At 40.8% G+C, this 144,179-nt stretch overlaps 4 protein-coding genes and 1 non-coding gene across 6 annotated transcripts; 4 read left to right on the top strand and 1 right to left on the bottom strand.

Moving 5' to 3' along the window:
• Positions 1-691: 691 nt before the first annotated feature.
• LOC138589502 (helicase ARIP4-like) lies at positions 692-38,079 on the top strand. Its single transcript, XM_069659812.1, has 22 exons — positions 692-973; positions 18,428-18,671; positions 20,037-20,170; positions 20,406-20,573; positions 23,731-23,951; positions 24,254-24,436; positions 24,690-24,823; positions 25,841-26,037; positions 26,181-26,384; positions 26,520-26,658; positions 26,836-27,013; positions 27,156-27,374; positions 28,093-28,211; positions 28,360-28,484; positions 29,110-29,209; positions 29,316-29,521; positions 30,217-30,392; positions 30,970-31,166; positions 31,264-31,463; positions 31,596-31,685; positions 31,795-31,890; positions 32,085-38,079. The coding sequence occupies exons 1-22, from the start codon at positions 940-942 to the stop codon at positions 33,155-33,157; spliced, it is 4,437 nt and encodes a 1,478-aa protein (XP_069515913.1). The 5' UTR covers positions 692-939; the 3' UTR covers positions 33,158-38,079.
• A 2,565-nt stretch (positions 38,080-40,644) lies between these two features.
• tmem115 (transmembrane protein 115) lies at positions 40,645-49,828 on the top strand. Its single transcript, XM_069660924.1, has 3 exons — positions 40,645-42,004; positions 43,094-43,458; positions 45,463-49,828. Exons 1-3 carry the CDS (start codon positions 41,513-41,515, stop codon positions 45,752-45,754), a joined length of 1,149 nt encoding a protein of 382 aa, XP_069517025.1. The 5' UTR covers positions 40,645-41,512; the 3' UTR covers positions 45,755-49,828.
• Positions 49,829-52,488: 2,660 nt separating this feature from the next.
• On the top strand, positions 52,489-66,942 carry rhoab (ras homolog gene family, member Ab). The gene is made up of 5 exons (XM_069660653.1): positions 52,489-52,595; positions 59,623-59,780; positions 61,178-61,298; positions 62,896-63,026; positions 64,169-66,942. The coding sequence occupies exons 2-5, from the start codon at positions 59,625-59,627 to the stop codon at positions 64,340-64,342; spliced, it is 582 nt and encodes a 193-aa protein (XP_069516754.1). The 5' UTR covers positions 52,489-52,595; positions 59,623-59,624; the 3' UTR covers positions 64,343-66,942.
• Positions 66,943-78,795: 11,853 nt separating this feature from the next.
• sema3h (sema domain, immunoglobulin domain (Ig), short basic domain, secreted, (semaphorin) 3H) lies at positions 78,796-141,132 on the top strand. 2 transcript variants are annotated; one of them, XM_069659404.1, is made up of 18 exons: positions 78,796-79,206; positions 102,741-102,895; positions 106,602-106,664; positions 107,413-107,532; positions 108,788-108,881; positions 109,210-109,329; positions 110,230-110,375; positions 111,237-111,351; positions 129,142-129,211; positions 131,781-131,925; positions 132,069-132,158; positions 132,441-132,570; positions 132,678-132,766; positions 134,031-134,072; positions 134,685-134,839; positions 135,406-135,467; positions 135,923-136,065; positions 136,185-141,132. In XM_069659404.1, exons 1-18 carry the CDS (start codon positions 79,107-79,109, stop codon positions 136,641-136,643), a joined length of 2,298 nt encoding a protein of 765 aa, XP_069515505.1. In that variant the 5' UTR covers positions 78,796-79,106; the 3' UTR covers positions 136,644-141,132. The 2 variants fall into 2 exon arrangements, with proteins under 2 accessions (XP_069515505.1, XP_069515503.1); XM_069659402.1 differs by having other exon boundaries at positions 134,682-134,839.
• trnar-ccu (transfer RNA arginine (anticodon CCU)) lies at positions 113,478-113,550 on the bottom strand. The gene has a single exon. It is a non-coding gene; the product is annotated as a tRNA-Arg (tRNA).
• Positions 141,133-144,179: the final 3,047 nt, after the last annotated feature.

The following is a 144,179-nucleotide window of genomic DNA, read 5'->3' as shown; positions in this document are numbered from 1 at the left end:
CACATGAGTAAAAGGAATGTGCACATGTACAGCATGTATATAGCTTCTTTCTTGATATGTTTTTTCTGGCATCACCTCGGTCGAGGTTTCTGGTGAGTTAGAACACTGATTACTACTTATTGATCAAAGAGAGAGGTCAATACAATCATAGATTGGTACGAAATGAGGCTTACGTGTCTAAACTCAGTTTCATTTCAAAGCACTTAGAAGTGTTTCATAGAATTCCAATCCAGAACAGTTGTGTAATACACATCCATGGATTTTGTAATCTAACCTAGATTCACTTATAATCACATATTTATACTTTCAAACGTACTTGTGTGTGTGTGTGTGTGTGTACCTTCAGTGTAGTTTGCAGTTTTCAAGCACTTTTCAGTCTAAATGACAAACCTTTTGAAGCTCAGGGTCTTTCCAGAAATCCCTTTTTTTTTTGCTGACCAACAAACACACAAATGCGCAGCATGAATATGTGGGCGGCTGCTTCCGTACATGCTCTGTACATGTAGTCCTGACTGGTGATGGAGGAGTGTTTTTTTTCAAAGAGGGGGAGGAATGAGGGATGATTGGCCGTGCGAGTCCCCCCTCAGCGGGGCCCCGGCTCCAGCATGAAGGGTTATGTAAGTTTTTCAGCTGCCAGCTCTCCTGCTCTGCCTCTGCCTCACACTCACATTGCTGTTGACTGGAGAGGAGCACACAGAGTAGTCGGCCAGTAGTCAGTGAGTCACTCAGTCACTGAGGCAGTAGATTAAAGAGCAGCTGAGTGTAAAACCAGGCTGCGAGGAGGACAAATACACCTCCTGTTTGCTTCTTGTTAAAGTTTTTTCCCTGCAAGAGGAGGCGGTTCAGAGAGTTTGACAGGGAGTAAGTTAGCAGGTGATAACTGAGGAGAGGAAGAAGGAAAGCAGAGAGGACCAGATCTTCTCTTTTTCTTTGATAACCATGCTTCTCCTGGACGAGACAGAGTCATTTGCAGGTAGGTGACATCATCACTGGGAGACTTGAGCTTGGCTGTGGGATGAATCCCTGACCTCGAGGAAAGGGGTATAAAGTTTGCTAGATATGTAGAGATGGAGGAATTTTTTTCAAATAGCAAAGAGAGGAAATGTAGTGGGGATGCACGAAGGATAGCGTTGGGGACGTTTTGAGAACAGGAAGTAACAGTGCACTGAATGCTGGGGAGACACTCAGTAGTTGGTCTGCAGCATCCTGATTGAGAAAAAGTAGCATAAATGACAGCCAGAGATGAGATAAATTAGAGAAAGGAGGACTTAAGGAGATACAATGGGGAGAAAACATCTCAGAAGTGTCTAGAATGCGCTACAGTTGTTGACTGATGCATATTAAGTTACTTAACGTTGTTGTGTAACACGGGATACATAACTACAGAAGCCTGCTTGGTCTATCGGTCTTCTTTTCATCCTTTTTTTTCTCTTGCTAAACTTAAATCGCTTTATATTTTATTTCCTTTCACTTAAGCTCATCAATTTCCGCTCACTCTTTTAAATTTGGCCTATTTTCTCGCTTTTCGCTCGGTCCTCCCTCCATCTTTGAGCCGGTGTCTCCCACGCGCGTGCCCGGCTGCCTCTCTCTCTCTCGCTCTGGTGTTGATGTCTCACGAGCCGCGCTCCCATTGGCTGTTTCTAGGGTTACCTAAACCAATGCCGCTGCGTGATTGGTGGATGCGGCTAGGCTAGGGCCATGCTGGATGTGTGAGCACGCGGAGGCAGGAAAACATATGGTTCATCAGACCAGTGGGTTAGGGGGGTAAGCGCGTGAGGAGGCGGGCGGGTACAGAGCGCCGCCGCAGTCTGCACTTTGTCTGGATGAACGGCAATAAAATCTGTGAGGCTTTTTTTTTTTCATATATTGTTCTCCATTTCTTTATGTAACAGCGTAGACAAATGCACAGAGAAATGTTATTTACCGTAATAAAGTTACCAGTGCCTTTCCAGTCCTTACGTTTTAAAATTTAGGCGGACGACCTGATGGAAAAACGACTTTTTAGGGATACCAGCTATTGTTTTGTGCGACTTAGTAAGGTTCATCTACAGAAGTTGTCTTATTTTGAAGCCTGTATATGATTGGACAGTGATGTTTTTTGTTCCTGTACATTGTGTTAGAAATTATACTATAAGTAGAGTTAAATGCTGACTTCTAGCTTTGATTCAAGGGTGTTCCATCCATCCACATAGGACAAATGGTGCAAGATTTGTAAGTCTTAATATAGCCAACTTGGTCTCCTGATTTCATGTCACTTATGTACATGGACAAGTTAACATAAAGTTTACTTCTTAACCTCTCTAAACAATCAAAAGGCACAGACCTCGGTAAAACAAGCAATTATATGGATTAATGTAGCCCTTAAAAGCTGCTCAAATAACTTCTGTAGCCTATAGCATTGACTTCCTGTCTCATTACCTTAAATGCCTTGTGTTGTGCACCCAGTATAGATGTGAACACTCCCAGATTGAAGCCATCACAGTTATTGTGTAATTTAACGCTGCTGAGTATAAAGGCAAAAGGAGTATAAGCACAGACCTGTCCTGACTGTCTGCAGTCTCTACTGTATTTTAAATCTGCCTGTTTATCAGAAACATACAGATTTTGTCAGTGTGAAAGTCTTTTTTTCCCTCAACATTACAAAGCACATGAAGTTCCTTCCTCTTTGGGCTACATGTGTACTAACGTGTAAACGATTGTCACTGATTATTCAAAGACTTCAAAGAAAACTGTGCCTGAAAAGGTCAGCTTATCATTATTCAGCAGCTCTGAACTCATCAGAGTTTGTCTTCTTTGAAAACATCGTTTGTCCTGCTTTTGCTCGGGGTGCACAATGTTCCGCTGCGACTGCCTCTCACTGTGTGTGCTTTAATTTAGAAAAGCGTTCACAGGGATCCTTTATAGGGTCTAAACTAATGTCTACATGTTTGTAATTCTTGGGATTGCACTCTGTGTTTGGCTGGCTGTGAAAAGAGACACTAGATGCCTTGTCGTTGCTGCGAACATGGCATGGAGATAGTTAAAAGGCTAAAAGAACACACTGTTCTCCCTCCCATCTATTGTGCCGGTTATGTATGTGTGTGTGTGGTTTTATATTTCACACATCTTCCTGTGAGTACAATCTGTCCATCAGTGACGAAGTGCTTATTGTGAGAAGAAAAAAAGTGAGTCAGTGTAACGGCAGCAACACGTCTGTGGTACAATAAAACAGGAAAGAGTCTGTTGTACTGATTCTTGTTTTATCGTGCCACACTGCACTCTCTGTTCGGCTGTGATTGTCCCCGACACGCCGGTCAGGAACAACCTGTCCAGCACAGACCAGCAGCAGGGTCCGGAGCACGTGTAGTCTGGCTGCTTTCATAACACGCAGAACAGAGGATGGAGGATGGAGGATGTAGGCTTCATCGGGCAGCCACATGGCTCAATTATCCACTTCCCTAATGTCATTTTTGTAAACGTCCTGTCAGACCTACAGCGGCTTTCTTTGTTCTCCTTTATTATAAATCTCCTTCTTTCAGGTTCTTTTTGTGGGGCGATTTCTTTTTGTTTCATCTCGCTGCTGCATGATGATGGTCTTCCCCTTCAGTTTGTCTCACATTCCTCGAGCTTTTCAGTCATATTTTTGATGTATTCCCTCAAAAGTGTTGACATTGCCCCACAGCTTTGCTGGTCTCTTGTTCCTGCACATGAAAAAACTCCTGCTGTCTCCCTGTTAGCTTGTTCAATCCTCTGTGTGTCTTGAAGAAGCTGCATTGCTGTCCTGAAACCCATACCCCTGAATATTTCACAACCTGATTATGATACAAAACCACAAAGCCACAAAGAAAGATGTACAATATACAATATAATCTATTTTAGGAACTATATGGTCATATGTTCGGCTGAAAAGTGTTGCATTACAGCGGTCTTGTGATCGGAGAGTGAATCATGAGGGCAGTGTCCAGTCCAAGCTGGAACCACTCACATTATTTCGCATCGCGACCAAACCCGATTACAAGCAGCACCTTTGTTATACAATGTGTGGAGCCTTTGTTTGTGTAAAACCTGATTAGAAATTAATTCAGTTCCTTTGTGACCCCATGAGTGCTTTATCATTCCAAATTAAAGCTTGAATATGTAACTTGCCGCATGTGGTTGACCTCCATGCTGCCGAGTTATTGAAATAATGTTCGAACTACATCACAAAGTACATTCTTGTAAAAACACCTGAATGACCACGTCAAAGCTCAACTAGTTATTTAGAGCATGGGTCTCCAACCTTTTTTCATCAGAGAGCTACTTTGAAAAAATGAAAGTGGCCAAGAGCTACTTGCTTTACATCGCTGTAATTGCAAGTGGCACCCCATGTTGATTCTTTTGTCGACTGAAACGTTGGTACCACAGATGAGGCACACACACTTGTCCTTCACATTGGTGAATAAAAACTTTATTCACCATGGCCAAACATGGTTGCTAATAGCACCGAACTCCTCATTTTAGCTCAACTAGCGTACAGCATAACTGACCCGATCTGTGGATGGAGGTTGCTGCAACATTGCTGTGAATGGTTAGGTTAAGATGTTGACAAATTTGCCAGGAGCATCACCGTTTTTTATTGACAGCTGATAGGCCTATCCTGTTATTTTGTATTGGAGGGGGTGGGAAATCTGTGTATTTGATTGAATTGAAGTGGGAAGAGGCTTTCAAGGAGCATTTATTGTCGTCTGATTTTTTACACAGAGTCCGTGAACCTCTTGGCGAGCTACTAAAATCCAGGCCAAGAGCTACCGATAGCTTGCGAGGTACCAGTACCGGTAGGGTGTTAGAGGTAACCAGAGGCTTGCAGAAAAGTCGACATCCGTTTAGTGGACCTTAGCATCAAGCTAACTGAAAAATTAAACTCAAACAACCTCAGTTTAAGAATACAAGAAGCATATTGCTAAGGTACATTACCTGTCCAAAATAAGCATGGCAATTTAAGAGTCACCAGTGAACCTAACCAGCGTGTCTTTAGACTGTGGGATGAAGTACCTGGAGGGAACCCACGCATGCACGGGGAGAACATGCAAACGCCACACAGAAAGGCCCACTATGTCCAGATGTTGCACTCTTCATAATGCAGGTAGTTGCATAATAAAGGTAGTTGTACAATGTAGTTCATTCAGTGCTACGCTACAACCACAGTACATGTTCCACTCTTAAAAGAACACTTGATGATTACTTAAGTACAATGATTAATGGATTTTCTAGCTTGAGATGTAATTTAAAGTCAGAATACAGTTAGTGCACCAACAACAGACAGTTAAATGGCACACTGTTAAGGTGTTCTGATTCACTTGTGTGTAGGTGAGATTCAACAGACATGTGCACGCGTCCTCTCCTCTCACTCCTCCTCCTCCTCCTCTTCCTCTTCCTCCCTCCGCAGCAGCAGTGACACACTGGCCTACAAACAAAGTGTTCCACCTCGCCTCACCCCTCTGCTGCTGCTCCCTCTCTCTCTCCCCCCCTCTCTATCACAGTCATTGTCTCTCGACCTTTTTTCTCTCTCTTTCCCCCTTCGTTTTTTGTCGTGCTCGTCTCTCTCGGCTCACCGTAGCTCTGCGGGAGGGTTTCATAACTCACCTGCCTCGCTCTAATAAAGCCGCCTTAATAACTCATTCAGGCCAGTCTGTTATATAAGAGAGGTGTGTGTGTGCGTGTGTCCGTGTCAGTGTGTGTGTGTGTGAGCTGCATTAATCTTTTTGATTTTGTCTTTCCCAAGGCGAGTTATGTAACCCAGTTAAATCTTGGTTTGTCTTGGAAAGGAAACAACAGTTTTTCCACAAGTATTTCTTCTGTGGTTTTGACTTTTTTTTTTTTTTAAACCTGCGGTGTGTCTCCGAGTCTGATCTCTTAAGATATTTCTCCTCAGTTCACCCCGCAGACACGGTGATGAGTTTAAACAAAGAGGCGTAGTTCATGTAATGAACAGTCTGTAGATTAAACATTCATTTATGTAACAGGTGATCCTCCTCTGCCAGGACTATTTTTTCTAGTCTTGTGTGATTGACAAGGACTGATTTTGTGTATGATAACCAAATCTGATAAAATGAGTTTAACTCATCATATGAGAAAGTTTGGTTCTCATGGTTCCCTTTTTTATACTCCTCCCTCTCCTGAACGCCAAGTTTCTTTCTTCAACTGAGCCTCACAAACATATCATTACTGGTTGATTTAAGATGCATCTCTATCAGCCTCAACAGGCACTAGATTTAACTCTGTATACTAAGAATTCTGGAGACATTTAGTTTCATTTAAAGATGGAACCTTTTGACCATATTTCTTTCATTTTCATGAATTGTTCGCTGACCTCGGGCTGTATTGCTGATTGTTATTAATCATAGTGGTAGGTTTGTTGTCCAAAAATGTATTATAGAGCTTAAATGTCTGTCATTTGTTGCTTCCAGCTCCTTTGCTCGGTTTTATGTAATTTCCTACCACATCTGTTCGGGTTTCAGACTAGTTGTCAGACAAAACAAGCTGAAGCAATGAAGTTGATTCTGTGAAGTTATGATGGCTATTTTTACTTCTTCACACAATAAATTAAGAGTAATAAGTCTTGAAAAATTGTCAATTTCTGTGTTATATTGGTTATTAAACAGTGAAAAGTGAAATGTTTAATAATCCTGCCCCAGAGTAGTGACTGTTAGGTGAAGAGTCTGGCAGGTCTCAGAGTTTGCTGTTCTTCTAAATAGACTAATCTCTCATGGTTCTTAGTTTGTCCTCTAATGTGTCCGTTCATCAGCTTTGCAGTCTGTTGACCTGCTTCCCTCCGCCTGTCTCTCTGTCCGATCCACCGACCTCAAATCATCCCCACATTTTTCCCGATGCTGTAATTTCAAAAACAGTCATAAAAGTGAGAGAACAGTCTGAACTGCAGGAGCGCCACGGAAAATCCTGACATCAGCAGCACACACACACACACACACACTTACACACGCTTGTTCATTCACAGGCAGACACACTCATCTCTGCATATGTCCTAAATGTGTGCGTGTATTTCAGAGTGTCTGAGTCTAGAAGTCTGGATGTTCTGTAAATGTCACTGTGTTCGTCTGGGTCTGCCAGCTCTTGCGAGTGTGTTCTGCGTGTCTGTGACGCCGTACATCTGTGTGTGTGTGTGTGTGTGTGTGTGTGTGTGTGTGTGCGTGTGCGTGTGCGTGCGTACAGGACGTGAGGTTCTTGTGAACATGCTGGTTGTGTAACAGCCAGAGGCAGCAGTTACATAAGCGTCCCCCCTCGTCCGACCAGCCTCAGCGGCGGTGGCCTGTCTGTCTGTTAGAGAGCAACTTTCGGTCTGGGTGCGACTGAGACGTGTGTGTGTGTGTGTGTGTGTGTGTGTGTGTGGTGTGTGTCTGTGTGTGTGTGTGTGTGTGTGTGTGTGTGTGTGTGTGTGTGTGTAAAGCAGGTCATCTTATTGTGTGCAGCAGCCTCTTCTGGCACATTGAGGTGTAACTAAAAAATAATTCATTTTTGTGTGTTGACCATTCACCTCGACTTTTAACACAACCTACTGACCTCATTAACACCTTCACATTGTTCCGTGACCTGTGCTCATTTTTGTCGGGTGCCGTTCTGACCCCGTTTTGACATTTTAACACAAACACCGCTGTGAATCGGAAGCAGCAGGGTTACTTACTGTCAGATACAATCAGGCTTCCTGTTTTCAGATACAGCTCTTTGAAGCGTTGCTTTTGCCTTGTAAGCTCGTTTGTATGTTGAAGATAAAACTTGCTGGAAAATAAGGCCATGGACCAAAAATTATTTAGAAAAATGATTGATTATTTAATAGGGATGGGTCATTCATTTATAAAAAATGGAAAAGTTCAAGCAACTATCATCTCATCTTAAAATTTTTATTTTCTATTGTTTTTCCCAGCGCCTGGTTTATAATGCGGTCCTACCGCCAGACGGTGGCTGTAGGGCATCTGAAAGCTGAAAGAAAAATATAATATAGACTTTTACAAATATAATCTAATATAAATCATCACTTATGGGCCTCTATATGTGTGTTGGGGAGTGTGTGTGCAGACCCTTGTGAGACCCTTCCCTCTGCATCTATTCTGTTGTTTTGCTTTGTACGGGACGTTTTCAGGAGGGGCGCTGTTGTGGTTCCCTGAGCCAATCACAGTGTATAGGTGAGTGTAGGAGTGGTTCAAATTAGCAACTGGGCCCCATTCAGACCGGCGAACATGGTGAAAGAGCGATGTAGAGTTGGCCTTCTTTTTGTTGGACAGGTAGGTGCCTCAAACCGGGTAGGTTAGCAAGCTAAACAGCAGTTAGCATGCTAGTGCAATGGTAACCGGTGGTTAGCATGCTAGCGCAATGTAACCATGATTCTGTCGGCAGGGTGGGCATGTTCTCGCATGAGAGTGAGCTTCTGGTGACGAAGAGCCCAGGAGGAGGGGCCCAGTTTGACTGTGGTGTTGACAAAATGCAAGGACATGTCCTACTTATTATACCTTTAACTATTAATTTGAATGACCCATCAGTATACTATTTATTCAGTATTATATGTAGCTTATTCTAAACATACAGAAAACCTTAATTCATCATCATGTTATTTCAGATTGCTTCAACTGAACCTTTGCAAGGTCTTCATCAGTTATCCTCCATTAGCCTCCAAAGAGCTCGTACTGTAATGTGATGGCAGTGAGTGCCAGTAATCACCTTGTCAGTCAGACAGGTGAAATTACACCTCGTAATGAAAGCTGCCTGTCGAATGTCTCAAGGTCTTCCTGCCCTCTGAGACATTATTCTGTGTTTTATAACCGAACATCACAAGGAGGAGATTATGTAAGAAGTAGGACACAACGGCCAGTGAGCGTGCTCCAACATGTACCTGGACTTAAAGGGAGGAGGGAAGACAGGTGAGGTGGGAGATGAGACAGGAAGAAAAATGAGGGGAAAAACCTGTAATATGGCACGAGGAACAAGAAGACAGGAAGAGATTGGAAGATGAAATGGCAGATAGAGAGAATAGAAGAATAGAATAGAATATTTGTCAATGTAACAAGTACAACGAAAATAAGAAATAAGAAAATAAATCCACTAAAAACACCAAGCACACACCCGTCACTCACAGTCAAGCATACATTCTGTCTTGTGTCATTCCACTGATCCCTTGTAAAACATATTGCACATCAAATGTGTTTTTCTGTGTTGAGTGTGGTGATTGCTCTTGGGAAAAAGAGTGAGAAGGAAATTCAGAAGAGTACTTCCAGGTAATTTAGGGGGAGGATGATGAAGAGGCAAGATGGGAGAGGATGTCGGCAGCTAGAATCAAAGACATGAGGGGAAAGAGTGAAAGCGGAGGAGGAAGGAGAACAAATGGATGCAATCAGGATGAGCTGGAGGCAAGAAAGTAAGAAACATGAAGGGATTAAAATATGGTCCTTCAAATTTGATCAGCTCATCCATGCTTATGAAATTACGGGGGTTGTTATGGTCATTTATAAATGATTAACTCATCAGGAATGTTGATTTCTAACCTGGTATTTTGCCTCGGAGTCTTGGTTTGCAACAAAAGCCGCCCTATCGCTGGCCTTTCAAAAATCAGAAGTTGCGCAATTCCCTTAACATTTTCCAAAACATGTTGAATAACTACCAGAGAATAGAAACTTTTATGGTTCCCAGTGGAAAGGGGAACAAAATTGAATCATTTTCCTCCCTGTAACGTTCAGCTAAGAGTCTTTAGTTGAAACGATTGAATAATTTCATCTGTACCTCTGTTACAATTAATTCTGCATCCCCCTTTCCCGTCTATTTCCTGGAATCCCCATCTGTGTTGGATAACCAGTATGTCCTCTGTGTGTTTGTGTGTGTGTTTGCGACGTGGAGGATTCTCCATCACGTCGTAGTAAATATCTGCCGTCATCAGTAATCTGCTTACGTAGACAGCAAGCAGAGGACAGGAGGGAGCGACCCAGACAGGCTGTCCACGTCTGTCAGTTTCATTATTTATTTTCAGTTTTATTTCAGGGTTCTGGTCAGTGAGTCAGCGGAAAGAGAGGCAGAGAGCACAGTGAGGAGAGGTTACAGATTAGGGGATGGGTTTGTTTTATGATGGAAGCCACTGGAAACACATACACACGAAAACAGTGGATCCTTAGTGCAGTAGTTTGGTATGTCTGAACACCGCGGTGTGTTTTGCAGTAAGTGACAAAATGGACCTGGTATTTAGGTCAGGCTCTCAGGACCTCATATTTCCTGTGTGTCTCTCAGGTTGCCCTCAGCGGTCTAAGTTAATTTAAGTCTAATTTATGGGTGCAAACAAATCTCATACAGGTCCCAATTTTGCTCAAGCATCTTCAACACCAACGTTTCAAAATCAAGAAAATCAGTGATTATTTTATGTTCTATTCTTAAGGAAAAAATTAAAGCTCAATAGTTTGTCCTTAAAGATTGTTAAAACTTTTGATAAGCACAAAGATTTCCCCTCACAAGCTCCCAAGCAGGCACAATAATTGACTCCACCTTTCCGTTGTTCAGAATCTAGCTCACTGATTCTAGAATCTGCTAGCCCTGATTAGCCCGACTCATTCATGAAACAATGTCCTGTTGTAGTTCACTGATTGGCTTCTTGGCCCTGTACTTAAAGCTCCTGTGAGAAGTTTTTCCGCTAGTTATGAATCAGACTGAAATTAATTCTGATTACTCGATAGGACCTACAAAAGCAAACCAGATCATCAGCGACAAGACTGATTATTACTATTTAGTTATTTTATTGCCGGAAACTGTTGGCGGGGGGTAGGGGTCAGCAAAAATTTAAAGTAAGTGATACGACTGTTAAGCAGGATGAGATTTCTTGTTAAAAACCACCACTTCAGCATGTACAGGACAAAATCAGCAAAGAGCTCAGAGGAACAGCTTTGTCCACAGGGGGCGCCAAAATCAACACAAACCAAACGTTCCTCACAGGAGCTTTAAACAGTTACTTCCTGTTTGAACAGAACACACCACATATTTTGATGTGATCTTCTTTTCTGTAATTCATGTGTTATATCAAGTTTTTGCCCTAAATGTGAACAAAATCTTTTAAAAAAGAAGCCTTTTTTTGCAATACTACTGTCAGGAATAAATATTTAAATAACTGTGCGAGTCTTCCTGCACGCAAGAGTTTTGGCTACCAGTTAAATAAAAGAACCAGATTGAAGAGGGAAGGTCACAATCAGTTCTACTGTAGTCTTCAGTTATAATAAATGCAGACGTCCAGTAAAAATGTTAGTGGATGACTTTACAGAGTATAATCTTTCTTTGTGTCTCCCGCTCGAGGGCAGACGTTTACCCATCTGTTCCAGACATATTTCTTTTTCTCTGAAGAGGAGCCACTGATAGTTTACAAGAAGCCCTTATTAAATGCTGTCTGAAGATGTTTATGTCAAAAGCTGTGTTTCACTAAATATCCAGTTTGTTTCAGAGCCAAGAATTCAGTGTTATGCAGTTTAGAATTTATCATCTGAGTGCAGGAAGGGTTTTAACATCAAAGAGTAACACACATTTGTCAGATAACAGAGGGTTTAATGGGAAAACACATGGTGAGGTTTTAATATGTTGTATGCTGCTGTTTTATTCACTGTATACATTCATTCAGTGAATAAAAGTCTTTATAGAGGGTACAACGATTGCTTTTGTTCCTCTTGTTTTCTGTTTTTTTAATTTTCCCTGCTCTCTTTTCTTCTTTCCTCCTGTTATAACACTGACACACTTATCAGAAACACACACACACGGTGTGCGGTTGCATGGAAAGCACAGTGAAAGTAGTTATATAAACTCTTAACATATACGTAGATGTGGTTATGTAACCTTGTGGTTGCAGAAGACATTTCCCCACTTCCACCTCCCTCTGGGACACACACACACACACACACACACACACACACACAAATACACTAACTATGATTTAGTTGCCGATGGCCTCACATTCTTTGGAGTTGCGTATATCTCGGGTACATGTTGTGCTGTTTTTGTGCAGGGCGGCAGGTCTTCAAACCGCAGGGCGTGTCCAAAAGAAAATTAATGACTGAGAGAATTTGCTGCGGATGCTGTTAACTCTGTGACGCCTCACTCTCATTCTCACCCTCTCTGGTCCATATGTGTGTGTGCGTGTGTGTGTGTGTGTGTGTGTGTCTGTGGTGGTGGAGATCGAGATGTACATCTGCAGTCTTATCTTGTGTCATGTCTTTTTATGTACGTCATGTAGCAGTCGTCTCTTTCTCTTCCAAGTATTTGAGTTTGACTCGTCACATAGCAACAACCTGCCCTCAAACTTGCCCCTTAAGATAACACCTCCATTGTTCTCAGACACAATGGAGCATTTCTTTATAAGATGAGAAGCCGGAAACTAAATTTGAACCAACTGTTCTCTAATCAGTTTGTTTCAGCTGAAGTTAAAATGTAGAAATGTTTGTCCCGACAGGTTAGCAGCTAAAAAATCTCAATGTAACTCCTCAAGTCACTGAAAGGAAAAAGGCTTTGGCTTATGTTTGGAAATCTTGGATTCACTTTTTAAGTGAGACAGTTTTTCATGTTGAGAATCAAGTGTTGAGACATAAAAGAAACATGTCAAACACTTTTAAACACTAGATTTTTAAGTTGCAAGGCACAGTGTGATGAGTAAACTCTGCAGGGATATCAATGTGTCGTCCTAAAGTTAATGATCTGTTAAATCGTAATTACATATTCAAGAGGTGGCTACAATTGACGAAGTAGTTTAGGTCCATTTTAAGCTCAAAATTACAGACCAGGTTATATAAGAACTGTTTATATTTCTTTAGCTGTTATGGAACCATTTATCTTGCCATCTTGCACCTTTATTCTGTATATTTAGATGTTGCATAAGATTTTCCATTTAAAGCTCCTGTGAGGAGTTTTTCCGCTAGTTATGAAACAGACTGAATTTAATTCTAATTACTCGATGTGACCTACAAAAGCAAACCAGACCCTCAGCGACAGGACTGCGGGGTGTAGGTGTCAGACGAAGTGCTGCACACTGCCTTTGTTTAGCATTAACAGGGCAAAAATTTATCGGTCAAGTTTTCCTAATAAATAGTGTTTTTATTTGCAATAATCCTGATGATATCTGGATCTTGGTACCTCTCAGAGTTGCCAAAGTCTTTGGAAACTTTGGACTCTTAAAACCATCACACCTGGGACTTAAAGATGAGAGTAGCATCGAAAGTTAACTTCCTTCCTGTGAGATACGCAAAAGTCTCAATTCCTCCTGTTTAGTGGTTGTGGTGACTAGTTGTTATGTAATATGTGTGTGTGTGTTTGTTTGTGCATGTCTGTCATCATACAGCAAATGATCACCTTTTACCTGAGTGACATTTACATTGGAGGGCTGCCATTCTGTCGGACTATCGTTGCCACAGCACCCAAAACTTGTGTGTGTGCGTGTGTGTTTGTTTTAGACGGTTTTCAGTTTCACAGATCGTCAGTGGGGAGTACAGAGTGATTCATTAGTTATATAATGTATTTGTGCATTTATGTGTGTATGTGTTGTGTAACCTGTCCCCACTGTCTGGTCATGATGCGGTGAGATTCTCCCTAAGGTGTATGTTTGCAACTCTGTATGAATCGGTATGTCGGTGTGTGTGTGTGTGTGTGTGTGTGTGTGTGTGTGTGTGTGTGTGGCACTTCACCTTGACAGCTTCAACACTGCTTGATGAAAAACAAAGTCGCAGCTGCTCACTTATGAAAGTACCGGTTTCTGTAAGAGACTCATGTCCCAGATGTGCCTTCATCTTCACATCTCATCTAATTGAATTCATCCTGTGAACACCTGGAAAGACTCATTAATATAATATTGAACGGATTTGCAGAATTAAAGTATATTAACGGATCTTACATGTGTATCCTGGAGGTTATGAAACTTGTTTATTTTCGTGATTTCTCTTTAAACGTCGCTCTTTCTAAAGAAGTGGAACAGAAACAAGTGCCTGGCTGAATGCCATCTTGTATTCAAAGTGACAAAAGTTACATAAAGGCCTGAGACTGACGCCAGAGTCTGCACAATGTAATGTTGAAAATCCAACCACAAACTTAGTTCACGCTTAATCTGTAATTGAACACTTAACAGTTCATTATCATTTAATCCGTTTGCTATTTTTGGATGTAGTAGCTGTGAGTCTATTTATGTCAGAAAATACTGAGAATGCCCCCGACTGGCTTCTAATTCCCCTCCTCTTCTAGCTGCTATAACATCCAACCAGAGGCCTTATCGGATAAAGGCTTTATGCCGTAACAATCAGAGAGAGAATTTTCTAGAAATAAAAGCACCAAAAAATGACACGAGGTTTTACTATTTTACTCTGTTGTAAGGAAACAAATATTATATTTGAAATATTTGGACATAAACATGTCAGATGAACTTTAAATCACATAGTTTTATGTGTGCTGGAACATTTGGCAGAGGCATCATGTGTGTTTAATAGATTATAAAATCATATTTGGTAACATATTTCACAACACCCTGCCCGTCTGTCTGTCTCTCTCTCTCTGTCTGTAGTGAATAATCTCGACTTGTCCTCTTGACCCAAGCAAAACAAAAAGTCCTGCTTCCCAGAATCCATGTTTGTGTGTGCTTGTTTGTGTGTGTCCCCTGCATGTTTTTTTTTTTTCACGTGTGGTTGTCCCCTGCATGTTTAATGTGTGTGTGTGTGTGTGTCTGTGTCTGTGTTTTTTACACCCCCTCTGACTCAGATGTGCTTCTCTCTCTCTCTGTCTTTGAATGATGACCTCGCTTTCATCTCTCTCCCCTCTCCTCTCTCCCTTCCTGTCTGCCCCCTCAGTGTCTGCTTTAAGTGCTCACTTTATGTCTGTGTGTGTGTGTGTGTCTGTGTGTGTCTGTGCGGTGATGTTTAGGCTGTGTGCATTTCAGGAATCGTTATATAACTGTTCTTCAAGCTTTAGTCGGAGGTAAGGGGGGGTAAAACAGGGGGAGAAGGGGTTATTGAATAAACATGTTATTTTTGGACATCTTCGTGTAGAAAAAAACGTCTTGTTTTGCTGCTCTTATCTCTGGCTGATATAATAATCATTAAACCTATGTCCAGTCTTGTGAAAGCTTTTTCATTGACTGTTCCAGATAAACAGCCTGGTAGCTCATTCCTGGAAAAGGAATCACGTGGTGCACAGGAAGTTATGTGTTCTATGCTTCCTGTTTCTTTTGGATTGAAATCAATGGAATAAACAGAACGGGGTAGTTAGCATGACATATTAACTCTAAACAAAGCAAAGACGTCACAGTTTGGCTCACATTTAACAACTGACAAGAGGTCAAGGTCTGTTTTTGATTTTGACTACTTATTTGAAACTTCAAAGAGAATCTCTGTCCCGTCTGGCCTCAGAAGCCTGAAGAAATTAGTTCATTTTAGTTGTAGCTTGAATCCAGCCTGGGGACACTCATTTAAGTAGGCTGAAAGTAACGCACACATTTTCTATATGTACTCTAAAAACTCTACATAAAGCAGCTTTAAACTTCCTGGGAAATTACAGTTACAGATGATTTTACACAGGTTTAAACTTACTTGTATGACAACTCAAGTTAGCAGTCATGCTAGCTGCTTTGTGAGTTGATGAGTACAGGGATGCTTTGAGCTAAATGCTAAAAAGAGCATGCTTACCTGCTCACAATAACAATGCATGCTAATGTAAACCATGCAAGTATATTGTAAACCACGTTACTAAACTAATTAGCACTTAGCAGAGTTTGTTGAGCCTTGGAAACTTGGAGGCGAACATTTCTGCTAGTAGGGGTGGGAATCGCAGGGTAACTCACAATACGATACACTATGTGGCCCACAATAACAATAATACCAAGATACAGTGATTCTTTGATAATTGATACATTGCAAGACAATCACATTAGGATACATTTTGATATCTGAATAACTGAAGAATACAAAATGTGGGATAAGATGCAGGAAATAAATTAGAACTATAGACCAAATTAGGACTTCATAAGGAGTCATGAAGTAGTGACACGGTGACTCAAAATTGCAGGAAAATCTGTTCAGAGCGCCATATATATCAATATTTGTCCCTAGCCTAGCGATAATTGTATTGCACAAGTCAGAACGACGCTATATTGTCCCACCTCTATCTGTTAGTGCTAAAAGAGTCAGAGTTTGTCCTCAGAGGGCCATGAAAGCCTGTAAGAGATTCCATAGCAATCCATCCTGTGGCTGTTAAAGTACTTCAGCTGAGACCAAAGTGGTGCTCTTTATCTGTCCAAGACTTAAGACCCAGTCTGAAACAGACCCATGAAAAACCTGTCTGAACTCAACATGCATCGATCCATTTAAAAAAAGGACAATTAGACTGGTTTTATAATAGCTTAAAGTTGGGGGTTTGTGCAGTCTTGGTGGAGGTATGAGGACTCTGTTTTCTAGTATGTTTTTGATTCAACTGACTTTCAACTTTCATCGTCTCAGGAAGCAATTCGCTTTATATCACCATGATTGCAAATTGATTGTTATGAAATGCTACTCTGAGACACATAAGCATAACACGCATAAACTAGTGAGACAGACTGGTGTCATTAGCAGCCACATCAAGAAGTTTATCGCTTAGATGGACTGAAGGGGCGTTTTATGTAAGTTGTTTTTCAACTCGCAGTGAGCTCATCAGCAGCCTCCATGCTCCATTATGTTAGGGTGTGTGTGTGTGTGTGTGTGTGTGTGTGTGTGTGTGTGTGTGTGTGTGTGTGTGTGTGTGTGTGTGTGTGTGTTTTCATAATGTGGGAAACTGAAACTTGGGTTTGCCAGGTGTCATGTGGTGTACAGGTCTTGCATGCATTTTTGCGTGTGTTTTGTAATAGAAAATCATGTGTGTGTTGGCACTGTGTCCTTGTTTGTCCAGTCATTTCAGGCAGATTCTTGGCTGGACAAAACTACGCATTTGTGGGTGTGTGTGTGTTGATTTATATTCTTATTGAATGCTTGCCCTCTGGAATATGTGTGTGTGCGCATAGATGTGTGAGGTTCTGTGTGTGTGTGTGTGTGTGTGTCAGTGTTTGTGTCCTGTCTTGTGTTTCATAAGCCGTCCATATTTATGATCCAGCTCTTACATAAGCCTCAGATCTGGTTCAGTGTGTCTCTACCAGAAACAACTGAGAAAAAAAAAGGAGGAGAAGGACAGAAGAAGAAAAAAGGTGAAAGTGAAGTACAGGCAGACTGAGGGTAGCGAACTAGAAATGAAGACGAGTTTCGAAAAAGATTACAAATATGCAAACGGAGTGAGTAAAAGGTGGCAGACGGAGCAGTTTTCACGATTTCTTATTGAAGTGTGCTTTGGCTCAGGATGAGAGGAATGTTCCTCCTGGTGTTTTGCAAAGGAGGTTTAGTTAAATGTTCATTTGAATACAGTCAAACACCTAAATCCTTCAGCAGCCCAAAAAACAAGTACGAACTTTTACTAAGTGAAAAAATGCTTTTAAAAATTGTGAATAGAATAATTTTTTCATTATTTTCTATCAGATCCTTCAATAGGTTTTGATCTTTCATATACTACTATAATAGTACTGGTGGTTTTTAGCTGGAAAATAGTGAGTTTGCTTGTTTATATTAAAGACCAAATAATTTAATGGCATATAATGGCAGATAGATGTTGCTCGATTTTGATATAATTAGGTTTGGGGTTTGTACCCAGGAGTCATATGTTCCAAAGTAGACTTAAAGTAAAAGACGAAACACGTTAAAATATTTGGTAGCATACGGCATACGGCATACGGCATACAGCGTTTCTCCGTCTGTTAAAGTGAATGTGTTTTCCTGTGTTGTCTTTATGGGAGAGGAGCGTCTCATCCACACCTCTGGCAAGCCCATCTGAACATGGCCTGTTATGTTTACTAGCACAGAGCTGAACAGTGAGCATGACATAATGGAAAGTAATACAGTGACGATACGGTTAAACTTGGCTTTGGGAGGATCTGCATGCTTGGTTAATGATTGTTCACATAAAGTAATGATTCATTTATTTGATTTATGCCTTCCTACTACTGACAGGTATAATAAATACGTTTGAGCATGTAATCAGTGCTGAGAGCAGTTATAGGTGGTGAGGTGGAACATTATATGAATCTAATGGCACAGCTCATCCCGAATGTGGCAGTTGGCAATAATTGGTGATAGTAAAATAAGTAGAGGTGGGAATCTTTGGGAATTCAATTAAATTCAAAAAATATTCTTGGATCTTGTGTAAGTTCCGGGCAGCTTCATACTTTGCAAAAAACTACTTTATGAATATGTTTTTAATTCTTTAAGTTATTTTCGTGAAGTTTGTAAATTGATTCAGAACTGAAAACATACATCGTATTCTGTGTATTTCTCTGACAACATTAACGGTATATATTTCTTATTTTATTGTAAATAAATATGTATATTCTCTCTCCCTTTTCGTTACACAGACCAGTCCCACAGCGCCCCCTTCACCTCCGAGAATGAGGCTCAGGGAGGCGACTCGGCTGCCTGGCAGTGCACCCCTCCCCCATCTACCTCACCTGCGGGGGATACGGCAGCCCACCCTCCAACCTCCCAGCCCGCATCCAGACCACGGTCCAGGCCGGCTAGCCAAAGCCCCTCCCCTCCTTCTGCCTTGACAGGAACTAAGAAGAGGAGCTCCAAACCAGGACACATGAGGCGCAATATCAGGTAAAAATTGTCACTTCTACGTGAATGATTTGTGCTGGCCAGTGACGCGTAGTTCAATGTAGCTGCGACAGGTGAATTTAATACAGTATTCATTACTAAACATTAAACATGCAGAAATATTCCTACAAATGAAATAAAACCAAGCACAAAGTTCCTTTAATAATTTATTCCAGCTGGATTGAAGAAAATGATTAAATGCTTGGCAAACAGTTATCAGTCAACCATGAGATAAAAAGGATTACCACACAATCCACCGATTATGTTTCTGAGTGAACTAACACTCTTATTCAACTGCTTCTAATAATGGTCATTGTTGGCTGGATATTTGGATTATTGCCTCCCTGCTGTGTCTCTTTTGGCCTTCTGCCTCTCTGATTTCACTCTTATGTTGAAGAAGTAAAGTGCGGGCCAATTACTGATGAAATCTGTCATTGATTATATTTCAGGACGCTCAGTCTGCAGCTGCATTCCTCTGAATGCCAATAACCAAGATAGAAAAAGAAACCTCAAATATTCTGCTGCTTTTACATAACAGCATCTTTACAGTAACATCAAACATGTGTCAGAGATGAAAACTACGACTTCCATGTGGTTGGAAGTGTAAGTAAGTCATTTCTGTCCGACTGGTTTATCTGTTACTGAACAAGCAGGGATGAGTTACTTTTCGCAATCACAATCAAAGTTCACATGCATATACCTGAGCCTACAGTTAGCATTAAAGAACAGCGCAGAACAGCACTAACAGACACACAACCCTGATACAGCTCTGCTAGCTAATGTGTTAGCTTACATATTACTCATCAGTCAGACACTTAGCAACATTAGCATTAACTTGGAGTCTTGTTTTTGTCCACAAGTGAATGTAGGTCCAACATTCACTCCTGTTTTTAGATTTGGTTTTGTTTCTACTAACATTAGAGAAACGTTCCCTTTTACGCAGCTAAATGTTTTGATACATTTCCCAATTAGCTAACTCTGTATGTCTGTCGTTAGCTGAGCAGGTACTGTACAGTTGGTTATCATAGTTTATCTGCTGTGAATAATGACTAATTGATGAGTAAATGTGCCGTTTAACCAAAATGGTTAGCTAAAAAAGGCATAAAAGCAGAATTGGGGAGCTAATTATTTGTGGTTTTATAACTAACTGAGTCAACCTTCTCTATTACAAAAGAGTCATTTATTTCCGTGTCAATATTTATTGAATAGTGATTAATGCAGTAAAGAAAGTACTGCTTGAAAGGACTGTAAAAAATGATTAATCAGAATTTGAATGTGTAATATTGGAAGTTGTGGCAGTTGTTAGTTTAATGCCTTAAAAGACATTACCATAGTTATAACAATGTCATCTTTGTTTTCTCTGTGAAGGAAGTTACTGAGGGAGCATCAGTTGGAGGCAGTGACCAAAGCCGCCCAGCAGGGCGAGTTGGAGAGGAGGCGGCGTCTGGAGCAGCAGAGAAAACAGGATTTCCCCGTACCACTGCTGCCTGAATACACAACTGGTGAGAACATGAACCCCCCAAAAAACTCTTTCATAAACACTTCCAGCACCCACTGGCCAATCAAACACTAACTCTCTAACCTCTGCATCAGCCTAAATTTGTAATACCAACCATGAAACAGAGTACAAACCCCAAGATGCACCATTAAACAGCTTGCAGAAATATGAACAGTATTTTTATAGAACAGCCTTTCCTCTTTGTTTTTTACTCACTCATTCCTGTCCTCTCTCTCCAGATGACGTGACAAAGCATGTGTCGTCGGCATCAACAGCATCACAGCAAGAAGTGAAGTCGGTCCAACAGAAAGTTATCAGTCTTAACTCCAGCAGCAGTGTCAGAATCGAGGATGACAGCAAGACTAACGTACCCACATCTGCTACCACAGAGCACACACATAAAACAGGTGAGACACATACACACACACACACACACACACACACACACACACACATACACAGGTAATTAAATATTACCCAAAACCTTCTGCTTTTCTTCATCATTTTCTGGGGGGGAAAAGACAAGTCCAAAAAATCATAGTGACAGATGTTTCCAACTTGTTTTAATGAGTCTGGTGTCATTACCTTGAGATTTTTTATTCAGTATTTTGTGAACATTTTTCCTTTTCTCTAAATAAGAATATTTAATTCAGCTTCAGTTCCCTTATCAAATGTGTTGAAAGAACGTAGTTAAGGTTTCTATCCTTTGCAGTGGATATAAAAACTGTGCTTTATAGACCTGTCTAGACTGACTAAAGAATCCCATAATCTGCAGCTAAATTGTGGTAGGAAAACAGCAGATCCAAACAAAACATCTAAAACATCCAATTTTCCTTAAGTATCTAGCTTTCAAAATAAAGTACAGCCCCTTTATTGTAAAACATGGCTGTATTTGTATCAGCAAACAATAACAAAGGAGTAGAATTGTCTGAATTGTGCCCCACACATTGAATTTGTCTAGCCCAGATGGCCATTGACTTTGTGACTTGATTTTCTAAGTGGGCGAGTAGGTCCGAAGGCTGTGGGAGGTCATGAAAGCAGATAGGGACACCGAGCTGTGATGTTTATTTATGACGCATCGTCCAGCTGTATATTCTGAGCGGTCCACGTAGCTCGGAAAGCTTTAAATAAGCACACATCTAATTCTTAAGATTCCCTGAACAGCACAGTGTGAGCTTTGCTACAACCTGTGAAGAGTTCCCTTTCACGTGTTAGACATTTGGAAAAAGCGACAACAACTTTTAGGTCCAGTTTTAGACTTTAAGACTTTGTGTCCCTGTCATGAATTTTGTGGAAAAGCAAGGACGTGTTTCAAGGTGAAAGTGGCATGTTAAACTGCTAGCATGTTCATAAAGTGAAGTGTTTGGAAGGCCCTTACTCCTTGTTTTTGAAGGTGTTCTCTATTGTATTTAATCGCAGAGAAGTTAAACTTATCCTCGAATAAACTCCATGTTTGTATGTGTTCCATCCATTTTAACAAAGTTAGGTTTGTCCTTAGTTTATAACCTTTCAGCTGCTCAGTTAGACCTCAGGCAACATAGCCAGTCCACTGGTTGCAAAGTTAAGACACAAAGTACTAGCAACTGGCCGGTGACTCGAGAAGCATCAGTCTCTAGAGATTTAGGGAAGCAGCCTTAATTGCCTAATGACATCTATGACTTTATTAAATTTCACACTCTATTTCAAATTGCTTTCTGACCCTAGGGGTCTGGAAAGTTGGCGCATTAAAAGGCCAGATCAGTTTGAATCTCCAGGAAAAATTACAGAGGATTAAATAACAGCCCAAATTTGATTTAGGTTTTTACTCAAAAGTCAGAACAGGGCAGATATCTATGCAGCTATTAAAATGAATCTCAAAACTGTAGATATGAGGATGATTTGTGGTAGCGACTGTTAGTAATAATGTTCAACATTACAGCCACAAAGACGATTTGGTGTTAAAAAATGATCTATAAGAGTTCTGTTGGTTTTCAGAAGGGACTTGTTGTTGTATTGGTAAAGACAGTTTTAAGGGTGAACAGACTCCACTGCCTTTTCAAACTTTTTAAACCCAATTACTGAATTTAAACAACTGAGGTCAAACATCTCTAAAGTTTCTGTAAAAAGTGTGTGTGTTTGTGTGTGTGTGTGTGTGTGTGTGTGTGTGTGTGTGTTGGAGGGAGTTTTAGTAGATTGGCTGCCATGTGCATCAGAATATTTAAAACCTCCAGAGGGTACATCATGTTCCGTTCCCTTGTTGCCCGAGCCCTCAGACACACTTTCACACAGCCACTGTAACAGGATAAACACACCTGCAAACACACACACACACACACACAGGCCAAGGAAACGGAGACACCAATAGGAACAAATGAACTAAGTCAGATAATATGTAGATTTGGGAGAAAGACAAAAGTGAGGGAGGGAAAAAAAGAAATGAAGGGTGGAGAGAGGAAGAGAGATGAAAGGGGGAGACTGTGTGTGGGGCAGATCAGAGCGGGTCTGTGGAGCAATAAAGCTGGCTAATCCTGGTTATGAGCCAGAACACACACATATACGCACGCACATATAACGTGTACACACACACACACGCACACACGCACGCAGTGGCACAGTGACATTTCTAGTTGGGGTTGCATAACCAGTCTCCCCCTCCACTCTAATCCTACTTGTATAACCAGCCATTCACTGCAGTTATATAAGCTCTCTCTCTCTCTCTCTCTCTCTCTCTCTCTCTCTCTCTCTCTCTCTCTCTCTCTCCACACACACACACACACACACACACACACACACACACACACTAACATACTGACACACGCACACCTCTACTCCTCCCGTCATTCCCTCGCAGACTGCCAGCTTGTGTAACTTTCACCACTTGATACTGTTGACGTTGAAGTTCTTTTTTATCAGATATGGATTCGAGTCTTTCCACACACACACACACACACACACACACACACACAGACAGAATGACGTCCGTGTTTTAAGTAACAACACAAGTTTTGCAAATGACGGAGTCGTTCTTTGTCGCTTCACTGGAGACGAATGTATCAAGGCCAATAAAATCTAGTTGTAATTATTGTCATTAGTTTTTCTTTTGTTTAGTTTGTCACCCTTTGAAGAAGTTAAGGGTCTTCTTAAGAAGGTCCTTAAATAACTTTATTATTAAAGTTATTAAACTGAGAAAAAAACGTCTGAACGTCATTCAAAGAAAAAACTCAATAGTCTGTTAGACATCTATTGTCTACAAAATTTGTTTAATATTCTGACACTTTTTCTTTTTAGTTTGCGTGTTCCAAAGTGATTAATGAGGCTGAATCATGTGTTTTATATTGTTACAGTGAAGTTTGAAGGTTTTCAAATAATGAAAAGTCTTAATATTTGGCTGTATATAAAACATGATGCATAGAAGAGGAAAAAGACAACTTCAAATGATCATAATTGCAATGTGAGTTAACATCTGCAGATATCAGATGTCTGTCTGAGATCAAAGTGAGTTTTCTGTGTTAATATAGGCCTAAGGAAACAAGGCATGCACTTCCCTCCCTCACCCTCTCTTACTCATCTCCTCCCTCGGTGCAGATGTGATTGATCTGAGCTCAAGTGAGGATGACGCCACAATCCAAGTCAGCAGCGAGTCCACAAACGAGGAAGAAGAGAGTGAGCCGAGCGGCGCGCACGCCAACGACACTCTTAACCGACCGGACACCGACGGTAGGGTGCTGGTGAACCTGAACCATCCAGCTGTGGAGGAGGACATTTTCCTGTCACCTCAGCTGGCACGAGCAGTCAAACCTCACCAGGTATTATCACTGCTGCACTCAAATCACATTAATGTTATCGAATCACTGAATGGCTTAGATAAAATTTAGATTTCTTGACCTTCTGTGATCTTTTTTAGTTTGTATAAATTATCAGCTCTGCTTTTTCAGCGCCAGCCTCCTCTTCTTTTTCTCTTTTACTTCTCTGTCACTCTTCCTCCCACATTCTGATTTAATTATTTTCTTCTTTCTTTCATCACCATTTATTTTCTTATTGCCATGGCTTCTGTTTTCCTCTCTGTCTTTCTCACTTTATTCACCATTTCTTTTCTTCTCCTTCTCAGATTGGTGGAATCCGCTTCCTGTACGACAACCTGGTGGAGTCTGTGGAGCGGTTCAGCAGCAGCAGTGGATTCGGCTGCATCCTGGCTCACAGTATGGGCCTGGGCAAAACTCTGCAGGTCATCTCCTTCATTGACGTGCTGTTCAGACACACCAAGGCTCACAACGTGCTCGCCATTGTACCTGTAAGCAACCGCTGATTTAATGTAGGAATACATGGAAATGTGAAGGTTCGAGGTTGACAGATTTAGACTCGAAGAGAGAAACTGTTTCTCTGTAAAGTCAACATTTGTATTATTGGCTTAGCCAAAAATATGAGGGATATTGGTTAGAACTAAAATATATTCAGTCTGTCAGCTGGTCCCTTAATTATATCAGCATGAACAGAATCAGTATGGAGACTGAAGACTCACCATTAAAGTATTCATTTCCTCCCAGGTGAACACGTTGCAGAACTGGCTGTCAGAGTTCAACATGTGGGTCCCGCCCCCGGAGGCGATACCTCCAGATACCGACCCAGAACTGGTGACGCCTCGGGCCTTTAAGGTTCACATCCTCAATGATGAACACAAGTGAGTAACGGGAGCTTAAGCATTTATTATCTCTCTTTGTGTTAAAGCCAGACTGCTTCACTCAACCACCCGCTCTGGTTATATGTTTGACAATTTAATACAACCAATTTAACAGAAGCGTGTTTTAGAGCATCGTTCTTGAAAGGTAGATAAAGGGGACTTAATAAAATACTTAGGGTACATTGTTTCCTCACACACATACACACACATGCAGCAGGATCATTGGCGACCGGATGCAATTCCTTTCTGCAAAGCAACAGAAAACTTGGCACAGACCTTCCGATAACCTGTGCACTTGATCCCCATCTGGCTCGTCCACTCTTCCGTCTCTCCATCATCCTCTTTCTCAACAGATGCTTCTGCTGGAAAGAATTTCTGACTGCATTCACAAGCGTGTGTGAATGTGTGTGTGGTTGGGATTAGGGAGCAAGGAAGGAATGCTTCACGATGAGTGTGCAATTCCATGAAATAGCCGCGTCCAAAAGTGACATACTGACTTCATTCTGTCCCTCAGCTCGGTTAGAAAAGATCTCATATCAGAATATATTATAATTTACCACAATTAACAAGCATTCGTTTAAGAGCTGTTCTGAAATGATTGTTATTCAGTAGGTTTTATTTGACAAGTCATTAGAATTGCAGGGACTGATTAAAATGCCATTAAGTGTAATTTTCTCTTTCTAGTACAAGAAAATCTGCTGAGATGTTATTACAATATTTTTTCCTCCCATCTTTCTTATTCTCTTTGCTTTTATTCAAATGTACATGTACATTTTATTCTTGCAGTTCCACTTAAAGGTGCTACAAATAACACTTTATCCCATCACTGAGAGCAAACAGCTCCAACATGGTATTTTTAAATTCATACAAGTGCTCTGGTTTATCACATTGTAATAATTTGGATTAGGTACTTTTAATTTTCAATGCCTTTGCTCTTCTACTACTCCTTCACTTATGTGTCTTCAGTTTTGAGATGCAGAATCCTTAACTTGACCTACCTTTACCTACATTTTCCAGAAACACAACAACCAGGGCCAAGGTGGTGGAGGACTGGGCCCGGGATGGAGGGGTTCTACTGATGGGCTACGAGATGTACCGCCTTCTTTCCATGAAGAAGAGCTTTGTGGCTGGGAGGAAGAAGAAGAGCAAGAAAACAACGGGACCTGTCGTCATTGACCTGGATGAAGAGGACAGGCAGCAGGAGTTGCTCAAAGGTGGGAAAGATGAAGGGGAGAGGGGTGGGGAGGAAAAGGGAAGGATGATCAGGGGAAGAAATAGAATTTGACTTGCAGTTTAATTTTAAACAGTATAGTTTTGAATATCACTGAAAATATGTCTGCCTGTCATCCTCCTCCAGGAATCGAGAGAGCCTTGGCGCGGCCTGGTCCAGATGTGGTGATCTGTGATGAAGGCCATCGCATAAAGAACTGCCATGCCAGCACATCACAGGCCCTGAAGAACATCAGAACCCGACGCCGCGTCGTCCTGACAGGCTATCCACTCCAGAACAACCTGATCGAGTACTGGTGCATGGTCGACTTTGTCCGACCCGACTTCCTAGGTACAGGACAAGATGTGCTTCTTGTTATAGAGGATACATCACTACAGGAGTGTAGCATAATGACTTGATTTCTTATTTTAGCTGTTTTCTTGGTAATCTTCTAACTTTAGCTTTTACATCTTGTATGTACTTCAGGTACGCGGCAGGAGTTCAGTAACATGTTCGAGCGTCCCATTCTGAACGGTCAGTGTGTGGACAGCACGCCTCAGGACGTCCAGCTGATGAGGTACAGGAGCCATGTCCTGCACAGCCTGCTGGAGGGCTTTGTACAGAGGTAAGACAGAGGCCTTTATTAACCAACCAATAACAACTGCACGCTAAACAAAACCATTAAATATTTTGATAGGAAATACAAAGATTCAACTTACTTCTGGAAAGACCTGACATTTTTCCACATATTTCTTAGTTTAAATGACACTTGAAATATTGATTGTTACTTTTCTTTTTCCAGACGAGGTCATGATGTCCTGAGAGACCAGCTGCCCTCCAAAGAGGAACATGTGATCCTGGTGCGTCTGTCTCCCCTGCAGAGGGCGCTCTACACCGAGTTCATGAACCGCTTCAGAGAGGCAGGAAACACTGGCTGGCTCAGCCTCAACCCACTAAAGGCTTTCTGCGTCTGCTGCAAGGTGAGAAGGAGGGTTACAAATTGACCTCTTTTTAACATCAATTGTTGACTTCTTTAAAGTAAAACGTGCCTAATTGTTCATGTAATAGATAAAGTTACCAGAGAGAGTGTTCTGACACCGCTGATCTCCTGTTTTTCCTCAGATTTGGAACCATCCAGACGTGCTGTACGAGGCCTTACAAAAAGAAAACCTGGCGAGCGACCAGGACTTGGACCTTGATGACATTACTTCCACAGGTCCCACCCGATGTCCCACCACACCCAATCACAAGTCAAAGCCCATAGAGAATCCAAACCCCATTGGTGGCCTGAGTCTCAACCAGCTGCAGGAGAAAGCAAATCAGGTCATCACTTATGAATGGGTAAGTGATATAAATTTAGAAACTGACGTAATATTTGTTTTTACCTCCTGTAACATTAAGCTGAACTCTGCCCCTGTTTGTCTGATTGTTAACAGAACATTATGTTCTCTTGCAATATTAAGAGGTTTAAGGTTTTAGGAAATGTATTTCAGTCCAATGCTGCCACACACAGTTTAATAATGAGAAATACCTTTAGAATAATTAACTCTGCATTAATCCACAATGATCCAGTTCAAAGAAAGCTGGACTTACCAACATCCCAGTACATCATTTCTAACCACTGAACTTTGTAATCTTTGAACACTTTTCTTACTGATTTTTGGTGCTGCTCATTTAGTTCTTAAGCCTACACACTAGGGCTAGAGTAACAGCCTGGCAGCAGTGAGTGATTAAAGGCGATAAATAAATCAATATAAGCGTGTGATTTAAACACTATTGGGACTTGAGGGTTTTGAGTGTTTTTACACTTTCTTGGAAAGTTTTGTCAGAACTATTTTAAGGTCCAGCAATATGTTTTGCATTTAAGAGTGAAGTTAAGCTTAAGTTCAAAACCTTTGTCATGACATCTCTTTAGTTATCAGGTGTCACTCACTTTTTTAGTCTAAGTTGCTTAAATAAGGTAAACTAATCTGGGAACCATGAATGTAAAGGTGATAAAAGTAAAGGTGATGTTTAATATTATAGTAGATTTTAACAGTGTCTCCTTTTAAATGGACAGGCAAAGGACATCATGTGTGACTACAAGCCCGGCCTCCTGGAGAACTCTGCAAAAATGGTGCTTCTGTTCCACCTGATAGAGGAGAGTGTCAGGAAGGGAGACAAACTCCTCGTCTTCAGGTAAAACATCAGACAATAAACAAGCTACAATTTTAGAATACAGAATTCTTGTAAAATACTACTTCACATCACACATTACATCAACATTACTGAAGCTTTCTGGCATTTGATCCAATGTCTAATTTTGTTCTATGTCTGCCTCCTGCAGTCAGAGTTTGTCCACACTGACGGTGATCGAGGACTTTCTGGCCAAGAGGCCGGTGCCTCCATCACCCAACACGTCCAGCAGAGACAGAAACAACCAGAACTGGGTTCGCAACCTCAACTACTACAGTAAGTGATCACTTATTATGCCTTTCCTTGTTAAATATTTGGTTGAAGGTATTGCTAACCACACTGGTTAGTTGGTACTACTACTCTCATTGACCTACAGTGAGTGCTGCCATCTGCTGGTGAATCTTGTAAACAGTCAGACTTAAATGTTAATGGTCTCCACAAGCATAGAAAGTATTTCACAGCTTTTGAAGAATTTGGTGTTTGTGTATTTCAACGATATTCAAAGAATGGTCTTGTAAAATATGAGATCCATTACCTTAGTCATGTCAGACATCATCTCTGGGATTGTAGTTAATCATAGATTGGTTTTCTTTGTCAGACAAATCATAAATTAATTAATTTTGCACAAAAGTTATCTTAATTTGGTCGTCACACATTTGTTATCTTATTTCATCCACTGATTTCACATTATAGCAGGTAGAGAATCAAATCGACAGGGGCAAAGTTGCACTAATAAAACCAGGATTGTTGCCAGATTACATAACACTATTATGAAACTTTTATATAAGCTAGCAAATAAATTAAGATAATTGAAACTATAAGAAGAATTTGTATTGTACCTGTTCATCAAGAAGCTACTGAAAACCCTGCTTAACCCTCTGTTGGTTGTGATCTCTTGAAGGACTGGATGGAAGTACAACGGCCTCAGAGAGAGAGAGACTGATAAACCAGTTCAACGATCCAGCCAACACCTCAGCATTGGTCTTCTTGCTATCAACCAGGTAAACATACACATTAACAGTTATTAAAATGACTGAAAATTGATGCGAGATCATAAATGTAGCATTTAAAAAACCTAACCTGATTGCTGACTTCTCTGGTCCTCAGGGCTGGCTGTCTTGGCGTAAACCTGATTGGGGCAAACCGCGTCGTGGTGTTTGACGCCTCCTGGAACCCGTGCCATGATGCCCAGGCCGTGTGCCGTGTCTACCGCTACGGTCAGAGGAAGCCGTGTCATATCTACAGGCTGGTGTGCGACTTCACGCTGGAGAAGAAGATCTACGACCGGCAGATCTCCAAACAGGGCATGTCAGGTGAGTCAGAAAATGCATCAGTGACCTTTAATATTCCTTTAAGACAGAATCATTTCATAAGTTGGTTATCTTTTCATATTTACTGTTGTATGTTGAAGTTTTAAAATGTGTGGTTTTATGTGAAGATTAGTGACAAAGGTAATACATGTATCATCTTATTGCAATTATTAATTTTTAATTTGTTTTTGAACTTTAGTTTGTCATTAGTGAATCAAAACAGAAATTAAGGAAAATAGGAAAATGAAAAAAAGATGGAAAAAATGGAAACAGGAAGTAATTTACATATAAAACTGATCAGAATGTAATATAAAACATAATAAGACATCTTCTATGTACAAATACTGTGCAATCTGTCTTCTCAAATGAATGTACACAACATGGTGGATATCACTGATGTCAGCTTTCAAACATCTGTCTGTAATCAGACTCAGTTGAAAGCCCAGTCCAGACTCCTCTGTATGAACACTCAGCAGACAGACCCCCAAAACTCATTTATCTGCAATGTGTTGAAACCAGACTACTGCAGCCAAGAGGCTCTTGTCTGACCGTCTAAACTGTCTCAAGTGTTTTCTGTAAGCTTTGACAGACATGTTAAGACCTCTTATGCTTTAAAGAGGTTCAGGAAATCAGAAGTCTCTTTATATACACCATCTTATTCCCTCTTCTCTGTCTTCCATTCTCCCTCCTTCCATTAGACCGGGTGGTGGATGACCTGAACCCTGTGCTGACCTTTACCAGGAGGGAGGTAGAGTCTCTTCTTCACTTTGTGGAGGAGGAGCCGGACCCTTCCCAGGTCAAGCTGAAGTCTCAGGACAGCATTGAGAGTGTCCTCAGAAAGGCTCTGCACCACTATCCTCACCTGATAACTAAGGTAGATAAAGAGAGGAGGAAACACTATCACTGTGTGCCCCCTAGAGGTGTTTTAAGAGTAGGACATGTGGGGATGTTTCTGCAGAGAGTTTACTAGCTTAGCCTACTATTTAAGATGTGTCATTCTGGTCACCTGAGGCCTTAAATTTAATGAAGATTATTCATCAGTATTTGAAGTAGGCTCTACAAGAGACTGACAGCTCCGTATAAATGAGTAAGTCACAGGCTGTTGGATGTGGGCTGTTTGAAGGGAATTGTCACACACTGCCTTAATTGTCCCACTAAATCCACTTGTAGAGTTAATTTGAGGTGAGAACTATGACAAGCAGTTGGATTTACTCTCTGCTTTATATTTATAACAGTGTTTTAAGAAAGCTCACGAGGTTCATGATTTTGAGAAGTGGTGAGTCACCTCATTATTAAATCTGCAGGATTCTCACAGGATGTTTCCCAGACTAAACTCTCATAGCAAAACCTGAGCTCACACCATTCTAAGCAGCTTTCGAGGCAAATAATCTCTAATTTGGCACCTCTGTGTGTTTTGAATGTGTTTTTAATCAACCCTTTCTCCCTTTCAGCAACCATTCCCTCACGAGTCCCTGCTGATCGACCGCAGGGAGCTGAAGCTGAGCAAAGCTGAGAAGAAAGCAGCAAAGAAGGGTTATGAAATGGAGAAGAGGGCATCTGTGCCATACACTCGCCCTTCCTACGCTCACTACTACCCTGCCAGCGACCAGAGCCTCACCAACATCCCCGCCTTCAGTCAGAGAAACTGGTAAGAAACGTTATATGTATATATGACTTGATAGGCACAATTATCTATTATCTAAACCTGATTTTGTCACAAACTTATAAATAAACTCTCTGCTCAGGCGCCCACCTGCTCGTACTGAAGAGAAGCCAGTGGCTAGTGTCCGCCCAGTCCAGTCAACTCCAGTTCCCATGATGCCCCGACAGGCAGCTGCAGGGTCTGCCCCAGATGAGGATTCATCAGGATCCAGCCTCGGAGGTTTCCCTGTCAACTGCCTGCAAAAAGCTGGGGTGTTTGTGCAGAAGATCGTCACCACTACTGGTAGGGACACTAACAGAACCTGTCTTTACCTCTTTATGTGTGTGTGTGTTTGTTTTTTTCTTTTTTGACACACATTTTTTGCAGCTTAATTCAATTATTGAATTCTAAAATGTCTTTCTTTGTCTCTTATAGACATTGTGATTCCAGGTACCAACAGCTCAACAGATGTCCAGGCCAGAATTACTGCAGGAGAGAGCATCCACGTCATCAGAGGCACCAAAGGTACAGTACCTCTTTATAGACTCTGTTTCTACTTTGCTGATTTTTTCAGACTTACGCATCACTTAATATCTCTGGAACTAATAATTTCTTTCGCTTTTTTCTGTATTAGGGACTTACATCAGGACGTCTGATGGACGAATCTTTGCCATCAGAGCTGCTAATAAGGCCAAGACTGCTGAGGAGGGTACTACAGCCACACCCAAAGGTAGGATGATTTATTAGCAGAACTGAACTCAACCTTAAGCAAACAGGAGACGGTTTAGAAGTACAAAGATAAGGCACTATGAGGTGAAGAAAACATTACTGACATTTTGACAGAATTAACGCTAACTCAGCCCATCTAAAGCTCTTAATACTTTTCCAAAAGCTTAAACTTAACCCCTTGTTTCCTCTTCTCAGATTCCCAGGCTCAACGAGAAGAAATGTCAACCAATGGCAGTAATGGTTGCCTGTCACCTGACAGGAAGCAGCAGGTCAACACCAAGACTCTGCCCCGCCCTCTTTCACCTGACAGCCCAGAGATCATTAGTGAGTTGCAGCGCTACACAGGTGGCACAGCTAGAGCTCAACCAGAGGGGGCAGCAGAGAGCAACCTTTCTTCCACCAAACCGGTTCAGACCAACAGCAGCAGCGGGAGCAGCTTTGCTGGTGGAAATGTGAGCCACCATGATGCCTCTGTGAGTAATGTAATCCAACCCAAAATGGATGCCACTGCCGCCCAAGACCTGAGAACAGGCTCCAAGCGCAAAGCCTCCACCCCGTCTCTGGAGGAGCGGCCCAGTAAGCAGCCCTCTGCAGGCAAGCACTCCTCAGCCCCTCTGGCCTCACAAGGCTTCCCCTTCACTGGGGGCTACGGCCTTCCTCCTCTGGGCCTCAACCCCGCCATGTTGAGCCACCCACTTTTCATGGGGGCAGGCTCGCCTTACTTCCACCCCTCCAACGCCCAACTGGGGGACCCTAGTTGCATGTACCCAGATCTGTTTGGCTTTGGTGGAGCCAGCACTGCCCCCACCTCCTCTTCCTCCTCCTCAACGACGAGCACTGCAACTGCGGTCTCCTCTTCCTCATCACTGTCATCCTCTGCTGCAGTCAAAGCAGCCAGTTCAGTTCCAGGAGCTCTGCCGCCGTTCATGCTGAGCCCCAGCATGGCGGGCATGGCGGGCATGGCTGGGATGCTTCCTCCAGGATTCCCTCTGTCTTACAGTCAGTCTCTGGCGAGTCTCTACACGGGGTCCATGCTCCCTGGCGGGCTGCCAGGTCCAGCTGCCACTCCTGGTCCGGCCGGATCCAGCTTCCTCTCCCAGTACCCTCCCACCACTGCCTCCAGCTCCTCCTCATCATCTCCCTCCTCCTTCTCCCCCTCAGCCCGGTCTGAGGGCCACCGGGGCCCGGTGCTGATGAATGGAGGGAATGTTGGCAGCTCAAGCAGCTCGGATGATGACGATGATGTGATTGAAGTTAGTGGACAGTGACTGATGAGATAAACGGTTGTTTGAGCAAGCTTGATTTGATTTAATAATCATCACGATAGGATGACGTCCTATTAGCCAGGATGCAGGCTTCAAAGGGCCTTTGGGCGAGGACGTGAGGGAAATGGACAAAAAATGAACTGAAATGATGACAAATGAGCCCCTGCTAAAGTGTTTCCTCTGTTTGTCTCTACTGCCTTGAAGCAGTCTAAATGGAGATTGAACACAGAACGGCAAATCTTAATGCTGAATATCAGAAGATGAAACATGAGGAAGAAAAAAAAGCTCCAGAGAGGAGAGGAAAAATCAGAGGACGTTGGGCTTCCGAGCTTTTGTCCAATACGAGCATTGAAAAACTAATCACTGGACTTAGTACTGCTGAGTGTGGGCCTGCAGTGACCATAAACGGTCACTAGTTTTACTGTCGACTTTAGAGATTCTAGTTCTGCAGCTTTGCTAGATGTTGAGACTCTTTTGCTTTTTTCAGCTTATTAAAAAGATGACAGTGGTGGGGGGGGAAGGTTTGATAATTAAGATAGCTGGTAGTAACATTTGTTAAATATCAGTAACTAAAATGGTATTGTTTGTCACTTGTGGAATATTGCTACTGAATTCTTCTTAAAATGGTAAAAGAAAAGGTGAAAAGATCAAACTTTTAGAAAGCATTTTATTTAACTCAATAATTCACTGCTGGAGCAGATGTATTGTGCATCTTTGTTCTTGAAGAAAACAAATGAAAAAATATTGAATTATTGACGAGGCAGTTGAGGCTTGTCGAGGACGAGCTTAAAGACAATTACTGAAACCTTAAAACTCTAATGACAGAATGTATGCTCAATCAATTGCCTTTAAACCAGGCCTTTTTGAAAAGACTCCTTCTGTTAAGGCATCAGACGTGGGAAGATCTGATTTTTCTGTAATTTTTTGTGCGTGCGTGTGTATTTTATATTGATGTATTTTTCTTTTACTTTTGAAAGAAAAATCATTGCCTAAAAACAGCCAGGTGAAAATGAGAAAAAAAACTGTGTTCTCGTGAGGTGTCCTCCTCGTAGCGGAGAAACAACCAACAGAAAATGCCTTTTTGCCTCCATCTTTCTGAATGTGAACTGTGAGAGAGGATAGGTAAAGAGAGACAGGCGGTCACTGCGGCTCTCTGAATCTCACCCACAGTCTTACTGTAGCCTAGCGAAAAACGATGCAAACACTCACTCAAGCCTATATACTTGTTCGTACAACCCCAGAAGAATTTCGCTCGCAACCCTGAGTGTTGGTTACGCTCGTGTCGTTACTGTGTTCGTATGTGTGTGTTGTGTTCTTTAGGGTTACAAAAGGAATTGTTAAAAAAAAAAAGACTCGGAACTTGTGTTGCCCGGTTTGGTAACACATTCTGACAACAGTGACACAGATTCCACCTCTGCTATCATTTTATTCTTCTTTCTTTGTCTCATCTCATTTTGTGAACAGAGGTCATTGTGAAACCAAATTGACTTTTATTTTGGAGGGACGGTGTGGCTTTGCCAAAAACACAAAATGTACAAGCACATCAGAAACCTCCATGGAAGAGGATTGTGTCTTAAAAGACCAAATAATGTTGTCAACACGTAGAGAAGGATTTCACTCCACCACAGACACACACTCTCTACAGCAATCCTCACAGTCTAAAAGGACATTTCCTTCCCTCTGTATGACCTTGCAGGTAACACTGTACACTGTACTGCACTGTAAAAGAGACACTAATCTGTATACGTCTGTAGACCGGGTGAAAGCTGGTAAAGCTTCATCATGTGACCAAGTCCCCCTTTAGATTAACAATAGTTCTGTTGTTCCAATCGTTCCCCTCTGATCACACAAACTGTTCCGCTCTGGTCAGCACTGTCCTCGAGTAGAAAATCTTCTCCTCCAAAAATGGCTGCAGCGAGAGCTTTAAAAAGCACCAGCTCCTTTTGTTCAACCCTTAACATCGACAAGTAAAGCATTTCCTGTTCCTTTACTTCCATGTATTTGTTCTTCAAACTGAAATTGTTAGTTTACTTATGTTTCATTTTTTGTTCTCCTCTTTTTACAATGTTTAAATTTACCAAATTAATTTATTTATGACGGTGCATATTTATTCATTTTTATTTTTGTACAATGTTTTTTTTTTGTTTGTTTCCTTTTGTTGCTTTTCTTTTACTTGTTTGTAATATTTTTATGGTTATATTACTTTTGTTGTTACTATGGATCGAAACTTTTTGTTTGTTTTGAGAGAACTGAGGATCTGCCAATCTGACCCGCACATGTGAACTTGTGCAGAACTTGCATGTGGACCAACCAATTAGTGCGTTACTGTGCAAATGACATATTTAAGAAGTAAATATTGCATCCCATTTACGACCATGATCGGCTCTTGATTATGAGAAAGCCAATAAAAAAGGCATCAGGGACACAAAGATATTTACTGTGATACTGAGCTGTGATAAAATGATTTTCTGTATGAGCTCAGACTCCTCCATCATCCTGCCTGTTCACAAGTTTGTTCACAATTAAGATACAAGTACTTACTCTGAATGATATGAGCCATTCTTTGCATGTAAATATAGCTCATTCACAAGAAATGGGTCAGAAACTGAGGCAGCCCAAACACACATCAGCTGAAAAGAAAGAAACTGACGATATCAAGTGCTTCTCTTTCCTTTTTAATTTTTTGTTCATCACCATATCATCAGAAATGTCCATCTGTGTTATCCCTGTGACAGCAAGCAAGCGAGTTTCCTCAGTGTTGAACTGTTTGGTCGTCAGCTCGGCTTTTGCTGCGCTGACTGACTTTTATTTCACAGCTTTCTACTTGAATTTACATATTTATTTATGAAAATCGATTTTGGTCGGGCGAGTTGACGCCGACTGTCTCCTGTTCCATTTTAGCCGAGGAGAAGATTAAAGCTGCTGTCTTTGAGGATCGGCTCTATTCAAAGCCTGTTGTGTAGTTTATCGATGGATCATGTGTATGACCTTGGATTACTTTTAGATCTTTTGTTTTGTTTTTTTGAAGTTTGTAAATAAAAAGAAACATGTTCTGAATAATACTTTTCCTAATTTATTTGCAACAGTAGTAGTAGCAGATGTAGTGCCTCTTCCCCCGTCTGTCTCTCCCTTACACACACACAATGGAGCACATGTAAAGTTGACAACGATTGTGTACTGCTTCCAAGAAAATAAACAATTATCCCAGTTTTTCTCTCAACTATTTCATACCAATGCATTTTTTTACTCTGTATTTTAAATTTGTCTTGAAGTAACAAAACTTAACATTTCTATTTCTAACAGACGTCAACAGTATGAGTAAGATTTAGACGTCCTGAAAAATTCAAATTAGGCTTTTTTTAAGAGAGAAAATTCACCCAGAAGCCCTAAAATAGAAGAGAGTGACACTGTCTGATTATGGCGTTGTTTTCTCTTTCCTTTGAAAGAATGAAAAAATCAAACGCGTTATAAAAAGTCAGAATATGGAATCAGGTGCAAATAGTACTTTTTATGTTTATGTGTCTATGTATTCAATGCAAATCTTATTAATAATACATGCAGATGTTAAACATGAAAACCTAATAATGTTCAGTTTAGGTTTTACATTTTTGTCCTCATAATAAAGAGCTGATCATGGACACGAAATGAGCCAAAACTTCTGATTGTAGGGAGTAAAGGAAAACATTTGGCACCTTTTTAGACAATCAATCTAATGCAAATACTTGATAGAAATAACAAAATGAATCACCAATATTTTAGAAGGAACTTCCTTTTTTTTAACATGAATAAACTATTTACAGCAGAATTGGGACAGCTTTAAATAGCAGATCCAAGAATAAGTTGTTGTCCTCTGTTCAGTTATTTGCATCAGTATCGATGTCTAGGTTCACTGTTATTGCTCTTGGCAGTATATTTGATTATCCTGTTCTCGTATTTCAGTAGTAGATCAAAGAAATGTAACACTGAGGGTGAAACCTGGGTTTGGTTTGTACTGGCCCACTTTCCACATCCTACTTTAGTAGATGGGTGCTTACATAATGGAGTGTTTCTTTGAATAAGACCTCTATCTACGAGCAGATGTAACATTTTGATTTGTTATATTGAAGTCCTTAAATTGAAAACCAACAAACTCTTGTTCTGCCCTTTGTGAAAATCCCATAATTCATCAGCCTTTATTTTGAAGATTTCACTTTATTATTTGGTTTGTTGCCAAATCGTTTATTCCACTCACCAAAATAGGATAAATTGGATAAATATGATGGGTCATGAACCTCAACTTCCATTGAGCAGGGGAAGATGTATGAATGATAACAAAGAGTATCCTATATCATGTAATTAATGTTCTGCAAACACAGGGCGATGGCTTTGCAGGCAAGAAGAAATAAACCCGGCTCATATAGCTTACTTGCATGGTTATTAAATTGCACAACCTTGCTGTGTAGAACTTTTATATCCTGATTTACCAACCGCAATGACTGTAAATTGCACAATTTACATTCACTATAGAACTCGGACTTTAAACTAAATGTGCCTCCAAATCAAATGTATAAGCCAGAGTACTTTAAGTTATCAGCCACAGCCAGAAAAAAAATCTGTGGTTGGCTGAAGCTCTCAGCCTGCCCAGAATAATCCTGGGACATACATTTTCAGAGTGCATGAGTTTTAAAGTTATGTATAAAGATGTTGTATGTGAGTCTACTAGCATGAACAATGAAGCACAATTAATATCATCACACGTCTTTGTATATTTTTATATTAAGTGATGCCTGTAATCTTATTTTACTGTTAGTGTAAACATTGAGTGAAGGTTGTTGTTGCAGTCTGTGTCCTTGTTTTTTGTTACAACCTATTTGTATGTGGTTTGTCCTTTTTTGTAAAAGTGATGTGGGTTCTGGTTGTTCAGAATAAAGTGAATGCATCTGTTATTTTATGTGTCTTCATTGCTAAATTGTTATCCAGTAGGGAAGCAGATGTACAGCTTATTATCGATTATATGTGCCCTCCCCAAACCCTACCTCTCCATTCAGTTTGCAGGCCTTCGCCTACTCTGTTGTCAGAGAGGCACTGCAAGCTATAGATATCGGAAAGCAACTGGAGCGGATTAGCTCGATCCATACTTTTTTTAAAGCTCTGTGCCCCTTTAAATGCTGAACCAATTGCATATCTACAGTATTTAATTTGTCCATTTCTACTGGGGTTATTCCTCAGGTCTGGAAAGATGTGTATGTAGTCCCACTGCATAAGGGTTGGGATAAATCAATACTTAATAGCCTATCGTCCGATTTCCAAACTCTCCTGTCTTGCTAAAGTCTTAGAATCTTTAGTTAATAAACAGCTCAAATCATTCATCTCCAGTAATGCTGTTTTGAGTCCACATCAATCTGGGTTCAGAGCAAATCACAGTACTGTCACTGCTATTACAACTGCCACAGATGACATTATCTCTGCTGTTGACAAAGGGAAATGTTGACCACTCTTTGCTCCTTCTGAGACTGAGTGAGGTCGGTTTTGACTCAGTATCCTGTAAATGGTTCCAGGACTACCTATCACAGAGACAGCAATGTGTTGTTTTAGGAAATGATCGCTCTGTGTTTTTACCACTGTCAAAGAGGGTTCCACAAGGTTCAATACTAGGTCCCATCTTATTTACAATTTATATCAACAACATTGCATCCGCTATAATAAAATTGTTAACACCTATATTTATGCTGAGGATACAGTTCTGTACTGCTTTGCTAACACTGCCATTGCAATCCTCCAGAAAGCTTTTGATCAATCACAACATGCTCTGTTAAATCTGAAACTTGCTCTCAAGGCAAACAAGACCATATATATATATAATATATGTTTTTCTCTAGAGCCAGGGACATTCAAGACAATGGTTTACATATCATAACTCTGACAGGACACAGCACTAAAAGAGTCTCTGAGTACAAATATCTTGGCATCTGGTTTGATCAAAAACCTTACTTTCAAATTTCATATTAACTTGCTAGCAAATTAAGACAAAAATCGGATTCCTCTACAGAAACAAAGCTAACTTCCAAATGCCAAGCAGAAAACAGATAATTGAAGCCGTCTTTATTCTGTTCTAGATTATGGTGACGTTATCAATAGGCACGCCTCTGCCTCCACTCTTACACCCCTAGATTCCATTTACAACTCCACCTTCAGATTCATCACTGGTGACAGTTACTCCACTCATCACTGCATTTTATATGAAAAGGCTGGTTGGGCACCTCTAACAGTAAGACGTGACAGGCGTTGGTTTTTATTTATTTATAAAGCTTCAATTGGCAACGTGCCACCGTATCTCACCTCCTTACTAAACCGGTCTCACAGTCAGTATTCAACACGTTCCAGTAATTGGCTGATGCTTGTCCCACGGGCAAACCGTGTATTTGGAAAAACTGCTTAGCTTCTCTGCTGCACTCACATGGAACACTTTGCAACATACATTAAAACTTCACACATTCTGCCTTTGTGTGTAACTGCTTTTAATTGTGTTGTTGCCATTCTTTGCATTTATTCTGTTTGTGCATATTGAGTTTGTTGTACTCTCGACATCATTGAAAATGAGGACATGCCCTCAATGATTCCTCGAGATTTAAATAAAGGTTGAATGAATGAATATGTGTTATTTACCCATTTTAAAGTGAGAACAATATGAGTCAACTAAATATCATAATGATAAGAGCAAATTAAACCATAGGAAATGTGTTAGTTCCATAGACATAAGATAGCCTAGGTATTACACAGGAGAAAGACATAGTTTACTATTTGCACAGTGCAACTACAGGGTCCAACAACAAAAGGAGCTAGCTATGCAGCTAACAGTGGTTTGAGGTTTTAGATCCTTTATTATCCATTTTTGACCCTTTAAGCATACAGTGGTTTAAATTAACCATAAGTAAAAGCCATGCCTTGTTTTTGTTGTATAAAAATAAAAAGAGTACCACAGTGTCAACAAAATTTAAGTTTGATTTTTGCTAAGTATTTATTATGCAGAATGGCTCCTTTCACATTGTCTGGAATCATATTGGTTATTTACAACAGCTTATTTACGCTAATTAACTGAGTTTTATGCTCATATTTTTTTCAGCACAATATTTATCAGCAAAATCATTTCTAAGTATAGCAAAAACGCTGTGGTAAATTATTTAACCAAATATATAAACAATCAGAAAGTGGACATATCCTACTTTTATAAACTTCAGAATTGTACTTGCATGAATATATCCAGTTGCTGTAGACCACAGACAGCTAAAATACCCACTCAGTCGTTTTAAATATCTATTTTTTCCCCAGTAAAAGTTACTTTGGTTGCCAACGTGGAGGATGCTTACCACAGGGTGCTAACCAAATACGTCGCATTAGAACTCGGTTTCCCAGCATGCTTTGGTGTTAAAAGGTTACGTGACTTGACGTTTTTTCACCGATTGTTGATGACGGTGGCAGACAGCGCAGGTCAGTAGCTAAGTGGTGTAACAGGGAGGAGGAGTGCCTACCAGGATAATATAATTTCATCTGGCGACCTGCTCTCAAAAGACGGAAGAACAATCAAATCACAGCGAATGAAACCAATATAGTATGTAGAACCTGGGAATTACACGCGAGTCGACGCTGGTTTATAAGCGTCTCTAACATTGTTTTGAAGGCCTGTTGCTAGCTACGGGAAATCCTCGGGCTAGCCCGGTAGACACCGGGCCGAGAGAGTGTAGAAGTCCAGGACGTGAGTTCCGTGGACCGGTTTGACCGATCTCGTTGTATGGTTGCTTGCTGTCCTATGTTATACTCAAACAAAGACGTAACCTCTCCTCTTCCTCCGTGACGGATAAATCAGCGTAACACAAGACGCTTTATTTTGACAGCTAGCTAACATTAGCTGTCCTGTGTTTACAAGCTAGCTTAGCCAAGATCCCCAAAGAAGTTGTCGTAAGTTATATTTTGTCAGTTATGATTTGCATATTTGGCTCCTACTACCTGCATGCTACCTGGTGGTGAACTCTAAGCTTGTTTTGCATTTGTCTACGCAGACTGAAGGTCGCCAGCTAGGCAGCTAGATCAGTAGGAGTCTTGGCTAAGGTTATCACATCTTCATACTTATCTACTGAAGCCTACAGTTTGTAACCTTACTGAACCAAGGCTACATTTAATCAGTTAAAATACAGTAACCCGGATGAAGGCTCACAGAGAAGTGTGGATTTTGATACCGTCGGGACACAAATGTGTCACCTGTTTTGCTTGGCATTATTAATCCCGTAACAGCAACCAACATCTGCTGCAACAGAAACTCATCTGCTCTTTCATCTCTTGAGCTGATTTGCTCAAGAAGGATCCTCTTCGGAACAGACCACAATGAATCGTTACCTGCCGGTGGCTCGACAGCACTTTCTGGCTGCACTTGCCAGCACCAGTGTGGTGGTAAAAGCTATTAGTGCTGTGGTGGTCGTCCTCTATCTGTTGTCGTGGGCTATCGACACTCCATACGCACTGGGGGTGACCCCAGGCTACCTTTTTCCACCCAATTTCTGGGTGTGGACACTGGTGACCCATGGGGTGATAGAGCAGCATGTCTGGGGTGTTGCGGCCAATGTTGGGACAGTTATGGCCTGTGGACGTCTGCTGGAGCCTCTGTGGGGCGCCCTGGAGCTCCTGATCTTTTTTGCAGTGGTCAATGTCTCTGCAGGCCTCCTAGCAGGCCTCTCCTACCTCCTCACCTATGTTGCCACCTTTGACCTGGACTTCTTGTTTGCTGTGCGCATCCATGGAGCTGCTGGCTTCCTGGGAGGTGTCCTGGTGGCGCTGAAGCAGACCATGGGAGACACTACAGTGCTCCGAGTGCCACAGGTGAGGATAACAAATAACGCAAGCTATTTTTCGCCTTCTTCGATGCTTGAGTTTGTACCAGAGCAGTGAGGAGTGGGATGGAATAGTTCTATTGAGAATATAGCCAAACAAGAATGTAAACAGCACTGGAAACCAAGCCACCAGTCCATGACCTGTGAACATAAACAAGCCTGTCTCAGATTTTGGCCAGCACACATCAAGGATGCAGCCAGCCACGGCCACAAAATAGACCCATATGTTCTTTTTTCAGTTTAAATTATTAGAGAATTTCACAGTGGATAAACAAAGAGTCGGAACAAGAAGAATTCCAAATGTGAAAGCGGTGTGTGTCAGATACTTAAGGCTCTGGATATGTATAGTGTGCTTTCAGCTATTAAGGAAGCATAATGAGTTAAAAGTGTACCTTTTAAAATTGTCATTAATAAGATGGTATAGGGATGGCCCAATGCCCAAATGTACACACTTACCACCAGTATTGTGTTTAAAATAAGTTTACTAAAGGATTATATAACCCAGTAGAATCTTTTTTTTTGCTCTAATTACATACATATAAAACTTCCTATTTTTTTTGTTTGTTTGTTTTTGTTTTTGTTGTTCTTTTAATGATGAAATGAGATGGTAATGAATGTTGTTTTTGTGCATAAAATACAATGTCATGCTGTTGCATTAAAAAGACATAGGTACTTACCTTGCCTGGGTCTCTGGTTTGGGCATGTGATAATCTTCCATATTTGGACAACACTGCGATCTGTTAATTTGCATTTAAGATGAAATGTAAGGGCCTTCTACAGAGGAGCATACATGCTGAGTGTCCAAATAGAGTTTAGTTTGTGCTAAACACATATTCGTTTTACATCCCTAATGTGTCCTTTAAAAAGGCAGATCACTCTGTGTTTCTTCACTCTTCTTCTTGATACAGCTGACTGTAATTCCTGCCTGCCCCCCTGGCCTGTTAACCGCTATTGTTTGGTGTTCCAATTCCTGAACCTAGCTGGGTTAAGGGAATTGTGGGAACTGGCAGGCAAGGTGGTATTTAGAAAAAAAGGCAGTGCCTTTACCTGATGATTTTTTCTCACCCTCACATCTCAGGTGAGACTCAAAGCAGCACCAGCTCTGGTCCTCCTCCTACTGGCCTTACTGCGCCTGTCTGGCCTCCTCGACAGCTCTGCCCCGCTTGCTGCGTACAGCTATGGCACCCTGTCCGGCTGGGTCTACCTGCGTTTTTACCAGAGGCACAGCAGGGGACGCGGCGACATGTCGGACCACTTCGCCTTTGCTAGCTTCTTTCCTGAGGCGCTTCAGCCGGCTGTGGGGCTGCTGGCAGGGCTGGTCCACTCAGCCCTGGTGAAGATCAAGGTTTGCAGGAAGATGGTGAAGAGGTACGATGTTGGGGCACCCTCCTCCATCACTATCAGCCTTCCAGGGACCGACCCACAAGATGCAGAGAGGAGGAGGTGAGTCAGACCAAACCGGAAAGAGTTAAACTACATAAAGGAAATGCATAAATAAAATATGCACCCAGACAGTCAAATACATACCCTACTCAGGTGTGTTGTGTTTAGTTGTATTGACTTAGCAGGCTGCTGAGCCTTTGTGCTCTGTTTCAGTTGCACTCTTCAAACAGCTCATACACGCATAAGCTCTAGAACACACAGACTATCTTGCACATTCAAGAACAACTCTCAAGCTGTCCGACGTTACTTTCCTCCAGGTAATGCTCTCTCACACACACACACACACACACACACACACACATATACAGAACTGCAGTCCTGTAATTGTCAGGGCGTAATTAGACTTTTTTTAGCTAATGGTTAAGTCACACACCACATAACTGCAACCTTGGTTAGACTCCAAGTTGGTGGAACTTCATATGTTCTGTGTTTACAAGTATAACTTTAAACTTTCAGAAGTTTTCGTTTAGTCTGGGTTTTCTGAACACACTTACACAGCAGCACATGTTCTGTTCGCAACTTAAAGCTTCCCAGTTACAAACATCAAATAAACGAAACAACATTTTTATCCACTATCTGGTTGAACTTTCCATCTGCATACTGCTCATCCTGGTTTGGGGTGCGTTTTCTTCCTTTATGATGTCCATTCAATATGGCTGCCATGCAATGAAATGTAGGACTCTGTAAATGCTTTGCTTTTATTAGCTACTGGTTGCGAGGTCTGCATGGGAAATTAACGTTATGGTGATGATGTAATAATCAATCTCCTGAAAAACTGGGGAAATTCAATGAAAAAATGATGTTCCCCCCCAAAAATGCACTCATTTGATGCCTTTTTGTCATGAATGTGATTATTATAGGACAGTGTGAGAGAACAGTTTTAAAAGTTAGTTAGTTCCTGTTTTGTTTTTTAAATCAACCAACTTACTAACTAACCCAATAACTGCACAAGCATTTTTTCCACACATTTTGAATACAGTATCAAAGAATTTTGATTATGTAGCTCTTAGAAATAGAAACTGGAAACTGCTTACTAACCTTGGTTACAAAACGGTCATAGGGTTCATAGGATAGAATATCACAGTCCATGTTAACATCTTTATTGTCAGCACGCTGCTGCTGTGATGCCACAGGTGTCAGTTGAATTAATCAAACGAAAGAAATAAGAAAACATTAGCCCCTTGTTCACTGCCAGTTCAAGGCTGGATTATTACGCCTCTGTTACGTTCCGTCTTCCATGTGAAACGCAGGCGGAATGACTTTGGCCCACCATTCCACCTCTGAGCCGGCATCGGAGGTAGTAACAGAGGCGTAACAGAGGCAAAACAGCGTCCGTGTAAACAGCGGAGCCAGCAGGGCGGAACAGCGCTGTGTGTGTGTGTATTTGCTCTCTTGGAACAAATATGAGGTCCACAACATGTCCACAAATAGAAATTTGACAGTACCATGTGTACGACTGAGTCAGTGAGACACAAAAAAGACAGAAGTGATAATAAACAGTTAATACTACAGCTTTCATTTACTGTTGATGCACGGAGATATGAGGTCGGGGTTGGTGAGGTTCTTCCGACTTTCCGAGTGGGAAATCCTACCTCAGGAGGTGTTCCAGTTGAAATTTCTGACTGGGAACTCGGAAATTCCGACTTCTGAGTACAAATGCACCATTGGTCCAGTGTAACATGGCATAAAATGGCAAAGGCTGCATGACGGCGCAGCTTCGATACGGCACTGAGGCAGAACCGCAGTGTAATGAGGGCTATTTGACATTAAAGTCGGATGTCTTTCAACTGGGATTACTCACCTCAGACTTGAGGTTATATTGCTATATGGCTCACTTAACAGCAGTTGTTTCATACATTAATTAAAGCACAGTGATGCTATTAAAGTATTAGATTACATCTTAATGGGAGCAGTGAAACAATAAAATACAGGCCTCCCTTGTTGCAAAGCTGTACTGCCCTCTGTGATCAGTAACAAACCTCTCTCTTTCGGTTTTCCTTATAGACAACTGGCCCTCAAGGCTCTGAACGAGCGTCTGAAGCGTGTGGAGGACCAGTCCGCCTGGCCCAGCATGGACGACGAGGAAGACGATGAAGAGGATGAGGTCAGAACCGACACACAGCCTCTCCTCCCAGGTGGCCGTGACCCCTCCTCCTCCACACCGAGACCAGCAGGGGGACCAGTCAGCACCTCATCGTCCTCAATGTCACAGAGCGGCGTAGTGGCATCCACAGGCGGATCGCCACACCCAGAGTCCAGCATCATCAGCTTCGAGGATGCACCTTCTAGATCGTAACAAATAGAACGCACATGTACAGATACACACGCTCTGTCTGTGTCACTGGCAGGTATACTGACATATTCAGTTCCCTGACTAGTTTACAAATATATCCAGTGACGGTGATTAGGCATACTCGATATCACACACACACACACACACAACATCAACAGTTCATACACACGATTGTGTGCTCACAAACACTCTGTCAATGTCCTAGTGAAGCCCATTGAGGGGCTTACTGTACAGTGCTTTCAGTTCAGACATGTTGGCCGTAAATGCTCAGTGTAGTTGGGCAAACAGGACACTTAATACTTCTCTTCCTTCATACATTGGAGTCTCTGGGAATTCTGTTTTATCTGGACTTAATCCCAACTTGCAGAGCTCTGTCCCTGCTTTCTGTGTGTCTTTCTCTTGCTTTCTAAATAAATAACAAATTGGGTGTAAAATATTCTTTTTGTTAGTCTTTATGGGGCAGCCTCAGTTGTTCTCCTATCGATTGCCACGAGAAAGCCGTCAATGACAGAGACTCACACAAAATATTTGATTCTTGATGAAAGTCCGACTCTGAGCACACCGGTTTGACATGTGCTGAGAAATGGCGGCTAGTGACATTAGCTTTTGTTAACTGGTTCTACATATGTAACCAAGTTTGCAACGGAGGAAGTATGAAAAGTACGTGCTCGGCAGTAACTGCCAGACCAGAGGAGAGAAGCTGCTGCAGGTCGGTCCTGCTGATGAACTATGATGCAACTTCAAGATTTGAAGAGGTGCCGGATGTAAAGAATTTTCCAGACCAGGTTAATTTGCCGCCTGTTGTCTCTGGAACAAAAGACAGAGAAAAAAAACTATGTTCCAATTTTTTTATCCCCCATTGAGGTTCAATGGAAAACTATTGTGTTTTTTTCTTCTTGGTTGGTTCAAAACATCTGTACAAAGTTCTAAGAAACAAACACTTTGTTTCTGAACAGCAACAAGACACGTTAATGGCGTTACACTCGCACAGAACTCTGGATGGCGGTCATGATTTTTCTCATGAGTTTATTTTACTTTTAAGGCTGACTACTCCATTAGCATCATCCCTTCCCCCTTTAAACTTCCACCTTGTATGATCTGAAATGATACAAGAATTGGCTATAGCTTTTCAGTTATCTGGGTGCATTTGATGCAGAGCAGTGGTCACTGTTTGTCACGGTTGTATTTGTCATCTCTGCACAGTTACAAATGCAGAGAAGTGATCAAGTGCAGGAGAAGGGCAGAGAGTAGGCTTTTGGGGTATTTACAGACTGCTAATATTGTTGGGATATAAAATCACAATGATTAAGAATTTGCAGATTCAGAGTTTGTGTGTGCGCTGTTAACCCTGCTTTCATTTGTTGCATCGCAGCCCTGACTCATGAGGATAAACAACCTCATATAGACAGAGGATGCATGCAATAAACAGTTACCCAGTCACGTCCTTTGTACTTGTGATATGTTCAATTTCTTAAATCACAGAGCAAGCAAGGGCCCATTGTGAATCATTTTCTAGAGAGGTTGATGGGCAGCTAAATTATTTTGTCTGAAATGCTTCATAATTTCTACTCAGACCAAAAGGTCAGTGATTCATTCATTTGGTGGACAGTCATCACTGGAAATGTCTCAGACTATTATGCTAATGATCAGCTCAGCAAATTCTCCATTTCCCACCTGTCCTTGTCCATTAGTGTCAGATGCAGCCAACAAATTGCTTCAGACGATGGATCACAGTGTTGACAGTCTGCTAAATTGTTTTGAGACTTGTGAACTTTTAATCTCAAGGTTGAAAATGTTCATGATTGAGAAAGGAATTTCTCACTAGTTAAGTGTAAGTTAAAGTACATAAATTGATACTTAATTTGTCACCCTTTAAAATTAACTTAAATCTTTTCCTAATTATCTCAACGGCTCCTTCAAAAACATTGCAAATGAAGAATTTAAAATGTTTCCATCAAGTACAGTAATGTGTTGTTGCATGTTAAATTCAAATGTGATGGAGTTCTGTTTTTCAGAATTAATAATCTGTTTTGTCCAAAAATAATCCTGCAGTGGCCTTGCTGATGATTTAATTGGTTGCATTTGATGATTTAATCAAATGTGACCAAAGACACAGCTGTGGGTGGTAAAGTCTCCTCTTCCTGTGTCTGCCCAGATGCAGCAGTTTGGGATTTTTTATTAGTGGAATTGGAAATGATTCAAATTTAAGCACCAAGTTAAGTAATTTTTATATTTATCTAAACCTTATACAAAACCCTTGAAATACTTTGTAAAGGTTATATCCATGTAGGTGTCATTTGGGAAATAGTGGAATTTATCAAATGGAAAGAATGTGCAGAGTTATGTAAGTCTGATTCCTGATAAGCTTTTGGGTTTTCTTTCAGCGGTTCTGTGGAAACATTCAGCCCACAGATTCCTTCTCAGTGTCTGGGCCTAACATGGCCAATGCATTACACATTTTTGTTTGATTGATTTTTGACTGATAACAAAATAGACTGATATAAGACAGGATTTTTAAAGTTGTGGAATAAGTAAAAAAATGTGTAGGGGCCCTGAGCGATGTCCAGCAAAATCCACCCTATCTGGTGAAATGAAAACAAAGGAAAGACAGTTGCTTTTCTCCTGATGGAAATGTGTTATGCACGGGAAGTGATAAGCCATATTTGTGTGATGAAATTCTGTGTGTTCTGTCCTGTGTTTCCTCCTTGTTCCTCCTGCTCATTTCACTGTGCTTTTATTGTGGAAGTATGTTTTGCAAGATGTGGAGCGTTCTTTAATTAGTCTGTGTGAGTGGTGACATTTACATGAAGAAATGGACAAAGTAATGACAGTGTCTGCCACACTTCAGCTGCAGTCATCTGAAATCTCTGAAAGTATTCACAGTAGCATAAAGGAATTGTGAAAACCTGTCACATTATAATTACTGTTAATAACAGCACAATGACACTTGCGGTGTCGTTCACATACCATTTTACATGCAAGTTACTCTAGAAGAAGCATGATAGTTTTTCTTTTGCTTAGCTGCTGGCCCAACTCAGCTTGCATCAGACAATAAATGCCAGCAATGCAGCGAAACACAGTCTAACATTTTGCCTGAAGATAACTGAAGTTGTATTATTCTGGTACAGTTGTGTAATTTGATCAGTGAGAAGGTGGAGGAATGCTGTAGTTGGCAGTTCTGGGATTTTAGATTGAGCCTGGCTGCTCTGACTGGACAAAACTGGACAAAACTCCATTCTCCTCCCTTGTTCCCTTTGTTTTGTTTCTGTGTTCTCATTTGTTCTGGTTGTAAACATCCTAATAGAGGAGACAGGAATTCAATCACATACTGTCTGTTTGATTAATGCCAATTAACAGTTGGAGTTGAACAAGAAAAGCTGCAGTTGGAGGGTAATGAATGATGTCAGTTCTGTCTCTGAGTTTGTCAGCGGCCAAATCTTTGTAGTCAATGAACAAATGCTAAAATGCTAACGTTACAATGTGGCTACATAAATGGTTCAGAAGTTGTTTTTCTGCTGTACACCAGTATCTTGTCTTTATTTAACCCACACCACAGGCGGGCAGACTATTTTTCTCCATCAGCAGGTGTTTTCTCAGTTATACCCAAAAAATAAGATTTTTGCTGTTTTGGTTTCCTGTCAAAATGTCTTTAAGAAAGGAAAGAGTACCCAGATTTATTTGCATCTCCCCATTGCCTACTTTACGCCCCACTTGGATGTCTGCCACAAATTACCTTCAAATCTTTCAGTTTAGTAAAATAGTGACTTTGGGGTAACACTGGCCTCACTGACGTGTGGATGAAAGCCCTGCCCTTTTCCTGCCATGAGATGAATTTCAGATTACTGTTGACACTGCTCTGTTTATTTATCCTTCCTGGTAAAGGTGGTCGTTAACAGCTATTTTTTCTATAGTTTTAACTTTTTTTTATTTTCCATATCTGTCCCCACTTTGCACCAACAGATCTTGTTCTTACTAATAACAGTCTCTTTGCTCTCTTTGCTGTGGCTGTGGCACAGACTTTTCTGTTTAGTTTTCAGATATATTTCTTTATCTCTATATGAAATAAAAGAGGATTGTATGAAATTAAAACAAGTGTTTCGCTTTTTGTTTTGTTGGTGTGGTAATGTTTACTGTCTTACTGTGCATATATCTGTGAATTTACTGCAACAATGAGCTAGGGTTGTGGGTTGCCTCTGTGGTTTAACCATAGACTATAAATAATGGACATAGCCACCCTAACCCATCACCCATTTGTTTCTCAATTGTGTAAATGAAGCCTTAAGCTTGAGATTTGGCAGCTACTATGTTGCTTTTCTGAAGTCAGAAGTTTCCATTTTTGGATGAGAGGGTAGTGCTGGGGCACGGGGTTGGCAAACGCTAAGTTATCGAAGCTAAACAGTGTACACCCGTGGCTGATTCATTAGATGGTAAATGGGCTTGTTTACCCTCATTTTTTCCCACTGAGTAAGATTCAGTTTGTGGTGGTGGCTGACTGCACGCTGTTGTTTATTAGTCAGACTACAGAGGTAGTAAACTCTCCCCTTGCTCGCCCAAATTTCTGATGAGAGCAGCGGGTTAACTACACGTACTGGGTAACTTAAAATAATAAGTCTTCTCATCACTATTTTCAGCCGTAATTTCCCCAGGGGACAGCCAACTACATTTCTGACTACTATGCACTCGCCCACAAATAAATATATGTGATTTAACACTGAACAGACTAACAAGCCAGGTATGGCGAGCGCAGTATACCTGCCACTTGCTACTAGTGCAAAAATAGCAATACAATATGAATACAATTTTACTCCCAGAAAAAGCTTGAGCACAGACTTCTTGGACAGCCATTTAGTGCCATAAACCACACAACAGGCCAGATTATTTGTTTAAATTCTGCATTTAAAAAATCCTCAAAAGGAGCCAACAACACGAACACAGCTGGGAGGTTAACTCCAGTGACAGAATGTATACAGGTGTCACCAAAGTGACCCCACCCTTATAATTTAAGGCTTAATACATGTTTAAAACATGTTTAATCATGCTGTAAAATGGCCATTTCAACATGGTTTACATACATGACCATTTACAGGTTGGATTACCAGGTATTACATGTTAGGTGGTTGATATTGAGTCCCTTCTTTAACCATCCACTCTTAAACTTTCTGACCTACAAAATGCAGCACCAGAGACTGCATTGGTAATTAAGCATTGGGCCGAATAATTTAAAGTTTGGAGAGAGTACTAGAATATCCTCCTCAAGTCAAAGCAAACCATATTGTCAAGAAAAAAATATAAAATAATCTATATTGACCACTCCTCATCCCAGGGTCACACAAAAAAAGACAACATAAATTCAAACATAACCTAAATTAAACTGGGCAAAACCAGCAGAACGGTTGGTAATGCTTAGTATTATATTAATTATTAATAGCCAGATTTAGGACAAAACTCTTAGAATTTATCTGACAGATTATCAGTGTTGGGAAAGCTACTTTGATAAACCTTTGCAAGCAACCCATAACTTTACACTAGAAGAAGTCAAACAACAGTATGAAGCTGCCCTAAGGATATTTGTAGTTCGATGTACTAAAGCTGCTTATGAATAAATGCTCATAAATTCAAACTAAAAAATTAACCATGTACATGTGATATGAGATTAGAACAAATATAATACAAAAAAGTCACATGCCAGTTGTTTAATTGCAAAAAGTGCCCACTTGTTATTTGCTTAAGTATGGTCATGATGATTATTCCTTTGACTGAGTTTGAAGAGGTGTGAGTATTGAGCTATGCCTGCCCTTTTGGACATGCTCTACCTAAAGGTCAGGTGTGTGGTGGTGGCTGCTTGACCAATGCTTTGCCTGGGCATGCCTTTACAGCGGTCAACATGAAAGAAATATGGCAGAGCTGGTCAATGGGGGGTTCAACTACAGTAGAGAAGCAATGGTGAAAGCAAAATTTTAAAAACTTTTGTGGCACAAAATAGTTTCCATTTTTTTTATTCTTATCCCCCCCCACCCAAAAAAAACGGTGGACTGCAAAGCCACTGCAAACTTATTTTCTTTTTACATGCCCTTCATTTTTATGAATTGGTTTAGTTGCATGAACTGGCCGCCAGGTGGGGCAGTAGGTTCAGACAATTACTTGGACAGTTCACTCGCAGGCACGTTGAAGAAAGTTATAGCCTCAACGATGGCAAATTAGAATGAGCTAAATGAACTCTGATTAGAAGAATAATACAATTGGCTGAAAAGAATCTAACATCCGGGGAAACAAAGTCAGTATTTCTTTTATATGGGCCCAGAATAGTAACCATAAAAAGTAATTTATAACATTGAGCATAAATGAGAATTGTTACCCTGAAAAACACCAGTGGAACATAAAGTAAGCCTAATTATCTGCAGTGAGTCATTTTGGACGCCAGTGGGTAGTTGAAGTGACACCCATTTAGATCACCTGTAATTATAAACCCAGCATTACAAAGTTTAAAATCCTCTCCCGTTAAAGTTAAACACATGTTAACCATCTCAGAGTAAGGAAAATTTCAGGTCCAAAAAAAGACTGTGTTTATAGCTCAACGTAATTGATCTTAAGTCACAGCTGGATTTCCGTAAACCCCTCTCTGTGTGATCCTACACCTCGTGCCCGCGCAGGTGTGGCTCTCAGGCTCGTCCCCGTCACCCCTCCCCCCAGCTAAAAACTACAAACCCTGGCGGCGCGCGCCCGTGAAGTAATTCATTGTATCAGATTGAGACGGGAGGAAACAGCGAGCGAGTCGACTGGTCGGCAAAGCAACTCAACTCCAGGAAACATTGAAAAATCCGACTACTTGCCTCATAAACTACAGGTAAACTACTTTCTGTAATATCAGATCACTGTGACGTACTTCTTCTTTCGATTTGTTCGGTGTAAACGCGTATATTATTATTTTAAAAGTTACCCGAAGCTTTGAGAGGCCCTGGTTTCAAAGCTAAAATCTAGCGAGGTGAGCTAACGGTATGCTAAGTTAGCTTTTCTCCTAACCGACCTCAATTTTTGCGCTGCTTCCGCAGTTGCCAGTCAGTTGTGCTGGGAAGAAAATTGCGGTATTCTAACTGTATGAACTCATGTGGCCGAAAAACCTTGGCCAAACGGTTCCGAGAACGATCAGTAAACTTGGTCGACTCTTAGAAACTAAACCGTAAAGATTGGATTGGATTAAACGTTAGTGATCCAGCCGTAGTCAAACAATGAGACTCTTTTCTTGACTTGCCTCGACTGAGCAGGCGGCTTCCCAACGGCAGTGTCACTGAAGTGAAGTGGTAACGTTGGTAAAATGTGGATTTTTCTGTATCCTGTTAAAAGCTGTAAGGATCAAATAAACCACCACTGTACTTTCCTGGCAACAACAAAACCATACTTTTTTTTACGTCGTTTTGTGGTTTTTAGAAAATGTCAGTGACCACAGAGCACAAAGTCTGTTCTTGTAAGGGATTTAAATTTTTAAGCCTTTCTAATATGTTTCCTTCTCTGGGAAGGTATACGTATCATATGTATGGCTTGGTGATTAGTTTGCAATGGGGCCACCCACCCATTCTTCCACTGCGGACACACTAGCCATCTGTTGCCTGTGTGATGACGCCATCTTTCTGGTGACCCACCCAGTGGCGAGCTGGTTTAAAAACAATGTTTGACTAAACACTGGGAGCTTTTACAGGGAATACTACAACTTTTTCTGTGCATTTGCTATGTTGGGTAGTGGACCACATGTGGGACCAGTCAATTGCCTTATTTGACCACCAAAGGCAAGGTGATACTGACATGATATCTATTAACTGCCATTATTTTTCAAGTAACTACATTAATAATATTGTGACACTATTCTGGGTGTGAGTTTGTGCTTTCATTCAATTACAAATCAAATCTAGACAAATGTTATGGTCAGCAATTACGTACTTTATTGTCAAACTTGCCGATTCATTTTTAGTTGATTTCCCCTCAATAACAAAAAATTGTATAATCCAATCGTATTCTTTATACATATCAAGAAGTTGTTCAAGTCATAAGCCATGAAGTTGTCTGAACTGATCTGAGCAGTCTGAGACAAAATCTAAACTTGTGTACAGTTTTGAGAAGTCACAAAGCGAGCCTAAAGCTGAAAATAGAGACATAAACAGATGCATATTATTTCTGATTTAATATGTGGTTCAGTGAAATATTTCAGTTATTGCATGTGTTTTTATTGGTTTAGCAGTTATGTGCATCAGAAGATACTATAGCTGCTTTTGCTGCACCTAAGGCAGGGGAGGGGGTGAGGCAGGCTTTATTGCAGGTTTTACACACCGTCTGTCACCCTTGAAGCCATTAACTAAAATGTATCCTCTCCTCTGCTCTAATGGAGAGAGATGACCATGTCTGACTGATAATCAAATACATGAAATGGCTAGTTCATAAATCTTGCCAGAAACACTCAGAATGGTCTTCTTCCTAATACATGTATATGTCATCTACTAAGATGTCAAAGACAAGTGTAAGACGTAGACACAGCATATTGAGTACATGGGCTTGTCTGTTATCTGTCCACTCTAGGATTGGTGCTGAAAAGGTGGTCCGATTGTAGTTATTGTGAAAGACAGCGTCTTTGATTTTCTATTGAAGGTTCAATTTAATTTTGTCCTGGTCGTCCTTTGTCTGCGTTTTCCATACTTGTCACTCTATTTAATAGGTCTACAATTAGTGTTATCTGTGTTTTCCTGTGCAGAAGTTGCGCATCATACTCTTAATGTCCCAGTTATTTAAGCAATTTGAGTATTTTAATTAGTATAAGGATTGAGAATCAAAAAATGGAACATTTATTGTTAAATGATCAGTGCTTAATTCCAAAGATCTTATCATTTAGGCCTCAGCGTCGGCATTAATTAGTGCACAAGTGGTTAGATTTAATCCTGAGGCACTTTGTCTGAAGGTCAGGAGAGTCAGTGGTTCGATTAGCAATATGATCAATGTGGTTGCCTTTGAATTTAAGATCCCTGACCTGTTCTGGCATATGTGTATTTTTAAGCTGTTATCCTCAACAATGTTAGACTGATTGCACAGATCACCAACCAATCTCCACAATAGAATTTTTCCATATTGTACAATATGTGTGTGCTGCACATGGTGGTTACAAACAATTATTTTTCTGTTCCTTCTAAAGACGTGAATTAATTTAAAATCCAGCCGTCCACAGAAAGGCCTGTGAGGTGGCAGAAGAAAAACACCTGCCAAGTTTCTGTCAGAAACAGAAATATTCATCAGCCGACAGTCAGTCAACCGTCCATAATCTGGGGCTAATTTTCCACGCTAAAGGCTGCGTGGGGTATTTCCTGGCATGGACACAGGCTCAGGCTTTTGGATGTAACTGTTGCCTGTGTGGGGTTTTCTAAAGGCCAGGCTGATGAATCATCATGCACATAGTTACCATTTTAATAATACAGCTGTGTCATTCAAGGAAATGATGCAGGATGAATATCGTTCCTGTTTAGACTTTATTGATTGTCATAAACGCCGGAGTTAAGTATTGTTTTTGATTAAAAACTTGTTGTGTTGACATATGAGTGGGTTTGACTGTCAGGCCTGCTGTCAAGAAGTTTAATAGGATGAGTCAATACATTTTCAGCCCAAAGGTGGACATTTGATAGGCAAACATCAAAATGCTCTTTGTTAGATATTGTGGTGCTTATTCTGTTAAGAAGCTAAAATGATACAGAGGAGCTGCTTTGTTAATAAAGAACAGTTTTTCAAAAAGAAACTATGTGTAATTGAAGTATGAATCAAACGTTCCTGATGGTCTTTATCACAGGAGTGTTTCCTACTCTCTGTATCTGACAGAGTCTGTTAATTTGATCCTGTTGGGATTATCCCGTCTCTCTCCTTATCCGTTGTTTGTCTGTCTCTAAATTTCATGTCATGGTCTCTGGTTGGCTAGCCTGCAGGAAGGTAGAGATTTGCACGAGTGGTTTGGTCATTATTGCCTTCCAGGATTATAATTGATTTAAGTATATCTGTCACTCACTGAATTTTTTTTTGTTATTGTGGCCATCAAAATGTCCTGCAGAACATCTTTTTTCTTCTTTGGCATACGTTAACATTTTAGAGCTAGAGCTAGGTTCCATAAGAAGACAGCTTGAACATCAGTTGAAATTGGGCATGCATGCTGTGTTGTGTTGCATCATATCCACTTCAAGCAAGCACCACATCCAATACTTGACAGGCCTGTTTAATTTTTGGACTGACTGTTTGCCAGTGTGCCTGGCAGATATGAATAACATATTAGCTGATGCCATGTTGAAACAGTTGTAGTTATGAGTGAGTGGTCACTGTAAGCTATCTTGCTTTTAGTAGTAACTAATTAGTTAAGATGTCAAGTAGGTCTGGGCGATATGGCCAAAATCCTATATCACGGTATAGGATGAGCCTGAGAGCCTGAGTCCCTTTTCTGCACGTTAATTTACATGTTAATAAACAGTGCCTCCCTCTATGCACCACCTGCTAGAATGTCATCATTATGCACATTCAATAAATATAGGTTGACCCCTACTACTTAAAGGTTCTGTTGGTTAGCCTGATTTGCATTAAAAACACAGTCTGTAGTACTGCTGATAATGTTCAAGAGGTTGCATGTTTGCACTGCAATCCCATTTTTAAAGCTATAACTGTTACGTAGTTTTGTTGTAACACCCTTGTTCTGTGGAATGGTGATAATGAATTTCCCTGCTTCACACATTACTACGCACTTCCTGGACGCAAGACCCAAGTGGCTGTAGTGTGTTTGCTTCACTGAATCAGTGCGGGTTTATCCTGGGTCACTTTGTTTAGTCCAAAACTATTGACCACTTGCCTAATCGTTAATAGACTGCTGTAACACTCGCATCAGTGTGTGCTGTGTTTCCACTATCGTATGCTATCTTTGGAAATATGAGTTCAAGCGGCTCAGAGTTCAGACACAACAGTCTGTGCTGCTAATGGAGATTTTCCTGTTTTTTTTGTGCACATTGTGCCCCTCCTCTTTGTGTTTAGTCTTGCTTATTCCCCTGTTAAATGTTTCCTTTATCTTTTTTGGCATAGAAAAGGTTTACATACCAGCTACATACAAAGAGATTCATAGTCTGGTACTTACATTAATACCTAGAAATTGCTTTGTATTATTCTCATCCTCAAGATGAGACCAGTTATTGGCTTCAACAACTTGCTTATCGGCACCTAGGCAACATTTGTTGAAAGGAGGCCACATTGTGTTTTACCCATTTTACCCGCTGGTCGATCGTTTCAAACATTTACCATACACCCACCCACCTCTAGGCTACAGCTGCCCCCGTTTTTGTCTTTTCTTTTTCCTCAAGTCATGGAGGGAATGGTCTAATCTTTTGTGACACTGCTGTCCTACTTAGAGTATTCAGCTACCGTTTATACGATGCTTGCAGCACCTCACACTGCTTCGGTGCATTTCGGGGTCAGAAAGTAATGAGACTCAGGGCAAAAGGCGGTGGAATTGAAAGTCAATTATATTAGTAGGTAGGTATCTTGTGAGGGAACATGTAACCAGGGAAATATGTGCTGCTGTTTACAAAAGGCCCAGAAAAGGACACAATAAGCAACCAGAAGCTGGAGCACATGTACAAAGTTTACAGTTGCTGAAAATGCATGTTGTATACAAACTGCTGTGTTGACAAAAAATCACAACAAAGAAGTCAAGGGGACGGCAGAGGGACAGTTTAAAATCCATCTTCTTATCAGGGCCTATGCCAGACCATTTTCAGCAATATGCACACTATAAAATAAATTTAGAATAATCCAATTAACCCAGATCTCCGGTCAGCGAGAAAAAAGTGGCACAGAAAATGTAATGTTGAGGGAGGGCTGTAGTAGCTTCATGTTCCAATTCCAGAAAAGCTGCACACATAAACTGCACCCATTCTGATGGACTCAGAAAGAACAGGCGAGGTGTCGGAGACACTCTCCACCACGCCCCCAGCTGAGTCACTGTGATGGAGATGGCAGGGCAGAAAAGGGTGATTGACACCACACAGTACTGCACCTTCTCAGATCAAGGAGGAAATAACCCTTCATGGATATGATTTATTACCTTCTCTGTGAGCTCCTGTTTGTCCTTGTACACTTAGTAAGTACACAGTACATTTACTGTGTTGGTGTGAAAGTTTTGTCTCTGCGGCAGCCGCAGTGCCAACTTGACAAATTCAGTCTGTTTGAAATGTACTTTGTGCCTCTGCTCTGTTTCCATCCCCTATAACTGGAGCCTGTTGGACACCCTTCCTGTTCATGTGTAACGGGAAATTGCTGTTTTCCTGTTTTATGTTTTATTTTGTTCATTTCCAATAGATCATCAAATTAAATAGTTCTAAAAGTTTCTGGTCTAATTGAATAGGAAATCCTTACTTACACGTAGTTCCTGTGTTTGTGACTTTCTGTCATATGTAATTTCCCAATATGGAAAGATTCAAGCTCCTTTAGCCAATGACGCAAGATTACAAGACACTCATTCACCCCAACTTCCCCTCATTCAGTGCGGCAAGTTAGTTCTCTCACACCCACACGCACACCCACACTAACACGCCTGTGGGGTCTTTTACCGTCACAAATTACTGGAACCGCGGCTTAATGTTACTGTCTGTTAGCTCACGTCTTGTTGAGCTGTGCCATAGTGACCTCTGTATTTTGACACATGTATGTGACGGTGTAAGGGGCAGGACAGGAACCTGCAGTGCAAGTATTTGTAGAACACATCATAACACAGCACCGTTTCTCTTGACCACCTCTCACCTGATTTTGGCGTACTCGATCACAAACCCTAATTACACAACTGAAAAGAGAATTGATATATTGGATGAAACAATTTTATCCCTCACATGATACACGATGCACAGGACATTGTTTTGAGAAACTTCACATAATAGTATTGTTTTCACATGCAATTTCAGTCTTTATGGTGAAATGCAGCTTGTGTACACCATATTTGTGCGAATTTAGGTTCCAGTTTACACATAAATTGCACTCAGCTTAAAATCCCCCTTTACATGATGTGAGTCATGCTTTCATCGGACCACTTTAAATAAGCCTCAAGGTTTGCAAGACTACAGATTCCAAATATCATCTCACAAATCCCCTGAGAGACTCTAAACCTCAGGTTTAGAAGCGCTTCTTCCAGCTAGCAGTCAATGTGTCAAGTATAGTTTTGCAGACTGCCCCTGCAATCTGCAACACTACTTATCAAATACTCAGTGTTACACATTTTTGATGGTTTATTTTCTCTTGAGATGGAGCAATTCTCCCCTGGAAAAAGTCAGTCAAAGCTGGTGGTCTCTGTAATCGGAAAAGCAATAATCATTTGAAATTGGCGCCATAGCTGTGGAGAAAGTTGTACGAACAGCTTGTGGTTTCGCCCCTTCATGCATTCCTATAACACCCAGTGTGCATTGCACCCCTCCCTCTGAAGAAACAGCCCAGCAAGAGATGCTGGAGTCAAACACTATCGTTTTGCTGCAGGCAATGGCTCACAGCAGTACAGAATCTGAAATGCGTCAAGAATATACCGGTGGGTCATCAAAAAAAACCTTCGGGTCTGTAGTCTATATTTTTTTTTCTACCATAATGGCATTAGCTCCCCATAATAAAAGAATAAGACTGAGGTTGAAAATCAGTGTACTGGCCCTTTAAGACACGTCCTGGCTAACGCCGATTTTATTTGTGTACCGGATTGTTGATTAACACAATTATATATGCCGTTTGAAGTCAAATGTTCTTCTGTAAACGTTGCTCTTCTGATTCTATTAAACCCCATGCCTTTCCTGTGTCTCCTTGATCATAACCTCTACCTCCTCCTCTGTGTTTTTATCCAGGGATGGCGGCCATCCGTAAGAAGCTAGTGATAGTGGGGGATGGAGCTTGTGGGAAGACCTGCCTTCTGATTGTTTTCAGCAAGGACCAGTTCCCTGAGGTCTACGTCCCCACTGTGTTCGAGAACTACGTTGCTGACATAGAGGTGGATTGCAAACAGGTGAGACAATTGCCGGTGGTCTGTGTCACTACTATCCATCTTTCCCATTTAACGTCATGTCAGAGTGGTTCCTCGGGTTGGATGGATTGAGCCAAACTTCGGTCACATTCTAAGCTGTTGTAACACCTTTTTGAACAACTATTTTGCTTGTTGAGCAAATGTAAACAACTGCTTGCTTAATAAGTAAATAAATAAGTAAGATGGACTGATATAAATCCACAGAAAATGTTGACCTTTCTCTGAAACTTTAGAGTAATCTACTCTAGTTTCGTAGCTGTCTCAACACATCCCTGCCTCTTTAGTCTCAGCAGTGGTTCGTGTGCTGGTATCAGGGCTTATTTTGTTCCCTGGGTGCTTAATCATGCTCAGCGCTTTAATTCTACCTTCAGGGCTAAGTGAGCTAGTGTTGATAAAGCTGCACTGCTCCATTTTCACATCTTCCCTCACATTGCAGCAGTCATCTGCTAAGCCTGGTCTTGTTCTCCAGAATGCTTCGTTGGAGCTTAGTCACAGGGCTTCAAATGAAATGTCAAAAATATTTCTACGTGTTTCTAGTTCTTCTTTTAGGTGTGAGTTTTGTCTGGAAAAACCGTCAGTGAATGTTCTCAGGCACACTCAAAAGAGGGCCAGTCATAGACATCCTATATATCGGAAAAAAACGGCACCTGTTTTGGTGATTATTGTGTTTGATTGAAAATACAGAAATAAGAAGGGTGTGCCTTCTAGGTTTGTGATGTGCTGTATTAGTGCCATGCTGTATGGATGGTTAACTGCAGCACCCAGCCCAGCTCATCAGTCATAAACCCTCACAACCTCATTCTGGGTTAATGGGATTCTGGGACCTAAAGTCTTTATTTGCTGGTTGGTTTCCAGCTCTCTGTGCTGCTGAGGCGGGCTCTGGCTGCTTCTTGTCAAGTGTCACATTTTTCAAAATATCTTGATCTAGTTTTCTTTCCCTATTTAGCTTTACGGTCTGCTCAGAGATTTTTCACCGTCACATTTTGTACTGTCAGAGTTTTAGTGCTAAATGCTAGTATATTTATTAGGGTGAACAAATCCTGTCTTCTGTTGATAATTTCACATTAGATAAAAGGCCACAAGTGTTAGTTTTGTCATCATTACGGCAGTAAAAAGTATGTGTAAAGTTAAATGGCTCTTTGGGGTTTATTCCTGTGGAATAAGAAAATAAATCTGTCCTATTTTCGGTTTCAGCTCAGGACAAGGTCTTCTGCAGTCCATGTGTGTTAACAAATGAATTTGCTGGCTTTGATATGAAATGGATGTGATGTATTAACTTCTCCCTCCTCCTCTTCCTCTTCTGTTTCTCGTTTCCCTTTTCTCCACACTCCATCGTCCTTCTGTCTGCCCTTCCTACCCACAATGCGTGCGTGTGTCAGGTGGAGTTGGCTCTGTGGGATACTGCGGGTCAAGAAGACTATGACAGGCTGAGACCTCTCTCCTATCCAGACACTGATGTCATCCTCATGTGCTTCTCCATAGACAGCCCTGACAGCTTGGGTGAGTAAAAACCACACACGCACACATACCGACAGACACACACCCACACAGATTCACACACGACATCGTCGTCTTCCTTTGAAAACGGAAAGATGGGGGGAGCGCATAAAAGTTATTTCTGGGGTCTGCAGGTTGTGTCTTCATCCTGTTGTGACTCTTCTTACAACTTGTACAGGAACTGCTTACATCTGCACATACACACCAGCACACACAAATCATTAGTCATGCAATGGCATGCGGCCATGCTGTAAAACAACCAGCCATGCTCATAATGATTATGAACAGCACTTCCCTGATCATATGGAAATGGCTTTGCATAAAACATGGTGATAAAAGCTGCAGGTAATTAAAGGATGGATTAAATAAAAGGAAGTCACAGTTCTAATAAAACAAGGGCCTGTTAAAGTAAAGCCTTTGGTTTAGTATTCCTCAGACATTACATCTCTGTTTAAAGCAGTGTTTTTGCTGACCAAGTAAGACTCTTATCACAGGATGTTCAGCAGAGATATGAAGGCGCTTCTTTGTCATTTTTCTTTTGTTCGGAAGCAGAATTTTCCTTCCAGTGCCTCACATTTTAAATTACATTGATTTGTAAATGTTAGTCTCATCAAAATGCTAGCATCCTGTGATTGAACTCTGTTAACTAATTTAAAGATAAAGGTCATTGCTGCGCCATCAAATGGCTATGATTCAGTTCCATTGACAGTTTCTGTTGTTTTTTTCAACTGTAGCAAGAATAAATAGTGCCAGCTTTCTATGAGTTTGAGTTATTAGAATTTCATGTTATTGCTTGTAAATGGGACTCACACTGAAGCCGCTTTCCCACTGGTAAAAAAAAAAAAAAGCTAACACCTGGCTTTTTTGCTTAGTGGGAAAGGCTACAATCTGCATTCAGACCTGGGTAATTATCGCCTGGGCTCTGATTGGCATTGATGGGAACACAAAATTCGGGTCGACATGCTGATCTCCTACCCCTTTCCAGCGTGATGCTATGCTCCGTCGGTAACTTATCTGACTCCTTGTCATCTCTGCAACAAATTCTGCCCGTCACGGTCGAAGCAGCGCTCGAACATCGTTCCAAATATGTCAGCGCCGAGTTTGATAAACCACCGTAACATCTTCACTGGGCGCACTTGTGACGTCAGGCGGTGACGCAGCAGAAAAGAGACCAACAGGAGTATACTCCACTGGCAATGGGAAACAGACAGTCGGTATCTATAAGAGGTTCTTCCCGGGTCTAAAAAACCTGCGTCAACGCGCTAATTATTTAAACATGGTGTGAAAGGGGTAAGAGAGGCACTGCAATATGAACCACCCCTCTGCAAATGAAAGTATGTAAATATGGGTTTTTTTATTTTCATCTGACACCTCCTGCTTTATTCAGCTGTGGTGCCTCCCTTTTTCTTGAAGGTTTATTTTACAGCTGACAAGAAATAAATGTAACAAAGATTCATCTCTTCTATTGTCATGGGCCAGATATTGAATTTTAGTCATAACCTCAGATATGCACACACAAACACAAAAAATTAATTAATATCACTTGCTAATGATCATTGATCTCCTTCTTTAACCTTTGGTCTCTTGTCTTCCTTCACAGAAAACATTCCAGAGAAATGGACCCCAGAGGTCAAACACTTCTGTCCCAACATTCCCATCATCCTGGTAGGAAACAAGAAAGACCTGCGCAATGACGAGCACACACGCAGAGAGCTAGCCAAGATGAAGCAGGTACCTTAATTCTTCTTTTGCTTGTCTCAAATAACTATTTAGACACATCTTCTTTAATATAATAGATATTTCACCATTTTTATTATTCTGCTTTTGGCTCTTATAGAACAGAATGAACATGCAAATGTTTATTAAGATGGAATATTTACCTCAATGTGCTTGAAATAATGACACCTGATGCTAAACTATACAAATATTCTATAATGGGGTATAAGGTGTATTATATGCATATTGCAAAATGTCCCTGTTTAAGACTGAAAAGGCAAACGAATGAAGTTATCATGCACAAAGATTGTCATATTATGAGTTGGTATTCTATGCCAATCAGGCATTTCATACATGCATGCTCCACTAAACTATATCTATAATAAATGACTGACTTCAGAGCAGTTAGTACTCTTAGTTAAGGTAACAGCTTTCATTGTTTACCTAGCTTATGAACTACTATTTTCTGGACTTTTGAATATACAGAGGTACTGTAAAATCCAGAATATAAGTCGCACTGAAATATAAGACGCAGTCTGTTTTGGGGGTTATCCCAGAGAGAAAAAGATTTTCTATAGCTATTTATTAATAAAAACGTGTATGAAGTTTCAACACTAAATTTCATCATTATTTAAATTTATTTTCATTTGAAACACATTCAAAAAACAAATTACAGCCTACCATCTGTTTTCGCCATGTAGAGTTTGCAATTCTGCTAGCTACCATTGCTGTAGCTAGCGGTAGCTGGCAGCCTACGGTAACGTTGATTGTTGTCACGGTGGTGGCTGCAATGGCGATCATGGCAGTGCATGTCCGTGACAAAGCGTTAGCAACAATCAAGTTGGTTTTAAAACACTAAACAACACTGCGTCATAAGAGACAATGTAGCGACTTGGACCCGGAAACAGTTTAATGCGGAGGTGTGACATCACCACTTAACATCCGACAACTATGGCTAGATTATAGCGCCATAGTCTGGGTAAAAGACAGTACCATACCTCTCTCTGCATTTTATACTGGTTTATTGATCACACCAGTATAGAACGCAACCCACTTTTTAGATAAAAAAAGTATTAAAAGTGCGTCTTATACACCAATTTTTACGGTGCATATAAGGTGTTCCTAAACCAATTTCTTGGTTTCTCTTCATTCAACAGGAGCCAGTGAAGTCAGAGGAGGGCAGGGAAATGGCCGGCCGCATAGCAGCATCCGGCTATATGGAGTGTTCCGCTAAGACCAAGGACGGCGTGCGGGAGGTGTTCGAGATGGCCACCAGGGCGGCACTGCAGGCCCGCCGCGGCAAGAAGAGCAATAAATGTGTACTGCTGTAAAATGGCTGACACATTTGGACTGTTTTCACCCATGGGCTTCTGTACCCCGGGGCTAGGGCTTGGGAGGGACGGAGGGATTATTAGATGGGAGTGGGAGGGAGGGGAAGAAAAGAGTGCAGTAAATGACTACCGCTGTAAAATGGCTGTTTGTTGGACTGAATTTACCCTGGGACTTGGGATTTGGGGAGCTTCAACGGAGGGGGATGGGTGGGTGGATGGATGGAAGGGGGGAGGAGGGAGCACAGAAAACTACCACTGTAAACCATTGGGCTCTTCACCTGTGGGTCTACCATCAAGGTGGGGAACTTACACCAGCCACCAGCAAAACGCTGGTACATTTTGTCTGTCAACAAGCTACTTACACGGATAAAGATCATTCAGAGCTGACATAAAAAGTGATTGCTGGGGAATTATCAACTTTTCCAGAGAGGATGTGTTCAGTGTGAACAAAAAAGAGGTTTAATTTCCAGCCTGGATGACTTGATAGATGTAAGAGTTGCAAACAGACCGCAGAGTAAAGGAGGACCACTGTAAACAGCCACCAGTGTGCCATGTATCTTCATGTTTTCATACCTGGATTTAGGGCCAGGGCGAGTGCAGATGGAAAGGTGAAAGGATCGGTAGGATTTACAGTGGCGTCTGTGTGACCATGATGAAGACCAAACCAGGGCAGTTTACATCGTTTTGCACATTCAGCTTACTTGTTATATGCTGTAGTTACCAGGGCAGGTTGTTTGAACAGCCCCTAAAGTGGACAAATCATCCATAAACTGTGTTAATTAAATGCTCCTCAAAACGGTGCTCTAAAGAGGTATGAGGTTAATCAGCTTGCAGTTCAATACAAGAACAAAAAAAATGCTTCTGTTTTAAAATAAGGCTTTTGCAAAAGTTTGTCCTGAGCTTGGTAAATCCACAGTATTAAACAAGTGGTCACATGCTGTCAGGTGATCAGGTCGAATGTGCCGTATTATCAGAGAGGCTTGAGGCTACATGCTCACGTGTAGCTCAGTGCCAACGAGCCTGTCATGGTAGCTAATCCTGTGCTTACAGAATCACATTAACAAACACACTGAGCCCTGCTCTGTCTGAAATCATCTGTTACAGTAACCTGATCGACAATGTAAAGTGTGAGTAGAAAGATTACCTGATGTGTAGTTGTAAAGTGGTCCTTATCACCACCTGTAGTCCAGTTGCTGCTTTGAATATTCCATTGCAGTGTTGCAGAGGGCAGTGCAAAGCTCACTCCCTACAGAGGTGATCAGCTATAACCTGATGGTTCTGTAACATTAACTTTCTTTAATTGTATCAGTCAGTGGAAGTGGCAGGTGAGCTGTGGTCCCATTGAATGACAAAGGTAGCTTCCTGCCCTGCATAGTCAACCGGAGCGAACTCTGCCATGCCTCCGCTCCCATCCCTTCCTGTTCCACAAGGTGACTGCTGGTGCTCATCTTCCCCTGGTGTCAGACCAGGACGAAGAACAAGGAGAGGATTGTGTTTACATGCACACCACAGATCTCTGTATTTGGGATAAATGATGATTACTTGGATCAAATGTAAAATGACCAGAAAAAGTTCATGTTTGAGGGTAAACAGGTGCCTGAAATACAACATGTTATCCACCACATACATGTCTGCCTTTTACTGTTTAACTGTTGGTACCTGCCATTTGCTCAAACAGTTAAACTCTAATTGACCTTTTGTATCCAGATTACTGTTCATGAAAATGCCAGAATTTTCAGGTTGGACAGCCTGATAGATTTTGAGGTTAAACATGATCTTATTCTGCGTTGCTTACCAGCAGAGAGAGAGTTAACCACCTGCTGTATGCTGGACAAGTTTCCCTTTTTTTAGTTCTTTCCGTTCTAGAAAATGTTGAGCATGACCGGCTATATTTGGGATTTTCAGCCCTCCCTGATTCCTCTGTGTTTTGCTGCCAGGTTCAGCCTCTCTTGACAGCTTTGTACCCTCCTGTTCTTCTTCCTTGTCTACCAGGAGGAGCCTGTTCCAGAAACCCAGTCTTGTGTTGTTGTTTTTAAACTTTATTTCCTGCTTTTTAAAAAGAAAAGTCATAAATATGTTGTCTATCAGTATTTAAAATAGGAGGTGGAAGACTAGGGGACTGCTTATGTGTCGTTGCTTTAGTTTATTCTCATGTGCTTTAACTGAATTTTCCTGATGATTTACACTTGGGTGTAACGACTCGTCAATCATCGCTGCCAAATGCTGTTGTTAGGCAGTCAGGAGAAAGGCTGGCCTCTCGGCTGCCTGTCTAGAGCATCGCTAGGACCACGTGTGCTGGCTCTTTTTCTGTTTGTTTGTTTTGAACACAAACTTGGCTGAAGAGACAAAAAAAGGAAAAACGATGTTAGTCTCCTTATTATGTACAAATCATTTTTAATTTCTTTTTATTGTATTTTTAAATCCTGATTTTTGGATGCTGAAGCAGTGATGTAAACAAAGGAACAGGAAAACCAAGCTGTATGCAAAGTCTGTAAATATGAAATGTGGGTTTGTTCATACTAGACTATACACACGCACAGGACTGGAAACTGTATTTGTAAACTAGCTTTGGTTTGTGTAATAAATTACTTTCTATAACACTCAGCTGCTTTTCATTGTGGAATATGAATGGAGTCATAAATTAGTTGTTGAAAGAACTTTAAAATTTTTCCATCTGAACATGACACACAAGTACCACATTAACAGACAAATATTACCAACATGTAATACATGTGTAAAATAGTGTTTACCATTAACGATAAGTGACAGGATGTTTATCTAGGAGGGAGATGTATAAATGGAGATTACAGTCAGAGGTCTGAACCACCACAAGCTACTGAATGTGAATGGGTGATATCCTTAAACCTTAAAATACCCCCATATCTCATGTCTTTGCAACCTAGTCTCAAAACGCATATAGTACTCTTGACTTCTGCTGGACACTATGGACCATTAAATATAGCTCATAATGTACTATTTATGGTTGTGGTGCTGAGCCAGAGATCATTGCAACCATAAAATCCCCCAGCAGTCCTTTTGTCAAGATGGGAATCCATCACAGAGCCTCATCCGATCATAAACCAGGTCCGGCCGACATGATGAGAGGCACACTGAGAGCCATCCAAACCCACAATATCAACAAGTGCTGATTTAGAAGATTTCAGCTAAGTACTAAAGCACTACACTGACAAGCTTCTTTAAAGACCTTTCCTCAATTAACTGTTCTGTTTTGAATCAGTTGGTGTTAAGCTACACCACACAGACAATGCAAAAGCCGTAGCCATAGAACCCTGTCATTAAATCATTGTTTTAAACAATGGAGGTGAAGTTAAAATGGAAATCTAAAGTGTTTTGCTCAAAGGCACATCTACAATTATCTTTAAAGTGAGGCTGGAACATATAAAATAAGAGGTTATCTGACCCTACTCTTGAAAATAAAAAGTTGAATTCACTAATATTTATTAACAAACATTCAATGGGGTTTTGCTACTTCTGTCTTACATGATCTGGTATGACCAGTTGCTAATAAATGCTAGCAAACTTTAGCTAGATTTTGCTGTTTAAGTGACATTGCTGAGTCAGTCTGTTTGCTGACTTTATGGCTCGTGGCTGCTGCTGCTTCTCTCTGTTTTACTTTGCCACAAATACATTTTGCAATAGTCTTATCTCACAATTAAAACCAGAGGTAAACACACTCCTTATCACCAGAAATAAATGAGATTTCTTTGTGTTATCTTTTAATTGCAGCTTTTAGATGATGTTTCATTAAACCTCAGGTATATTACTGGTCATTGGCAGGATTGCTGGTTGAAGGGCTGAAAGTATGAGCCAGCAGCCTCGCTGTGAGGCCTCTGCTGCAGAGAGAACGGAGTGTGTGGGAGGCCGAGGTGAGGCTATTTGAGCCTGTGTGGGATGATGCTGGAGTATGGAGAAGCTGCGAGCGTGTGTGGAGAGTGGGGTTGCTCTAAAACCAACAATAAAAGACTGTAGTTGTGTAAGGCAGCGCGGAGGAGTGGATACCCAGGAATAAAATGGATAAATGTATGAGCCCAAGCATGCATTTAACCCTTTCATATGAAAACATAACGTTGCCCCGCACAGATCTAATGCTTTCTGATCACAGTGGAATCAGGTTATATGATGTCACATTTTTACTACTGATTTACACCAAAGGGTGACAAAAATCTCTTCATGTCTGCTCTCTTGGGAGCTACCAGCCATTTTAATGTAAACACAGAATCATGATTTGTTATTGCTGCTGGAGCAATGAAGGACCAGAGGCAACTATCATCACTATGGTGCTACTGTTAGCATGGAGGACAGAAGGGCACAACAATATAGTCTTTTTTCAATCTTTAATAAACCAGAAAGGTCTCATTGAGATAGAATAGCTCTTCTGTCAGGGAGTTCATTTCCATTTTCTAAATACAAGACAAGCATCATGTTATATCATGTCATATGCATCAAGACAACTTCAAACTGGCATTTACGATTCATGCCTCCCCTGCTTTCTTTCTTTCCATTGCCTACCACTCGTGTCACAGGTCAAACTCTAGTTTCCAACTTATTACATCAGAGCTGTGCCCAGAGTGACCTTTGGCAGCTCATCTATGAGACTTGTGTGGTGATAAGTGGAGAAGGAGGAGGGTGGTGTAAGAGGAGAGATAAGTAGGTATAGAAAATGGAAGGATGGCTGGTAGGAGGAAAATGCCTCCAATAATGGATTATAAGAGGCTCCGTGGGTGGATGTGAGAGGAAACATGAAGTCAGCTGGTGATTCTCTGACTGAAAATTTGTCCCTGTGAATTAAATCTGAGCAGGATTCACCCTTACTGTAAAACACAAACCATCAGCCAGAGCGACGTCAGTCTCTGTTGGCCACTATGAGTTACATTTAACTGTAAATTGTTAAAGCAGATCTTGCATGTATTAAATGCTTCTGCTACCCAAAAGGAAGCTAGCTTTTTAAATGTTAAGGCCACTCTGAAAATTGTGTTTGTCTTTTCATGTTTCTTATTAAACAGGTGTGGCAACAAGTAAGTAAAGGTTGCTGTTTGTAAGTAATGATTACATTTCAGTGCTTTTATTGAACACTTGATAAGCAACATCCTGCCCTTAAGTGTCTCAAACTGCTGCTATCATCCACATTGCTACCCTCAAATTTTGTTATAGATCTCTTTCTACAGTAAATGGCAAAAACACTTAAGAATGCACAGCCATCTTTGCCACATAAACTGGATTTAGGAGACTGAAACTACTATTTCACAGCTTAAAGATATTATTGCAATGAATTCTACAGTCATACTATACTTATTTATTAATTATAAAACCATCTTCCCACAGAAACTTTACTTCTCTGCTGGGGGAAGTGACTAAGCGCTCAAGAGACACAGTCAGAACGAAACCAGAGCTAAAAAGGAAGGAAGTTCGTCACAGCCTACTCCACCCAAAACTGGTGGCCGGGCAAAATGTAAGAAACACCGCTGCCTCTGGTGCAACACTTTTAGAGGAATGAGCAAGAGGGTGGCTGCTGCGGGTGGCGAGCCTGTTCTCTTTTTCTTCCTTGCTGTGTCTCCACCTCTCCCCGTGCTCCTCCGGCTGCCGGCCGGAGAGGAGTACCGCGCAGCACAGCGCAACCACCGGCTTTATATACCTGTCTATTTTTAGCCCCTCGCGAGCCCCACTATATTTAACCAATATGAGCGCATCACCCGCCCTACTCGTCCAATGGGATGAGAGTGAGCAAAAGGGAGTCGTCCAATGGGAGAGAGCGAAAGGAGCAAGAGGAGCGGGTTTAACAAGAGCCTATCGACTGCAGTGAAACAGGCGGCAAGCGGGGGAGGCAGAGGCGAGGAAAAAGATGAAGACATCTCACTATGCCGCTTTTTCTTTCGATTTTTAAGCTAACTATTCTACTAGCCTAACGAGACACATCAATTATCCCAGAAGGTTATTTCCTAAAAGCTAAAAACGATGGTGATTATTAAGGATTTCTGTCCATATTTAAAGTATTAAAATATTAGCAAGTTTTATATGGTATATAAAGCCCTTTTTGGATTTCAATAATGATAAAATTAAAAGTATTTTTACCATTCATTAACAGCAAATGATATATATTGCTAAAGCTGGACCATATCCTCTTTTGCTTTCTGCACATCATTGCTGTGTTTCATAGCCTGCCGGGTCAGATTTCAGGGATGTCCTTTGAAGTCTGCAACACAGGGCTGAATGTCACGATGGGTGTGAAGTCGGTCCAACTCAAAAGGTCATATCAACAAATACAGCCTGAGCTTTTGTGGTCTTCAATTTAAAAAAAATTATTTGTGTACAATCACCCAAGGCTAATTAAAGATAATTCTAACGTTAAGCAGACCATCACTCAGCAGGGACGGCAAAAGGCCAGGCTATTATTGCCATTAAGTTGGATCAACCCCCAATACTTTTCAGAGAAGGCCTCGCAAGGTTGCCTCGGTAGCTAACCTGGTACAGTGTCATAGTAAGGCTGACTCCTCATCACAATTGCCCCTGAACTACACCAACCCTGGCCCTTTGCTGTATGTCATCCCCTCTCTTCCCTTCATTTCCTGTCCTCAGCTTACCTATATAATAAAAGCAAATATGGCTAAACACAAAGAAGGCATCGCAAAAAAACTCTAAACATTCTTTCATGTAGAGATCTCATTTTATGGTGGGTTCAACTTGTAGTGAAATATAAAATATGTACTGAAATATTTAAATTTAACTTAGATTACCAACAGCAGCAGCACAATAGCTCCTGCATTTATACGCCAATTTTGTTCAGAGTTAATACATTTTACCTGGTCAATTACAATCAGAGGGTTGTGTTCATTTTCAAATGCCACATTTTGTTTACCTCATTCTTCAAGTGTGTCCCTGTGATTGAGAATGCTTGCAAGGACACCAGCCGTGTACACTTGCAAAATGTCAGCTTCATTTTGGGCAATGTCTGTATATCCCAGTATGTGTCTATGAACTTATGAGTAATACAAGTTGATAATTACACCAAAGAAAAAAACAACAACTGATCGAAGTAGTGTTGATAAGACTTCCAACTATATGTCACATACATAAATGTGAGGTGAATCCAGTTGAGTTAAAGTCTCTGCCTTGGCAGGCTACCAGTTCTTGTAAATATTTCTAAGTCAAATGTTTTGTGGCCAAACATCTTCCATGTGAAAGCTAAACAGTTTATAGTGAATGAATAAATAGCATACACATCTTGCTTACTGAGCCAAAATCACAGGTGTGTTCCTTGATGTAGTTTTTAGTAACCTACTTTAATGTGAGTTAAGCATTTATACACAGTTTTGATGTAAGACTGAAAAGAGTAATGAGTCACTGAAAAGTATTTGCTGAGAAAATAAAATAGAATCCACAGGTCCACTGTGCACAGTGAGAGACACAACTCTTTCATATTTTGTTCCATTGATCTTTTCAATAGACGATCTTTGGCGATGACTTTGGAGTGGTTGGACTGGCTCCCCTGCGCCTGTCTGATGTGTATTTTTTTGTTATGACTTTGGAGTTAGGCCGTGTCAAGGATTGCCCCGTGATTGTGAGTCATTCGTACACCCACCTATTCTGTTGTTTTCCAAAGTTTATTTTTAGGCTGTCCGGACCGAAACACAATGCCCAGTTACCTATGTGCCTGTCTCTGATGGGACAATTGGGTTTAGGCTACCCCAATGACACAGTTCACTTAAAAAAAAAAAATTTAGTAATTTGCGTTCCCACAGTTGACCGCACGTCATGTAGCGCTCAAACTTTGCTGAGATAAGTCAGCCACAGGAGAGTAATGTTCTTCTTTTACTGTACTAGCTACATTTAGCACCCAGCGCGCTCCCGACAGCCGCGCCCCCTCACAAAAGGTTCCAACACATCACAACGTGAGCGCGCAGGACGGTCAGACCCACTCCCTCCAAAACACTCACTCCACCCCAATAAATCCCAACACATCTGCTCAAGAATTTAAATCCAACGACTCTCCCGTTTGTCCATTAATAAAGTATGTAGCCCTTAATACAGCAACAAATACATAAATTATAGGACACTTAACTAATATTTCTAAATGCTTTTACAGCCTCTTAATGTATTTTTGTTACAGTAGCCTATTTACCAAAAGAGAATTTTAAAAAATCATTATATCGTAACATACATAAAACTCAATGTTAGACCCATGAACTCATTAGTCTCTAGGTGATATGTATTTACAAATAGCCTTGTCTTACTTAAATGTCCTATAATGTAATGAAAATATATTCTATAATATATTTTGATGATTAAAGTATTATAAATATAAAAAACAAGTTCAGTGTTTTCCTAATGAGAGAATTAAGTCCCTTAAAAAATCTTAGTTTAGGCCTGTGTGAAACACAAGAGGGCCGTTTGAAGTGTACATTTGGACCTAGAATAAATTCAAGCAAAGTTTTATTCTGACAGGTTTTTAGTTTTGACCTAAAATGCAAATCCATGCAGGGTCTCAAGAGATGCAAGACAACTGGCATACACTTTGACATTAAGTGTTTATAGGCTAAAATATGTTTTTATATGTCTGAAACATATTCGGTACCCTACTGAATGAAATTCCCTCTCCTAGTCACAGCATAATAAATGTACACAATCTAACACTGACCTCTAGTGGTTTAATGTTGTCACTACATCTTCTTCATTTAGAATGTATAACAACTACCTCTCTTCTTGCTTGACATTGTAACGCTTTACTTTTCGGGAAAGTTACGTTCAGTTTGGGTGTGAAGGGGACTTCTAATTTCTGCAGACAGAACTGTTTAAGGAGTATTCACTGCTCTCGCGGGATTTCAACGAACAACGCGAGCGCCACACAGGTAAGTGGCGGGAGAAAACGTAAGATGGCAGCACTGTCCCACTGACCTGTGTTGGCAAATATATAATGTCCCGAGACGGAATTCAGTTAGAGGACCTCACAGCCACGGACCGTTTTTTGACTCTACATCTATTTCAGTGTTCTCTTCTGTAATTTATGACATTTAAAATACAGAAGATAAGCAAATTTCTAGTAAACAAATATCGAAGTGTGTGTCAAAGTGGCAAATACCACTAAAACAGAATTGGCCATTTAATTTTTATTCAAGAAATATGCTATGTATGTGCTGTAAGCTAGTATTGTGTCAGCTAGCTTTTGACAACAAATACAGCTTCAGCTGTTTCTTCATTGCTGTCTGCAAAGGGGACAAGTTGCTTTCACTCACAACTCTAATTAGATGAGGCCTGGTGAGTGTCAGTTATTTTGAAGCCCTTAATATGACATTTTAAGTAACCCAGGTTGGGAGAAACGATACAAGCTAATATTCACTCATGAATTCAACTGTTGGGGGCGCTTGTTAACTAAAACCAACCAAAAAAACTGTATGGCTACAGAAATAATTAATTCTCCCTTTCTGCCTACACGGCCTACAGATTTGGGGTTAAAATTTGACCCTCAAAACATGATTATGTGCAAGCAAACAGCCCCAAGTATCTTATAACAGCTGAATTTACATGATATATACATAATACCCAAAAGTCTGTGGACACATCTACTAATCACTATGTTGCTTCCGTCACATACATGGCTTATAGGTGCATACAATTCAGCACAAAGTCATGACAAAAATGTAGAATTCAGAATGGGTTGTAGAGCTCAGTGACTTGTTGCACCGTCATAGGATGCCAGCTCTGCCACTAGTCAGTTTGTAAAATTCCTGCCCTACTAGATGGGCAGGAAGTAAGTGCTATTATTGTGAAAAGGAAGCGCACTTAAGCAACAACAGCCCGTCCAGAAAGTGGTAGTCAAAGCAAACTCAGCGCCAGGCCAACGTGTGCGCACAAAGTAAAGAGTTCAAACTGCCTGTGAAAGAAACATCTGCACACAAACTGTGCATCTGGAGCTTCATGAAATCGGTTTTCATAGCCAAGAAGTTGCACGCATGCCCCTCATGTGTAATACTGTAAGTCGGCTTGACTGGTGTGAAGCACACCACTGCTGGACTTTGAAACATTGGAAATGTGTTCTTTGGAGTAATAATTGGTGCTTTACTATCTGACAATTGATGGACAGATGTGGGTTTGGCAAGTGCCAGGAGAATGCTACCTAGTTGATATAGCTATACCTACTATAAGGTTTGCTGGAGGAGGCATAATTGTTGAATATGTTATCAAATGTGTCAAATTAGCTTTCTGTGCCATTTCTTTGCAACAAGCTTAACAGCTTTTGTTTGTTAAAGACTCCGCACATGCACAATCAATGCACAAGCTATGTGCACGCAGTTAGACGGGTTCGCTAACAGTCCTGCAATGGCCACAGAGACCGGATTTTATTCCCTCATTTTTTAGAGCATTGGATTTACCGAAATGTTATTATGTGCAGAGAATGTCAACAAATAACGAGTGCCTGTCCTGCATTATGCTACAGCAAACAAAAAACATTTTGTAGAATTGGGTGCTTCCAAACTTGTAGCAGCAGTTTGATGAAGGCCCTTTGCTTTCTCAGTATGACTATGCCTTTGTGCACAAAGACAGGTCCATAAAGACATGGTTGGATGAGTTTGGTGTGGAAGAACGCGATTTGGCATGCAAAGAGCCCTGACCACAATCCCATCAAACATTTGTGGAGGAATCAGAACGCCTTCTTGGAGGCCTACCCATCCAAAATCAGTGCCTGTCCACACAGATGCTCTTTTGATTGAATTGGCACAAATTGCTATAGGCAAACTGTAATTTTCTAGCTGTTGTAACTGCTAATCAGGGTTCGACTCAATATTATGCTAGTTGTTTTAGAAAGGAATGTCCAACAAGGCCAAGTAGGTGTGATGGACAGGTGTTCACTGACATTTGGTCATATAGTTTACAATGCAGATTAGCAACATTAGGGTCCATATCAGGCTAAAAAAGGGACGTAAATCTCATGAATCTAATCAGACTGAACAACAGAATCACAATGAGTGCTCATTAACTGCTGCATTCTCATTCAACCTAAGAAATGTGCATGTGCATGAGTAAATGGATGTGTTTGTGTGTGTCTATGTGGTTTGAAAACAATAGTAGCGGTAAGATCTGATAGCAGTAATGATCACAGCAGACAGAGCTCAGACGCTAATTGACTAATTGACGTCACTTGTCAAGAGAAATCAGAGGCTTTTTTGTTCAAGTTAGCTGGGAGGTCATTAATTGTAATTAACCAGCTGACTAATCAGGTAAGATTGGCGAGGAGATTCTAATTATCCTGTCTTACTGACAGTTTAAGAAGGTAGTTAGCCAGTTTTGTAGCCAAGGCATAAAGTGACAAACACTGTGCTTGATCTTTGCCCCTCTGACTTTTCCAATGTGTTCCTTAGAAATAGAACACAAAGACAACTTACAACACTAACCCCTTTTGTTTTGTTGACCATTGATCCATATCCCCCAAAACATTCTGCTTCTGTGGTAGTGCTCTTGAAAGGCTAGTGAACTTTTTTGTTAGGTTGTGTTGTAGGTCATTGCTGACAGGTCAAACGCAAGCTATACAAGATTCTTACACAACTTCTAATTTTAGTAACCATTAGGCCTAACTTATAAATCGTTCAACAAGAGGCAGCAAATTGTGAATCATTGACTCACATGTTAAAGTGATGACTGCTGCGTCCCCTTTTTTTACTGCCTGGCTCTTGCAGAAAGATGGCAAAATACTAAAATATCACACTTTAGTTTTTCCCTTACAGGCAGAATAGAAAGCAGAGAGGAACGTTCTGAAAGAACAGACATACGCCTACATCTGGTAAGACTGTTCAATTATTGTACAATAAAGGAAATAATAAGGATTAAGGCTTATAACATCTACAATGTTAAAATAGGAATCAAAGTAAAATAGGAACTAAAAGAAATTTATAAAACCAACAGAGTAAAATTCAAGGGGGGACACTAGAAATAAGTCTGAGAGTGGACATTGCAAAAAATGATGTGGTAACATCGGACAAAACTAAACGATCAATAAGGAGGGTCTTTAAAATTTAATTAAAATCAAAAGATAGTCCCAGAGGAAAGGGCTGTCATCAAGGTGAAGCAGTAAAAGTATTGAAAACTGACGGTGATCTACTGTACATAGTACGCTAGGGCTGGGAATCGCAGGGTATTTCCGTTCACGTTACCCACAGTCATAAGCAGTACTGCGAGGAGTCATGAAGTAGTGATGCGGTGAGTCAAAATCACAGGGAAATCTGTTTAGAGTGCCATATATTTGTTCATTAAAATAACGATATTTGGCGCCAGCCTATCGATAACTGTATTTCACTAGTCAGGACAACGATATATTGCCGTATCGATGTTTTGTCCCACCCCATAGGATGCTCACTATTGATATGTACCTCATACAACCCCACTTCAAAAAACCTGAACCTTTAATTTTAACCTCACTTGCAAATTTGCAAATAGCAGCCAAAGTGCAACACTTAAGATTGTAACAGGCTAGGAGCGCCAAACATGACTACCTCTGTTATGTTTTCGAGAAGTTGAAAGAAGTTCCTCCCCATCCATCATTTGATGATATTTAGAATGTTTAAGAGGTTGTTCAGTTAGAAGGCGCTGCCAGGTTATAGCTACTGGCAGGTCAACTTGTGTGTCATTGGCATAGCAGTGATCCAAGAGGTTATATCACTTAAGGACACTTATCACAGTTACAGAGAACTTAGGAACTTCATCGACATAAAATTAAAAAGAAAGAAGTTACAGTCAAGATTTTTTGGGGGGGGTTTTTGCCTTTATTTGATAGGATAGCTGAAGAGAGACAGGACATGTGGGGGGCAGAGAGTGGGGAATGATCAGCAGACTGTGCGTCAAGGACTGTAGCCTCTGTACATCGGACGCCTGCACTAACTGAGCTAAAGCAGTGCCCCTGTCTATGCTTTTTTATTGACAGGTGATCCTGGAGCCAGTATTAGGCCACAGGAGAAACACCACAGCAATGAGAGGTAAGCAGGAAAGACTAACACTAACAATGATGATGGTAATAAAGTTGATAGATGTGTTCTTCAGGTGATTCTGGCGCAAAACTATGTCGTCTCCAAAGGATGGTAGAGTTTAACTGAGCTGCAGAAAAGCACTTTGACAACAGCAGAAATATTGTAAGTGAATTATTAAAACATAAAGCTTCAGTAGCATCTTGCTCAAGGGCACTTAGACAAGGGACTGAAGGAGGATAAGTCCTTTTTAAAACCGTTTAAAACCTCTTTGTTGATTAATGACCATGTTTGAACTTGCCCTTATCCAATTAAAAGCTATAAGAGGTTACGTAAACACCAGGTTACAGGACTCTAATCATACAATTAAAATGCTGGGTCACATTGAAAAGAAAAAAAAATATAATTATTCAATAACAAACAAGTGTGGAGAATAAATCATTTACGAATCAGAGATCCTTGGAGGGAGTTTATACTTGTTCATTTGCACGCAACCTAAATTCATTATTTATCCCAGAGAATGAATAAATTGTCCCTGCTAGCCTGTGATTGAACTTGAGCTGGTGAAAAATTCAGCCTGCGCTGCCGAACCCCAGTGAGCGTCTGTTTAATGAAAATAACAGAGCGAGAGAGAAGGCTCGGACCTGATAATGATTGCATCTGGGTTGGGAGTGGAAATGGAGAAAATAATGAGAAAGAGGGGAGAGGCCGAGGAGGAGAGTTTGCGCCTGTGAAAAACAGAAAGTTTGTTTTGGAATTGTTTTTAAGAGTTTACTTTTGACTTTAAATTCATTACACAGCTTGGCCCTAGATTGTGTCTCTGAGGATCCTATTGATGACTGAGGTATCTAGTGATGTGATTTAAGAAATTAAAGGTGTTTTAAATTGGCTATAAAGCCTACTACATGTGTGCCAAGGATTACAGATAACTTTCCCAATCGTTTCTTCTAAATCTCTCTTTGTAATCTTTGTTTTCTTTCTGTTTTATGACTTAACTTTTCTGTCATTTATATTGTAGCTGGTCAACATTTATGGTTTTGTTATTGTTTCATGTTTTGTAAATCCTGGGGTAAGCCCTGGTTTTATGTATTGTGTAAAAAAGTAGGGAAAGGGAGAGCAGTAGGTGAGAGAGTAAGTGCATTAGGAAGTGAGAGACTGGAAAATTGAGAGCTAGAGAAATGGGAAAAAAGATGAAAGCTGATTTGTTCCTCTCATTTCCACTTTAACTAGGTTTTCCTGGAGCAGTGAATAGGCGTGCGTGCCTGCATTCGTGTGTGTGCAGGGTGGCCACAATGATCTGGGATCTCTCTCCCTCCGCCTTCCAGAGAGAGAGAGAGAGAGAGAGAGAGAGAGAGAGAGCAGTCACATGCAGAGAGGAGCGGGGACGAGAGACAGAACAGAAGAGAGCTGTCAAGCTGCGAGGAGGCAGCGGAGAGACGTCTTAGTTTTTTTTCTTGGAATACATTTCCCCGTCCATCTCTGAAGCCCACACAAATACACAAAAGATATAAACACACAAACACGAGGATGGTAAAGGAGTGCTGAATTATTTCCAGGATCTGCACTCACTGAAGTCTGACTCACTTGGACTGTAAGAGTTTTTGGATTCAGCATCTTTGTAACTTGGACTCAAACTGGATTGAGATTCAGACAGAGCAATAGTTTGGACTGAGAGTGTGTATCAGCATTTGGCCTGAACGCAACTCTGAGATTTTGACTGAAACTGTGTTGGCACTTGTCAGTTCAACAGATTTCAACTCACACTTGGACTTAGTGTGTGTAAGAGGAGGAGGAGGATGTATTGGCCGGTGACAGCGTTCCTGCTAGCCCACCTCGGGGCCACCTTAACAGGGGCGTGGAGAGCATCTCAACCAAGACTGCAGTTCACACACGCCGGTAAGACTTTGCATTCTTTTCTGCCTTTTTTAAAAATCTTTTAGTGTTTGAAGTGTTTCTTTGCTCCTACTGTCTAAAACATCTGTCGCGCTCTCGTTCTCAACACACACACGCAGGTGACAAGAATCACGCCCCAGTTCTCCTTATTCACTTGCCTTCCCTCTTCTATTATTGCCCACACACTGTCGTAAGATATGGGGAGCACAAATTATACCTTTGCCTTTCTGTTCCTCTATGTGTCTGTCTTTTAACTACCTCCAGCTCTGTAATCACCTCTATTGAATTGATTGAATTGAAAGTTTTCCTGCCCACCTCACTTTCTCCTCTCTCCATGAGCTGTTTTCATAGGCGGCCAATTGTAAGTGCTCATTTTGTCTCGCCAACACTGTCATAATGTCAGAAGTTTTATTCCTAAATTACACATCTAGCATTAAAAAGTGGTTACAGCATATTACTGCAGGGACAGCTGTAAAGTTTACAAGACACCTCATTGGAAAATGATAGTTTATTCTAACTTGGGTTTCATTTTCATAGTTGTGTCCATCATCTTTCTCAGTTAGGATAGCATTTTACAGAGCATGGTAATCACTGACATCTGGAAACACGGCAACAGCTATACAACAAAGTCAGACGGGTCAAGAAACACAAGTCAGACGGTCAGTTTGCAAACAGGCCAACACACAGGCAACCCCTTTTCTGATTTTCTCTCATTAGACTGGAAACTATGTGCAAACACCAATTAAGAAAGTAGAGTAGGTCAAAGTTAAACCAGGAGGTTAGTCTCTTTATATGGATGATCACAAAGAGTAGTTTGGATTTTATCATTGACTTTTCTTGAGACTCTTGTTCCCAGATCAAGAATGAATGTGGTAAGATTAAAGTGACTTTTAAAGATTGGAATAATGGACAAATGTATGAAAATATAACCCAAGTTTTAAAAAACAATCATCATTAAAGATCTTTGCTCACGGCTTCTATATGGAAGAAATTTGTTGGTGGAAAAATCAATTGCAGAGTTATCAATATCAGATGAGGTTTGAGTCCAAGCAGACACAAAGCATGGAAAATCATAGAAGAATGCAAATGGGAGGTCGTGTAAAAGCCACCAGATTTATTTCCTGTAGAAATCAAATCATTCGCCAACATCTTTTAAGCCTCAATTAAGCTTCACACCCACAGACATCCCCTCTGTCACAAAGTGACTGCTTGACAGCACAAAGTCCCCCTCAGGATTCAAAATCAATAGTCTGTGTCTGTTAGTTGCAGTTATGGCTAACAAAGAAATGATTATCTGATGGCAGAAATCCCAGATCCACATCAGCACCAAATTAATTTTGTCTTGGCCCGGGGCCGATCAGTGCAGCACAGTGAAATCCATGCAGCAGTTTCAAGGGAAAAACCTGCAGACAGAGACAACAGAACCACACCTATTACTCCTTCCATGTAAAATATGAAATAAAGGCCATTTATCTATCATATACCGTAATGCAGAACTGAATTGTACAGTGGTATGCTGGTGTATTTAACCCGCCTTTCTCTTCATGCACTTGTTAATTGCCACTGTGCAGCATGTTGCATAAACACATGTTGTTGAATCAACATGCCAGTGTTGAACAGGAGCGCAGTTTGTCCTTTTAATATGTTTATGCATGGTTGAATTGGAAGCGAGAGTCCTCTGAAAGGCAGAGGTGGTGCTGCATGACTGGCTTATAGTTGTTTGTGTTTGTCGTAATGCTGTGGGAAAATCTGTGCAGTGGGGAAAGAATGTAGGAATTGATGGACACCGTATTTTGAGATCTGTGAGATATACGGAAGTTTTAACACACACGTTGACCCATGTGGGGTGTTTTGTTGTTGGGTATAACAAACGCGACTGTCAAAGGTAATGAGAATGAAAAGGTCTGCGGTGTATAATTAACACAGGAGTTGGGATTCTGTCTTTCATATTCTCAGCTCTATTTACAGTGCAGTCCTCACAAATTAAAAGCTTTTCTGAGTTTGGTTACGGTGAGATAAACTCATCTCTCTTTAATCATGTTTACCCGAGACACCAAAGAGAAACTGACTGATTACACATTCTTACATAAGCCAACACAAAGAAGTAGATGTGATAAGACGGAAGCCGACCAATCGTGACCTAGAAAGTACAGAGAGAGAGAGAAACCTTGTTGGATTCTCCCAGGTGGGAATTTAGCTCTAATGAAATCTGAAGGTGGAAATTTAAAGAGCTGCTAAAGTAGCTGGGTGTGTGTGTCAGTGCGTGTCTGTCCTTGAGTCTGTCTGTGTGTGTGTGTGTGGTGGCAAGTGCTTGACTGCGTCAGTTTAATTGTGTGTGGTTTTGTTCTAGTCACTTTGAAGATACAGTTTGAGCTTGTGTGTTTGGACTTTAATTGAGCTGTTTCGGTTCCAGCATCTCTGCCCACCTCAGTCTTTGTTGTGTATTCTGCTGACACGAATCCTCATGTCTTTGAAGGTTTGTGTGTGATTAATTTCTACATCGGCCTGTATTTTTATCTCTGGAAAGAGAACAAAAATAAGATGTGTGATGTGTGCAGGGACTGCGATGTCTCTATGTCCACCACATGACTGTGTGTGTGTGCTCGTGCCTTCTCTCTATGTCTCTGTGGGACCTCCATGCTTTGGTCATTTCCCTTCTCATCACCACGGAGGTTTTTCTCAGACGGAGGGAGATTATTTTTGTCGTGGAATCGCTGTAATTACAAAGGATTTCACTTCACTTAAACACTTTGACTCGGAGGTCCAGACATATTGTAAATGTTTAATTTTCCTGCATCTGTCAAGCTCACAACTTATTGAAAATCCAGTCTGACATTGAAGTGAAGTTTTTTATATTGGTTCGTATAAAGAGCCGTGCAGTAGAAACCCAACACATCCCACTGACTGAAGTGTTGCCACAGCAAAAGATTGATGGAGTGTAACAAAACAAACAGATAACCAGAGACGGATTTTAGAAAGAAATATATTCTCAGTTAGTATTTTATAAGCACATCATTTCAGAAAACAAAAAAACTGTTATACTGCTGTTTCACTTTCATGCCAGTAAACATTCTGTAAATGAGTGTGACTGATAATTTAATGCATGATATTGGCAGAAATTGACAGCGCTCTGTCGACTTCTGGGGCTAAGTAACAAATAATTTAGCTGGTTTTCACATTTTAATGTCCTCTCCTGGCTGAGAAGCTGCTCCAACCACAGTGCTCTTTAAACATGTTTCCAAACCACACCGGAGAAACTCTGAAATCCATCAAAGTGAAAATGAGGCTTTTTTGACATGAAAGGTTTCACCTGCCGGCAGCAGAGGACTATTTTATTTAGACCTACCAGCTGAAATGGGACTTTCTGAAGCTGAAGACTGCTTCAGAAACTCCAGATGTCGAGGAGCAGAGGACTTTCACTATTTGTTGTTGATTTGACTTCTCTCCTACAATGCGATGTGTAACACAAACGAAGTAGCTGCTGACAAATGAAAAAATAGATAATAATTGTGAAAATGATTTATAAAATCAACCTTAGGATCCCAGGGGAAAAGTATGAATGTAATCTTTAGGACCACTTGTATTTGCTTAAAAGGAGCTTTAATGTCTCTTTTGGCTGAATCCAATTGTCCACCTGCTGCTGATGGAGAGGCCTAAAGACTACTATAATAAAATGTTCTTTTTGTGTTATAAGTTACACACACATTATTGAAGTCTGCAACTCAAACATACTGTCTGGAGGTCTACAGCAAGTCGCTTTAGGCTCCTTGTCGACTGGATAAACTGTTTATTGACTCTCTTCAGCAGTCGCAGACTTACCTAAACCGACCTGCAAAGTCGTCAAGGCTGCAAGAGCATAAAGTTCCAACATCTGGATTCAACCCTTGACTCAAGAAACTTGTTCTAGTATAAGACAATTATCCAAGTGACATCATTTGACTAATGTCAATATGTGTCACTCTTGCAGACTACAATGTTACGCTGAATGTCTGAGTGAGTGTGTGTACATTTGTTCAGAGTTCCTCTAGTTGTTCTATAGAAGAGTTTTTTAGGAGCCAAAGTTATTTATCTCTTAAACCTCAGCAGGTGGTGTGATACAAAGTTACCAATGGTGTCTTACCATAGCAGTAAAGCTGTTTTGAAGGTCAACCAGCATGTAAAATACTCACAGTCACACTCAAAGTGTTTGGCCTTGATTCCAACACAGTATTGCTGAACCATTCTACTATATGACACTCCAGATCGAACTTGAACCCACAATCCCCTGCTTGGCCTGTGCCTTATCCATTATGGCATTACATTCAATGAGTTACAATATAAAGCATCAATATGTAAGGCACACTGTTTGGTTTTCAGCAACACGACAGTGACCCCTGGGGTCATTTCTGCAGTAAGAGAGAGACACATCAAATATATACACAGAGGCAGAAAGAGAAGAGGGAGACTTAAAGCTGCAAAACATGAAGAAGTTTTAATCCCCAATGTAGGGTAAACTGAGTTTACTTTTTTGCACCATCACATTAGCAATCCTTCAGTCACTCATTTTCTGGCAGTTAAAGTTTTTGTTTTGTTGTTATCATGTAAAAAAAAATCTGTGTAATCTCTGCAAGTCTCGAGTGCAACAATTAATACCTAATTTCAATCAAATTAAATTGACAAAAATGTTACCTTTTATCTATTGTGACCCAAGGTCTGGACAGGGTTTAAGTGCAAATGGTACTGACATTGAAACTTGACAGGCAAAATCCTCATCATGCAGAGCTGTTAGTCTGACAGAGAGGTCCACGCTCTCAAAGATTTGTTCTGATTGGTGATGATGTAATCGGACAGACTGACCAGACAGCTCCATGTGTCTGAACAGCTTTAGATACTTAAACACACGCCTGATTACCTCCTAAACCCCCCAACTCTCTCTTAATGACTAAATGATCCCAGTTATTCACTCAAACTCCATGTTGCATGTATGCAAGAGTTGGCTAATACACACGCATACACACACTGGAGTAATGGGTCAATTATCCCAGCCATTCAGTGGACGGTAGTGTGATTTTGTTGATGATAGAGAGCAGTTATTGATACCATCTCTGTACCACACACAAACACACACACACAAAGGAACATTTTCCTGCAAAGCATTAGCTGAAACATGTTTGGTAGCACATTGCACCCAGAAGGATACATTAAGGAACACGCGGAAAAGAACTGAATACCTGTACAGACACAGCCACAGAAGCAAAGACATTCAAGGGCTGAACACACACACACACACACACACACACACACACACACACCTAAAAGGATTAAGATCATTGACAGTTTTACACACATGCAGGCACAAAAGATGAGAACATGCAAATTTACATTTATGGGAATACATACTTGCATAAAGAGACACATAAATACAACCACCATAACTGCTGCTACTGTTACATGTGCAGCTGTAGCTGTAACATGAGAATATAAAGATTCATTGTGAAGCTTCCTCCATAACAGCCTCAGAGGAGCTTTAGGAGGTTTATTAAGTCAGTGTGAATCTATATCCCCACATACAGATACATACGGAGTCATGTTTTATTCATACAGCATTCACTTCGTGAAACGTTTGCTGTGGACTTTCAATGTTAAACTGTCACCAGAGAATATGTGAATTGAATGATATGAGTTTGTATGAGTGGAGACATTGGCTTTGACCTTTGACCCCTATACTGCTGATCGCCTGTAATAGTTGTAATCCTGGCATTTAAACTTGTCCTGCTGTGTTCTTCAGAGTGTTTCTGGACAAATGCCCAGATGATAATGTAAATGTAAATGAGTGCTTTTCAATTTCACGCTATTAGCATGCAAATTGCCTGGTTCGACTGCACAGTAGATTAGTTCAACATTGTCCAGATGCTGGTTTGCTCATGTGCATGTTTGCAAAAATTCAATTTAGATTTCTTCAGAGAAGAATTTGTGTTGTACAAATACCAGCTGCAGTGTGAAAATTTCCTCATATAATTTCATTGTTATCTATATGTTCTGTCTTTAGAAAGCAAACAGTGAAGGTGTCCCCAGTGACAAACCATTAAGGAAATTTATGGAGCTATAAACAGCTGCAGCCGTACAAAACCCAGATGAGCTGGCTGTTTTGTGAAAATCCATGTTGTGTAGTTGTGTTGACTGTGAGAGAAACAAGCCTACATACGCACAAACCTGCTGCTGCTGGATTCCATCTGAGCCAGATTCAAATGAATGTGGGAGCAATAAACTGTCATGGGGGTTGACTTTCATTCCAAGAATTTACACAAGGCATTTCAGCTGTTTAAATGAAATTGTAACACGCTAAATCAAAAATATCTATCTCACTTTAATAGTTTATTGCTTGTAAATCACTGTAAGATGTTTAAAGCACACAATCTCCCTGCTATCACACGTCAGCTCAGTGTGGATTTCCCGTGAACTTACAAAATTTTTTACTGTTTTGGCTCATAGCCTCTTGGTTAGATACTTGTAGACTTTGCCTCTGATACAAAGAAAATCTTGGTGTATTTTAAGGATCCAGCGAGGAGAAATATAAATGAAAACCTCTTTTGTTCCCTTTAACAAGAAAAAAATGTCTTTCCATATGCAATTTTTATTATCTATATCTAAATTTAAAGGTATAATAAGTAGGATTTTCCTAGAAAAATAAAATAAGGACTTTTACAAATATAATATAATATAAATCACTTATGAGCCTCCATGCGTGTGTGTTGGTGGGTGTGTGTGCAGACCCTTCCCTCTGCATCTATTCTGTTGTTGTGCTTTGCATGGGAGGTTTTCAGGAGGGGCGCTGTTGTGGTTCCCTAAGCCAATCACAGCGTAAAGGTGAGTGTGTGAGTGGCGATGCAGAGTTGGCCTTCTTTCTGTTTGACAGGTAGGTGCCTCAAACCGGGTAGTACAAGTTAACTGGCGATTAGCATGCTAGCGCAAAGCTAAACAGCGGTTAGCATGCTACCGTAACGGTAACTGGCGGTTAGCATGCTCGAGCAACGGTTACCGGCGGTTAACATGCTAGTACAAAGGTAACCGTGATGCTGTTGGTGTTAGCTCGGCGGGATGGGCGTGTTCTCGCACGAGAGAGTGAGAGTGAGCTTCTGGTGACGAAGAGCCCAGGAGGAGGGGCCCAGTTTGAATGTGTTGTTGACAAAATGTAAGGAAAAATCTTACTTATTATACCTTTAACAACCAAATCTAGCAAGTACGCAACTCTAAAGTGTCACTTTACATTTTAAATGTATAGGTTAACACAAGTGTTGTGTATTTTGTGGATTACTTGCCTGATTTTCCAGGCAATTTCTTCTCTTTCTTGGCTGAAAGTAGAAGTTTTCCTCATCTTTTAAGCATCTAATTAAAACAGCATGTTTCTTTACTTCGGCTTCTTTACTTGTAATGGTGTAGTATTTAGGATGGCCAGATCTAAGAGCTTATTATCTTCTTGTCTAGGAATGCTGCTCTAAGATTTTCAACAGCTGAACCAGGTTGTCTGTATTATTCAGTTTTATTTGATCTGTTGTGAGTTGCATTTCTTTGCAGTGTTGAGAGCTAAGGAGTGAAACTTGTTCTTGCTTCTTGGAGTATGTTGTACATCTTCCTCCTCTTTCCCCAACCTCACCTTCCTTTTCTCTCTGTGTACTAATAAAGCACAAAAGACTTCACAGTGATATTAAAAATCAGGAGATATTTCATTATTCATTTATTCTTTCAGATCTGTTTCTATCTAGGCCAGTGCTTTCCAGGCTCAGGGCTGAGGATGTTGCTGAGATGTGGAGTTCGCTGGGACGGTTATCTGGCACAGCGTCAGGCTATTCTCTTTTATTAATTTTAATGGAAGCAGTCCCCAACGGTGGCGCTACCACTGCTTGTCATTATAGAAATCAAACGACAGCTGTTTGTTTATCCCACACTTCAGAAAAGACTCAAGTATGGCAGCTGGTTTCTCCGGAAGGAGATTTATTTCGCAGGTGGTTTGCAGACAAATTTGGGAAAATATAAAGTCTAGCTGTAACACAGGCTTTCTCCTGTTCAATAAGTTTTCAAGAATATTTTAAGGACTGATTTAATTTTCCTGCAACTAAACTTTAGGTCCTTACTAAGACATAAACCCCCCTGATTAAGGGGCTCAGTGCTTGAGGGTTTTTCTTCTCACTGGACAGGGAGGGTGAAAGGAGTCTAATTACGGCCCTGTTTTGGCAACAACAGCCCCTGACAACAGTGGACATACTGTAAATTTGCCCTCCAGAGGTTCCTGGTGTTAATATCTGAAGCTATCTTTAGCCTGAAGCCTGTAATTAAGCAAAAAATCACAAGCTTCATATTTCTTCCATTTCCCTTAAGTATTAATTTGCTCCAATCTGCCCTGCTGCCAATAATCTCACCTCTCCTCTCCTTCCAGACTGTGTGTCAGCATTTCCTTCCTCTATAACATACGAGGCACAAGTTTTCACTTCTACTTCTTTAATGCTGTGCAAAAGTGCATTTTAGTGTAGTGTTCATCGTACGTAAACTGTAATGAAGCAATGAAAACAACTAAGAGGTTCTTTTAAGAAAGCAAAAAAGAGGATTTGAAGTCATTTTGGCAGGAAAAAGTTTTAGTCTATGTAATGTTGTGCAGACGTATATTTCTCACTGCATTCCTTTCACGTTAGCTGCAACAAGGAACATTGTCCACAAAGGCATTGACTTGTTTGTCAGCTGGAAGGCTGAAGTACACAGGATCAACTGAGCTAAGACTCATTCTAACTAGTAGTTTACATCATTAGCTTCAAGCTAAAGCAGGCTGGACGCAGGATACACCGGCGTGTAATGGATACTCATTCTTAAAATATCACCTTTTCTACAATGATTGTGAATATAGTGAATCTGAACGATTGATTATAAGATAACTTATAAAGAATGGCTGCTAGAAGACTTCAGTCAAGTCTCACATGAGCACGTACACATCTGATCTTTAGCCCTTGGTATTAGCGATCTGACTTTCCCAAAGCTGTGTAAACAAGACGAAGCCACAAGAATCTGATTCTTCCCATTTTGTCAGTGATGGAAAGATCTGACTACTGCCACAAAAGGCTGGAAGTCAGACTTCCTGTTCCTGTTTAGAAAGAGCCAGAACTTATCAGAAAATAGAGGATGTACAGTGACAGATAGCGGGTTTTATCGTCTGGCTGAGCTTGAAAGTAGGGATTCGTCATAAAGTTGACCCTCAAAGCTGAGTGTAAATATAAATCTGAACTCACTGTAGACATCGTGACCATACATAACCTTCACAGGACAGCTTCTTTTCTTTATGTTCGCCCATTCTTAAGATGTAGAGGTATCGTTATTGCCCATCTGCCAAAGCAAACGTCCACATAGTGTACCGTACGTCTTCCATGCTTTGAGGCTGAGCCAAGAAAGTAGAAGCCACAGACAATTTAAAGAGTGAAGTGATTTTTCACTATGATGGGTATGGTCATGCAGGGTCTGAATTAGAGAATCCGTCATCAGTGAAGGCCGCTAAGGCTGCTTGTTTCATCTTGTTATAGAGTCATAAATGGCTCTAAAGTCAGGTTTATCATTTTATATTTTTATATATGATTGGAAAAAGAAAAAAAGTGTATATTAAGAGTTTATTTGAACATTTTAGGGAAGGGAATTGGGAGAGATATTGTACTTGGTTTATGAGTAACAGCTTTTGTCCTGGAATAGGGACATCATTTTTCAGGCTGAAAGCATGCGATTCAAACAAGCTAATTTAAAACAGACTTGATGCAACAATGTTTTTGGTGAAAATGAGTTTTTTTAAGGAGAAGTCTTCTTACCAAAGTAGCATTTGAGGTTAGTGGTAAGACGGAAACATGCCACTCAACTTGCTTAGGCTGGATAAGGTTTAACATCATGATTTAAGGAAACCAGCATTGACTGCCAGTAGGAGACAAGATAATGACCTTTTCTTTTTGAGTTTTTCTTCAGGATGAGTTTTAAACATTGTGTGCTCAAGATCAGGATGAAACTCAGGGACCCTCTGTAGTTCTTTTTCCAGAAAATCAGTCCATGAGGTTGTGGCCAAAGCACTTAACCAATGACATTGTTCTGCGCTGGGCGGCTCCCAAATGAGACTTTGTTTGTTTGTTACTTTGTGTGTGTGAGGCAGAGAAAACAATGAGTGTGCTCAGTGAACCTTCTCTCAGAGAAATAAAGATGAAAAAAGAAATCAGAACAGAAAGTAAACAGAGAGCGCACTCGCATGCAGCAGCACGGCGACCCGGGCGGAGCAGTCTGATGATGATGAATAATCATACACGCTGAGGTCGAAGGTTAAGCTGTCCACGTGGGTCTGGTCTGTCTGTGACACAGTCCAGATGTAGTTTGTAGAGTGTTTGGATATTATTTTGCTGTGGTATGTGTGTGTGTGTGTGTGTGGCCTCATATGTTTAAATGTTGGAGAAGATTCAAGTCCAAGTGGGACAGTAAGAAGCAGTGAGTAGAGATACGTTTGTGTGTGTATGTGAGTGATGAACAAGTGAATATAGTTTCGGAGACCTAAAAATGTAGTTTGGTGTTATCTTTGCGTAATAGAGGATGACCGAGAGACTAAATGCTATAACTGTGTATGGTGACATGTGTGTCAGAAAGGAATTTGTGCATGTCTTCACACAAGTACCAATCTGTGTGCCGATAGGCTTTGTTCCCAGGCTTCTGCAGGCCTCCCGCTGTAATTGCAACAGTAATTGGTGAAGTGATAACCCCATTTCCACAGGAAATGTGCCCCGGTTTCCTCGCCCCCGCCACCATCAACCGCCCCCCTCCAGTTGCGCAGCCAACAAAGTCTTCCCCATGGGAACGTTGCACCAGACAGCTAAAGTTCCCTGAGGCTTGGCTAGTAGACGAACAGACGGACAAAGGCAGACACACAAGCAAAACTACACACATGTGTGTGTCGCTAACAAACACTGTCACAGGGACGATGCTGTAGGCTGTGGGAGAATGATTGGAAAGATTAATCATAAGTGTAGCTTGTGTGTGTGGGTGTGTACGTGTGTGTGTGTGTGTGTTGGTGAAGAAGCAAGAAAATGTCACTGAGAAACAGCAGGAAAATAACAAAGTTGGACTCCCAAGAGTCGGATGACGATTGAAAGAGAGACTTGATTCTTTCATCATGCCTTCTCTCTGTATCTTATATGTCAGTTATTTTTTATTCTGCTACTGCAAACTTTTGAAAGGCTTACAGAACTACTCTCATATATTCCTTGATATATGTTGCAAGTCCTGCACCTAGTTGGGAAAGTTTCCTCCCTGAAACTTGTCACTGTTCATAAACTAAGGAATAATTCCAGCACTTCCTGCCTGCAAACAAAAATAGCAAACTTGCTACATGTCCAGCAATTAATACACACCGTGTGCTTCATAGCGAATAAGCATTCTGGTCCTTTCTCACTGCTTCCCTCTGATGTTGCTGTTGGCCGCGTCCCTGCACCTCAGCTGTAAGCCTCAGCTTTGTAGTCACAGCTGAGCTAAAAGATGGCCGTACCTGCAAGCAGTCATCTCAAACATTGTTCAAAATACTTTTCAAGTGGAAGTCAGACAGAATCACACAGACATCTGTACTGACAAGTGGTGACAAATGAAATCTAAAGCAGTTTTTTTGAGCAACAAACAAGTGCTTCACATGTTCATTACTTATCAAATAACAAACTTAGGGTTGTCGTTCAACTCTTTACATTGCTTTGAGTAGAGACACACAGGTTGTGCAGGTTCTGGTCATCTTATTAGAAATGGTCAAGGATTAAAGGGATAGTTTGGATTTTTGGACACTATATTGTACGAAATACCTGCTAGTAGTGTAGTGTAGTTTCATGACACTGGCGTCTCACCAGAACTACTTATTCAACCTTCAGAACCGGCCAGAACTCCGACCAGATCACCCGGACTCGGTGATGAAGCTAATAGCTTTGCATCCACTACACTACTAGCAAGCATTTCATACAACTTGGTGTCCAAATATCCGAACTATCCCTTTACGGTGGGTCAAAAAAGTGGGAAAGTAAAATCAGTTCACACACACCCACACAGACAGTTTCCTTGCTGTTCCCAGCAGCAGGCTCAGTGCTCAGCTCTGAGAAGTTTGCTACTATAAAGTAGGAAGTTGAAAGTATGCAGGTTAGTTTGGGTTTGATGGAATGACGCATATTTTGCAAGTCTGGTGGAGTAGATTTACTCTAATATGGTGAGTGGGGGTATTGAAAACCCTTAGGAGCGCATCATTAGGTCTGGGTCAACTTTCTTACTGATTATGCTGCTGTTATAGAAAGCAGAGATCAGTTTCTAATAGCATCTGTTGGTCGGTTGTGATGGGCAAGTAAAGTAAGCGGTGTGTGCCTGAGCACTGTCTAACAGCAGTAGCAGCAAGTACCACAGCAAGCCTAATACCTGCATGGTAAAAAAAATAAAAGTGTCTACAATAGCTTGTTTTCAGCCCATTAAATTAGCTTGTTATTAAGTGACTATTTCCATTGGATTCATGTCTGCACTGCATGTCTGGTAGTAAATGAGATGCTGCAAACAGAGCTAATCATTCATTTAAACTCAGCCAAAACAGTTTATTTACCTGCACTTAGCATGAATTCGTTTTGCTTGTGTGCTTACGTGTTTTTAGGTGAGAATGCCGTGTGTGCGCATGTGTGTGTATTTGTGTCTGGTGCAGTGCAGGAATGTCCTTAGCTGTATCACAAGCCACACATTTGCTCTAATCACATCGAGGTCCATCAGAGCTCCCATGACCAGCAGCCTTTAATCTAATGTTCACCATGGATAAAAATACCTACCACCAACACATACACACACACCAACACTTGTGAATGCACAAACAGTATATAAACAAAAAGAAACACTCATATGGACAGGCAGACACTTGCACTAACATAAAGGAACCATTCAGGCACAGACACTTTGAGTGTGAGAGTGGCTGTGTGCGTGCCTTCCAGCCTTTGATTCCCAGTGACAGGAGTCAGAGGCCAATTGGCTCAGATCAGAGGTCATGACCCTCGTTGACCCCGCTGTCGACTTGATGCTGATAAGAATGGTTGAATTTAGCAGGCGCGTGTGTGTGCATGCAAGTTTGTGTGTGCCGATTTGGACAGATTGCTGCTTTCTTTGAACAATCACAGTCTTTATGCTATAAGAGCTACCTGTTTGATAAATCTTTAGTCTATAGGCTCTTTTATCCTTATTTTCTATGGATCACATGACTGAATGAGGTCAGTTACATGGTATGGGCTTTCATGATTAAAGTTCGATGGAATAACTTGGCACAATGGACACACTCTTCACAAAAGGTCAGAATTAGTACCTATGGTCTGTTGAACTTGTGATGACAGACAAGAAAAAAGTACATGATGCTTAGTGAGGATCACGGAGGTTCCAGATTCAATTGTAGTGAAAATGTCAAATTTAGCTTTCTAAATATCTCACTGAGAAAAGTCATGACAAAGAAATTTCAGGAGTCAGGAATCTTGTCTTACCTACGAGATTCGTGTAGATCAGAGGAGACTTTTTTTGGGTGGGGGTGGGGGGCGTCCGCGGTCAGCATGCGATCTGCAGTGTTGGTTTTGGCGTCTGTTCCATTTTCTCCGCTAATCTGGCAAGAAAACACACTGATAACTGGATAAAATGGATAAATAAACCCGTTTTTATGGCCGCAGAACTGACTACACAACACTGGTTAAAAACACTGTCTGTACTGTGTTTGCATCCTTCATCATTTCACCCAGGGCGATGAAGGAGCAACAGCACCGCAGGCTGATTCTCAAAATTTACCAAGAGACATGATATCAGCAAAGGTTTCTCCCTTCCAAAACAAACAGAACTGATGATTAAAACTAGTAACAGCATTTTATGAGGCAGATTCTGGTTAGAAAAACTCAGTGTCTCCGAGGCTCCTCTGGGGGGCCGAGCTGCCACTAACTTTCACTCACTAGCTGACTAAAACTCATCCAGTTAGAGATAAATCTAAAAACGACATTAAAACACTAATAAAGCAGTCGTCGGCTTGAAATGTTTTAATGACGGTCAGTGTTGGGGACAAAACTGATCAATGTGCGTCTTACAGGTAAAACATGAGACTATTGTATACTAATATAGGATTTTTGTGTTTTGTGTGAACTGATTAAAAGGAGCAAATTGTCAAAGCTTCCTGTTGAAAGTTGAATCTGACTGGACTAACAAAACTCTGCGTCGGGTTCAGCCCTTCGTCTGGGTCAAAATGCTTATTAAGAAATAAAGCTACAGGATAGTAAGGATGAACTTACTCACTCCAAATATTACCCCACCTTTTTATAAAATATAAAGTAACTCTTTACATTATACCAGCTTTTCCCACATTATAAAGTGGCTTCTGATATTTTTCTAATATTCTTTCCTTCATGTCTTCCCTCTAAGCCACATGACAACTTGACTTTCTTGTATCAAATTGTTCCAATGCGGTTTGACAGCATTTTGGAGCTTGTTTAATAACATCTTTTGTAATTCAGAGTTTCTAAAAAGGCTGCAGGAGGAGAACATATTTTCTGGATCAATGAAACCATCACAAACCTTTCAAGCTTTTCACTATTACTTCTCAAAGCGTTTGTTTAGAAGTTGTTGTAGAGCGTTTGATGAATTGGTTTTGACCGTGTTTGGATAAAATGGATTTAATTCTTGTTTTGGCAGGTGTGTGTTAATATCCTGTTGAATATGACAGACAGGTGGGCTGTGGGGTATAGATGACGCTTTTGTCTCCTTAAATACCTTAAATAACTGTATGTAATTGATGGATTGCATGAAAGCATGTGTGTGCCCTCCCATTCAGTAAATGGCTTTGATGTCTTGGAAAAACGCTCCATTATTCCAAACTGCCCTCTGAGTATCAGCCAAAGTGTTGATGAGTGGTGTGGGCTAAATCATTCATGAATGTGTGTGTGTGTGTGTGTGTGTGTGTGTGTGCGTATGTGTGTGTGTGCGAGAGACATGCAGGGTAGGGGGGGCAAGGAGGTAAGGCCAAGAGACACCCCACGCCACACTACACACAGCCCCTCACAAATTATGTCGGCATGGTTGCTGTTGCCAAGGCAACTGTCCCATGAGTAAGGGTGGGGTGGGTGCAGCTGCTGTTTCCCGACTGAGTCAGGGATGTGTGTGTGTGTGTGTGTGCGCGTGCATGGTGGATAAAGAATGTGTGTGTTTTTTTTTCAAACTGAATAAGAGGCATTCATCGTTGTGAGGTCAAGATGGGAGACATTTGACTGGGGCTAAAGTTTCCATATAATCTGTGAATGTGCGAAGGTGTGTGCAGGGTAAAGAAAACAGGACTGGATTTGTAACAAGGTGTTAGGTTCAGTTGGTGTTTGTGTGCAGACCTACTTTCTTTCTCTGCAACCGATATATGTGCATCTGTGCTTATGTGTGTGTGTGTTTAAACGGCCTCTCTCACTTCCCTCTTGCCACAATGCTGATATAATGCAATCCAAAGTGAGGATGTGAGCTGGATTTTGAGCCTGTCTTGACCCAATAGGATCTCATGACGGTAACAGATGCTGAATGCCGCTGGTGTTTCCACTGCAGAGGTGGTTTCACATTCAGTTAGGCTGAGCTCTTCCCCTTATTGAATTAAGCAAGGTCATGCCGCTCTTGTGGCACACACACTGTAATTCAGATGAAGTGCTGGATGCCAGAAGAGCAAGGCATGAATTCCAACAGGGCAAAGTTCCCTTTAAATGGAAGTCAGGACTATGTAGTTTCTGCATCAAGAGGTTGAGTCCGTGATGTGACTGGAATTCATATTTCAACCAGTGAAAACTGTCAAGCCACTGACAACCAAAATGAACATTGTTATGTTTGTATGTTTTGAAATAAATGATTTTTGCATTTCAACATAATGCTTAGTAATGAGTAAAGTGAAGACACCAAAAACAGAGAGAATGAAAAGACTGCAAAACTTCGTAAAAGTGTTATTACACATCACTACTTGTGAATTGTATTTTTTTCCCCCACTTATGAAGAAGTAAAATTGTAAGTACGGATATAATGAGGTCTTTTTTTAAATCACTAATGTCACTACCTATTGTTGAATGAGGTAACACAATGGTGATCGAGCCTATGGCCCACTGATGAAAGCCTTTGCATTGGCAGAATTACAGACTGGAGGTCCAGTGTAACTTTTGCAGAAAAAATCACACGCGGCGCCCAGTTAGTGACGCGTTTTCCATCACCCAGCAGTGGTTGGTCTGCCAGAGAGGGTAGGCGGAGCTAAGCGGCTGCTTTTCCGGTCGCTGCGAGTGTTGTGAGTAAACAGTAATCTACTATGGCTGAACAAACAAAGAAAAGATAGATGACTACAGATACAACTTCAAAAATAAGTGAAAATGCGCTCAGATGAAGGCAAACAGTCGAAAAAGGAAAGTGACCATCAGCGAGGAAAATCAAGAGTTAAAACCGTTACAACAAGAGCCGACCATGGACATCACACATGCAACACTGTCTGGATATCTGGAAAGTGTCCTCCCGCAATTACCGTTTATTCTCCATAGGTGCCGCCAAAGAGAACGACACTTTGAGATAATAATTCAACTAACTGGTGGTAAATGATTCGCTAATGCAGCAAAGTAGCTTGCAAACTTTTCCTGTCTGAGTCACTACATGTGAGCGAGGATAAAATATAATCCTAAATAATAAGTAATAAATGTTATAAAGATATTGCATCATTTGGCTTTAGTAACTGGACGCTACATTTCTCTGCCAAGTATCCATGTTATGGCCTTTGAGCTGTTTTTCTTCACCATCTACTTCGACTTACTTTATGTTGGTCTCTCTTTGAATCTGCATCTTGCATTGTTTTCCAATATCGGGTCACTTTGTAGGTTATTCTTAATATAACCAATAATATAACTATATTTGCATAAACATACATTAACAATGTCATTCTTTCACACTTAGATAATTTTACCCATGCTAATGCATGCTTTGTATCAACTGATAATGGTGTCAGAGCAGCTGAGTACTGTACACTAACAAACATAAAGGTATTGTCAGACTGAATAATGGGGTGGTGACAATGGGCCATTCAGTTGAAAATGAGGTTGGGCACATTTAGTAGGTCACACAAAAATGAGGAGAATTCCCATTGGTTGCAACATGTTGCTGCTGAAGTGTATTGTTTAGATGTGGTGACTCTGCCTGACAAACAAACAAGCTCAAACAATCAGAAAGATTGCACCATAACTTTGGACCATGCAAAGCTTTAAACCTTTCTTTGTTATCTGTCCAGTTTTTCACATGTTTGATACACTGCAGCTGCACGGGAATAGTTTGGATTAAAATGTTTACTTGGTGATCTGTTTCAACCTGAGGCCAACTAAATGAGAAACCGTGAAGAAATCAGACAAATCACCATTATCTTGAATTCATAGTGCTGCTGATGCACCCACTGGGATTAATGAAGGCGGGATCAGTGTGAAGCAAAACAATTGACCTCTGATCGTTTTCTGAAAATTTAGGAAGTCTCAAGCGGCTAATAAGCACATTTCCCGCTGAGCATAAGCATAACTAAGCATAACTTTCTTCTATTTGTCTGTAGTGGGCTGAACTTTCCTCTCCTACTGTGACTGTTTCTCTGTTACACATTATTTCTCCATTTCCACTGACTCATGTCTTCCTCTCTCTTCCTCTCTCCTCGGTTCCCTTCTGTCTATCCATCTCTGGTGTTTTCTCCTGACTGTCAGCATGTTGTTGTTCCTCTCAATCTTGTCGCCATCATCGCCTTTTCACTCTTCCTCCTCTTCCTCTTCTTCCAACTCCTGATTTATCTCCCCTTTTTCTGCTTCCATTAGTCTCTGCCTTTCATATTTCTCTCCCAGTCTGTCATTATTTTCTCCTCCTCTCTTACTGACGCCCTGCTTTTTCCCTCACCCGTCATCCATCCAATCATCATTTTTAACCCTGTCTTCATATCATGCTCCCTCTCCCTCTCATCTTGTCTTTCTCTCCTCCTCCTCCTCAATCCACCTATCTAGCCATCATTTTTCATCCTGCTATTACACTACAATTTTCCCTCACACTCTTGGCTACTCCTCCCCTTCATCCTCCTTCCACTTCCTCCTCAATCTCCCCATATGCCCATCATTTCCCCCACCCTGTCATCCCAACATGACTTTTACAGGCGCTCTATCTTCTACCCTCATCAACCTTTCCTGTCCAATCCCCACCTGTCTTTCCCCATTCCTCCTCTCCCGACTCATCCTCATCATCCTCCATCAATGTTTATTAATTTCTTCTATCAGGGCATCTATTGCTCTGCTCTCATTTTCCTCTCCTCCCCCCCCCCCCTCTTTGCTTTCCCCCTCTTCTGTCAATCATCCTGTCATGTTTTGACATTTTTCCTATTCTCATCTCGGAGCTGTCTTCGCCTATCAGACAGTTTTCATCTCATTGTCACTTTGCCATGTCATTTTTCTCATCCTCTCTCCCTGTAGCTCCTCTTCCCCCGTCTCCTCCTCCTCCTCCTCCTCTTTTTGATTTTACCTGCCTTTGTTATTTTTCTCTCTCACAGTGACTTTGTGGTTTACATGCACAGTGAATACAGATGGCAAGCGTTCACAAAATTCAGCAATGCAATATAATGATGTACTACAACAAAGTCCCAAACATTTTCTCTAGTTAGTTTAGTTTAAAAAGTGGACTTGTATTTGGTTCAGTTGGGATCACGTAATTACAAGGCAGCCAGGAACTGTAAACAGACGTCACATGGCCTCACAGCAAGCTGCGGGTTAATTGGGCAGAGTTGTGGAAACCTGTCGTCCCACCATGTTAGACATTTTGATGAATTTGGCGACGGTCCAGACAAATCTGATTCATGTTCCGATAAATTTTCGTGATGCATGATTAACTTTAATGTTTGCCTAGTGTTTGATCTGTCTCAGCGTGAACCGTGGGCTACAAAACACGTGAATCCACCTGTGACTTCACATGCAGGCTGGGGTTTACCAGGGGTTCACTGCTGGCTGCCATCTTTAATTACTAGAGCAATAATTCATATTACTGGGTGGAGCTGAAAGTCCAGAGAAAGTAGAGACAGTTCAAATGGATCGACATGTTTATTAAATATTAGATATATAATTGATAAAATAAATACAAATAGACTTGTGGATTGCAGTTGTGTTATTTATACAGTATGTCATCAACCATTTGTAACGCTGTTCAAATGTATGTTTAATCAACGTGATCGGCTCGGTGACGGTAACTTTCGGAAACTAAAACTCACATCTCATACTTCCTGTCGGCACACACAACCTCACGCTGTGTGTGTAGTCGCTAAATACTCTGTGGCACATCCGCCCCGTGAACTGTCTGTTTATGTAGCCACAGCGTTAACCAGCACCGGGACGAGGTGCCGCTGATAACGGGAATACTCTCTCTTACAAGCCACCTCGAGTAACGGAGCCTCGATCATCTCACACACGGCGTAAGGTTGTGTGTCCTGACAGAATGCAGGAGACGTGAGTTTTCATGCTTGTTCAGTAATTAGTCATTAAATACAAGAAGCTGGTGAGTTTTTGTATTGCATCGAGCAACAAAAAAGTAGCAGCTTGGCGTATTTTTAAATTTGCTTCAATATCTCACGTCCTGCGCTGTGACTATTGCACATGCGCACATCGCAATTGCGATTGTTAAACGATATATCGTGCAGCCCTATCAGAGATTGACATGTGCTCAGTTGTCGGACGTAATCCATTACTATGGCAACCAGATTAAAGTCACTCTAACACAAATTCAGGTGAAGGATTTTGGTGGATTTCTACATGGGTTTGGTTCACTGCACCTTTGGGCTGAATTGTTGTAATCCTAGCTCAAGCCTCTGTATGTGGCCCAGCCTGAACCTGCTCTACAATATAAATAATTCAGTTAAAAAGCACAGCAGCGTTTGTGAGTGAAACTTTAAAACCATTGTTGTCTCACCTAATTCCTCTTTTATTGAATAAAACAATATATTTTGACATTCCTGCAGTGACACACATTTGAATTGGCTTTTCTGCCTCATCTCCAGGGCCAAGATGGGAAGGTGCAGGAGGCGTACGCATCCATTTAGACAGAGAGGGGTTTTCATACAGCTTCTTTTCAACCAGGATCTTTGGACAATTACAACTGCCTCACCACTTTCATATTCATGTCAGTATTCTGCAGCAGGGTGCAAACGATTCGCCCTTTGTTCATTCTGTAATGTTCAGCCAGCTCAGCAAAGAGGAGGAACTTTTGGCTTTCATATACAACATGCAGCTCCAAAACGTTTATTGTGGAGGTGTTTACTGCAGTTTGCTCATTTCACATTCTCATCACAAAACAAAGCAACACAGTTATCTTGGAAGATTTAACACAAACAAAAGCATACAAGTACGTTCACCATGAATTTGCCTTTTCTCTCACTTAAGTGGAATGCGATCTCCTCATCTAGTCTTGTGTTCTAGATCCAGTCTTTCTTCATTTTGTGGTTCTTCACAGTGTCTCGTTACTTTCTCAGTCTCTCAGATCGATTCTCCTGAATCCAACAGTGTCCTGCTTCTCGTTGTGTCCATTTATCTCGCATCTTTTGTATTTTCCTTCTCTTCCTCTCAGTGTTCAATCCTCAAAACATCCTATTCTTCTCTAAATGTCCTCATCTTGTCTTAATGTTTGTCAAACCACATTTTTCTTTTCGCTTTTTGGTAAAAAACCCACATGCCAACTAACATGATGTGTAGTATATAAAGAACAGATGCAGCAGTATTATGAGTAAGTCATCACTCTCTTCCTCACATCTGCTCCAGTGAGCTGTAGTGTAAATAATTACCATGTGTTTGGAGATGGCTGTTTGGGCAAAATCTGAAAAGTGGCTGACATGGTGATATTTCTGCAAACACATGTATGCTTTGATGGGTAAGTGAGGTGGGCAAACCAGAGTTTATGTAAGAAGAAGTTTAATCTCTGTGCTTTGTAACTTTTATCTTAGTCTTACGGTAGGATAGTGTTCAATTACAGAGACAACTACAGAAAAGTTCTTTATTTATTATTTATTTATAGGTTTGTGTTTCTGTTAAATTAAATATTGTTTTATTGTATACAACATTTCTCCCTACATCCAAATAAAATATTCTTATTTAGGTCGTATATTTGCAGACAATGACATTAAGATAACCAAATTATGCAAAAAATATGTTTTTCAGACCTCTAATAATGCAAATTAAACAAGAAGGGATGCACCGATTGAAAAGAACAGTAATTATAACTCATCTGGATAAGGGATTAGGAAAAACTTTAATAATATAAAAAAAATATTTTTTATTTTCTAAACTTTAAACTTCTTCCACATAAAAAAATCTTTTATCAAAAGATAACTGCCTGTTTTAGAATCACCTGGTCATAGTACAAACATTTTTCAGTGCTTACATAGTCTAACAAAAGTCTTTCTGAAAACATAAATACTTTTATGTTACAATTAATTACTGCACAATTAAAGCAGTTAAATAATAAATACATCGGCGCATGCCACCTTATGTGCCTGATGGGCCAATGTCTGTCGAGTCCGATGTTCAGCCATTGCATCGGTACATCCCTAAAAACAAGTTCATGTTCATGTTTAAACAACAGAGTACAAATGTTTTAACTCAAGAAGAGTTCAGAAATCAATATTTGGTGGAAAAACCTGATTTTTAATTACAGCTTTCATGCATCTTGGAAGACTTTCACATTGCTGTTGGCTGACGTTAGGCCACTTCCTCTTGATCACATTCAGGAGGTTTTCAATGGGGTTCTGATCTGGGTTGTGCCGGCCATGACATGAAGAGAGAGAAGCTGATTTTAGGAACATTTGGAGTGGTCTCTTAATAATATATCTGTAGTTGTGAAGTCAAATTTGAGAGTGACTCAACATGACAGAGCTGACAGCGACAAATCTGTAAGTCCAGAAGAAGTTCAACAAGTTTTAACTTTATCAGATTGCAATGAAATCTGTTGTAGACAGATAGATAGAAGGAAACATCAACACGAATGTCAGTCGAACATCTACCCAAAACAACTGCATAGCTTTTGAGAGTAGGTTTACATTTCCTGTTGAGCCTTATGAAAGTTGTTTGACAGACTCAGAAACACACTGTGTGTTTGAGAGTGGTTATCCAACTCTGTAAAGGAATGCACCCACTACTTTACAATCCCAAACTATACATGATATCCCCTTTAGTTAAAGTAAGCTCAGTTTGCTGCCAAAGTGATGGATGATAAATCATTAATATCTCTTTTAAATCTCCCCCTCAGTGAACCGTACTGTGTGCTTAAAGTAGGACTGGGCTCCAATTTATGTTAATTAAAAGCTAAAAATGATCCCAGAGGCTTAGAACTTAAATCTCCTTACAGCTCTCGTCACTTTCGTTTCACTCGATACACAGGTATACCAGAAATGCCAGGTTGCAAAACTCGAGTATGGTATGTGCACTTTTATCAACATCATAGGCCAAATGTTCTTGGTTTTGAAGTTCAAACATGTTATTTAAGATCTTTCTGCCTCGCGCTGCTATTTAGAGCTGCCAACGTGTGAAGCCATGCCTGGTGCTGCTTTAAAGCCTATATGTTTATGCTTTCAGCTTTGTGAGCCAATGCCAAGTCCAATCCACTGAAGAACACTTGGCAGTTAAGATCTGAATGTTAACAAAAAACAGACCTACATGCAGTTTTCTCATAGTTCTCATAGTTTACAAGGTTGCAACAGTTTAAAAAACATTTAATCAGCAGGCCTGTTATTCTTATCAGAATCGTTTGTTATCATCCATCAGTCTGGAGATAGTTCAGGTAGAGTCTATCTGCATGTTGCGTTTCTGTGTTTGTTTTTTCACCACAGATACATTACTGTTTCTTTTGTGCGACCTAAGTGACCAATGTGACAAGAGGAATGAAGCTGCAAGACAAACAACTAACAGTTGTTGTGTGTGATAGATACTAGAAGTGTGGGAAAATTTGTCCAATATGGCTGTTTATCTGATTGTTTGGCTGGTGTATAAAGAATAAGCTTCATAGCAGGCCTTATGTGTTATGTGTATTTTATATGCACTTATTTTATATGTATTGTTGTTCATTACACTTATGTATGTGTGTAAAATGAATGTGCCTTGGCGAAATTACAACTCCACTCACTCAACTCCAAACTAGAGCTTGAGCCAGGAGTAGATTAGCTGACTTTTAAGTTAGCATAAAGACTGGACTAATTTAGCCTGGCTCGCATAGCTCCCTCTAAAACAACAGCTTGTCATTTTGATTTAGCAAATTACTTTGCTAAATCATTTGAAAAAACAAAGAGCTCACTGCAGCACGCTGACCTCTCAGACTTCTGTGGTGTGAAAAGTAGAACCAGCTTAGTGGTTTTCTTGTAGTGTTCTCACCCCAACTTGCCAAGTTTGTGTTCATTTCTTCTATCATTCCTCCAGATTCCCTTGCGCATATTCAAAACTGATTGTGCTGTAAGTCAATCTCTCTTCCCTTCTTTGCAGAGTTGATCCAGAATGGCCGCCTGCTGACGCTGCCCCTAGTGGCGGGAGACCTGCACTCCCTGCTGCCCGACGAAGACCGGAGGCGTCTTTATGTGGCCATGAAAGATAACCTGCTGTCTACTAGTCTGGATGATATAACACAGAACCCACGCAAGGTTAGAACTGGAGGACACACATACATGCATTCACATACCATCCCAAAGCAAGGTATGACACAAGCATTAACATGCATGGAGATTCATATTAAATTCACACACGCAACAGGCAAATGGCAGCAGATTCAGATAACTGAGCTTTGATAGGACGATTTAGGAAAGTCACACCCCTCTGAATAATATCCCCTTTGACAGTCTGCCCTCATTTGAACCTTTGTAAACTGTTCCATTTTCTATGCAGCAACACAGTGCTTTAGTTCTTTATTATATTATTATATACTTATTATATACTACAGTATCATCCACTGTCTAATCTTTACATTTCTCCTTTTTCTTCTGTAGCCACTAACTTTGCTATCTTCAAAATGCCACCTGTTACCTTCCGAATTATCGAAATATTTTCTGCACATTTCCCTCATTCCAACTTCCAGCACTAACATGCTCACTGCACAATACCCTCTGTTCAGCAGCGTTTAAAAAGTATTTTCCTTTTAGAAATCTAAATTTGGATGTTATAAACAAAGGCCGGGACTGATCACGTCTACACGCCTATTAATGGCAGCCTGTAAATATAATTTTTCATTTTCTGTCGTCTAATTTAAATACCAGGATTTTCACATGGCATTGATAAAATGCAGCTTAAAACCCTGAGGCAGGACGCATACTGTCAGCTCTTCCTGCTCCTGATTCATCTGGTCAAGTTCCCGCCCAACATATGTTACTAATCCTAATGAGGCTCCGCTAACATTTATGCTGCTTTGAACCAAATTCCTGCAATGGTTCACACAAATGATAGAAACATTTTAGTAGCACAGGGACATGTATCCAGCGCAGAGACAGCCAGACAGACACGTTGATGGTTTTCCAGACAGTCTCAAGTTCACAGCAAGGCCAGCGACAGGGCTGCCTTTTCATAACTCCCTGCTGGATTAAATCAATACCCTCATGTGTCAGACGGACACGCCTGCTATCAGAGAGACAAATAGGTAGGCAAGCAGACAAACAGCCAGTACAACAGACAGACAGCAGTCAAGCTCGCCAGCCACCCACTCAGCCCGGCAGCCAGCCAACAAAAGGAGATAGATAGTCAAAGTCTACTCATAACTCATCTCTGTGCTGGCTGTAAACTTATATATTTGTACATACAGTATTTATAGTCTGTTTATACTGCTCCAGCTCGTGTGCAGTTTTTCCCCTGTGGTGTTAAAACCACTCACTGTGCCATTTTCTTCACTGACATCCAGAGCTTCTTATCAGTGCAGCCGGCAAGCTATTCCTACTTCTTAGTGACACATACTTATGTTTACAGTATGTGCCATTTGTTAAACTGCCTTTGGCACAGAAAGATGGACACGTAACCAGTTCCACCAGTCCATCGCAGTTCAGAGACCGAACGTGATCTATTGCCTTCAGCTGCATTTTTCTTTGATCGGGCCAAAAAAGCCCTAAAGGCATTCCTTCTGTGTGAGTCTACAGCTGGCAGCCCACATTACACACAGGGTCACCGAGAGGATGAGTGTGTGTTGTGGCTTTTTGTTGTAACTTGTCCTGCGCTCATTCTCACAACCTCTTTTGTTTCTATTTTCTTTCTTTCCCTTTCTGCACTCTTATTCTCTAACAAAGGACACAACCCTATCATTTCTTAACGTCAGTTTTTATTTGTCAGTGCTTTCTATATTGAGCTTAAACCCACATTCTTGTGTATTAGATAAACTGACAACCAGCATGCTCTTCTCAGAGGGGAACATTTCCATTAACCAAAGTCTTTACCTGGTGAGGATCCTTTAGGGGTGGTCCGTGTTCCTGTCAGTGTGTGGTATAAGGAGATAAGGGGGAACGTGGTCTCTAATCTAATCTGATCGTCTCAGCTCTGTGGGGATGACTGCATCGGGGAACCATTACTGGACATCGGGAGGAAATAGTTTCCTGAAGGCACCATCATTTGTCATTAATCACTTTCGAATAGTTTGTCTCACATATTCCAGACTAAAGCAGCTTGTTAACTGGAAAAACAGTAGCAAGAAAAGAGTCTTCTGTTAGGGCCTAAATCTTCTGATATGTTGACACCCCTTTTTTAAACAAAAGTTAAGTTTTTGCATTTTCTGGATCATGTATCGTATCAGTTCAATCTGTGCTGCTCAGTCCTGGTCTCTGAGGGAATGGCTGACTTGGAAAGTAGTTAGATTCGTCATGAAGCTGCTATTTGACAAAATTCCTCACCTCTCTCTCAGCTTGTCTCCATCTCTCTGGACTTCTATGCCTCCATTTTTCCCTCGATTTTTGGCTTAACATGAAAGCAGTGGAATGATTCCCATTTGTGTTTTTATCATACACTGATTACGTTTGCGTAAACACAAACAGAACAGTTTAATATGATTTAGACAACAAATGCAGGGTGCATGCTGTTTTGATTACTTTAATTCCATCAGGTGAGTCAGATTTCAAGATAATAGTCGTCTGGTGAAGTCATCCTTTTTTCTGATTAGAAAAAAATCTCTTAATGGGTCATTATCTTACCTAAAGTCAGGATGAACTAATCCTTAAAAAAACTTTTAACCGAAAGTGAACTTGCGGGAAGCAAATCCGACCTGATTCTGACACCGCATGTGGGTTTAATTCAGACAGAGTTATTCAGACAGTTTTTAAAAAGTGGATAAACACTGTCTCATGCCTTCACAAAAGACTTAAGTCTCTTAACGTCTACATGTCTGCCCCTGAGCCATAGTTGGAACAGCCTCAGTTTTACTTGTTAAGTTTGACAGCTTCCATTGCATGTCTCCTCTCTGCATTACAGCGGTTGGAAAAAGTTTGGAAGGCTGTTTTTTGATTTTCTTATTTGACAGTGATGCACATGACAAAGAGTGGACATATAGTATAAATCAAATTAAAATAAAAAGTGTAGCTAATGTGCCTGTGGGCTGGCTGATGTCAGACAAACACAAGAGGCATTTATGTGTCTGTGTGGGCCAACAGTCCAACCAAAACAAATTAGCCGACATTTTTGCTTTCCGGCCAGAATGTTTTAACTTCAAAGACACAAAAACAAAAAAATTTCAGGTCCTGTCAGAACCAATCGAAACATAATTTGAATCAGACAGACTTGAAACTTGTGGTAAAGAAAAAAACTATTTGGTTTACATAACCAAGTGAGGGGAGCAAAAGGAGCCTTGTTTCAGTCGGGTTGGTCCCTAGATTTTAAATAAGTCTTGTAAATGTGTCTAACAAGGATTAACACCCAGAAGAAGTTGACTGCTGCTACTGGTGTACTCGCAAAAACAATGATTATATATTGTCTACAATTCCAGTGTAACAATAGGTGTGCTACAGGTCATGACAATAGTTGCATTATTGTGCACTGTAGCCACAGACTGTGTAGTCACTGTCAAACTGTAGATTAATTAGTCATTTCGCCACCATGTTGCTCTGACAGCTTGGCTCATAAACAAAACACTGCGGTGCTGCCAGTTGGTTTTCATTTTCTCCTCCTTGAAACTCCCTCACAAGACATATTAAACCGCCCTCTTCTCCTCCTGCCATTGCTCATCTAGTTTAATCAGTGTTTGCTGACTCTCTCTGCCTCACATCCTCATAAAGCACCTGTCAGTGCCAAAAGCCTTTTATATCTACTTAAGAGTGAGCAATAAAAACTGTTTTTAAATCTCTTTCTCTTCCTTTTCCTTTTCTTTATCTCTCTCACTTGCTGTAGCTTTACTGGCCGGCCAGTCCAGACCGTGTCCAAGAATGTCTCATGGCTGGGAAGGATCCAGAGGTGAGTCGACACACACTTACAAACAGGAAGAGATACACACATTAACATTGCATAAGCAAAGCAAAGTGACTACTGTGTCCTACCATGAAGGCAGGTAATCGGTTTTAAAGTCACACGGGAAAGGAACTGTTAACCCCTACACAGATATGGATCAGTGGCTTACAGGTCGGGTCATATCAGCTGTTTTCATCCTGTCTTCGCTGTCTGCTACAATGTTTCACTACTATACAAGAATATGTCTAAAGAGTTGTGCCAGAATAAAACAAGACAGTTGCATGATTACAATCTAGAGCGGAACTAAAGCTGAATGAATCTGATTCGTTTGGGAACAATAAACAAACACCAGAGCTTTGATTCTGGCCTGGACATCAAGATTCAGGTGAACTAGATGCTCATCAAGCAACACACGAATCCGAAATATGAAGACGCTTATCTCGCTTTCGAGCTCGGTGCAGATGGAGAGCTTCATGCACTGTGTGTGTAAAAACTCTCACAGCTTGAGCACATTTAACTAGCCTGTTTTTCAATTGCACAACAGAACATAATGAGAAAAATGCAGGTCATATTTTTTGTGATCTTATTTAAATAGAATTCAACTTCACTGCCTTAGTTGTTTTTGTCCAGTCTTTTACACAGTGATAGAAATTCAACCAATTATGTAAAATAGCCCCAATTTAAAATGTATCATATTGTGTTCTCTCTCTGTCTTTTCGTGTGTGTGTGTACATGTATGTCTTTCTCTTCCCAGTTGGAGTGTGCCAACTTCCTGCGAGTCCTGCAGCCTTTCAATCAGACTCACCTGTACCTTTGTGGCACTGGGGCCTTCAACCCTCGGTGTGCTTTCATAGCCACCAGCGTCTTCCAACAGGTATTACTGCAAAAACACACTTCCTGTCACACATGCCTTCACACAGAATAACAGCATCGTGTCTCTTAATCATTACTGAACCTGTGAAAGCACCATGTTAACACATTCATACACGGTGAAAAATACAGATGTTATAACAGAATCAGACAACAAAAAGCATGTTCATGCAGATACAGCAGGTGCAATGGTTATGCCACATATGGGATCTGCAGAACACATTTTGTTTTCCCGCCACCCACCATCCTGTGTGTGTGTGTTCTGACTCCCAGTCTCAGCCCCTATACACAGGCCTATCAGCAGCTTAAATATCATATGTGTGGTGTCTGCCCCTATGCCCATATATCTACCTGTGCCAGTACCTGTGCCACCTGTCTGTGATATATACAATGTACCATTTGTCATTGAGGCTGCTCTCTGGGGGCCACCGGACACTGTCGATTTTTTTATTTGACATTTTTATGTCAAAGGTAATGTAAATGTAATTTTAGAGCCTGAGTGTGTCTCCTTTATTCCACACTGTGGTAATTTGTTGGTCATTTCTCACGATGTAGACACATGTGGGTTATCATTTTGTCAGAAATAGGTTAATGGTTTTAAATTACCCCAGTTGCGGGTGTCCGTGGAGCTGTGTGCATGCATGTGCATGTGCATGTGTTGTGGAAATGTGAGGTTAAAACCTATGCGAGTATCGTGAGTGTTGGATCACAGACTGTGTGATTTATGTGCATGCAGGTCTGTGCATTCCAGCATTCACATTTTTGAGGTTGAATGCATGCCTTTCCCTAGTGTGTCGAGTGTGTGTGAGTGTGTGTGTGTGTGTGTGTGTCAGGGAACAGCTAATCCCATGAAAGGCCGTGTGAGATCAGAGAGGTTCAGACGTGGTGCTTAGAGGAGCTGGTGGTGCTGACTGGTTTAAGACTGGACTTCACACATTTTGAAATCCCTCCACTTAGCCCGATTACCCTCAATTATCCGCTCAATCTGTGAGTGTGTGCAAGTGCATGTGTGTGTGTGTGTGTGTATGGCAGGCTAGTTCAGCAGGCTAAAGAAGTCTTTCTGCCTATTTAACAGAATTAGCAGACCAATACAATTACTTATAAATTAAAGAATGAATAAGAGAGTCACAGCCAAACCATTGATTTAAATGACAAAAAGAGTCCTCCCAAACAACTTGTTGTCTCTTTTCTCTCTTCTTCTGTCAAGCTGATTTTCTCCCTGTCTCTGAGTGAACTCTGTCTCTGTTTTTCTTTGCCAGTCGGAGCACCAGACTCTCTCCTACAGCCAGACAGAGTGTGGGAAGGGGAAATGTCCCTACGACCCGCTCCAGAAAACAGCCTCCGCTGTTGTTGGTAATTAATTTGAAGTTTTCAAAGTATTTAATGAGGTGTGGATGACCAGTTTTTATCAGAGAAAAAGCCAAATGAATCAATCAAACAACAAAACAAAAACATTGTTGCAGAACTTGACTTGGTTATGATCAGTAAGAAACTTTTACAACGTCAGTAAGAGTGTGACTTTTTCTGCAACAATTAGTATCCTTGGTTTTTCTTGGAAGTCACGCCATTAAACAGATATCTTAGCATGAACCATTGTGACAGTATGTTTCCTAACTAAAATTCAGATCATCATACATTCTGTCTTACCAAAGAACATTTGAACCTTCTTTATTCTATGTAGATGGGGAGCTGTATGCTGGAATCACTTCAGACTTCATGAGTCGGGACTCCGCTTTCTTCCGCAGTCTCGGCAATCGTCACGTCATCCGCACCGAGCAGTACGACTCCACCTGGCTGCAGGGTAAGCGCAAAAATATGAATAAAAAAAAGAAGTAAAAAGCTCCTTCCTCCTGAAACTGATCTCTAAATAAAAAATAAAATAAAATTTAGAATTACAATACATTAAAAGAAAAACAGAAAAATGCACACAGAAATAAAAGCCTTATTAAAAAAGAATGTTATAAGAAGAGATTTAAAAGCAGAGACAGATTTGGCAAACTGGTAGGTCATTCCAGAGTTTGGCCGCCCAGACTGCAAAAGCCTGAATGCCCTTAGTCTTCAATCGGATTCTGGGTAAAACCAGCCAACCCCAATCAGCTGATCGAGAGGGTGCCTGGAAGTCAATGCATATGTACCGAGTTTGAGTACTGCAAGATGTCTGAGGTGTTTCACTTTCATCCATAAATAAAAAAGGCATGGCATAAAGTTAGTAAGCTACCCAGTATTTGTTTTCATTTGGGTGGTTAGAACCCAAACATGCAGCACAATGCTAACTGCTAACAGTTCAGTTTTTTCTAGTTGATATATTATTTTGCTAGTTGATATATTATCATCAAGACAACTCCTTCAGTACAATCTAGGCTTTTCTGCATCTATTTCTAACATCTCTGTCCTAGTTTCTTGTTCTGTAAACTGAATGTTCTGAAAAAAGCTTAACGTCTAAATCAACATCACTAAAACCATCTCCTGCACGTCCAGTTGGTGTTTTATCAGGCCAGAGTTTCGATGTCTGCAGCTGACACCAACTAGATACATGTTGACTCTTTCTGCTGTTTGTAAACTAAAATGAACATCCATCATCCCTTTGCTGTATCTCCATCGCTTTCTGTACACTCTTACATGCATACAACATTCATATCAGCATAGGTGGATCGCGTTGCAGATGATTTTATAATTTACCTGTCTTTCTGTCTCGCTGCAGATGCCCAGTTTGTGCGGGTAGCGCCGCTGTCTGAAACTGATAACCCAGAAGATGATAAGGTCTATGTGTTCTTCACCGAGCGCGCTCAGGAGGCAGAGGGGGCTGCTGGGAAGGTGCTCTACTCCAGAGTGGCGCGTGTGTGCAAGGTATGGAGAGTGTTTGTGAGGGGAAAGATAGACACCAGGTCTGTGTGTTTGTGTGCTCATATCAGAGCTGCTCTGCATGTAGTTTACGTAAACATGTGTTTGCCTGAACAGGTAGAGTAAGTACGTGCTGTGCGCAGTGTGTGTGCCTGCGTCTGCTGATGTGTGTGTTTACACAAAAAAAACATGTGTGATTGGATGTCCTACACATACTCCTTTCACACCAGTCTGGGTATAGGGGACTGCTTATGTTTGTCACCATGATGTGGATATGTTTAAACATGCATCTTTTGCATTAATATGTTGCCTTTAAATGTAGGCACGATTAATCAGTTGTTCAACGGATTAAAAAATAATCAGCAATCTTTTGGATAATGGATTTCACATGTTTCATGTCCATTTTCAGGAAAAAAATTCCACAAATTTCATGATTTAAGATTCTCCATTGCAAAAATTGTTACTTCTACCAATAATAAATTATAGTAAATTGAATGGTCAACGTTTTGGAATCTTTGGCGAATGTCTTAGAAACCGAACAACTGATCGATTAATCATCAAAATAACTGGATATTAATCAGTAAATGTTAATTCCAGCTCTATTTATTTATCTCAGCTGTGAAATGCAATAGTTTAAGCTATCATAATGACTTACAATGACTTACATTTATCATTTACACTCCTCTTTTAGTTCCCATTAGCTTTTACATCGTAGCAAGAAATCCAGGGAATTTCACAGAAGATTTGTAGAGACAAAAAAAAGCGTGGACATCTTTTTTTGCATATCTGTAATTACTATAAATGGTTGTATTTTTACTTTTAAGAGAGAAAGATAAGAGACTAATATTTTAATTGCTTTTGGTGTAGAATGACATCGGAGGCCAGAGGAGTTTAGTGAATAAGTGGAGTACCTTCCAGAAGGCTCGCATGGTGTGCTCAGTCCCAGGACCAGACGGCCTACAGACACACTTTGACCAGCTGCGTGAGTACAGACACGCATCATGTGACACATTACATCTTACATGCACAGTAAAACAAATCAAATCAGACAGGCCTCCGCCACTGGTCACATCAACAGCTGGAGCTCTGTCACTGAATGACATAAAAGAGGAACTGGGTTCAGATGCTCATCCAGTATGTCAGTCCCTCCAGGAAGTTGGGATGTTCCTGTGACTTCATGCAAATTCAGTTGCCTTGCAATTTTGGCCAATAGTCGCAACTTTTCATACAAATTTGACATCCTTTTTCCCCACTCTCTTCTCTGATGTTCAATATATTAATCCCACTAAGTCTGAAATGTTGAAATGTCTTTTACCGTTTCTTAAATAAGTTTGGAATGCTGCATGCTACAGATGTACTTTTCTTTGCTGTAAAGCAGACAGCTGATCCGCGGGCTTCGAGTCTTTACAGAGAATCTATACAGTTCTCTTCTTATGATGATTTATCCATGTTTCTGAGCTGAAATTTAGCAGTCCACTTCACTACTTCCTGATGCCTTTTGTTGAATTGATTGACCAATCAGAGGCTGTGTTCCCCATTTGGTCACAGAAAGTGACTGGGAGTGATGTCAGATAAAAAAACAATTCGCTTATCAAATTCATGGCTTTATTGGAGTGTTTGTCTCAGTTGCTCACAGTAGATGTGTTGTGTGTTACACAGAGAAAAAAAGCCTCAAAACATCGCAACTTGCATTGCAACTTTTTTTTAAAACTGTCACGAAAACCAGGCATCTTAGGCCGCCACAATTACGGAAAATGCCTGTGAAATCCTCAAGGGACTGAGTACGTGTTTGTGTTTGTGAGTGTGAGGCGTGAAGAGTTGGAACTTCTTCCTTAAAAATTTTGAGGTTACAGAGGAAAGTTTGCAAACTAAAAAAACTTAGAAGACCTCAACCACAGCTTAGACAGCGTCTGCTTGTGTGTGTGTGTGTGTGTGTGTGTGTGGGTATGCTTGGCTCCACTGTTGCCACGGTGATCAACAGCCCTGTCGGTCACCTTGGGTTCGTCTTCGTGCCTCAGCCTTGGTAACCACGGCAACTGGCCTCAACATTCAAGTGCTGTGGGTTTATTCATTATGAAGGATTTGCGCCAGTGTCCTCCTATTGGCTCAGTGTGTGTGTGTGTGCGTGTGGCAGAAGCAGGTCCATGTAGGCGTGAGTCTTGATGTATTTTGAGCAAATTAGGCAGTAAGCTTCTATCTACTCTCTATGTTTGGTAGTCTTAACCGGTATCTGCAGATGTTAAAGTCTCTTTTTTGCAATCGACTGTGGACCAGTGCTGCACTCTGTACAATTAGTACCTGCTCACAGATAGTGGTAAAAACACATTACTATTCATTTTGTGTAGCTTTTGAAGACCCTGCATACCCACGCAGACATCTTCAGTCACTGTGTGCTGGAAATTAGAAGAGTGTTTCAAACTTCAAGAATAATAAAAATGCTCATAATTCACCAGGGTTTGATTAAGTCGACTCAAATGTGCTGCAAAACTTTTAATGATGCAGAAACTGAAGAGCTTTAGTTTCGCTTGTTCCTTTTGTTATAGAAATCCTTAATTCACTGAAAAGTCAGCCTCCAACGAGCATTTCATGGAACACATCAATGACTTTAATCTCCTCAGCAATCAGCTACTTTATTAATCAAAGCATGAACAGGACACTTTTTTTCCAAGCTATTATTTTAGATGCAACCACAACATTCACTTACTTTGGAGATGCAGGTGCAGGCATGATGTTCAGGATACTGATTTCTTTGTGTTTTCTTTTTCTAACAAAATAACTGAACAGCTTCTGTTCACATCTACAAAGGGGTTTCTCACTGCTCTACTAAGACAACAGTATTGAGCCCAGTGGGCTTCCCAGCCTCAGCATAAAGTGGGGTCCAACCACCGCCGGGTTATGTGCCCAGCATGCTTCAGCTAGCAGGATATCCCAATCTTCCAACATCACGGTAGTGCATTTCAATGTTTCTGGAGGACCTGTTAATGTGATTGAATTGCCTCTAAGACTAAACAGCTTCCAGAAAAGCTCTGATAGCAGAGGATGGTTTCGATCCATCGACCTCTGGGTTATGGGCCCAGCACGCTTCCGCTGCGCCACTCTGCTGTCAGTCACCCCAGATGGGACTCGAACCCACAATCCCTGGCTTAGGAGGCCAGTGCCTTATCCATTAGGCCACTGGGGCTTGGTTGACACAGTTCATGGGAAGACAATATGCACAATAGAGGGACATGATGTGGGGCTTAGAAAGAGAGAGACAATCCAGACAATGCAGAGGAGGACATGAACAGCAGGGAGCCAGCATGGTGCAGTGAAAGCAGTGAAAACACAGGCAACGTGAGACAAAAGCAGTGATGTAGTGAAGGAACAATGCTGGAGCTCAGCAGTCTTTGCCTGGAGCACAGACTGTTTTGTGCTGTGTCTGTTTCTGAAAACCCACATACTGTGTCAGGGCATTCAAAACCACACTCTTAGTAATACTTGACAGCAGCAAGATAGCATATACATCCTTACCTCCTATTACAGACTCATGCAGTCTTTGCCTTAAAGTGAGGACCAGGTGTATGACTCATCCAGGAAACTAGCTTAATGTCACTGTCACTACAGTACCAAGCTTTAGCAGAGGTTTGATCAGAGCTCTGCTGTATCACTTTATGGCACAGAACATGAAGACAGCGCTATTCCATTCAAGCAAACAGGGCTTCAGACAGAGGCTTCAGATTTTCCCCACAGCACCGCAGCCAGCAGTTGTGAGCTAAGATTCTCATCAAGATGACACCACAGATGGTTGACACAGTGTGTTGCTTTGTTTTATGTCAGTGTATCTGCTGATTATACAAACAGGTTCACTTTTACACATGAAAATCCTCTAGAGATTCCTTTACATTGAACCCAAACATGCATGGATGGATCAGTAGATCAGGCTTAAAGATTCAGGAGCGAGCAGAATGCGAAGGATTCAGTTTTTCTCTCCTGTCTCTCTGTAACATTATGAACAGGTCCTACATGTACTGTATTCTTTACATCTCTGTATTGCATTGCTACAGCGCAGTAAAACCAGTGGGTCATCTTCAGGGAAATGGCGGTACTCTTTAAACTACAGCTATAGACAGCATAAGGTTGGTTTCAATCCTTTGACATTTGTGGTAATGGTCCTGCTAAGTAAGTGTAAAAAGCACTGTATTATATTATTTCTGCATCTGCCAGTGGGCCACTACAATAAGAGTAGGCATGATATCAATTCCACTACAGGGGAGACTTGATGTTCTCTGCAATTAGGTGGCAAAAAACATGTGCCTAATATATCGGTATCGAAATCGGCACTCTGCAAAAAGGTTGGGAAAATATCGGCATACTGGCATAAAATCTAATATCGTGCATCACTACTGGGAGCAAACATGACGCTGCACTGCAATACACAAGAAAAAAAGACAAAGGAACAAAAGCAGAGATATAGTAAACCAACAAAGCTGCGCGGCTCCCTGAACAGCAGACTTTATTCTACATTTCTTTGTAGGAATTTTTAGAGCTTGACCTAAACAGGTCTAAAAGTTAACATATTTGTCTTTCAACTTTATCAGAGCATGAACTATATTATAATTAAAATGTCATTATACTGTATGTCCTGACAGCATCAAGCACAACACAGTTAGCACAGGATGGTTTTCAAGTCAACCTCATCCCAGATGTGTTTCGAACCAATAACCCTTGGAGGCCAGTTCATCATCCATAAGGCCACTCTGGCTTCGGCAAAAAAAAGCATTTGAGAAACGCAGATAGCGAGCAGCGAAACAGCGAGAGAATTTTGGAGGCCAGACTGGTGTCTTATCTCTGCTGTCTTTGTAAACAGAAGACTCTCGGGGTAAACGACGTGACTCTCCTGTGCAGCTTTTGAGCTGCAGCCTGCCTGTGTACACAAGGAAGTTTGGACTTGTCAAGAGTATAAACATTTCTACCCAGCATGCCTGTGACCATGTTTTGCACATCTGATAAGGGTCCATGAAAATTTGTTTGTGAATACACTTCAGCGCGCATGCATACACACACACACGCAAAACCACAAACCCATATACAGGAGATTAACCCACCAGGTTAAGAATGCAGTGAGTGTTGTGTTTATGCCACGCTCCACCACACAGAAACACTACAAATCCCATAAACCCTTGACTGTCTGCGGGTCCTTCATAGCAGCAGTGGATCCCACCTGGCTGTGTGTGTGTGTGTGTGTGTGTGTGTGCTAGAGGTTTAATTTTTCCTTATATTTAAATGGTGCTAGGAGTTACAGAAAACATGAAGGAAATCAATCACCTGTGCCAGCTGTAACATATTAGCTGTGCCATTGTGTGTGTGTTCAGAAAATGTATCAGTATTTGGGTTAAACTCCTGTCTGCTGTGACATTGTTGCTGTTTTTACAGGTGAAAAGGATTCCATACCATGTGGGACAAATCCATCTCAAACTGCAGAAGTAATACAGAAGTTGTCACAGCTTGGAACTGAATGAAAACACTAAATCTTGAACCTTGGCACAGACTAAGTTTAGTCAAAATTGGTACTTTGACACTTTTTCGATACCATGTGTTACAATCGGTACAACCTCCCTTATTTTTACGTTCGATAGTACAGAAAGGTATCAAGCTTTGAAAAAAAAAAGACATCAACGAGCAGTTTTCAACCCAAATCTGCCGTGAGGGAGAGAGAGAGAGCGGTGGTCGAGTGACATAGACAGGAAGAGAAGAGAGTGAGCGCAACAAAGTTATTCGCTCACACCACCGTGCAACGCCACAGGAAGGTACAAGATTTAGTTTGTCTGCAGCTGAAGTCTGTCCGTCTGTCTGCTCCACCCTTCGTCACACCTGCAGTTTATACTGCAGCGACACAACCCACTGTTCTCATTCACAGAATGAAGACGTTTTGTAAAGTCTCTTTCAGGTCTCATAAAAATGCACAAGTTACATTAGAGTCTGTTACAGACAGAGTAGAGCAGAGAGACAATGCTGTCACCTGGTCTCTGAGTTTTCATTTGCCATGGTTTCGAGTATCGGTTTTTTTTAATAGTATCGTATCGAAGTTTGCAATTCTGGTATAGTGACAACCCTAGCACAGACACATTAGCAAATGCTGCTGTGTGCAACTAAAAACAATGTTTGTTGTTTAATTTATGACTTGTTGAAATAGTTAGTTCACTTCTCTTTGTAGTCTATTTATGCAGTTTTGATTTACAAATTTGATGAAGTTTTAAACACAGTTTTGAACTTAGCATCTGGATGTTGCTGGACTGACTCATGCCGCAGGATCGCTTTGAGTTTACTTTGTATTTGTTTGTGTCTGTAGTTGTTGAGGCTGTGTTCACTTTCATTTGACTCACTGTTTAAGTAATGTGTGTGGCTCCTGTTGTTGCTGTAACTTTATGTGTGAAATTGTATGTCAGGCCTTATTGAACCACAATTATTCCAAACCAAACAGTCAAGTGGAAGTGGTTTATGCTTAATGTTTTCTCTCATGAAGGACAGGCGTCCTTGCTGCTGGCTATTTAATCTGAAACCACTCAGAGTCCAGCTCACAGGAAAGGGTTCTCTACTGTTTACTGCTGGTGTCCCTGATGCGGTTGTTGTTGTTGTGGAGAAGAGTCATGCTATGAGGTTTCGAGCAGGAAAGAGACACCCCTTTGTGGCCGGACCCAGTGCCATGACACCAGAGACACTGAGGTTTTTCTGCATCTATTTTTGTCTCTGTGTGTAAGATTCAATGTTCCAGACATAAGACAGCACCCAAATCCTCGTCACTACATCACCCACTGATGCTGGAAAGGAATAAAGAAGTATTTATGTTTGGAAGGACGTCACTGGAATAGCGTGGGACTGAACTGAAGGATGAGTGTTGCATCTAAATATAAGAGGTGAGGAGATGGGAGATGGTGCAGCGTTTTAATAAAATTTTCTAGGAGAAATATGAGCAGTGGAGCCCAGAAAAAAAGAGAAAATTTGGGCTATCATCTTCACAATGCCTTGGTATAATGAGATGAAGTCTGCAGATGAAGGTCAGAAAGAATGACTTTGCTTTATAATTGAAAAACATGCAATAAAAGAGGAATAGAAAGGGGGAATGAGGGTTATTGAAAGAACAAAGAGACCAATACAGCAAAACGCACCAACCAGGGGAACACTAACCCCATCAAAGTTATGAGTAAAAATAAAATCTGCCAGTACAATGAAGCGCTGGCATCAGTAATGACTTTACTTTAAAGACCCCCTCCAGTGAAAATCAAGCGTTTAACCTTGTAAACATCTTCATGTGGTGTTTTTTTTATGTGCTACAAGACATATCAGGGACAACAGTCATCTCCATGGCTGGGCCTGTCTGCTTTTAAACTGCAGTGTACCAAGGACAGGCTGAACAACACACTTTCAGATTGGCAGGTTTGAGACGTCACAAACCTAAGGAGCCAATCCTGTTAATGGACGGGGTGACGCTATGCATATCATTATGTGCATCCTATGGCAACCACTTCGGCGATGCTCGATCCAGCTGTAACCGTCATCGTAATTTTTGCAATCTCACTGCTGACTACTGACGTTAACGTTACTACTAATTACTAAATTTCAAGCTAGCTACGTTTCAACAAGTTGCCACTAAACGATGGCAGAGACGTGTTTTGTTTACAGCTGTAATTTTACAAAAGGAGAAACTGTGAGCTACAGGCGTGTGACGGCGGGGGCAACTGGAGCTGGTCTTTAAGGCTTTTGTAAAACCAAGACCAATTTAGTGATCCGTTTCAGTTGCTTGTTTTAAATTTTCAAGCAATCAACGCTCTGTCACACACGGATCGGATAATTTTTTGGATAAGCAGAAAAAAAAAGATTCAACATGCATCTCCATCCTCAATTTTCTTTATTACTTACTATTATATTACAGTAATTAATTCAAGTAGAGTTGATCTCCCATAATATTTTAGTGTTTTTTAAAATGAAAATCAAGAGTACATAGGCCTAATAATTATAATAACCTTTTACTTTTCAAAATCAAAGCTACAAAGTGCTCCATGAAGGAAGCAAAATAAAACAATAACAAATACATCAATTACTAGCATTAAGTGACTGGTTGTAATCACAAGCAGCCACCAGCTTTCAAAATAAAGGCTGACTCGGTTAAAGTGAAAGTAGGAACGTCAAAGCCGTTTGATACAAGGCAAGGCAAGGCAAGGCAAGTTTATTTATATAGCACAACTCAGCAACAAGGCAATTCAAAGTGCTTTACACAGAACAACGAGAGCAAAGAAACACATAATAAAAGAAGACATTAAAAGCAAAGTGAAGAAAAAATAAAAACAGCTAAAACAGAAGCCAAAATATTAAAAAATAAGAGTAAAAGCTACAGTGCAGATATAAATAATTAGAATAGTTATTCAATTAATGCATTAAAATAGTTTAATAAAAGGCAGCTGTGAACAGATGAGTCTTCAGCCTAGATTTAAAAGAAGTGAGTGTTTCAGCAGTCCTGCATGTCTCTGGGAGTTTGTTCCAGATATATGGAGCATAAAAACTGAATGCTGCTTCTCCGTGTTTGGTTCTGACTCTGGGGACAGAAAGCAGACCTGTCCCTGACGACCTGAGAGGTCAGAATGGTTTGGGCAGCAGCTCACTCTGCAGCAGCTGCTGAGCTCCCCAAACTTTATGTTCTGTCACTGAATTGATGCATGATTGTCAACTTCTGTATCACTCTACATCAAGTCCACACCTCTAATAACTGTACTGCAGGAAAAAACACATTTTGTTGTCTTTTATCGCTGTAACTCTGCATAGGGATTTAATGATAGTAACACTGTATTTCACGCTGATCACCACATAGTGAGTAAGCGGTTAAGTGACTGAGTGGTTGAGTGTGAGAGAGGTCGGCAAAGTGACGCTGCATCGGGCGGAGCAGAGGTTCTTATGAGGAAAAGGGGCAGGGAAGTTAATAATATTCTTCTTTTTCTTCTTTGATGTTTCAGCGAATGAAATGAGAACAAAAAGGTTCCACCACCCAACTATATATTGACGTCGCACAGATTACATTTCGGGTGCATATGTGACCAAAATGATTGCAATTTTGAGCCCTGCTAATGGTAAAATGTTTGTTTTGTACAAAAGTAAAGGCAGAATATGACACGAAGGCGGATTAGTGGGAATCAGTAGTCCACAAAATTTGACATTTCATTAGTATTAGGCGTGTACTTGTGATCCAGAGTCAATAATGTTTGACATTATCCATATATTTCCATAAAATGCACTTGTCAGAACTCAAAAGCTCTATATTGACTTAACAACCGTGATGGATGGGAGCTGATCCAGCCACAGCAGGTGTGACCTTTCATGGAAGTTGATGTTTTATAGCCAACATTATTTCTTATTTGGGGCTGTTTGGCATTACTGTATTATAGATAATACTGGATAATAAAGAGACAGTAAGGGGGGGATAAAGTCTCAGCCCATATGTGAGCTGAGTATAGAGCTTCAAGACTGAGCCATCAGGACGCCTAACCCTGTCAGAGTCATTTGACAAATGCTTTCCCACTATTTACTGCGTAATTACCTCATCAACAAAAACACTCTTTGTGTAAAGCTGGAATGAAAACCTTTTTTTATTCTGAAGGAAATTAATCATGTTTTGTCTCCCCCATTCAGCCTCTCTAATCCATCATAGGCTGTTTGACAATACTTGAATGGAAGCCCAGTTTATCAGAAGGAGAAATGTAGGAGAAAGTTAGAGGGGGAGGAAGAGGAGGTGTAGGAGAGGAGTCGCTGGCCAGAAGAGGAGATGGGATGAGAAAGAGGGCAAGAGAGAGAGATAAAGTAGGACAAGTAAGAGGAGGGTAGAGGTTATAGCATGAGCTATGTTGAGTGTTGACCAGAGGAGAAAAGAAAGGAAGAGGAGGGGTTGGAGGAGGAGACGAGGAAAACAGAGGCAGAGGAGTGAAGATAAGTAGAAGCTGTTATCAAAGAGCTCTAACGCTGAAAGAGAAGGTCAGGAGGAGAGGAAGAGAGGAGGACTGGAAATACATTTGACTTCAGGTTAGGAAAAAGTAAAGTAAGAGAAAAAGAGAGGATGAAGAGAAGTGATGAAAAGAGCTTCCTGGTATTTAAAGGTCAGTTAAGACTTCTTAAGTGGAAATTACTTTGGCACGGGCAGACTCTGCCCTCACTTCTCTGTGGTTCATCTTCCCCTTTTCCACACATTTACTTTACCCCAGAGCTACAGTGGCCTGAAAGTGACAAAAGTAAAGTCACACATTTTTTCACAATATTACAGGAGTAAGGTGGCTAATTGCTGCAGGAATCCCTCACTAGCAGGTCAGCCAGACACATCTGTGGGCTTAGTTTATTTGCTCTGGCAGATGTGTCTGACCCCCCTCCTGTTCCATCCGATTACCATCCGACCTGATTCAGACAAATCTCAACCATTTATCTCATGTAGGGTAGGTTTGATAAGATGATTGACTTTACAGAGGAGTGCTGTTGAGGCATTTTTAAAACCAAGATGGCTGCCGCTGATGGACAACGCCATAGGGAAGAAAAGGTACCATTTATGTATTATGTGTCAGGAAACAGCCTAGACACAAGCCATCTGTTCTTGAATGACATGGAGGGGATGAGTGATGTGAAGTGAAGCTTAAAGGGTGTGAAGGCTAATGGGGGGCGGAGTGGAATGGGGTTAATAGGGACGGATGTAGAGTGATGGGAGGGAAAAGGAGGCAGTAGAAAACAGCAGGGAGGAGACGCCGCTGGCAGAAGTTATAGATTTTTTTTTTTTCCATTTGACATATTTTACAATGTACAACAGATGATAAGACTGAAGTTATAGCCATGTTTTAGCCAAGTGCCATATTCATGCTGGCTATGTTCCCAGCCTTTTGAGGTTATAAACACATTTTAGATGTAACATTTCTTTTTTTTGTGTTGGATTTAGGGAGCATTTTGGAATGAAAGTTGTGAAATTGAAAGTGTCCTTTCAAAACTCACCATTTATTTCTCTTTTACATTTTCTGGTGAATCAGTTCCATCATGAAAAACAGCCTTTCACGAGACCACTGAGAGTAATAATGTCCTTCAGTGCCACCTTGAAAGAGCAGACAGCTTTTAAATGGATTTCTCAGTCCGAACATTAATGTTCAAATTGAGAGAGACATCAAGAAGGAGGATAACAGGAGTGGCCGGAGGGGAAGAGATGTGTCATGGAGAAAAAGATGTTGTGGCTGAAGGAATCGGGCCAATAGCTGTAGGGGTTAAAGAAGCAGACGAGGTGGAGGCAGGGCTGTTATTGGCAAATTACTGTAGGATGGTGAGGAGGAAATAAAGGCAGGGATTGTGGTCAGAAAAATGAGGAGGAGGAGGTGGATGTTGGCATTCAGGTTGGCTGGTCAGGGAGGGAAAACAGCAGCAGAGAAATGAGGAGGATAGGGGTGACCGCCTGGGGGCCTACGGCCAGACAATTAGGAGGAGAAGGAGGAGGAGGAGGACGATAGGGGCAGAGGCTGCAGGTCTGCGGGCGAGACAAGACTATCTCCCCTCAGGGGAACACAACCTCTTTTTGTTTAGAGAAGAAGACAGTAGAACAATCCCCGGGAGAAAATAGGCCAGACAGACAGATGGACGGGAAGATGGAGGGATGGAGCGATAGCGGTAGGGAGGGATAGAGGCCGTGAGGGACGTGAAAGTGAGAAACAAAGAGATTGAGAGACTCTCAGAGGGATCCTGCGACGCCCAGGTGGATTGAGCAGAGAGGGAGGTGGGATGAGCACCTGATGAACAGATAAAGAGGAAGGGGATTTAGACAAAGGAGAGCAGCTCAGAATGAAAGATTACTGTTAGTGTAAGATGGTGGCCATCTGTTTGACAGTGAAAGAGAAAGAAGCTGTGGTTAGAAAGATAAGAAAAGGGGGAAACGAAAGACGAAGAGTTTCCTGTGACTGCAACATGATTAAAAACCTGTATTTTATATATTTACAACATTAAATCTGCACTCCTGCTTCACTGTTATAGACGGTCGATGATTTACCTTGAATCTTCTGGTCACATCATTTTGCAGACAGAAGCAGATCCACATGTTTTCTGCACTCAGTGATTGTGATGAATGTGTGTGTGTGTTTTGCTTTTCCTCCCCTGTTAAAACTAATTAGTTTTATAAATCAAACAGGGGAAAGAGGAAGAAGCTCAGTGGAATATATCAGTCCTGATTTACACTTGTCACGGAGCAATAAGACAAATTCTGCCAAGCTGAGCTGCAAATAACTTCGACGTCTTCTTCAAAGTCTGAAAAAGAAAAATGTTGTTCTGTGGGCGTCTTGCAAACTTTAACTATGTTTTCTTCGGAAGCTGAATGCACGGTGAGGTGCTGAAGAAAGACTGATAACTTTAAAGCACAAGGCAGGGGCCCACAGTTTTCCCTACAGGGTTTTTACAAAGTTTGTATTAAGTTTACTTTTTCAAAATTGTATGTTTACTCTAGTGTGACCTATAACTGTCATAAAACACTCTGATACAAAGTTAATTAAGATATATCTTTCTCTTGTTTTTTTGTATATTTGTAGTCATGTTAGCAGCCTGGCTTCATTGACAGCACTTCCATTGACTTGTTCCAGACTAAAATGTCCATTATTGAATGAAGTGCCATGAACTGTAGACATTCGTGGCGCCCAGAAGATGAATCATTTAGTACCACTGGCACATGAAACTTGAATTTTCCAGCAAGATTTATGGATTGCAATGAAATTGGGCAGAGATTTTTTATGCCCCCTTTAAGATGAACTTTGAATCACTTTGATGATATTTCTGGAACTTTTCATGTTGCAAATCTTACGAGTAAACTTAAGTTTGACTGGTGTTTATGACCTAATGCCTGAATCTAATAATGTTTCCCATGAGCCTCATCAGTACATTGTGTTAAGTGCTAAGTCGAGAATGACAGCATGCTAACTTGCTGAAATACGATGGTGAACATGGTAAGCATTACATCTGTGACATAATATATCTGTAGCTGTCTCAGTTCAGGGCTGCATCCTTCCAAGGACGCGGTCTGTAAAGGATGATTCATTTGTAGCCTGCATAGAACGCTAAGGCCGAACCGAGGCGGTCTGGTCTATGGAGCTATTTCCGCCTTTACAATGCATCACCAAACGACGCTTCTGTCGCCTAGCAACAGCTAGCTAGCTGCCTAATTAGTTATCATTTCGTTTTTTTAAACATTTGTGTAGCTAGCTATTCGGTTGAGTTGAAACCAAAGACTTTTACATTTAAAAGTGTGTTTCTTGGCTGCTTAAGAGTCCGCCATCTCATTTAAATTGTCGTGCAATGAATCTCGGGATAGGTTGGGCCACAAAGGATGCACCCAATGGCTCCTTCGTGGCCCAGGAAAAGGAGGACACATTTGTTAACCGCATCTGAAGGACACAATCGGCATTGAAATACATCCTTCGAAGGATGCAGCCTCTGAATTGGGACACAGCTTGTGTATGATCTGCGAGTAGGTAAGCATGCTTGTGTTAGCCTGTAGCTCAAATTACCATTGTGTCTTAGTACAACCTCAAAGAGCTACATAGCTGTGGACTCTTAGTCTTGTGTTTGTTAGAAGTATAAACATTTTGTCTGTTACAGAAACCTGGAGAAAAGAAACATAGTCTTCTATGTGTTTGGAGCTATTGGCATTCATAGGGCAGGTCTGGAATGGGAACTGTGTGTGTGTGTAATATCAAATGGAGTTCTTTGCAGGACAGTACATTAAAACTTCTTATCTAACCTGAAGTTACTTCAGCTAATCACTGGAATTATTTGATTTCCTTGTTTTGTCTTGTAGTTTTGCATTAGAGCATCTGCTAAACATTTGAAACCTAGACATCTTAAGAAACTCCCCACCATTTAACCAAATGAATCTGGACTTAATCTACCCGTCTAGACTTAAGTCAGGGCTAACATGGCTGTAAGGCACTGCATTCCTTCAGTTAAAAGGTAAGCACCTTTCCCCTGTTTGTGTTATTGTACTGTAAAATGTATCTGTGTGAACCTCTGCTACCATTCCACAGCACAGACATGTGTCCAGCAGACAAACTGCATCAACACTTTGTCATTAACGTAGCCTAATATGGCTCTGACCACCTCTGTAGATGTGTTTTGGATGATTAGAGGTCAAGTGCGCATGTTGGTGCACTTAGAAATGGATTTTATCAGTTTTTTCCCCCTCTATTTGATAACAATCTGATCAGACAATAAACAGGTTTACTGTAAAAGGAGTCTGTCTTTCATCAGCGCTGAAATGGCTTCCACCAGGCTGAATGTGTGGCTGTAAAACTTTGCAGGTTAAGATGTAAATCTTCCGATGCCCTTCTTGTGACTCCAGCTCATCCTTTCTTTGAAAAAACTTTGAGATGAAAGCGTTCACCAAACAGCATATATATCATCCAGAGTAATAAAGCAAAACAGCCATGGAAAAAAAAGCAGGGGTAGAATAAAGAAAAGAGATGATAAAGCTTTTGATTAATGAAAGGAGATGAAAAAGGAGAGGCGTTCTTTAGAAGATGGCAGCAGGAGAGAAAACTAGCTGATAAGAGAAAAAGCGCTGGGAAAAAGATGGAGAGATGACATACAGTAAAAGTGAAATATGGTAGAGGACAGGGAAAGAATTAGAGTGAGACCTAACTGCACAAACTGCAGACATCAGATTGTTATTTAGAAGCAGGGAGGGGTAGAAAAAGAGGCTTAGCTAAAGAAAACTTAATAATGAAGGAGTGATATATTAAATAAGGGATGGTGGGAGGGAGGAAGGATGAACGCTGCAGGCTACCGACTACCCACAGTCCTCTCTGCTCTGCCCTGAGGAGCCTGCTGATTGTGTGTTTGTGTGTGTCTATAGGTATACAATGTGTGTGTTCATGTTAATGCTTTGGTGCCCGCAGTTTTACATCTTGTTGTGTGGGTGGATGGGTGAATGCATGTGGCCATACTTGCTCACATTTCTCTTTTTTGATGTGTATGTGCTGAATCGTTCAATGTGTGTGGCAAGTGTGAGTCGGTATCTGTGTGCGCGCGCGTGTTTGTGTGTGATGAGATGAGATTAGACATCCTGCAGGGCTGTAGTTCCATGGAGGCCACCTGAAGCAGCAGGAACGTCGGGAATGTGGGAACGATGATATGCTTCGCTGTCTCTGTCACCACAACAACATCTATGCCTCATCGTGGGAGAGGAGACAAGAGCAGAGGAAGAAAAGAGGGGAGAGGAAAGGAGAAGGGAGAAGAGGAGTAGAAAAGGCAGAGAAGTGTAGAGCACATCCAAACCTTGTTTTGAAAATCTTTTCCAAACTTTATTACTGCAAAGGTCCCCAAACTTTTGGTATCTCAAACTGAGTACTTTCAGGGTGAAACATCATCTTTACAGAGAGTCTCAGACTCTTAAAGTTATTCTTCCACCGTAGCCTATGAGCCAAGTCAAACTGTGTATTTATAGATTATCACAGCATGCCACACAGAAACAAAGAGCTCTGTTCTCTACCGCTGTGATGTGATGATAAAAACATTCCCAGCTCTTACCTGAGACAAAAGTGCCAAACAGAGACGTTTGATTCAGGGTGATTTAAATAAACAGTGAAAAACAGGGCCGTGTCTGCTGCTGTGACAGCAGACAACTGAATTATATGATGATGATCAACACTTAAAATATGAGGTCCACAATGTTGAAAATGGGAAATACTGTGACAAACGAGTTTGTTGGTTATCAAGCATTTCAACGGCATGCACAATTTTAATGCTTCTTGAACTACACACTTAGCTCTAAATTTAATGACAGTGTTTCAGGCAGATCAGAGGTTATATACAGTGGAGATTGTACAGGCTGTTGGGGACCGGGGCAATACGCTGGGCAAGTGATTGAATCGAGTTGGTCTCGGCTTAAACTATCTAGCTAGTTTAAAGCTCCTGAAACAGCTTGAAATTAATTCTGATTACTCTGTATGACCTACAAAAGCAAACAGACTCTCAGCGACATGATTGATTATTTCTATATAGTGGTATTGTTGATTTGTTGTTAATAACCACCACTTAAGCATGTACAGGACAGAATCAGCAAAGACATAAGAGGTAGGCTTTGTCCACAGGGGGGCGCCAAAAACAACACAAACTGAAAGCTCCTCACAGGAGCTTTAAAAAAAGCCAAATAAAAATGATAATAAACAACATAAATCTACACTAGCTGAAGTTATTTAGTAGTTAGGGCTGAGCTAAATAAAAGCATTTAATTATTTATTGTTGTACTCACTGGCCTTAATATTGATGCTGATGGGGCCTTGTTGGAGAGTGATATTTTCACCTTTCTGATGTTGGTGGCCCTCTCGCTTATTAACTGTTTATTCCTAATTTTTGTACACCCATTTTTAATCCACAGATTTTTTTTCAAGATTTTTTTTGTTCTTTTCTTTTATGCCTGTATTTGAGAGCGAGGACAGTGGATTACCTGTGGAAACAGGTGAAGAGAGAGTGGGGATGGCACTCAGCAAGGGGCTGAGGGCAGGAGTTGAACCCTGGGCCACCACATCAGGGACTGAGCCTCTGTCCATGGGACGCATGATTTAACCTCTGATTTAAACCGGCTCCCAAGCCACAGATGTTGTTTGACTGTCATTGGTCTTTAATTTGGCCATGGTTGTTTCGGCAGTGGGTAGTTTTTGTCGTCCGCTGGATAACTCCTTGCATTATCCTTCCTTGACCGAAATGACATGGGGCACGTTCAGGGAGTCCACTTTATTCAGATGTCATTGCAAATACCTCAGGTTTCTGTTTGTGTAAGACATCAGATGTCACTTTGGTAGTCACGTTTGCTATGCCCAGTGAGCACCAACCAAGATTTCAAGGTTGAAATTTGGTTGTAAACAGGGTGAAATCAATTCTGAACGACATAATTTCAACCATTTTTCAACTGGCTAAAATACAGTTACAACATCAACGTGTCAGAAACACATTTTAGTTTTCATCACTATGCAATGAAAGGTTGACGAAAGTGATGATTATAGTGGCATCTCTCCAAATAATTATGCAGCAGTTGGTGAAATCCGGTCTACACAAAGACATAGCTTCAACGCATTTAATCTTTCATACAAAAACCATAAACACGGCGCTTTATGGGCTGTGTGATGTTAACAAGAAGATTCAGAGACATCGTAATGGGAGCAGTTTTGAACATTCTCCACAGAAGAAGAAAAAAAAAAGACTTCGCATGCCCAGGTACTTCAGCTGTGCAGCTCTGACTGTGAATGCTAAACAGCCCATGGATGCTGACGTAGTTCATTAATTCCTGATGGACGTGTTTCTCAAGAAGATTCGGTAACTGATGGGGTTGAGTGCTCGGTTTGATGCAGTGATCGTGGGATCGAATCCAGGTCAACCCATTTTGCAAAAAATAATTTATTTGTGACTGTGATGCACTGCTCACTTATATAATCATCTTAGCTGTTACGAGACTTGAAAATTGTCGTTAATATGTGTGTGAATGTGTGATGAATCTTGTCACAGAAGCAGGTGAAATCTAGTCGAAACATAAACGTTTATTCAACATCTTCAAACAGTCGGTGAAAAAACTTTCACCTTTGAACCAGTTTTGAACGTCTTTTTTAAAATGCTCATTGGTTGGACTAAAGTTCTTCAGCTCTCCCCCCTAACAGCCGGAGGTCCCAGGCAGTTGCCTGTTTATAGGCTTCACGTCTGCTGATATGAGACACCGAGTATAAAATGTTGACCTTTGCTGCAGTTACAGAGCCTCAAGATTATGAAGATTGTGTCTAAATTAATCAGGACTGCTACACCACACACTGTAGAGTTTTCTTGTAAACAAATACAGTTACACACATATGTTAAAATATAAATGATTTTTGTTTGTTTGTGAGTTTGTAAATGAGAGACATTTAGAGGACGTTTCCAGTCTCCTGACTCCTACCATCTGTTTGTTTGTTTGTTTGTCTTTTTCCTCTCAATCTGTTCATTAATATTTTCCTCTATTCGGGACATGCTTCATTCCCACTATAATGGGGGTTTTAAAATTGTCAGTCATCAACACAAAGAGAGAAACTACAGCCTGTGGATAATGGAGCCATGTTTGCTTTATTTGTTACACAGGCACAGCTTTTGGAGTTTTCATCAAAGTCTATCAATACTGACTGCCTGATCAATTCTAAAGGACTTGCATGTAAGAGGATGAATTACAAGATAAAAACACAATTGGGAATTAGTGGAATTTATCAAAGCTACAATGCAAAGATCAGACACTGATACATCTTGTTCAAAATAATGTGAGGTGTTACAGACAGATGGAAGGAGCCAAAAATCCACACTCCACCTGATTACTCTGCATGAGGGACCACAGTGGGTGCAACACCAAGTGAGAAAAACATCAAATGTTGTGATCCGCTGTGTTTCATATGAAGAGTGAACACTGAGGCGTAGTGTTAGTGTGTGTGACAGCAGGTGTTGTTCTCCTGTGGTGGACTCGGCGCTCTGCTCTCCTGCTGAGGCTGGTTATTAATGGCTACAGATTCATTACAGGCAGCCAGTCAGCCATGCTGCCAGCACGCCCGACGCTATTAGTCACACAGTCAGCCTGATTGATGCACACACACACAAACACACCTACAGCTTACACCAACCTGTGCAGGTCTAATAGAAACTTCTCCATTAGTTCAGACACCTTTAGGGTTTTTACTTGGCTTAACTAATGTTTGACATGTTTTTCTAATCCCCCTCTCTTCTGTCCTTGTTCTCTTTGCAGAGGATGTATTTATCCTCCAGGGGAAAGACAAGAAGAACCCTCTCATCTACGGCCTGTTTACCACTTCAAGGTATGTCCCTTAAAGCAGTGAGTATACTGTACTGTAGTGCCTTTAAATGTTACTTTGTGCACCCTTCTTTCAGTGTTGAAAATGCGGGCATGGCGGCACTGGGAGTGTCTTGAATTACCACTGAGTGGAGAATTTCTGTTCCTTTAGAAATGCATTGAGTCACTGATTTTGATTATTAGACTCAAATGTTTGTGTTACAGTACAAAGAATTGTACAGAATATGTAAAACATGCTATTTTCTTGGAGATAAAAGTGATACATAATTAATAGAAAAGCTCATTTTAATTCCTATAAAAAGGTGAATGTTACCATGCGGAGACTGACAGTAGCAGACAAAGCATTGTGCCCACAAGTTATGTTACAACTGTGATGCAATTGCTCTATTTCACATACTGTGAGAAACACCCCTCAGCCGCAGGGTCCTCACTCACAGCGCTGTAACGAAGCTCCGCCGTTACGCTGCTCTACTTTTACTCTTACCCATCATTAAGCCTCTGTGACTTTTACAGGGGACGGCTGGGTGTAGCACCCTGTGTATAAGCAGCTTGTGACTTTTATATTGAACACATTCAGTCATATTAAAAGGGAGCTTCATCATTATAACATTATCATCAATGCTGTGCAACACACACACACACACACACACACACACACACACACACACACACCCTTGTGTGTTGTAAGTTTTACAGAAGTTTCATCCTCTCATTAAAAATCTCCATTTGTAACATTTTTGACTGTTAGATTTTTTGGGTTTCTTCCACTGTGAAGTTTCTGATTGAAAACTCTTTCAGAGAGCAACCTCAGACCGTCAGAACATGAAAAACAAAACATGAGGAAAAACCAAAGCAGAAAATGATATAACCAGAAAAACAACAAAAACAATGACAAAACGTGGTAAATATGAATCATCACTGAGGTGTGTTTGATTAGTGTCTGTAGACATGATTCTCTCTGTTCTACAGAAATGTAAGTTGCATTTTGGTTTTAGACAGCCATAACAGAGAGGACAGGAAAAGCATTTTCTGTTCAGTCTGAGACGGAGCAATGACTCAAACATAAAACTACACAACAGAGACAGACAGACACTTAAAGACTGTCAGATGGATAGAAAAAGGCTGACGCTCTCAGACAGGCTCTCATCAAGACTGACACTCTAGAGAAAAATAAGAGCAGGTACAGACACTAACACTGAAAAATAAGCATTGGTCAGAAAACGGGGAAAAAATAAAGTGAGAAAAAACAGAGAAAATGAGCAAGTGAGCAACAAAAAGCCCGCAGTTTGTCATTTTCTCCAAATGTACTGACGGCAGCACATGTTCTGAGAATAATTCCGTTTCTGAGGCGGACGCCAGGGCTCTACAGTAGCAGCACAAGTATGACAACATTTGGCATGCTGGAGCAGGGAGTTGGTCTGTTTCTGGGTTTTGGAAAGTGTCTGGAATCTCAGCGGGGATCAGATGGAAATCCAAAGCATCACCCAGGGTGGGGTCCCAACCACAGAACTGCAGAGTGCAGAAAGGTCATTTCTTCTGAATGGAAACTTGTCTCTCTGCAACAAGTTTGATTGCACACACACAGGTTTTTGTTCATGAATTTACTTATTGGCTTCATCAGTCATGGTATATCCCTAGCTTTGTTTGTTTGTTTGGGAATTTCATCTTAAATGTCAGACATATCTGGTATAATAATTCACATTTATTCAAATCCTCTGTTTGAATGCATTCTTCAGTTGGAGGGGATATGCCTTAAGTAAATCTGACACTTTGTACAAAGGAGTAAAGATGCTTATGATTAACATCGACAAATGAGCTGTAATTCAATGCCGAGCTACAAATATTTCAAAATATTCTGTATTTCTTCTTCATTTTACCCGTCATAACTTCTTGTGTTTCTGTATATTTAAAGTTTCAGATTGTTTCCAGGTTTTAGTGAATATATTAGAGATCATTAATGTGCTGTCAAACTTTTCAACCCCACTGTACCGAAAAAAGAAACCTACAGGAAAAGTTGGGATTAATGGCCGTCCTAATTTGCATTTATAAATTAGCATATTAGACGAGCTGAGAGGTCGTCAGTGTGACCTCCGAGAACAATGAGACTAAACACACTGTATGTGTCAGCCGTCTGAGCTAAATTAGACCACCGTGATACACCAAAACACAGCCTTTCTCTTTGTTCTTTTTCTAGCAGCTCTGCCTCTCTGCTGGAATCTTTAAATCAGATACACTTCGCCACAACCTTAACCGTGATCATAACTACAGGGGATGGGATCTGTTGCGGTGTAGGACTGATGTGTTGGACTTAGGCTGGAGCGCATTCAATGAATTATTGCTTCAAGCTTCAAAACCACAATGACTCACAGCTCTTCATAAATTCACTACAGTACATCATTTTCTTATTTTACTGACTGCTTTAAGACCATTGCAACTCGTCAAGTGAAATCATTAAAGACACGCTCTGTGAATGTTTTATTCATGCACGCTGGAGGGATAACAGACGGAAAGATTTGATGTGTCTTACTGTGATGAATGACAGCTCTCCTTCTTTCTTTCTTCTTAATCCACAGTGATATCCTGAACGGTTCAGCAGTGTGCGTTTACCGAATGGAGGACGTGGTTCGAGCTTTCAAGGGAAACTTCCTGCATAAGGAGGGACCTCAGTATAAGTGGGCCGAATTTACAGGCAAGGTGCCTTACCCGCGACCTGGAACTGTAAGTTAACACTCAAAACTTGATTTCAAAACTTTAACAGTGATAACCTCCACCAACTATTGTGGTGAAGTAAAGTACATAAAGGACAAGTCAGTTACCATTAAGTAAATAAGGTACCTTATGTCTTTCCCTCTCTCTCTCAGTGTCCTAGCAGTACATATGGAAGTTACAGCTCCACCAGAGAGTATCCTGATGACGTCATCTTCTTCAGCAGGACTCACCCGCTGCTGCAGGTTCATCTGATATTTCACTTTATGAAATTGCATTCATCTAATTTAATTAGATTGATGCCTCTTTTACAGTGGGGTCAAACCAACTCTCTATTTTTGTCTGAATTCTTAAGTAAGATTAAGAAATGAAATTAGTCAACAGTCCTAATGAAAGGGACACCAGTCCAACACTAAGAACGTATATCTGTCATGAACAGATTTAACAAGCTGTCAAGAAAATATATCAGTTTAATGTATTGCATTTTCTAATTATGAAATTAAAAACCTAACTTTTATAACGCTTAGGAAAATGTGCTGCCGCTGGGAGAGCGCCCCCTCCTGGTGAGAGTCGGTGCTCACTACAAGTTCAGCAAACTGTTGGTTGACAGAGTGGAGGCCGTTGACGGCACTTATGACGTCCTTTTCATCGGCACAGGTAAAGCGTTTGTCGTCAACCTCTTCCATTTGTTCTAAAAGGAGGGTGTAGGTGTGTGCTTGGTGTCTTTTACAAGAAAACTAATGAATTTGTTTGATTCACTGCAGACTCAGGCCTTGTGCTGAAGGCCATCCATCTGCCCAGAGAACACGGCCAGAGTCAGGAGGTCACTCTGGAGCAACTGCAAGTGTTTCAGGTACTGCAAACTGTCCATGTAAAAAAACAGAATAACCTCTCCATGCCAGTGATTTTGCATGTTTCAGCCCAGTTACTAAAAACTTGTGTTACTTTGCATTACAGCCAATAATTCTGCAGATAAAGTTAATGCTTTTAAGATTTTTGCATGTTTATTCCTTGTATTATTTACTTGTGTTATGAAAATCAAATATCAGACTCTAAACTTGGCTTAACAATAACATTGCTGTCAAGAGATAATGTCCCACAGACTTTTCAGTCTGCACTTAAGACTGCCATACAGTGCAGCGAAAATAAATGCAAACATGATGTTGTCTGTGATTAATTACTTGTGTGTAGAAGGTTTCATTGCATAGCCCAGCACATGGACATGAATGAAAAGCCTTAAACAGTCTGAAACACTGCAGAGTGCATTTCTGACATTGTAATTGTCAGGAATAATGTAAATCATGCATACCTTTATTGTCCTTTACTTTGAGCTGTTGTAACAAGTAAATTTCCCCCAATGAGGCATCAATAAAGACTATATTATCTTATCTTATCTTATCTTATCTTATCTTATCTTATTTCATTTTATGTATGAAAGTACAACTTACAAAACACTGGTGTGCTTTTTTAAATCTAAGTGCACAGATTTAACAGTTTAATCCAGCATGATCAAATATCCTGTTACACTGTATAATTAGTTTTTCCAGCTATGAACCAACACATAAGTACTGTATACCATTACACATGAAATGTAGCAAACTTAACATGTTACTATATGAAGATTCTAAACACATTTTGCAGTAATACTACAGCTGCACATAGTTAAAATGTTAGACAGCCACAGTTCAGCCAAATATTCATGTTCACTGGAGCCTCCGATTCTCTGCGTTCACTTTGACTGATGCGGTTAAGATTTCCATGTCTGAAACGGTCGGGCCATGAGTTTGTTTTCTCAGCTCTCTATAGTAAAGCATGGGCTTTGTGTAATCCCTTTGTGATATGGAAAATGTGTGATTACCAGACTATGAGATCAAGTCTGTCAATTATTTTAAACTGTTTAAAATTACTGTGGTTTGTAGTCACACGAAGATAATTACATACTCCCACGTAAACTTAATATTATCTGTTTTTCTTCAAAATTAATTCAATATGTGTTGACCCTCTTTTTCTATCTATCTATCTATCTATCTATCTATCTATCTATCTATCTATCTATCTCTCTGCGACACTTTCTTTTTGCCGTTTGTGTTTCTCATTTTATTCTCTCTTCCTTACAGCACAAATCACCTGTGACAGCTATGACACTGTCAAAGAAAAAGGTAACAGATGAGCGAGAGAGACAGAGACTCACCTTCAAACTTCCAAACTCTTCTACACACACACACACACACACACACACACACACACAAGAACATGCACGCACAACATCACACTTATCACTCATCTTTCTACCTTGTATCTCCAAGGACAGCTTCATCACCAGTTGCTATGGTTACCCTACCTCACTCAGAGAAATAATGATGAGATACCAAACACACACACATACACACACAGAATTATACTTTGCATTATTAAAATAGTCTGGGTTTCATGAAAACAAAATCGAAAGCTCACCCACGAAACAAGACACACACATAAACACATCAATATTATATAAAGCAAGTATCACCATTTTTCTCTCTCTCTCAGACACGCACACACACACACACACACACACACATCCTGAGGCCATGCACTGACTTGTTACACTTTCAGTTAGCTGAATGACTCAGAGTGAAGATGAATCTGCTTTAGCTGCTGATACAAACTGAACGCCTTCTTCCTTTCTTGGCTCTCCCTCATTTATTACTCTCCTCTTCTTTCCAACTTCTTTTCCATTCCATCTCTATTTCTGTAATTCATCCCCCTCTCCTTTCCTCGTCCTCCAGCAGTGGTTGTTTGTGGGCTCCAGTGAGGGTGTGTCCCAGCTGGCCCTGTACCAGTGTGAGCTGTACGGTCAGGCGTGTGCTGAGTGCTGCCTGGCCAGAGATCCCTACTGCACCTGGGACGGACACGCCTGCAGCCCCTTCATGCCCACAGTGCGCAGGTAGAGTCAACAAATTACATCTGCAAACAAAACTAACCTCATTTTGTTGCATACATGTAATATTTCTGTCACTGAAATGAATAGCGAGGGGAAAAAAACACATGGAGTCAATCTTCTCAGATCAGATTTAAACCAGATTTGTTGAAATACGACTCACATTACATCTGAACTCAGAACTTTCCGATCACATTTTGTGCATTTTTTCCACTTGACCAAGACTTTGTTCCATTACTAAGAATGACAAATCAACATATTTTGATTGACTGTGCCAACAGTAATGTGTTAGTCGACGCCCTGATCTTTCCTCTAGTGCTGCCATCATCACCATCAGCCGAAATTTGCACTTTGTAAACAAACAAAATAAAACCTTGCAAAAGGAAGATTTGTGTGAAAAGCGATGACAAACACAACAGTTAGCCCGACTTTCTGTCAAGTGAATTTGCACAGCATAATGTTGTGAAACAATTCCACAATACAGGGTGTTATGAATGAACACTGCAGACCCCTTGAGTAAAAACAGGTTGTTATTCTTTGTTCTCAGTGATTTCATCTCTTCTTCTCTGCAGGAGGAACGCACGTCACTTAGGGGAGGATGAGGATCCGCTAACTCAGTGTGTCAGACAGGGAGGTGAGGAGCTGAGATACAGTCGGATGTTGATGATTTTAAGATTTAACAATGCCTTTTCTATAGTATATGTTTTATACTGTAAGATTTAGTTTACTTACATTACTGTATACAGTTTTTATCTTTAAATTCGTCACTGTCTTATATAATGTCATTTGGTGTAATTTGTTGTTTATACATTTCTATATGCAGCTTTTGAGTCAGTTTAATTCATACGGCCCAAAATCCCAAGTATTATTTTAATATATACTGAAGTGGCATTACACCTTGCACAACACCCCCAGCCGTTCAAAACTTAAATCAGATAAAGATTACAAAAAAAATCGGTAAAACACACTAAAGAAATGCAAAGTTAATATGTTTAGAAAACAAGCTGAAATAAAAATTCAGTGATAAATTGATGAAAGGATAAAAACTAGACCTCTAACCTGTCACATCTTTTCTTTAATGTCACTCAGCCGGGCTGCAGGTGGAGGCGGAGCAGAGGGTGATGATGGTCGTTGAGGGCAACAGCACCTACCTGGAGTGTCTGCCCCGATCCAGACACGCTGCTGTTACCTGGTACAAACAGGCAGGAGAGAACAGTCCTGAACTAAACCAGGTACACACAATCTAAATATGATCTGAATACTCTGTCAAATACAGAACTGAGCATCAAAATCAGTTTATGCACATGAATACTCAGTACTCATATAAGCATTCATATCTCTCCCGTTCCAGGTGGTAACAGGTGACCAGCTGGTAGTGATCGAACGGGGCGTTCTGATTCGTCAAGCTGAGCTATCTCACAGCGGTGTCTACCACTGCCAGGTTGAGGAGCACGGCTACCACTGGACCGCCGTCACTGTCCGCCTCGCAGTCTGGAGCCCCTCAGCCAACAGCCTCCTCGCTTCCTGGTCCAGCTCATCCTATCAGAGCACAGGAAGTCAGCCCTGGTATGAGGACGTGATGGCGCTGGTTCACCCAGGAAACATTGGCCAGCACTGCAGGGCGCTGGGATACCGACCCCCGCGCAACCACCGCCGCCACAGTGACACCGTCGTGAAGCCGACCAAGGAGAAAGAGAGGGGGGAGAGGCACAAGCACGGAGGAGGCGGAGGAGGAGGAGGAGGTGGAGGAAGAGCTGCAGGGAGGAAGAGCAGGAGCAAGCCGCAGCTGAGGGCGCCGAGGAGCGCTTGAATGTGTCGCAGAACAGGAGTGCTGATTTTCAGTGACTTAAACATACACACACATTTATGTTATTGTCAACACCCGTGCACACACTTAACTTATACACTGAGATAAACATATACTGTATGTACAGAGACTACGACAGGCGCATGCACTTACCTACAAACAAAAAAGGCATCCTTTCATTACCGTGACAAACTTTCAAACTAAGCTACACACAAACAACTGAAGTATGTACAGGAGGGTGTGAACAGCAAAGACTGTAACATGAGGACAAAAGACTTGTGAATTTAAAAAGCAAAAGCGGAATACTTTAGGATGCAGAGCATGTTGAATGAAGGATGAACAGCATGTTCAGGTCACTGACTGAGAGGATGTTTTGGATTTGGAGCGTCTACAGAGAAACAAAAAGTCTCATTCCAAAGTAGATTTCCAGCATTTGAAAAATGATCCAACCCGTCAGACATCAGTCTTGCCTTAAAGGGCCATATTTATGGCTTTGCGTGTTCTTGCCCAATAATTATATATCACCAATACACTGTCGGTTATTCTCCAAAACAGTACAGATGGTTTTCAGATTGAATCCCGAGCTTCCAGGCAGACACCATCTGCAGTTGTAAGCAGCATTTTCCAAAAGTTACTATGTGTTGCATTCAAATTTTCAAGGACACTCCATCCATTGGCCTTTATAGCACTCAGGCTCAACTACTGAAACGCTTTTGATTGACAAGCTATTTTGTCAGGAGGTAAAAGCTAAAGACAAACAGGCATACACAGAATACATGATGAAAAGGATTCTCAGATGTCTGATGATCAGCAGAGACTGTTTGATTAACAGCTAAACTGAAAAAGAATTGTGTTTAAATATTCTCTGTGATGGAGGACCTATCAGTCTAAAAACTCCTTTTGGAAAATAATCAGCAGTGATGGTTAATTAAAGAGCGTTGAGAAGGTATTTGTTTACCAAAGGTTGTACGTAGCAGTAAATAGCACTGATGAGTTTTGTGCATCTTTTCCCCTAAATGGATATAGAGCAGCCGTCCACCTACAGTGAGAGTCTGTTGGTTTCCTCAGATAGGTGGAGTCTGACTGCGAGATGACAGACCACAACCACAAAGATGAGAAGCACAGAAAGGCACAGCGCCGGCTTTGATGAGGTTACAGATCTACTTTCCCAGGACGCTGCAGCCGCAGCCACAGCCACAGACACACTGCAGGAGATGTTTCCATTATGTTCTCCTAAAGGTTCAAAAATGGTAGCTGTAAAGGTTCGCAGACATAAACAGCACTGATTTTATGCCGAGCAACAGGGCGCTAGTACACGTGTGAGGGAAAATGTCACAATGCAATAGTGTGTGTTGGTCTAGTTTTGCCCAGAAGTGTACAGATTCAGGTTAGGTTCATTGTCATGTAGGACAGGTAATATCTGCACATAAACTCTAGCTTTTAGACAAATCTACATGTTTTCAAGTTGCTGGGGGAAAATGTTAAGCTGCTATTGGATGAGGCACAATCAAGCCTTAAAAAAAAAAAAATTTTCTCTTGACATTTATGATTGAATGTGTTTTAAATGGTTTTAATGAGTCGAAACCTCAAAACCCGGGTCATTACTACCAGACATTTGGCAAGACAAAGAGGGATCTTTAATTGGTAGTATTTAAAACAATTTCTGTATCCACTGTACAAAGAAAGAAGCAGACTCAGCATACTGAACTGTGTATGATGTCGAGATGCATTTTTAAAAACCTAGAACACACATTTGGACCAACTGCCAAGAGACTCTGTACAGAACATGCATGTTTTTCAACCTATGGCTAAGGACCTAAATGGGCCATTGGTGACTTGGAGTTGGTTCCAGCCCAACTAAAGAAGTGGAATGATATATTGCTGGTCCCGTACTTCCAGCTGGTAATGACATCTGGCTGTAAATTATGACGCAGGCTCTATGTATAATAAAGAAGCCTTTATTGTACAAAGTTGGAACTTGAGGCGGTGCGAAAATGGACTGGCGTCAACTGGACTCTGGACTCTGACAGTAATTTGGGATGTGTTCTTAATGTTTAAATGTTAAACCAGCTCAATTTGTTCCACCTCTATTTAACGTTCTTATTTGTATTTATTTGTTTCATTTGGAGTTGATTTTTTTTCTGGGATACGCTTCAAGCTCTTCTTCAACCAATTGAACCACAATGACTCACAAACTGGACGCTTATTTAAAATGTATCTGTCCCTGTCTGTCCTTGTATACATGTACTGTACATTTGTGTGCCCAGTCATTGAAGACTGCCAGTAAGGTTTCCAAATGGTACCATCTGCCTCTGTTAATGCACCTCCCGACTCCCTTCTCGCCTGCATTAACATGTTTTGTTGTTATGTTGTGATTCCGTCCCATCCTGCACGCGTTTAACAGAAAAACTGCTGTGAAGTGAAATCACAATTTGATGGTTAGTCTTTCTATGTCATTTTTTTTTCCAGAACAACAGATACAAATTAAACGTTGAAACTTCCTTCCTGAGTGTTGCAGTGGTAGTTGCTGTTGCAGATCAGGCTGTTCTAGGGATGAAAATATAGAAACTGATGTATGAAAGATTCATTCGAGGGAATGCAGTAGGAAAAGGAGAAAGCCAGACACACTAACTTAATTAAAGCTTAACTTAATTTTCTACGGTTTTCTGGAAAGAGACACATTTACCTGCATGGTTAAGTCCAATAATAACAGCCTCCCATGATTTTATGGATTTAATTTCAACCCACACAGTGATCCCGACCACGCAATCCCGCCTTTATTAGAGTAAATATATTCCATACTGGATCTTGAAAGGGTCCTCGTTCCTTTGCTCTGCTGGTTGTGTGTATTTCTGTGTGTGTGTGTGTGTATACTTGTACAGTACACATCTGTGTGAGGGGAGCTGAAACGAAGGTTCAGAGGCCAAGCCAGCAGCTCTGCCAAACAGGACACTCAGCAATGAATCAGAGACACTTTTGATGCTGTAAGAAAAATAAACCAGAACGACTCAGAGCGCAGAGAAAATTAGCATGGGCTTGGCTCTTTGGCTTCTTGGCCTTGGCCACATGAAAGAGCTAGCCAGCGCTGAGCTTCTTCTGAAAGTGTGTGTGTGTTTGAGCAAAGAGAGTTTATAGAAGAGTGTGTAAGTGTCTCAAAAATGAAAGGGTGTGTGGGTGAGGGTGAAGCTGGCAGAATATAAATTATATCAAGATTCGCTGTATTCTCAGACTTTTGTAAAGTATTAAATTGAGGGCAGACTAGTAAAGGAAACATAGCCAGTGTGAGCACAGGTGTGTTTAATGGTGTTAACAGAACTTGTAAGTCAATAAATATAAAAGTACACACCCAAACTAGTAGGTCTTTAGATTTAGATGAAAGCCTGGCTCCATGACCTAGCTAGCTTCTGTTGCAGACTAGCATCTTAAACAAGCTCAAACACAATACCGCTGTTTTCTTCTGTTCATATTTCAAGATGGTGATTCATTAGGGCGATAAAACTTAAGAAACACCTTTTTATGTTAATCATGATAAAAAGCCACAAGGTAGCTATACAGTGCTCATGCTAATGAAATAATAGCATTTTATCTTGTTAAATGTAGAGGACAACAGCAGTCTAGTGGGTACAAACTTAGCTTAAAGATATAGCTCAACATTTTGGGAAAAATGTTTATTAACTCTCTCGCAGAGTTTTAGAATTCATCAGCCGCAGCTGGTTAGCTTAGCTTAGCTTAGCACACATACTTAGCACGAGGAACATTTAACTCTTCAGAAAGACAAATAAAAGTCATGTTTGTTTTTATTACAGAAGCTAGCAGTATCTGTTGTTCGCCCTCAGCTTTCTGTATGTGGCTCAAACCAATCATAGGACAAAGTAAACCATCTGTTACTAACATCATTTTTTGGTGAGTTGAAAATACAGGCTGTGACATGTTCCTCCAGCCAGAAACCACACCCTTGGGCGAATAAAGCCAAATGTGAGGCTTGTTTTCGTTCTCAAACCCTCACTTTTGCTTTGAAAAGAAGCCAACATTGATTTCATTTTGAGTACCCTGCCTGTTTATAGGTTTCTACTTTTACTCTGCTCACACATGAGTACGCATCAAACCCAACAACCTAAACAATAGGAAAATAATCAACTTGTATGGACTCCACTGGTGGATATTGTGTGTATATGAGTGTGTAATGTGTGTATATTTCTGTTGGATCGAAACACCAAACAAGTCGGGAGCAAAACTCCTGAGAGACATTTTTATGGAAAACCATTTTAAACATTTAGTGTTTCCCTCAATGACATGGTGCAGAGCTGCTCCTCTTTCATTATAACAGCCTCATGTGTTTTACTCGCACTCTGCTGTATTTACATCTCAGTGTCAATATTTGTCTCTTGTGACTTTTTTGCAGACGGAATGAAATTGTCTTCACAGATCTCCTCTCATGTGCGGAAACGTTGTTTTTCTTTTTGTAAATATGTATAAAGGTCTGCTTTCAAAATCCTGTTTGTGTTCTGTGGTTTATTGGGTTTCACTGTGTATAAGAAATATATACGGATACTGAACTACACATAAAATTGATTTGAGGTGTGTTTACTCTTTTATGGGTCAAGATTTTTCCAAGTATGTATGTGCATAACATAAGTATCCAATGTGGTGCACAAGTCTGAAAATGACATGTCCACAGTCATAAGGTTAGGTATACTACTCTTTAACCGTTTTAAAAATAGCCACAATCCTTACACTAGAGGATTTGTATTGTGAGGATACACTTAATTTGATAACCTATCACTACAATACGGTTTGGCCCGATCTCAGTTCTGAAGATATTTACAACTTTGTCACGCTTTAAGGATGATATTTGGGTCATGTCTCAAGGCCCCAAAACCAGCAGAGAAGTGGGGGGAAATATTGAAGATTTTTGGTGAAAGACATGAGGTATCCAAATATTATAAAATGCTATGGGGGAAATAAAATTGAGGCAGCTCTGAAAAGTGTCTGGGAAAGGGATTTGGGTGTTTCATTTGATGAAGATAAATGGGCCCGAATTTGTGGCAACTCTCGGACAATGTCGAGGGATTTAAGGATAAGACTGATTCAGTTCAAAATTCGACGTCGTTACTATTGGACCCCAATAGACACCATAGTTAAGTTACGCATTTTGTTCCCTCACGGATCATGTCCCGTGTTTCCTGTTTTATTTTGAAGATCGCTCACCCTTGTCTCTGTCTCAGGTCTGTTTCCTGTCCCTTCCCCCGCCGTGTGCTCACCTGCGCCTGATTGTCTCTTCCCCAGCTGTGTCTAATCACTCCTTATTACATGTTGTATTGAAACCTCATGTCTCCCCATGTCTCGTCGCCAGTTCGTTGTACCTTGTCGTCACATTCAAGCATTCTCATAACATTCTGATTCACGTAAGCCTTGACCTCATTTGTTTTCTGAGCTACCTCATGCCTCACAGCTTTAACACTGTTACCTTGTAGGACTGATTACCCGTGTACCGAACTTTGCCTGTTATTAAACCTTGTTGAAATCTGCTCCTGAGTCGTGCAATTGAGTCCTCCTTTCTCTGGTTTGAGTTCTTGACATGTTGTAAATAAGCGGGCCCCAACATCCAAAACTTCTCTATAACGTACACCTACGTTATAGATATTATGGGTTCACATTTTGCATTCTATGGGTGACTGAATTGGGAAAGGTTTCTGCATATGAAAGAATGTCATAAAGGAATTAGTGCAGAAAAGTATTTGCTTAAGTGGGGAAGGTACATTGCTTTTATAAATATAATAAATATAATAATAAGAGTAGGGTAAGGTGGAAGCGATTGAATCACAAGTACTTTAAGGTAGATATGGTGTTTGTATGTTTTATTTTTAAAAGTCACCAGTACTTACAGGTAAATACTAATGTATTTATTTGTTATTTGAGTTTTATTTTTTTATGTTTTATTTCTACAAAGGCACATTGTTGATGTATTATTTATCCCTCTTGTTCTTCGAATAACATGCGGTGGGTAGGGAGCAAAGGGGAAATGTATAATGTGTATTTGTACATTGATTGTTTTGCATAATGAAAAATAAAATTGCAAGTCATGGAATAATGGTCACAATTAGGGATGCACTGATACCCCTTTTTTTCAGACCAAGTATAAGTACTTACATTTGGGTATTTGCCGATACCGAGTTCCAATATGAGTACTTAATAAAGTCATTACAGTTCTCATCATGACTTTAAAAACATGTTTAATTTTTATCAGATGTTTCTCACTTTCTGACTGTAATAAAGTAAATAGACATAATGATGCAACCACAAGTGTTGCTGACATTTTAACACTCAAATTTGCTTCCCTGCCTACCTGCTTAACTAACAGGAGGCTAACGTCAAGCCACAAAGTGTTATTCGGGTGCAATACTCGTCGTAGTTTTACGAGTAAGAGTACTTAAGCTCCGATACCACCCTATACCTGATACTGGCATCGGTATCGGTGCATCCCTAGTCACAATCCTGGCATCCCCTGAAAGGTGATTGTTTGGAGGTTATGATCAAAAAAATCATTTTTACTGGAAATGACACTGAATCATATTCGCTGAGTATGTGTACTCACATACTGTTGTTCTCACCTTTTTTCAGAAAATTGTATTCTTCCGTTTTACAAAATAGGCAGTGGCTGCAGTGATGTTAAGGTCTTAAAATCATTTACGAATGCAGAGTAATGAGGCTTTGTGCTTTCTTAGCATCCATATTCAACAACAAAGCACACATGTACCCAACCAAATCTGCAGTTATATTACAGACATTCATTCCATTCCAGCCACATTATTTCTCATGCACACTGTCCATCACTGTCTTCACTCCGAAACAGTCACATACCATGCAATACCAAATCACCATCTATCCCTGCCAGTGTGACCACATACAGTACTTTCTCATTAAAAGTTCAACAACTGGTATGTTCTGCTGAACAGTCTGGTGGGTGGAGGATTCCAAACAAGCTGAATACCACTCAGCCTTCACTTGAGTTATGTTTCCAAAGCCAGGAGGTAACAATGGGGTCAGCAATGCCTTATTGTCTTCTGCTGATGGTTTATTTTGTTATATATGCACGCTACTTTTGAAACCTGACAGCCTCTGGTTATTTGTGAGCAACTGTGGCTTCTTTTTTTTTTACTGCTGAGATTCACTTTCTAAACATAATCACGGACAACAAAATCCTTGCGGATATTATTGGACTGATAGTGTTCCACTCTGAGAAAGTGGATATCGCAGCAAAACAGCAAACCATGCATTAAAAAGTAATAAGTATTTTGCAGTGCTGTATATTTTGTTAGGAACGAGACATTCTTTCTTTAACGATTCATACAAGCCTCCTCTGTAGACAAAGTATGTGATACTATAATTATTGTTTATACTTTGCAAATATACTGTCATATAGCCAAGGGTGGTGCCGAGCATGCAAACTAAACCTCATTACAGTGAAGACTTTTTGATTGACTGGTGTCAATTTACTCTTTGAGGCCATGCAAAATAAATCAAATACTCTCTGGAGGA

Source organism: Semicossyphus pulcher, unplaced genomic scaffold (assembly GCF_022749685.1).
Source record: "Semicossyphus pulcher isolate SPU_LCO1_2020_fin unplaced genomic scaffold, fSemPul1.0.p SCAF_13, whole genome shotgun sequence".
Taxonomy (NCBI): Eukaryota; Metazoa; Chordata; class Actinopteri; order Labriformes; family Labridae; genus Semicossyphus; species Semicossyphus pulcher.
Note: the sequence above shows the minus strand (reverse complement) of the source record. Positions and strands in the feature narration are given on the sequence as shown.

Excerpts from the sequence above, each read along its gene's own strand:
- sema3h (XM_069659402.1), top strand. The coding sequence starts at position 79,107 with ATGTATTGGCCGGTGACAGCGTTCCTGCTAGCCCACCTCGGGGCCACC. Across the intron at positions 135,468-135,922 it reads TCAGTGTGTCAGACAGGGAG|CCGGGCTGCAGGTGGAGGCG; the intron begins GTGAGGAGCTGA and ends AATGTCACTCAG. Across the intron at positions 136,066-136,184 it reads ACAGTCCTGAACTAAACCAG|GTGGTAACAGGTGACCAGCT; the intron begins GTACACACAATC and ends CTCCCGTTCCAG.
- tmem115 (XM_069660924.1), top strand. The coding sequence starts at position 41,513 with ATGAATCGTTACCTGCCGGTGGCTCGACAGCACTTTCTGGCTGCACTT. Across the intron at positions 42,005-43,093 it reads CAGTGCTCCGAGTGCCACAG|GTGAGACTCAAAGCAGCACC; the intron begins GTGAGGATAACA and ends CTCACATCTCAG. Across the intron at positions 43,459-45,462 it reads CAAGATGCAGAGAGGAGGAG|ACAACTGGCCCTCAAGGCTC; the intron begins GTGAGTCAGACC and ends TTTTCCTTATAG.
- rhoab (XM_069660653.1), top strand. The coding sequence starts at position 59,625 with ATGGCGGCCATCCGTAAGAAGCTAGTGATAGTGGGGGATGGAGCTTGT. Across the intron at positions 59,781-61,177 it reads TAGAGGTGGATTGCAAACAG|GTGGAGTTGGCTCTGTGGGA; the intron begins GTGAGACAATTG and ends TGCGTGTGTCAG. Across the intron at positions 61,299-62,895 it reads AGACAGCCCTGACAGCTTGG|AAAACATTCCAGAGAAATGG; the intron begins GTGAGTAAAAAC and ends CTTCCTTCACAG.
- LOC138589502 (XM_069659812.1), top strand. The coding sequence starts at position 940 with ATGCTTCTCCTGGACGAGACAGAGTCATTTGCAG. Across the intron at positions 18,672-20,036 it reads CACATGAGGCGCAATATCAG|GAAGTTACTGAGGGAGCATC; the intron begins GTAAAAATTGTC and ends TTCTCTGTGAAG. Across the intron at positions 29,522-30,216 it reads CTCCAAACAGGGCATGTCAG|ACCGGGTGGTGGATGACCTG; the intron begins GTGAGTCAGAAA and ends TCCTTCCATTAG.